Genomic DNA, 144,179 nt, shown 5'->3' with positions numbered 1-144,179 from the left:
TTTTCAGTGTCCAGAATGTGAGCAGTGTTTTGAATCAGAGCAGATTCTCAGTGTTCACAAATGTTTGCATGCAGCAGATACTAAAAATACAAACAGCTTCAAAAGAAACCACAACTACAAAACTAATGTTAAAGGTAAAGTTTTGGCTAAGCTTAGGCGTCCTGGGGATAAGCAGTTAGATGCCTTTCGGTCTGACAAAAAGAAATTTAAAACTAGGTTCTTGAAAAATCGTGATGTTCTTGGGGAGCAAAGCTCTGATCAGAATGCCTCACCTAAAACCTTTAAGAGTCCTCATGGCAAATTTGGGTCTTATAAGAAAGTTAGTAGTAGTAAAAAGAAAAGACATTTGCCATTTTCCTGGCAAAAGCAACTGCAGAGCCCTAGTACAGAAATCAGTTTGAAAGGTACTATTAATAGTGAAGGTATTATAAATGTAGATGATTCGGTGAATAATGACATAACAATTTATAATCCATCTGGTGAGGAGTTCTTTGATGATCCTGAAGCGCTTCAACATGCGCTTTCAGCTCCCTCTGATGATATGCATACAAGACATAAAATGTGTCCATGTGACAAATGTGAAAAGGTTTTTCCTTCAATATCCAAACTTCAAAGACACTATCTAATTCACACTGGTCAGAGACCTTTTGGCTGTAATATTTGTGGGAAGTCATTTAGACAGTCAGCTCACTTAAAAAGGCATAAGCTCACTCACATTGAAAAAATTCCTTTTAAAAGACCTATTTACCAGGTAGAATTTGAAAATTTAAACAAACTTTTCACTCATCAAGGAGATAATTCTCAGTTGGTGGGTTATTCCGAGGCTTCTGATGCACAAGAATATGAGGTGACTGACTCAAGTGAAGTAACAGAATTTAAAATTAGTACAGAATCAGGGGATTTCATAATTGTCACCCAAGGTAGAAACATGCAGCCCTGTCTGTCTAAGAAACTGTTGGAGACAGAGCAGAGGCGTTATAGCCGTTACCATGGCTATTCAGGAAGTTCTGAGAAGAATGAAGGCCTGCTTTACCAGTGTAGTGTTTGTTTTAAAAGTTTCAGGTCTCCATCCAAACTTGAAAGACACTATTTAATACATGCAGGACAGAAGCCATTTGAATGTTCAGTGTGTGGCAAAACCTTTAGACAGGCACCCCACTGGAAGAGACACCAGCTTACTCATTTCAAAGAGCGACCATAGGAAAATATGGTTTTCTTAAATTTGGTTATGTGACTGACAGAATCACCACAATTGGTGCTAGGCAGACCGCTGGCAGTTTCCCTGGAGATTTTGTTTTTAAAGTCTATTGCATTTGGAATGTGTGATTATCAGTGGGTCTACGTTAGCTGAAAGGCAGGGACTATGTCTTATTCATCTTTGTATGCATGCCTTTCAGCACCTAGCATAGTGCCTTGCATATACTAGGCCTCAAGTGTTTGTTGAATTGAATGGAACTGAAATTGAGTGAATTAATATGCAATTGCTTGTCATGCATGGTAAGGTCATAGGATGAGAAAATAGTAACTATATTGTGTATGAGTACCCACCCATTTAAAAAAATGATACTTGAGTGTCCAGTGTTTTATTTTAATGTTGCAAATTCATGTGGTGGCTATATTAAAAAGTATTATTGAAAAATCACAATATGACATTCATTTTAGTGGGGTTATTCTTTGCAGTGTGCCATCTCTTTACATGTACACAAAAATCCAAGAGGCAGAAGGTTGTCCCCACCTAGAAATAATAAAGTCTTTACTGTAGTTCCTTTGTATTCCATATGACCTGAAAGTATAACTGACATTTATATAGTGCTTTATGGTTACAAAGTGCTTCAGGTAGAGCATGCATTTGATTCTTGCAACACTATTGAGGTAGGTTGTGCAGGCATTACCTCCTATTTTTAGATAAGGAAATTGATGCTGAGAAATCAAGTGATTTTGCCAATGGTCACACAGGTATGTGTGTAGTGGTAGAGTGGGCCTGGGCTGAAATTCAGGTCCTTTGACCATTGTCCATTTACTACTCAATATTCATAGTAGAATCCTCTAGTTGCATTTTTTTAAAGTGAGAATTAATGGAAGTAAAAATGAATGCAACATTCTCGTTGCCCATTTAACCTCTTTGAATCCTAGGTTTCTTCACATAGAGGGAACATGAGATGTTCGTTGAGTTGAATTGACTAGTAATATCACATTTCTTCTCAGGAGATAGAGGCAGACTTTTTTCCATCACCTGCTTTAATCTAATGCCAGGGGTTCTTAACTTTTCTTGTGTCATGGACCTCATTGTCAATCTCATGAAACCTATAGATCCCTTTCTCAGAATATATTTAAATGCATAAAACAAAATACATAGGATTATAAAGGAAACCAATTATATCAAAATACAGTTTCCAAAATATTAAGAAAGCAAGTTCTCAGACCCCAAGTTAAGAATACCTGATCTAGGCAAAGGTTATACTTTTAAAAATTATGAAAATTGGCAAAGTGACTAGGCCATCTTCAATTGCCAGGTGTATTCTATAGCTTCTTTAACCTTTCTGACAGTGGTGACCAGATTTTCATTTTAGAAACAATAAAACTCATCAACCCACTTTCTCTATGGTAACTACTAGTTAGGTCTACCAACAGTATTTAGTTGTAGATCAATGACCTGTCACTGAGCCTTGTCTCCCTCATACCGGAGATCTTTTTCATAAAACTGTCAACTCTGATTTTCATGTAGTGGTGCCAGCAATTATCAACATCTGCATCTAGTGTTTGTTATTTTATCTTCCATCTAATACCTCCTGCAGAATTCTTATGTTAGATAATGCTTTGGTCCTAATAATTTCTTAGGCAATTATGCAGCATCATGATGTATTTGAAAGCAAATTTGATTTGGAGTCAAGGGAAGGAAGTCTTATGGATAACTGGCTCTGGTTATCATTTTGCCCACCTGGAAAAAGAGCCAGGGTTGGACTAGATGATCTAAGGTCTCTTACAAGTCTGAATCTATAATCCTATGTATTTAGAGATTATTCCTATTAATAAGATGCTCATCATAGGAATGTAGTAATCACTTTACAAAACAAAACTCATGATTTGGAAAATTATTTTATTAATATGGTGCTGTAAATGCAGCATGGTGAATGCAACTTCTTTTTGGACTTAAGGATTTAATCCTATTTGAAATAAGGATTTCTGGGAAATAAAAGTAAAGCGTATAGGTAGCATGGACTAGGTAATAGAGAGTCGAGCTTGGAGTAAGAAAGACCTGGGATCAAATTCTAGGTCTGCCACTTAGTAGCTTTGTGGCCCTGGGCAAATTATTTAACCTCTGTGTGCCTCAGGCAATTTCTTTGGACAAAAGAGTCATAGAGAAGTTGCTCTCTACTTTGGTGGACTCAGTTAAAATCCATGGTATTCTTAAAGGGAAAGAACCAGTATATGCATACAATGGAATAAAAGAACAGGTGAGTATTTATACGACACTTAAACACTTTAAGAGGTTCATTTCTTTTTTCTTTTTAAGAGGTTCATTTCTGAAAGGGAATTCAAATAAAGAATGAAGTTTTATACCCTATTTTGAAAGCATCCCTACTTTTTTGGTTTAATATTTACAAAGAAAACTACATATATACAAATAGAAATTTGGCTTTTATATAAATATTCCAATAAAAACACCCAAGTAACAGGGACCCATTATATGATTTTAAAAATTGAATGTTTCCTTTAAATATTGAATTCTGTTGATACAAGTAAACTGATTTTAGTTGTTAAAAACTGTTTTACACAGAATTCTAATGGTTACACACATACATTACTAACAGTGTAACTTTAATTTTGTCTGGATGGATTTAAAGGAAAATGATGAATTTTCTCTAGACCTTTTAAAGAAAAATCATGTTTTTTATTTGCATTGGTATAGATTATTGGTTCATTTTAGTTTGGAGGAAATTTGTCCCACTCCCAAAGTACATGGAGAAAACCAGAACAGACTTATGTATTTTTTTTTAAGGAGTAAAACTCTTTACTTACCTGTAAATGTTATTATTTAAATAAATTTTCTGCCTATTTTTTGAGTTGCAAAAATCTAAAAAATTGTCAAAGTAGAGCTTTGAAGTACCTGTAACAAATCATCTATTTGTGTTGTACACTTTATGTGGAGAGTTTAGAAATGTGAATATATGCTACATAAATCTTATTTTAATAAGATTAAGCATTAGATGTCAAAATAACTGATGGACTGCTGCATGCTAGAATCAACTGTTTTTTGTTTCTGAGAAGAATAAATGTCATAAAACTCTTTAAAGAGTACTGGAGCATTTTTAAAATTGTTATTTATGTATATACATACACACACATATACATATATATACGTTGAACTGTCAGTCACAGCTGTTATATGGAAGTTTAGTAGATCTACTAGAATTGCTTTCTGTAGAACTAGTCAAACCCAAGAAAAGTAAAAAAAAAATGATAAAGTTCTTATATTGATGATTTCTCTAAATTATAGAATATTTAGAAATATATTAGTTTCTGCAAATATTACTCCCTAGGTCAACAATAACTTCCTAATTCCCAAAACATTAGCCTCTTCTCCATCCTTTGCCTTGAATTCTCTATGCAGTATAATACTTCATAGCTCCTTCCCTCCCTCTCTCCCTATTCTCCCTTGTGTTGAGTGTGTGTGTGTGTGTATATATATATATATATATATGCACATATATATACATACATACATAAAGAGAGAGAGATTGATAATAGCCACTGCCTGTGTGAGCAGGCCTGTAGGCTAAAGACATGGGGCATAGAGGCCTATGATTTCCTTTCCTCCCTGAAGGACTTGGAAGTCTATAATCCTCCTGTTCCTCATTCTCCTTTTCTTGCTGTCCATGAAGGCATACTACTGGCATTGGAATTATCAAAAAGTGTTACTGTAAAAGTTATGTTCCAAACAGAAGCTCCTTGGTCTATGGGGCTTGACCAACAGGTGAGATTGTTAATATGAATGTATGGATCACTTGGATTTGATGGAGGTGCCTTATTATCCAAAAGTATTATGAAACCCTGGATTAATAGGAGCAAAATGCCCTTCAACTGAACTCCAAACTGAACCAAGATAGCTAGCAGATAAGTCCCTACCTGGTGACTTCTTTCCCCAGGATAGTAAGTTCCTATCTTGTGGGGACATCTGGGTGTCCTCATCCTTGCCAAACTCAACCTTTTACCCTGAGGAATTCCTACCTTTGAGAAGTAGTATGTGATGGCTATCCTCTATTAAGTTCTCCAGAGCTTCTTCATATGAGACAAGAACTCAACTAATAGAGTTCAAGGTTTTGAGTTGAAAACTGGAAAGGAATTTTTACCTTGCAAGTCAGAGTCCATAGTTTACGTGGGAGAAAAACTCCTGGAGGTGCCTGCCACGACCTGTGTTCCAAGGTAAGTTCCATTTCCAATTTCCAATCAAATCTGAGTTGCAGGCACCATTTTCTGTCAAATATAGTTTTTATTTCCTGTCTTCTATGAAAAAAATAAACATCAGAGATTAATCTTATACTGTCTCCTACAATTTGTTTCCATATCTGTCCTCCTATGAAAAAAACAACAAAACAGAGAACATAATGTCTCCTACAGGAAAAACCAGATTAGAGACAGACAGGATAAACATAGTACCAGTTTATTTGTCCCCAAAACAAGCAAGTATGATTCATGTGGAGACTTTGCAAAGAAGGAGCTTGAAGATTCCCTCTTTCTGAGGGTATATAAGGTGTTTTCCCCCCACTGGTTACAGGATGTTAGTTTCATTAGCATGATACAAATCAACCCAAAAGCAAATATAATAACAAGAATGGATGTAAGGCAAAGCAATTTTAACAATTTCAATTATAACAAGTACGGAGGAAATATAGAAGCACCATGATAAGATTACAGGATTCCAAAAAGGAGTTTGGCAAGGATGAGGATACCCAGATGTCCCTACAAGATAGGAACTTATTATCCTGGGGAAAGGAGTCACCAGGAGGTACTTATCTGCTAGCTGAGTTCAGTTTGGAGTTCAGTTGAAGGGCATTTTGCTCCTATTAATCCAGGGTTTCATAAAAATACTTTTGGATAATAAGGCACCTCCATCAAATCCAGGTGATCCATACATTCATTTTAACAGTCCTATGTTAACATTTTTATCAGTGACTTAAACGAAGGCTTATCAAATATACAGATGACACAAGGCTGGGAGAGATAGCTAATACACTGGATGACAGACAAGGTTCTAAAGTTATTGACAAACATTGAATCTCAAAATAAAACAGAATGATAATACGCCATTTTATACTTGTTTTTATAAAGTCAGCATCATAAAATGGAAAGAGGCATGGTTAGATAGTAGTTTGAAAAAAGATCTTAAAATTTTAGTAGATAGGTTCCATAGAAATGAAGAGCCAAGATGGGCTCCACCCTACCCCAGATGTCTTAAGACAAACTTGCTGCTTCTACTATATCATCTCTAAACTGTCTAGTTCGTGGTTTACTCACTGCCACTGGTGCCTTTTACCTCTCTGGCTCTTTTCCCCCACTCCTTATCTCCATTGTCCCCTGCTCAAGACTGCCTGTTGAATAATAACAATCTGCCAACTCTCTGTTCCCTTCATGGTGACAAAATGGAGCCCAATCCAGCACTGTCACACAACTTTCTCTGAAGAGAAGCTCTCCCAAACTTCTGAGAACTGGAAGAATCTACAGCTGGAATGCATATTCTCTGTCTCTGTCTTTCTCTCTCATTAAAGTTTTGTTTATTTTTTAATTAATAAAATTCTATTTCCTCTCCCTCCCAAACCCCACCCCATTGAGAAAAAGAGAAAAAGAAAAACAAATCCCTTGTAACAAATATGCATAATCAAGAAAAACAAATTCCCTCATTGGTCACTTAAATATATATATATGTATATATATAATTACATATGTGAATGTTTATATATGTAATTATATTTATACATACATATGTATATATAATTTTGTATCATAAATCCATCACCTCTCTGTCAGCATGCTTAAGTCCTCTGGAATAATAGATGGTCACTATAGCCATCATAGGTTTTACAGCTTTCGACTTTTTTTTGTCTCTGCAATGTACAATGTTGTTATTATTGTATAAATTGCCCAGGTGTTTTGCTCATTTAATTCATCAGTTTATAAATGTTTTAAAAATTGTTCATTTTTGTAAAATTAATGTTATATTATTCTTCTGATTTTGCTCACTTCACTCTGCAACAGTTCATAAACTCTATTTCTCTTTGAAATAATTTTCCCCCTCATTTCTTAGAGCCCAGTAATCATAGTCACATAACAAATGACTATATTTGTTCAGTCATTCACCAATTGAAAGTTATCCCCTTAGTTTCTATATTTTTTCTACTTCAAAAAGAGCAGCTATAAATATACTTATTTGTATATATATATATATGTATGTATGTATATATATATATATATAATAAAATTTTTAAAATAAAGGATCTTTTCTTTTTTTAAATTCAGAAAAAAAATTTTGAGCGGGACAATGAGGATTAAGTGACTTGCCCAGGGTCACACAGCTAGTGTCAAGTGTCTGAAGCTGTTTGAACTCAGATCCTCCTGAATCCAGGGCCAGTGCTTTATCCACTATGCCACCTAGCTGGCCCTATTTTCCTTTCTCTTGATCTCTTTTAAGGGTATAGGCCTAACGGTGATATAGTTAGGTCAAAGGACATGCACTATGTAGTAACTATGCATAATTCTAAACTTACTTTTTAGAATGCTAGTATCTATTCATAGGTCCACTAAAAAAGTATTAATGTGCCTGTTTTCCCATGGCCCCATCCTCATTCATTATTTTCTTTCCTTTTTTTTTTTTTTGGTCATCTTTGCCAATTTAATGGGTGTGTGGTAGTATTGATTTAATTTATTTTGTTCTCTGCTGTGCACTTTTAATTTTATTTGTATAAATATAGTAGGTAATTAATTCTAAATTGTATCAAATGAATTGTCTGTAGTAAAACATGTTCAATTGTTAACCATGTTCAAATGGAATAGCTATTATAGCTATAGAGACCATTGCTCCTAAATGCTCTCTAAATATGAGGACATATTCAAAGTAATTCTTGTGTAATTTGCTTGCAATTTCAGTGCATGCTTTATATATGGTTATTTCAAGGACCTAACCTTACTCGTGAAGATGACAAACCCAAGTATTTCTTCATGGTTCAGAACAGGGAGAGGACTATAATTTCAGACTGAATAACTTAGATCTTACATATTTGTATCTTATTATAGTATCTTTGATATGTTTCAGTATTAGTCTATTATATAAAGACTTAATATTGTATTCATGACCACTTGCCATGATTATAGAAATTTTCTATAAAAGGAAAAGAGGGACATATAGCTATAGTAAGGGGAAAATGCTTCCCTAGCTCTGTGTTAATTCCAAGCAAAAGTCATATAGGCAATATTGACAGAATGTTACAGCCAGGCTCAGAATTATCCAGGTGAGAAAACTTTCTGTTCAAGAGGAAATATAACCCTGGGGAAATTGAGTTGGGGAAGTCCAACTAAGCCCATGCCAAAAGTTGCTCTTCCAACTTTTCCCCAAGACAGAACTGTAGCAGGAGTAATTCATAGATGTCACTCTGAGAGAGCTGCTGGCATTATGGATTCTTGGCTCAAAGGCATTTCCTGTGTAACGATTGGAATAACGCCACCTGCTGGATACTTACTGTAGAAGAGTTCTGCCCATGAAGGGAAGGTCTTTGAGGGCAAGACCAGGAGTCAGGAAGTGACGCGGGCTAGTGGGAGGAGGAAGGAAGAGACTGGCGCTCGGTCTCTCACTCTTTTTTCCTCTGGACTCTGGTGGAGAAGGGAGCTAGAAATGTGCTCTCCCTTTAATAGATAGGAATCTAGGCCTTTCTCTCTCTCTTTACCAAATTCTTATTCTCCTTAATAAATGCCTAAAAGTCTAACTCTTGCTAAAGCTTATAATTTATTGGCGACCACTCATTAGATATTTTAGACAGTTTAGCTAGAATTTTAAGCCTTAGCACCTGATAATCATACCTGGAATCAGATTCAGAATAATATCAGTTACAGTCCCATAAGATTTAACCTTAAATAGCAAGTCTCTTTAATCATAGCTTAGAGCTGGATTCAGTTATTATTACTGTCAAAAGGTTTTTTTAGGTTGACCTCTTAAGTTCCTAAGACTGGAATCTGTTAAGACCAGGCTGATTGGGGGCGGCTAGGTGGGGCAGTGGATAAAGCACAGGCCCTGGATTCAGGAATACTTGAGTTCAAATTCGCCCTCAGACACTTGACACTTATCAGCTGTGTGACCCTGGGCAAGTCACTTAACCCTCATTGCCCCGCGCAAAAAAAAAAAAAAAAAGACTAGGTTGATTCAACATATGACTAAAATATACCATTCCATGTATAACTTCATAAATTTCATAATCACAAATATCAAATCATCCATAAATTACTACTATAATATAAACTTTGTAAAAGGCTGTCAATAATACATGAGAGAATTTCATTTTCTCAGCAACCATATTCTGAGGTTTCACAGCCCCTGCAGCATTCCAGGCAGAGTAAGAAGTCACAGGATGGGTAGAGGAACTAAAGGGCAAGACAAAAAACCTGAAGTCCTGATAAAGATCTCATTTTTCAAATGTATAGAGAACTCAGTCAAAGTTGCAAAAATACAAGTTATGCCCTAATTGATAAATGGTCAAAGGATATGAACAGGCAGTTTTCAGACAAAGTAAGCGATCTGTTGTCATGTGAAAAAATACTCTAAATTCTTATTGATTAGAGAAATGCAAATTAAAACAACTCTGAGGTACCACTCCATACCTATCAGATTGGCTAATATGACAGAAAAGTAAAGTAAAAATTTTGAAGGAAATGTGGGAAAATTGAGACTCTAATAAACTGTTGATGAAGTTGTGAACTGATTCAGCCATTCTGGAGAGCAATTTGGAACTATGCCCAAAGGGCTATAAAACCCTTTGACCTGGGGCAGCTAGGTGGCGCAGTGGATAGAGCACCGGCCCTGGATTCAGGAGGACCTGACTTCAAATCCAGCCTCAGACACAACAATTACTAGCTGTGTGACCCTGGGCAAGTCACTTAACCCCAATTGCCTCACCAACCCCTCCCCCCCAAAAACCACTTTGACCCAACAATACCACTGCTAGGAATGTATCCCAAAAAGATAAAAAACAAAAAGGAAATGGACTATATATACAAAAATATTTTAGCAGCTCTCTTAGTGGTAGCAAAGAATTAGAAATTCAGGGGCTACCTTTAAATTAGGGAATGGCTGAACAGGTTGTCATATATGATTGTGATGGACTACTGTTGTGCTTTAAGAAATGATGCATATATTAAAGAGTTGTCAAGATAATGGAATGTGATAGATGAGATTTAGCAGATACTCTGGAGCCCACCTGAGTGGATTACTGGCTGATTTGACTGGATTAGTAGTTGACTAGATTCTAAGCACATCTGGCTGGTACTTGAGAGTACTTAAGAAAGCATGGTTCTCAGAATCTAAAAAAACTTTGAACTTCTGGCCCAGTCAACCAACCAGCTTGAAGATCCTCCCATTTCTGGGAAGGGACAGGAAGGAGGAAGGAGAGCCTGCTCAGAGAGCACTGTCTCTTTGGGTTCCTGACTTCACCATGGTGGCGGTGGTGGAGGACGAGACAGAGGAGTTGAGGAAAGATAGGATTGCCAGGTTGTAGGAATTCTGTTCTCAATCTTTCTCTTCTTTTACTATCTTTCAATAAACCCTTAAAAACCTAAACTCATTTTATCAGTGATTTTAGTCAGTTTCCCCCCAAACTGGGGGAACAGATTAGGACCCACATTTAGAATTTTAAATTACACAAAGTCAAAACAAACAAACACCACTTGAGGTCACCCTTCCCCTGTGTTCTAATTTATTTATTTATTTAAATTATCTATTTATTTATTTGAGGGGCAATGGGGGTTAAGTGACTTGCCCAGGGTCACACAGCTAGTAAGTGTCACGTGTCTGAGGCAGGATTTGAACTCAGGTACTCCTGAATCCAGGGGCTGGTGCTTTATCCACTGCACCATCTAGCTGTGTACTGCCCACCCCCACCCCCCACCCCCCTTCTTAAAATGAAAGGCTTGTTAAAGCCAGTAGAGCTTTGATGCTGCAGGATACTTTTCAAGTTCACGTGATGGTTATACTCCAAACTCCCAGAAGATGAGATATTCTGCTACCAAGTCAAAATGTGGCTTTAGTACAGCTATATAAATTTAGGTAGAATTTACTTTCTTAACATAAGCTGATTTATAAACTTTCCTATTTTAGCTGGGTATAAAGATAATTCTTCCAACTTCAAATTTTGCAGCTCTCAGGTTTAAGCATTATTGAACTTTATACTATATCACCAGCAGAGCTGATAGAAATGTATAACTGTGACCAAGCACAGCAAGTCTCAAACATCTTATCAGATAAAACAATGAAGAAATCCTTGAAATCATTGTTACAATCCTAATGAAATATGTAACAAAATGACAGCTTTTTTTTTTTGGATGTTGGTGTTGTTCATTTGTTTCCATTATGTCTAACTTTGTGTTACCTCATTTGGGGTTTTCTTGGCAAAGATACCGGAGTTGTATGACATTTCCTTTTCCAGCTCATTTTCTAGATGAGGAACTGAGGTAAACAGGGCTAAGTGACTTTCTCAGGGGCACCCAGCTAGAAAGTATCTGAGGCCAGGTTTGAACTCAGGAAGACGAGTCTGATTCCTAGCCCAGTGCTCTATGACTGAGCCAAAAGAGTTGTTTTTAGACAACTCTTTTAACAGCTGAGTTTATAAACTAACAGTAACCAGATTATAAGTATAGTCATTAAAAAAAAAAACCCACCATGTTGGTGTAATTAAGTTTCACAATATAAGCATGCAATTAGTTTATATTAACAGTACTAGGAAATACACATAAGGATCAATTTAGATTCACAAATATAATTAGTTTAACTCAAATTATGCCAGGCTACATATTATAAGCCATCCCTGTTAAAATTTCTCACTTTTAAGATTCTGGGTGGAGTGACTCCTCAAAGCTCTCCCCCAAATTCCTCTAATCCCTTCAAATAATGCCATAAGACAATACCTGGAGTGGCAGAACCCACAAAAGGATGGGGTGTGTAAAATATTTTTGGTGACTAGGGCTAATTTTGGGGGGGACTAATCTGTGGATGACTAATCTGTGGACTTTTAACTGATTGGCTATCTGACTGCTATTAATTTAATATGGGCCGTTTATAAAGTTCCACCATACTGCTCCACTCCCAAATTGACAAGCAAAGGATTAAGAAGCCTCTCAACCAGGCTGTGGGAAAATTGGAACACTAATGCATTGTTGGTGGAGCTGTGAGCTGATCCAACCATTATGGAGAGCAATTTGGAATTATGCCCAAAGGGCGATAAAGCTGTGCATATCCTTTGACCCAGCAATTCCACTTTTAGGTCTTTTGTCCAAAGAAATCATGGAAGGGGGAAAGGGACCCACATGTACAAAAATATTTATAGCTGCTCTTTACGTGGTAGCAAGGAATTGGAAGTTGAGGGGGTGCCCATCAATTGGGGAATGGCTGAACAAGTTGTGGTATATGAATACAATGGAATACTATTGTGCTGTAAGAAATGATGAGCAGGAAGAGTTCAGAGAAACCTGGAGGGTCTTACGTGAGCTGATGATGAGTGAGATGAGCAGAACCAGAAGAACATTGTACACAGTATCATCAACATTGAGTGTTGACCTACTGTGATGGACTATATTCTTCTCACCAATGCAATGGTACAGAAGAGTTCCAGGGAACTCATGATAGAAGAGGATCTCCAAATCCAAGAAAAAAAAAAAAAAGAAAGAACTGTGGAGTATAGATGCTGATTGAACCATATTATTTCTTTTGTTTTGGGTGCTGTTGTTTTTTTTTTTTCTATTTTGAGGTTTTGCATCACTGCTCTGATTTTTTTCTCTTGTAACAGGATTAATGCAGAAATAGGATTAATGTTATTATGTGTATATATATGTGTGTATATATCTATATCTATATGTATATGTATAGAGATATATAGATATAACCTATATCAGATTACCTGCTGTCTAGGGGAGCGGGGAGGGAGGGGAGGGAGGGAGAAAAATCTGAAATTGTAAAGCTTGTATAAACAAAAGTTGAGAACTATCTTTACATGTAACGGAAAAAATAAAATACCTTATACATAAAAAAAAATTAAAAAAATTTTAAAAAGAAGCCTCTCAACTAAATAATCAAAGCAGAGTTTATTTATGAGATACTATTTAAAATTAAGAATACAGGGAAATAAAATGTACAACTTGACTGCGTTCCTGAGGTCTCTTCCCACCTTTTACTCCTGGAACTTTTTTAATACAATAAGGGCCGTTGCCACCTCTTGCCTTAGGGTATGCTCTACTTTTTTTTTTTTTTTTTTGCGGGGCAGTGAGGGTTAAGTGACTTGCCCAAGGTCACATGGCTAGTAAGTGTCAATTGTCTGAGGTCAGATTTGAACTCAGGTCCTCCTGAATCCAGGGTCGATGCTTTATCCACTGCACCACCTAGCTGCCCCAGTATGTTCCACTTTCACTGCTCAGCTACTTTCTTCTAACTTTCCTCTTAATCTTCTGGCCTCCTTCCAGCGTCTCTAGTCTCTGTTCCCTCCTTGTAGCCCCTTTCTGTCTGTTCCTCTCTAACCTCTTAACTTTCAGCCTCTCTCTTGCTCCTAGTCCTTTAGCCTTCCCCTGCATCCTTCTCCGCTCCCTTGATCTTGTCCTTCAGCCTCTCTCTGTTCTCCTAATCTTGTCAGTCCTCCTCTCTGTTCTTGTCTCCCAGCCTCTGTCCCTTTTTGCTCTTAGCTTTTTCTCTTTCTCCCGTCTCTTAGTGCTCCAGCCTTTCTGCTCTCTTAATCTCCGCTTTCTCCAACTTGGACATCTGCCTCTTGCTCTAGTCCTTCTGTCTGTCTGCTCGGTCAGTATACCCTCTGCCGCCTTTGCCTCCCCTCTAATCTTGTCAGCCTCCTTTAATCTTGTCCGCCGGTCTCCCCCTCTGTTCCCGTTACTTCCTTCTGCCAGCCTCCCAGGTCTATATATATTTTCCTTTTCTCCACTCAAATCTTGGGGCTTTTTGCACTTCCATAGACCCCAAGTTAATCCGCCAGTCAGGGCTGCAGCTGGGGGGACGGGGATGTTCAAGTGTCTCTGCGCACCATACCCAGGGCTCCAGGGGCCCATGCCCCCTGCTGTGCACCCAGGGACCTCTGCATGGGCTATGCTAGAGGTCGGCCTGAACGAGCCCGGGATCTCTCGGATAGCTCCACTCAGGCCAGAGGGAGCTGGGGGCTTTTTCCCCCCAGCTGTCTGACCTGGCGTCTTGTACAGCCCATGGGGCTTTTTGGCTCAGCTGAAGCAGAGGGGGAGGGGCACCAGCACCTCCCACACAGAAGAGACCCTGAGGGCCTAAGGCTTTCTAATCTCAGCCCAAAGGTAGGGTCCCCAAATCAAAATAAATTTCCACAGGTGAGATTATTTCCAACCAAAGACAGCTCAGAATGTTGGCAGGAGGGGTCTGCTGTGTTGGGGTGGGAGTGGAACCTAACCCCGACATCATGCTGACACAGATCCAGCCCCAGGCAGGCTGCACCAGAGAAAGAGACCTCTGGAGTCTCTAAATTGGCTCCAGTGCTGGATTCATCTGGAACTAAGCTCATGGTCTGGTGAGAGGGCTGAGCAGTTGTCTGGGGAGGGAGATTACAGGGTTCTCTACTGGCGCTGAGGCAGAGCTCGTTTGTTTTACCCCTGCTGGGAACCAGGAAGCAGCCTTGAGTGGTGGCAGCCCAAGTGGGAGAGGGGTGCAGGCTCACCAGAGCTATCAACCCAGCAAAACAAAAATTTTGTTTTCTAGTTCAAGAGCAAGCAGACCTGGGGTTATTTACAGACCAGAGCACAGGCCAGGTGAGTGAAGAACCTGCTGCTCCTTAAACTGTACCACCTTGGACACCCTGGGACAGTTCAGCCTGGAATCAGGGCCCCACATTAAGAAAGAGTCAAGAAATAGGCAGGCAAGATGAGCAGACAGAGAAAGATGCAGACCATAGAAAGTTTCTTTAGTGACAAGGAAGATTGAGGTGCACCCTCAGAAGAGGATAGCAACTTCAGGGCTCCTATATCCAAAGCTTCCAAGAAAAATATGAATCGGTCTCAGGCCATAGAGGTGCTCAAAAAGGACTTTGAAGATAAAGTAAGAGAAGTAGAGGAAAAAAATGAAAGAGAAATGAAAGTGAGGCAGGAAAGTCATGAAAAAAAAAAGTTAGTAGCTTAAAAAGCCAAATGGAAAAGCTCTCTGAAGAAAATATTTGCTTAAGAATTAGGATTGAACAAATGGAAGCTAATGACTTTATGAGAAACCAAGACACAATAAAGCAAACCCAAATGAATAAAAAATAGAGGACCATATGAAATATCTTCTTGGAAAAAACAGCTGACCTGGGAAATAGATACAGGAGAGATAATTTGAAAATTATTGGACTACCTGAAAACCATGATCAGAACAAGAGCTTAGATGTCATCTTTAAGAGATTGTCAGGGAGGGGCAGCTAGGTGGCACAGTGGTTAGAGCACTGACTCTGGAGTCAGGAGTACCTGAGTTCAAATCCAGCCTCAGACACTTGACATTTACTAGCTGTGTGACCCTGGGCAAGTCACTTAACCCCAATTGACTCACTAAATAATAATAATAATAATAAGAGATTGTCAGGGAAAATTGCCCATATATTCTAGAAATAGAATGTAAAATAGAAATTGAAAGAATTCACTAATCACCTCCTGAAAGAGATCCCAAAATGAAAATTCCCAGGAATATCATAGTCAAATTCCAGAGCTTCCAGGTCAAGGAGAAAATATTGCAAGCAGCCAGAAACAATTCAAGTACTGTGAAGCCACAGTCAGGATAGCACACGATCTAGCTAGCAGCTTCTACATTAAAGCATTTGAGGGCATTGAATATGATATTATGGAGGGCAAATAAATTAGGATTACATCCAAGAATCACCTACCCAGCAAAACTAAGTATATTCTTTCAGAAGGGAAAAAATGGGACTTCAATGAAAAAGAGGACTTTCAGGTATTTGTAATGAAAAAACCTGAACTGAATAGAAAATTTGACTTTCAAATACAAGACCCTAGAGAAGCATAAAAAGGTAAACAGAAAAAAGAAATCAAGAGGGATGTTCAAATGTTAAACTGTTTACATTCCTACATGGGAACATGATACGTATAATTCATAAGAACTTTCTCGGTATTAGGGCAGATGATAGGAATAAATTTAGACAGGTCACAGGTGGGAATTGATTATGAATATGATATCTGTAAAGCATTTATTTTGGGTTTGTTTTTTTTTTTGGTGTGTGTGTGTATGGGGAGGTTGGGGTTGGATGTCATACTTGGGGTTGCACAGTGGGTGAGTGTCTTGTGTCTGAGGCCAGATTTGGGCTCAGGTCCTCCTGGGTCTGGGGTGGGCGCTTTGTCCACTGTGTCACCTAGCTGCCCTATGATGACATTTTTAGGGTAAAATTGAGGGGGAATAGGAGAGGTAGAGTGGGGTGAAATCCCATATGAAAGAAGAAGGAAAGGGCTTATGGAGTGGGGGGAGAGATGGGAGAGGAGCAGGGCAGTGAATGAGCCTTACACTCATCAGAATTTTCTTAAAGACCTTAATCTCATCAGAGTTGGCTCAAGGAGGGAATAACATACACACTCAATTGGGAGGAGTAATCTATCTAACCCTGCAGGAAAGTAGGAGAGAAAGGGGATAAGGAGGGAAGGGTGAAAGAAGGGAGGCAGATTGGGGAAGGGGCAATCAGAAGCAAAACACTTTTGAGGAGGGATAGGATGAAAGGATAGAAAATAGAGTAAATATCATGGGGGAGGGAATAGGATGGAGGGAAACAGTTAACAATAGTAACTGAAAAAAATTTTGAAGCAGAGGCAAGAGTAATGTAAGATGATGATGATTGATTGATGGATTGATGATGATTGGATGAAGATGAGAATTGATTGATGAGGATTAATTGGTGAGGAGGACTGATTGATAAACATGGGGATTGATTGATGATGAGAACTGAGTGATTGATGATGATGATGATGAAATGTATGGTACTTATTTTCCTGAGCTATTGTGAAGAAAATTTTCTTTCAGGTATAAGGTACTATATAAATGTTATCTATTATTGTTATTGCTAAAATGAACCTCATGGGTTTATTGTAAGGAAATCTCTCTTTAAAGTACTATATAAATGTAGTTTAATATGAAAAATAATGATGAGCAGGATGCCATTGGAAAAACCTGGAAAGACCTACATGAACTGATGCAACATAAAATGTATTATATATAAAATAACAGCAATTCTGTAAGGTGATCTGCTGTGAATGACTTGGTTATTTTCAGCAATGTAATGATCCAAGACAACTCTGAAGGTCTTATGAAAAATGCAGTACATCTATAGAGAGAGAACTGATGGTGTCTGGATACAGATTGAAGTATATATTTTTTTTGTAAGTTCCTTTATCTTAAGTTTCATTTTTGTCTGTTTTCTTTTGCAGTCTGGCTAATGTGGAAATGTTTTTGCATGATTGCTCATGTATAGCTTAAAAAAAAGCAACTGCAAAAAAAAAAGATTCTAGGTGGAGGACTAATAATGTTATTGTTCAGTTGTGTCTGACTCTTCGTTATCCCTTTTGGTGTGTGGGGTTTTTTTTGTTTTGTTTGTTTGTTTTTGGCAAAAATACTGGATAGTTTGCCATTTCCTTCTCTAGCTTATTTTCCAGATGAGGAAACTGAAGCAGAGTTAAGTAACTTACCCAAGGTCAAATAGCTAGTATCTAAGACCAGATTTGAACTCAGGGAAGATGTCTTCCTGACTTCAGGCCTGGCATTCTATCTGTTGTGCCACCTGCATTTATAACAGTCACATATGAAACAATGTATCACTAAGAATCACAGTAGCCAACATTTTACAATTTTCTTACAAACAACCCAGAAAAGTGGGTGGGCAACTACCATATGCATATCTAACTTAATTCATAGCAGGTTAAAAAATTAAAGCTTAAAAAAAACCCTCTTAGGGTGATATAATATAATGAGTAGCAATATTGATTGAATCCCTTCTCTTTGTAATTTCCGGTTCTCAACTAAAATTAAATTACCATATTTTAAATTGCTAACAGAATTGGTAACATCTTAGAACCCTACTTTTCACAGATGAGGATTCCTTAAGAGATCTTTGCTTTATCAACTTCACAGAAAGCCATTATTATTATCTTTTTTATTTCTAAATAGTTTTCAAACACATTTACATCATTCTTTTATTGTTTGGGGTTTTTTGTGGGGCAATGGGGGTTAAGTGACTTGCCTGAGGTCACACAGCTAGTGAGTGTCAAGTGTCTGAGGCCAAATTTGAACTCAGGTCCTTCTAAATCCAGGGCTAGTGCTTTATCCACTGCGCTACCTAGCTGCCCCCACATCATTCTTTTAACAATTAAATCTTTGACCCAAGAGAGTCAAGAAAAAGCTCACTTTTCAAATAATATTTCTAAAATAATTTCTAATACCATCAAACTTATGTTAGGCATTCTTTATCAATGTTGCTGATTAGTAAACTGAGTTAACAAATCTTATTTTAAGATCAAATGGTGGGGCAGGGGGCAGCAAGTTGGTGCAGTGGATAAAGCACTAACCCTGGATTTAGGAGGACCTGACTTCAAATCAGGCCTCAGACACTTGACCCTTACTAGCTGTGTGACCTTGGGCAAGTCACTTAACTAACCCTCATTGTCCTGCAAAAACAAAGCAAAACAAAAGATCGAACAGCTATCAAATTTCCTGAGATTGGAATGTAACTCAACTTTCCCTGGCCCATGTATTTTCCCAGTATTTTGTGTTAATATCAAATAGTAGATTCTAATTCATCACCATTATCCTCCTAGGAGCCCACATCACCTTTAAAATGAAACTAGAATAAAGTTAGTCACACCTGGATCTGTTTATATAAATTAATCATATTGAAACTCAATTTTTTTCCTTTTTTTTTTAAAAACCAGCTACTCTATGGCCAAAGATTTAAAAGTGGCAGCTTCTGTTAAGTCCTAATCTGCCATTATTATCCTGTTGAATGCAGTTGACCTTGCCTGATCATAGGGCTGCAAATTGCATGATGGTAATCAAAATTAGTTTAAATGGGACTATAAAAACCAGTAAAAAAAAAGAAAGAATGAAAGGGGGGAGGGGGGGGCTCATTCTGACCAGATGTTATCACTCCTGAGCCTCCCTTAGCCTACTCTATGGACTTTTAGTTGTTATACAAAATAACTTTTTTTTTTTTTTACAAATGCCAACTTTGTTTATTCATACTTGAATTTCTTAAGAGTAATACAGTCAAGCAGCTAGGTGGCACAGTGGATAAAGCACTGGCCCTAGATTCAAGAGGACCTGAGTTCAAATCCAGTCTCAGACACTTGACACTAGCTGTGTGACCCTGGGCAAGTCACTTAACCCCCATTGTCCTGCAAAAAAAAAAAGAGTAATACAGTAAAATTTATTATCCAACTTTAATTTTTTTCTTTTAAAATTCTAAAATCATAGTGTTATAACTTTAGTTCTGGAAGTGACCTTAGAACTTATCTAGCCCAATCCAATCATTTGATAGCTGGGGAAATTGAGGCCCAGAAGGGTTAAGTGACTTGACAAAGATCCCAAATGTGAGTAGCAAAGGCAGACTTTGAATAATGATCTTCTAACTGAATCCCAGGCCCTTCCACCAAAGCACATTATTAATAAATGATTCCTTTTAAAAAATCTTTGTCTCAGGGGCAGCTAGGTGGCGCAGTGGATAGAGCACCGGGCCTGGATTCAGGAGGACCTGAGTTCAAATCCGGGCTCAGACACTTAACACTTACTAGCTGTGTGACCCTGGGCAAGTCACTTAACCCCAATTGCCTCACTAAAACAAACAAACACAAAAAAAAAAACAAAAAAAACTTTGTCTCTAGGGAAATGATTCTAAAATATTCAATTGAACTCAAAAGCTAGATAGATCCATTTGGAACACAAATGGTATATTAAAAGTACTTGAGTTTACATTCATATAATGTGAGGATTTGAGAAAACAAATTTATGTAACTTCAGAGATTTTAGTATCTGTATGTTGGCTTTGCCACTTTTCACTTATAGTACCATGAGATGGGAAGGAGCTCAGAAGTCATGTAGTCCCATCCCTTTCTTTTTTCAGGTGAGGAACCCGAGGACCAGGGAGATCAGGCGATTTGCTCAAGAACATAAAGGTAGTAATGGTCTGATGTTAATATTCAAATTCAGGTCTTCTGATCCAGAGCCAGTGTTTATTCCACTTTCCCCAGTGAGTATCATTTTCCTGGTGGGGATCATATATATCTATTATTTATATGTCTTTTTTCCTTTTTTGCACCTACACATTTCTTTGTATCAATTTGTACTTATGTTCATTCTTCTTCCTACCTCTTCTACTCACATTTTACTTTATTCAATGAAATTTACAAATATCTCCTCCTCTACCAGCTTACCATTGTAACAAAAACAATACGTTTGTCTGGGGGTCTTCACTGCACTCTCTTCAAAGTCCTGGGCCAGGCTGGAAAAATGAGGGAGGTGAGCCTTTGATCAAGATGACAAGAACCCGTGGATTCCAGCTGCTGGCTGGAACACAGGCTCGATGACATGTATTTGGTGACATTCTGATGTAGATTCTGACAGAGGGCAATTTATGGTCCAATTTATGTCTTGACTCTCATACGAAGGCCAAGCAAGCAATCAGTACAGCATGGATCCTGGGGTGGAACTGAGTTCCTGTGATGTTGTGTACAAAATAACTTTTGTAACAGCTTCTTGAGGCTGTGACTTCTCTGAAACTTCCTCCCTATTGTTATTTATACCCTTCCTCCCTGCCTCTCTTGGGTACACTTGTACCCTGATGCTTCATGGTGGCCTCAAATTGCGATTTCCTTGTCTCAGTTAAAAGACCCTAGTTTTTGCTCTTTTGACAGTCTTCTTTATTGAGGTTGACAAATCTGGTGTCAGAAGTGGGATTTACAGACTCCTGCTGGCCAGCTACCACTTTTCACCCTGATGCCTGGTACTGGCAGGTACCCCTTATATTCTAGTTCAGATTCAACTCAGCAATTTGGCTTGGGTAAGTGATTCTCTTGAATTTCCTGAACTCTTGTCTCTTTTTAGTTGGGTTCTTGGCTCTTTAAGCAAAGGTTTGTTAAGAGACCCATGAGCACTTTTGAATCTACTCCAGGGTCCCCAGATGAACTGAGGGGATTTTTTTTTTTTTGGAGGAGGCTGGCTTTTCAAGACTATCTTTCAGGGCCTCTTTAAATTTTTCTATTCTCTGTGTAAAACCTTAACTTGTCTTTAGGTTAGCTTTCTCTTTCTTTAATTTGGAAACGTTCTTCTGAAGGACCTTACTCTCAAAACCTACTGTTTTGAATACCCCATTGGGATAATCCCCTTGAGCACATAGGTTACATAATAAATAAGAAAGTGAGACCCAATACACATCTCTGGGAAGCTCAAAAAATTGGGGAAGCCTTATCAGAAACAATCTTCAAAGCTTTTCCTTAGCCTGTTGATTAAGGAAAAATTCAGTCCTGCAACCAAAATATAGGAAAGTCAGTTTTTAATTTTTATAATAGATGCTTGTCTACCTTTTGAGCTAATTTTGGCCTCTCTCCTGATTGTCCCAATGCCTTAATCACCTTTAACTCTCTCTATGTGGGCAGGATTGAATAAGCCCCTTGCAAACCTTATCAGGAGAAACAAATTAGATTGGAATATGACTCCTACCTCTTGGTCTGGTTTATTTAGCTAGTAAGTACCAACAAACCCTAGTGGAAGAGAAGGATAAAGATGCTGAGGGAAAATTAAAAAAAAAAAAAGAATCAGATCATGACCGTGCAGCTACAACAGTTGCAGTAGAAGAGCTCCTCACCCTTAGACCTTCTCCTCTCTGTACCAGGCCCCAAGTCCCCAGGGTGACAATGTGTGCTTCTGTGGTAAAAGGGCAGGCCATTAGAAAAAAGACTGCCAAAAGCCACAGCATTCTGTACAGAGCTGCCAGGTACCTCCTTCCTTCACCTGTTCTGAGAGGCCCCACTGAAAAACCCTCATTGGTCTGGTTTAAACTGATGGGGCTTCCAGGGGATAGAGGGGAATTTCCCCATGGTTTCTGTATCTCCAGCACAGTCACTCACATTGGGGTAGCCTCTTACCCTATCGAGATCCCACAATGCCTGTCCTAAACCCCACTGCTTTTCCTGAGCCCCTCCCTTGGAGCTGTGAGATTTAAAATTGGATACTAGAGCATTAACCTCCCCTTTTAACTGTTTCCCTTATTTATCTCCCAGTCTAGTAAATGGAAGAAGCTTCTGTATCTCTAGTTAGAGCTTTTATTGTTTGGAAATTACAAGGTGATGTTGATTAGAGGGATAGGAAAGTAGAGATATAAAACAAATAGTCTTAAGTCTAAGCTTAGTCTATATTCCGTATAAAACTCACCAAAAACCCAAGGCCACTTTTGAGGGGGAGAGCCGCGTCAAGCACATGCTGTTACGGCGAGCTGGGCCAAGTCCAACTTCCGGCAGCGCAGCCAGCGGACAAGGAGAGCTGAAAAGAAAGAATCTCACTTCCGTTCTCTCCTTGCCTTTTAAGCTCACACCCCGGAAGTGGAGTGCTTAGCAGCTGGACTGGCGTGCGTAGCCCATGCACAGCTGTCGGTCTCCTCCCCGAAAGGGTGGTCCTTCAAAAACTGGCATACTTTTTACCACAGAGCTCTAGAAAAGTTTCAATGGTGCTGAGCACTAACCATGAGCAGTCTGTCTATGTTTCCTACCCCCTTCCCTTTATCCTCAAGGATTTGTGCAGGACCCATCCCTTCCTTCTCTCACCAGATACTCCTCTTCACCTTCTAGGCCATGGTTTTCCAGAGACATTTAGGGCCACAATTTCATTCTCTCCCCAAAATGACATTTAGCTCTCTCCTCCCTACAGGTCTTTGTGGTGCTGAGCTAGGAGGGCGTAGTTAGTCTAACTCAGCCTTGTCTTACTTTCCTCTCTCCTTTTGCCATATCCCCTCACTGGGGTGCACCAGGCTTTAATCCAGGCCTCTGTAAATTCCTGTAACCTGTAATGTCTTACTCATTTATATTGAAAGGATTGTCTGTTTGCTTAGGTTGTTTCCTTTAATAGGTCTGCTTGTGTAAATGGGATAAAGGACATTTCCTCTAAAGGACAATTTATTTTTTGGGTTAACTTGTTGAAATTACATAATTTAACCATGGAATCCTCAAATGAGTTTTTTAAAGCAATCTTTCCCCCAAAGGTGCATGGATTGAGTAGGAATTGTAGCTGACATAGAAGTGAGAAAAGAGAGAGGCCCTGGGCAAGTCACTTAACCCCAATTGCTTCACCAAAAAAATAGCAATTTTCCCTAGTTAGACGAAACTGTTCAACTATGTGGGACCACACATAATTTTTGACAACACTTTATCATTCCTTGTGACAATAGCTCATGTGTAAAGTCCTCTCTGCCGTAAATAGAATTTATTTGAACATGTCATAAAGCCCTTGATGGTAGAAGTTAGGGACATCTTGCCATGAATAGATAATATGTGGTCTCCAATTTTTAAAATCTTAGGAAGAAGGATGGGGGTTTACAAATAGGTAGGCCCTGGGAATGATATGAATTTTCCCATGAGGTGTAGAGGCTGGACCATGGAAGCCATTTTCAGTCAAGCTTCAAACCAAGTCTGGTTTATGTCTATTTGGGGGACTTTTGTACACTGTGAAAAAAACATGCCAAGTGCTATTAGAATGTGGGAGGTTAGATGAATAGTGTCTTTTCCTTTTCTTTACATAAATACGTGACTTTTCCCTAACTCATCCTATCACCACCACTGTTTCCTGGAACAATTGCTTACTTGGGTTGGTTTTTCTTTTGTGTTTTGTGTCAGAGGGGAGGTGCTGGCAGAATTGATTCTGATCTTTCTTGGTTCATTGAAAGCACCCTTTCCCTGGATGACTTCCTCAAAAATAAGCCTCAATTGAACCAGATTGGCATACTTCTGTACTAGGAGGGAATGTAATGGAATTTATTAATTCGATCATTGACAATGCTATGCTAAGGTTTAGTAAAAATGCAGCAATTCAAACAGTCAAAGAAGAGAATCCAGCTTTCTAGACCAGAGTCCAGAATCCAGTTTTTCCAGACCAGAGTCCAGAATCCAGTTTTCCAGACCAGAATCCAGTTTCCTCCTGATGACACCTTACCACTTCAAGAAGACAAGAGAACTCAGAGACTTTATATGAACTGTTTTGCTTTATTAGTTTTTACTATCTCCTTTCTGTTATTATATGCCATCTGTAACATGTACTCTATGCAGAGGCTCTCCCTTTGCAAGAGTAATGTCAAAGCGTCGGTTCATGAGGACAAAAAAAATCGCCCCTCTGAACAAAACTTTCCTCTCTTCCTTTTCTATATTGTTGTTCACATATTATTAGTTAGCAATAGTTATTATATTCTTTTTACTGTTCCGTCAAGGAAACATTTTGTTTCTTGAGGAACAAAAGGGGGGAATGTGGTAAAAAGTTTTAACAGTCGGTTAGCGATAATGGAGAGATGCCAGTTTTTTTTAAGGACCACCCTTTTGGGGAGGAGACCAATGGCATGAGCTGCACACGCCAGTCCACCTGCTACGCATGCCAGATTGCCTGCTAGCACTCCACTTCCAGGGCGCGAGCTTAAAAGGCAAGGAGAGAATGGAAGTGGGAGCCCTTTTTCTGCTCTGCTGGTCTCCTAACTGAGCTGCACAGACAGACGCTGACTGGAGTTCGACTTGGCCCAGCTCGCGGTTAGCAGCAGCACGCACTTAACATGGTCTCTCTCTCTCTCCCCAAAGGTGGCCTTGGGTTTTGATGAGTTTTATACGGAATATAGACTAAGCTTAGATTTAAGACTATTTGTTTTGTATTTCTACTTTCCTATCCCTCTAATCAACATCACCTGGTAACTACCATACAATAAAAGCTCTAACTAGAAAACCAGAAGCTTCTTCCATTTACTAGTCTGGGAGATAAATTAAGGGAAAGGTTAAAGAGGGGAGATTTATGATCTAATATCCAATTTTAAATCTCACAGTTGCCATCCCCCTTTCCCTCACACTCTCTTTACCCCTATCTTTGCTCTTTTACCCCTTGAAGTTTCCACCCTCTCTCTGGCTGGCTAGAACTTCCAATATCGGAAGGGTCCTTAGCTCACTCCCAATCCAGATTCAGTTGAATCCTTCTAAATATCTCCTTCTTGTCCCACAGTATCTCCCATCCAGAAAGGCAGTTGAGGGAATCAGGACCCTCATCAATGACTACTTATCCTCTGGCCTCTTGGTCCCCTGAACTATCCCCTGTAACACTCCATCTTTCCTATCCATAAGCCTGGAAGCCACAGCTGGTGCCTTGTCCAAGACCTCTACAGGCTGTCAACACCTGTGTGATCTCTAGAACACCAATGCTCCCTAACCCCCACCCTCCTGAATCTTATCCCTATGACTACACCATTTTCACCACCATTTATTTGTGTAGTGCCTTTTCCAGTGTTCTCCTTGACTCTAATATCCAGTCTCTTTTTTTACCTTCACCTGGGAGGGCTAGCAATATACCTGGACAGTCCTACCACAACGTAACATTAAGAGCCCCATCTATTTCTCACAGGTCTTGAAATCAGACCTTGATGACCTTGAGTTTCCTTCAGGGTTCACCCTCCTCCAGTATGTAGGTGATTTACTCCTGTGTTCCCCAGATCTTGAGTCTTCCCAGACTCCATTTTCCTCCTTACCGCCTTGGCCCACAAAGACCCTAAGGCATCTAAAGAAAAGCTGTTAAAGTTCACTAACTCCCAGGTTAGGTTTTTAGGACATTTGTTTTCAGCTGAAGGTTTCTACCTTAGCACAGCCTAGTTGAGTGCAGTGTCAAATTTTCCTCATCCTTCAACCAAATGACAACTTTGCAGGCTCTGGGATTTGCTTGCTACTATAGGTTATGGTCCCTCTTTTTCCCTGTTAGCTTGCCCCCTTTATGACCTCTTTAAGTATTCTGCTCTTGAACTGCTCCTTTGGGACAAAGTCTCCAAGGCTGCATTTGTCAATCTCAAAGCAGCCCTCTCATGTCCCTCTCCCACTCCATTGATCACCCTAACTGCTCCCTCCCCTTTCATATTTTCCTAATGGAAAAAGCTGGGAATAGTCTTGGTGTTTTGTATCAGGAATATAGGGACAATTTTCAACCACTCAGGCAATATAATAAGGTCCTTGACCCAGTGGCCAGGGGCCTTCCACTAAGACTTTTGGTCTTAGTGGAAGAAGTGACTCTAGACACCCCTTTAACCTTGCATGTTATTCATGCAATTGAGACTCTTCTAAACTCTTCACAGCTAGCATTTCTCCACCAGTCAGTCACCTTGCAGGGCTAGAGATCTCTCTTCTCTCCAAAACAAATGTCACCATCTCCCAGTGTAAGAGTCTTAACCCAGTGACCTTTCTTCCTGACACAGAGGATCATAATTGTATTAAAACATTTTACTCTGGGGGCAGCTAGGTGGCGCAGTGGATAAAGCACCGGCCCTGGATTCAAGAGTACCTGAGTTCAAATCCAGCCTCAGACACTTGACACTTACTAGCTGTGTGACCCTGGGCAAGTCACTTAACCCTCATTGCCCAGCAGAAATACAAAAACAAAACCAAAACATTTTACTCTGTTTTAACCCATGGGAGGACCTCTAAGAAACTGAGCTAGAAAACCCCAATTATTCCTGGTACATTAACTCCTGTTCCTGATTCCTGCCTCCCAAATGATTCTGGCAACCTGATGGCTGGGTACACCATCACCACCACTGGAGAAGTTGTTGAGGCTGGACCCCCTCCTCTTGGCCTCTTCAGCCCAGCAGGGTGAACTTGGAACACTGACCTGAACCTGTGAATTAGCCAAAGGAAAATGGGTGAACATTTACATGGAAGGCAGGTATGCCTTTGTGGTGGCACATGACTTTGTGATGTTGTGGAGGTATTGAGGATTCTTGACTTCCTCTGGCACCCCTATTAAGAATGGGGTACAAGGGGCAGCTAGATGGTGCAGTGGTTAAAGCACCGGCCCTGGATTCAGGAGGACCTGAGTTCAAATCCAACCTCAGACACTTGACACTTACTAGCTATGTGACCCCGGGCAAGTCACTTAACCCCCATTGCCTGCAAAAAAAAAAAAAGAATGGGGTGCAAGTCCAGAGATTGTTTGACCCCTTCTTGTTTCCAGCAGCAGCTGTCATTATTAAGGTCCCAGAACAATCTCCAAGGACTCTCCCTATGTCTAGGGTAATGTTCTTGCTGACTTGTGTGCCAAGCAGGCTGCCCTGCAAACCCCAATCCTTATAGGCCTGCTTTCTTCCACATCTGTGGGGTCTGCCCCTGGATTGACACTATGGCAGAAATTACTGCAGCCCAAGAGACCATATCCCAGACCATCCAGAACAGACTTGAACAAGAAGGGTGCACAAGGAACAAAAACTCTGGGCTCTGACATGTTCCAAATAGTTAGCTAGTCCTCCCTAACCATGTGTCATCCTATGGTAGAATACTCGCACTCCTTGAGTCACTGGGGCCCTGATAAACTGCTTAGTTTGGCCTGCCAGTCTTGGTGGGGGAAGATGAGAGTAGTCATGCATGATTGCAATATGAAGTCTGCCCCAAGCATAATGTCAGTAAGTCCCTGAAGCCTCCCCCTGGGAAATTTCCTCTCCCTCAGGCCTGCTGCCAAGTCTGGCAGATTGATTTTATTCAGCTTCCACCCACATTTGGATATAAGTTTGTAGTGGTTATGGTCTGTATGTTTTCCCAGTGGTGAAGGCTTTTCCTTACAAGCAAGCCGCTGCAACTTCAGTAGCCAAGTGTTTGCTAGAAGGGATTATCCCTTCCTAGGGAATTCCCAAAGAAATCCATAGTAACAGAGGAACCCACCTCACCAGTTCAGTTGTTTCCCAGCTGCTGGCTGCTTGGCCGTACTTCAGCCCCTACACTATACTTACCACACATAATACTTGGGTCTGTCTCATGGAGTGTATCAGTAGGATTGTTAAGGTCCAGCTTGTCAAATATATAAATGATATGAATCTTCCTGGGCCCAGAGTTCTTCCTGTAGTCCTTCTGAACCTTAGAAACCCTTTTGGAAAGTTTTCCCTTTCACCCTTTGAGGATTGGGCTCCTGAGACCCCTTCTTTTGCCCCATGGTGACTTCCTTACCACCAAAGTTTCCCTTCTGTTCTACTGTAGGGAGTTCACTCAAAATCTTTGAGACCTTAACTATCTTGTTTATTGTCATTTTCTAGGCAACCAACCTTGGACCAGTCTGTCTTGAAGCTGGAACCTGGAGACTGGGTCTATTGGAAGAGACACCTACATCCCAGGTGGAAAGGACCCTACCAAGTTCTCTTAACCAATCCCTCCCCACTGTAAAGCTAAATGAAGTTATGAAGTTGCTATTGGGATACATCTGTCTCATGTAAAGAAGGCCCCAACCCGCAAGTGGACAGTTCAACCCACTGCTGGTGTTCTCAAGCTCCATCTGACCTGGAAAAAGAAGCAGATAATAGCAGTAGGAGACCACTCCCCCAAGACTCCAGATATGGGCGGAGGATCCTTTATTACTTGACTCTAATTTTCATTTACCTTGTCCATCTTGCTCACTGGTTTGGGCTTCTGACCCTAGCTACTCTTTTGTTCCCTTTCTGTCTTTGGCCACTTAAGCCATCCCTTTGCCACTGGCCTCCAACAGGTTGTGTCCTCTGCAGGGTTTAATTCATGCTGGCTCTGTGCCCATCCTTGGTACCTCAGCCAAAGTGAAGTCCCTTCAAGGTTTTATAATTTCACTCTTGTTTTTTATTATACTGTTACTCTTCCCCTGTTCCATTCAATATCACTCAAGTATCCTCTTTGAGTTTGCTTTTGGAGATTAAGTCCTATGGGACTGCACTTAATATTATTCTGAGTCTGATTCCAGGTTTGATCATCAAGAAATACTATTGAGCAGAGGATCCATAATGCCAGCAGCTCCATGTGAAATGTGTTTGGAATTCTGTCTCAGGGAACACTGGGATAGTGGCTTGTAGCATGGACTGAGGTAGGACTCTCCTAACATTTCCTTCCAAGCAGATAGTTTTCCCACCTGGCTGATTCTAAGCCTAACTGTGGCATTCTGTCAATAGAATTGGTTACCTATATGATTCTTGCCTGCAATTGACATCTGGTTAGGGGAGCATTTTTCCATGTCTCTCTTTTCCTTGTATGGAAAAACTTCAATAATCATGGCAGGTGGTCAGTAGTCTTTCAACTAAGTAGATGAGTACTTGGACTTGCCATCTGCACTGATGGTTCTGTATTCCTTCAACTTTCTCAAACTGGTGTGGGCTTGTATACAGTTTGGAATTGTTGCTTGTTCATTGAAACATGGGACTAAGGTGACTAACATTATCATGGTCCAGCAGTGCATTGAACTCCTCAATGCCTCCCTTGTTCAGCACAGAGTTGTCTGGACTAAGGGGGTGGGGGTGGGGAATGTTGAATTCAGCTGACCTTGACTGAACCCAGGGCTATGAATTGCCTCAGGGCAATGGAAACCAGTTTAAAAAGGACTATGAGGGGTAGCTAGTTGGCACAGTGGATAGAGTACTGGCCCTGGATTCAGGAAGACCTGAGTTCAAATCCAGCATCAGACACTTGACACTTACTAGCTGTGTGACCCTAGGCAAGTCACTTAGCCCCAATTGCCTCACTCCCCACCCCAAAAAAGGACTATGAAAAGCAGTTCAGAAAAGAAAAGAGGAAAAAAAAAAGGGGGCCTCCATTCTGACTAGCTGTTACCACTCCCAAGCCCCTCCCCTCCCAAGGACTTTTGGTTGTTATAAAAAACAATTTATGTAATAACTTCTTAAGGGTGTACCTTCCCTGAAACTCCCCTCCCTGATGTAATTTAAACCCTTTCCCCTGTGCCAGTATTGGGCGCTCTTTCACCCTGGTGCTGAGTGCTGGCCCTGAATTGCAATTCCCTTCCCTCAGTTAAAAGATCCTACTTTTTGTTGTTTTGGCATTCTTCTTCTTCTTCTTCTTCTTCTTCTTCTTCTTCTTCTTCTTCTTCTTCTTCTTCTTCTTCTTCTCCTTCTTCTTCTTCTTCTCCTCCTCCTCCTCCTCCTCCTCCTCCTCCTCCTCCTTCTTCTCCTTCTTCTTCTTCTTCTCCTTCTCCTCCTCCTCCTCCTCCTCCTCCTCCTCCTTCTTCTTCTCCTTCTTCTTCTTCTCCTCCTCCTCCTCCTCCTCCTCCTTCTTTTCAGTTTGACAATCCTAATAAGGAAGTACCCTTAAGACCACATTCTGATTTAATTTCATGACATATTTCAACCAAATCAGATCTGGATTTTATAACTATTAATGGCAACTTTTAAAAATCTCAAAAATTTCAGGCAGAGTTTCAAGATTGAGAACTCATTGTTATCACTTACCTTACTCTTTTTAAAAAAATATTTTTATTTAAAGTTTTGATTTCTAAATTCTATCCCTCCCTCCTCTCACCCCTCACTGAGTCAGTAAGCAATCAGATATACTTTATACATGTAATTATGTGGAACATTTCCATATTAGTCATTTTGTATAAGAAGACTTGAATAAAAGAAAAAAAATGAAAGAATATGAAAAATAGCATGCTTCAGTCTCTGTTCAATTGATATCAGTTCTTTCTCTGAAAGTAGATGGTATGCTTCATCACTAGCCTTTTGGGATTGTCTTAGATCATTGTATTGCTGAGAAGAGCTAAGTCATTCACAATTCTTCGTTGAACAATATTGCTGTTATTGTGTACAATGTTCTCCTGGTTCTGCTCACTTCACTATGCATTAGTTCATGTAAGTCTTTCCAGTCCTTTCTGAAATCATCCTGCTTGTCATTTCATATAGCACAATAATAGTCCATTTCCATCATATACCATAGCTTGTTTAGCCATTCCCCAGTTGATGGGCATTCCTTTGATTTCCAGTTTTTAGCCACCACAAAAAAGAGCTGCTATAAATAGTTTTGTACAAATAGGTCCTCTTTTCTTTTTTTGGATGTCTTTAGGATATAAACCTAGTAGTGGTATTGCTAGATCAAAGGGTATGCACAGTTTTATAGCTCTTTGGGCATAGTTCCAAATTGCCCTCAAGAATACTTGGATTCTGGGGCAGCTAGATTGGGCAGTGGATAGAGCACCGGCCCTGGAGTCAGAAGTACCTGAGTTCAAATCTGACCTCAGACACTTAACACTTACTAGCTGTGTGACCCTGGGCAAGTCACTTAACCCCAATTGCCTCACTAAAAAAAAGAGAATGCTTGGATTAGTTCACAACTCCATCAACAGTGGATTAGTTTCCCATTTTTCCCACATCCCCTCCAACATCCAACATTTTCCTTTTTTTTAATCATACTCGTCACTCTGATGGGTATGAGGTGGTACCCTAGAGTTATTTTAACTTGCATTTCTCTGATCAGTAGTAATTTAGAGCATTTTTTCTATGACTATATATAGCTTTGATTTCTTTGTTTGAAAACTGCCTGTTTAGCCTTTGACCATTTATCACTTGGCCATTATCAATTTGATAAATTTGACTCAGTTTTCTCTATATATTTGAGAAATGAGAACTCTGTCAGATACTTGTTACAAAAATTATTTCCCAGTTTTCTGCTTTCCTTATAATTTTGGTTACATTGGTTTTATTTGTGCAAAAGCTTTTACATTTTATAGAATCAAAATTATCTATTTTACATTTTGTAATGCTTTCTATATCTTCTTTGGTCCTAAATTCTTCCCTGTCCATAAATCTGCATTTAGCTCATTCTTAAAGACACATGGGTGGTACTCCCAGTTCCCTATACTTTTTCTCTACTTACCTTTAAGACTGCCAGATCAAGTTCCTGTTTTGAGAAAATAATGGGATTTTGAAGACACTCAAAGGCCCACCTGGAGATTAATCTAAACTGATTGAATTAAGTGAGAGTGATTGACTTTGCCAGCCTATTTAAAGTTAATTAGATTGTAACCACACCTGGCCAGCCCTTAAGAAGGTATTGTTTTCAGAAGCTGAGGACTTTGAACTCAGCTTGAGACCACCTTCAAATCCAGTGAACCAATGGATTTGGATAATGCTAACCAATCAGCTTGAAGCAGTGTGTAAGGACTGCCTTTGCTCTGGACCTATAAAAAGCTTCCACACTCAGTTTGCTGGGAAGTTTGTTGTTGAAGCAGGCTCATGGTAAGAGGACTTGAGGAAGAATCAGACCAGGCTGGAACTCTAGGCTAGATAGGCCTTTTCTTAACTTTCTGAACTCTACATTTTCCTTTTTACTAATACCTAGTATACTTTAATAAATGTTTAATGCCCAAAGACTGGTGCTAAAGCTTCTAATTTAAGGCGACCACACATTTAGATTTTAAACATCACACTGTCCTCATCTCCCACTTTGGAGCCTGGGACCATCCAACTGCCAAATCACACACATAACACCCCCTCACCCCTCAAAAAAAGCCAACAACAACCCCCCCCAAACAAACACCCAACAAACACCCAATGAACCACCCTGTCCTATACGCACATAATTTTGTGATGTTTAAAATCTAAATTGTGGTCGCCTTAAATTAGAAGCTTTAGCGCCAGTCCTTGGGCATTAAACATTTATTAAAGCATACAGATATTCCCATGGATTCAGAAAGTTAAGAAAAAAAGCCCATCTAGCATAGAGTTCCAGCCTGGTTGGGTTTTTCCTCAAGTCCTCCTCCAGGAGCCTGCTTTAATCAGGAACTCCCCAGCAAACTGATTGTGGAAGCTTTTTATAGGTCTGGAACAGAGGCAGTCCTTACACACTGCTTCAAGGTGATTGGTTGCTGTCCTCCAAATCCATTGGTTTTGAAGGCGTTCTCAAGTTGAGTTCACAGTCTAGCTTCTGAGAACAATGCCTTCTTAAGGGATAGTCAGGTGTGATTACAATCCAGTTAACTAATCAGCAGTCAATCACTCTCACTTGATTCAATCAGTCTAGATTAATCTCCAGGTGGGTCTTTGAGTATCTGCTAAGTCCCATTATTTCATCACAGTTTCCATATCCTTATTTCTTAAAAGAAAAAAGAAAAAAACCTTCCTCAAACCTTTTTCAACACGCTTAAATTTTTTCCTCCATTTTTCTCTATATATCTGGCCAAGGAGAAGGGAAATTTAAAAATGGACAGGAGTTCATAGGATTATAGATTTATATTACATATTTTATTATAGGTTTAGCTTTGAAAGGGACCTTAGAGGTAATTTAATCTATTCCCCACCATTTAAAGATGGAAAAATTGAGGCTGAGAAGAGGTCTAGTGATTTTTCCAAAGTAAGCTGTCAAAGCAGAAGTTTGAACCTGAGCCATCCTAGTCCAGTAGTTATGGGATCATGGATTTAGTGCTAGAAGGGACCTTTAGAGGTCATTTCATTCATCTTAATTTTACAGTTGATAAAATCTAGACCTAAAAAGGTTAGGTGACTTATCAATGGTTACATAGGTAGAAAGCGGCAGTCAGGATTTGAACTCAGATCAAGTCCACAAGCTAAGACTTAGGTCCTGTGACAAAGAGCTTAGCTGCCATAGGGAGTGACTTTGTATTTAGGACTTTTCCAATTAGTTTAAATGCTTTATTCAAATACTGTAAAAAGTCTGCAAATCCATCATATGGCATCTCTGCATCCCTATCTAGAACATGACTCAGCCTTCCTGATGACTCCAGTGCTCTCCTAGGGTCTTGGGGAAGGTAAGTCATCCATTGCAACAGATGGAGCAACTGAGATGGGGAGGACGGCTGGCGAACTTGCTCTCCTTTTTTTCACAGCCTATAAGTATCTTCCTGCCTTATCTGCCCTTCTCAAAATAGTCCTCCATCTGCCAGCAGCGAACGTAAAAATCAGCCTCTGTCCTCCGTGCTTTCTCTCTGCTTCCCATTAGGGGGCAGAAAGGAAGGCGGCCTCTCCTCCATTCCTTGCCTCTCTAGCCCAGAGTATTTCCTTGCTCACTTCCGGTCGTTCTGTTCCTCCACGGGAAACTTATACTCCAAGGCTCTCTTGTCTCTTCCGGAAGGTGACGACTTACGCTCTGGACTGGATCCCGGAAGTGCCAGACTACCGGCAGACAATCCTTTGGCGGTGTGTGAGGAGAGAGCGTGGGGATCTCCGGGGCCCTGCTCTTACCTCCGGCTGTATCCAGGGTTGGACCTACGGCCGACCAGCCATGGCAACCCCGGCGCCGCCCAAAAAGATCCTGGCCCCCACGGTGTCCCAGATCAACGCCGAGTTCGTGACCCAGGTGAGTGCGGCGGGGCCGGGAGCGATGAGGGTTTAGGAGCCTGGGGAGGATGCGGAGGGAGCGGGGAGCGGTGAGGGTCGAGGACCCCTAGGCCTGGAGAATGGCGGGAGTGGGGAGTGGGGAGTGGGGCAGATGGGCGGTACAAGTCCTGGGGGAGGGGGCAAACTTGGGGGTGGACTTATCCTTTGTATTCTTTTGGAACAAATTCAGGTTGTGTCACTGCCCAGCTTTCTTGTCATCTAGGAACTGGATGGAAGACACTTTATTACTATTAATTTATTATTATAAATATAGAGACAGGGAAAGTGAGGCAGAATGAAAGTTGAGCAGCTTGTAGTTGAACCGTAGAGGGGAAGTGTAGAGTTTACTTAAATGGGAAACTTCTTGAAGACAGGAACGGAATCTTTGTGTTTCTCGCTCCTTGCACTGTGACTGATAGAAGGGGGATGGAGAGAGTGGAAGAGGTAAAGAGGCTGTTATGGAAGTAATCCAACAAGAAGCAAGTGTTGGCCAGGATTAAGGAAAGGAAATATAATTATGGACGGAAGAGAATTTGGAGGTTGGATCTTTGGGACTTGGAAACCGATCATATATGTGATGTGAGGCAAAGATGAATGCATGTGGCTGAATAGATGTTGAATTAACAGACCTAAGTGCAGGCAATTGAAAGCATTTATTAAACCATTTAATTTATTGTGGTTTAATAATTCACCATTCAGCAAGTATTTATTAAGCACTTGCTGTATGCCAGGCACTCAGTTTTAGTCCTTGTTACTGTCCCTTCATGGACACTGGGACTTTGAAAAATACTTAAGATCCTTCTCTGTCAATAAAGAGATCTAAGAGAGAATTAACTTATTAAAAAGCATTTATTAAGTGTGTATTGTGTGACAAGTGTATGTATGGATTTGTGCAAACCCATCACCACTTTGTAAAAAATCTTTTAGATGGATAAAATAACTTAAGGTAGGAAAAGTTTGGAGCTAGAAAGGGCTTTTGTAAACTTAAAAACCCCATGTAAAATCAACTCTGTATATGTTTAAATATTGTCTTCCTGAAAGCATTATAAATTCTTTTTGTTTGTTTCTTTTTTTTTTGCAGGGCAATGGGGGTTAAGTGACTTGCCCAGGGTCACACAGTTAGTAATGTCTGAGGCCGGATTTGAACTCAGGTCCTCCTGACTCCAGGGCTGGTGCTCTATCCACTGCCCCACCTAGCTGCCCCCTAGATTATAAATTCTTTAAGAGTAGGGATAGGGGCAGCTAGATGGAGCTGTGGATAAAGCACCGGGCCTGGATTCAGGAGGACCTGAGTTCAAATCCAGCCTCAGACACTTACCACTTACTAGCTGTGTGACCCTGGGCAAGTCACTTAACCCCAATTGCCTCACCAAAAAAAAAAAAGAGTAGGGATAGTACTTTATACTTCTTCTGAACCCCCTTAGTTATTGGTAGTAGAGTCCAGTCTCTTTATTTTACAGATGAGGAAACAGAAGCCCACAAAGGAGTTGATAAAATGTATTTCCCTCCCTTCTTTCTAGATATGGGGGGGGGGGACGGATGAGGACTATGGGTGTGGAATATTGCCTATTCTTGTACACAAACTTGTTTGTTATGTTGCTACTAGCTTTACACAGGAAGTAGAGAACATTAACAAAGTGAGGCTGTGTGGTGGACCAAGAATTGGGAGATCTGGACCTTGGGTAGATTACTTAACTCTTCCTTACTTTCTTCTGTCTGACCTCAGTTCACAGGGTTTTTGTGAAGAGCAAATGAAATTAGTTTTCATTATAGTGTTTTGAAAAGTTTTAAATTATATACAAGGTATATTATTCAAATCAGTAATAGTCCATATTCATGGACTGTCATATCCTAAGGGCCCTCTAAGGGGTTTCAAAAGGTGTATAAGGTACTATTCCCACTCTTGAAGAATTTATAATCTCATCAGGGAGAAGGTAATAAGATATTTATACACAATTGGTTTTTACCACTTTTTTTGTTGTTGTTTTTTAAGTGAGGCTGTTGGGGTTAAGTGACTTGCCCTTGGTCACACAGCTAGTAAGTGCTAAGTGTCTGAGGCCGGATTTGAACTCAGGTACTTCTGACTCCAGGGCTGGTGCTCTATCCCCTGCTCCACCTAGCTGCCCCTACCACTTGGTTTTTAATGGAGTTTTAAAGTTTACAAAGCACTTTATATTATTTGATATTTGTAACAACTCAAGCTAGGCATTACAGGCATCATTATAAATGTTTTCAAATGAAGATATTGAAACTCAGATAGGTTAAATGATTTGCTTATGGCTCCATAGTAAGTATCCAAGTTGGGATTTTTACATGTGAAAGAGACAGTGCTGCTCAGTGTTGTATTCTGAGTCTTGAAGACATTTTATTGGTTTTGTGGCTCTGGGCAAATGACTTGGCAGCTGTGTGCTAAAAAAAAAAATCCCTAAGTTGATGGTGGAGCAAGTTCTTATACCAAGAGTTCTTCATCACAGGTTCTCATATTTGTATATACACATGGAATGAATAAGTGAATTAAAAATCATTGACTAAATACTTGATATTTGACAAGCATTGTACTAAGCACTGGGATACAAAGAGAAAAAGAAGACAGTCTTATTCTCAAGTAGTTCACTGTCTAATTGGGAGATAGTACATAGAGGAGGGTCAGTTGCAGTGTGCATGGGAAGGCCCAGATGTGTTCAGTATACATTGAGATGTCTTCCCTGCAGGGTGAGGAGGAGCCTGGACAGTTCCACAATTGGTAATTGTCATGATGAGACTGAATCCAAGGGTTGGAAGGAATTGGGGATTTTGGATTCCCTTTGATAGTGATTGGAATAGAGGATCAGCATCTGGCAAGGAGGAAAAATGGGAAGGGGCATTGGCAGTTAAATTGAAGATGAGATCTGGGTGTGTCTGGAGGATGGGGGAAAGGCAGACCTGCTTGGAGCTGGCTCTGGCTGTGGTGGTTCAGGCCATATTCAGACCATACCCTTCTGTAGCCTGGACTTCCTGCTAGAATATGATTTATTATAAGAGGGAGAACAAGCATTTACTAAGTACCTACTATGTGCAATGTACTAAGGCACTATGCTAAGAGCTTTGCAAATATGGTATGGTATGTACTGTTTGTAGGGACATTGATTTGGGCTGCAGAGGCAGGGGGAGGTTTCCTGGAAATGAATAGGACTTTAGCTAAAGGATGTACAGTTATCCCTACATTGTGGGGGTTAGGGGCAGGGTGCGCCCACCATCTAGAGAATCTATGTAAAATTTTTTGGCCCTCCCTTTGTACCAGAGAAATCTGAATGTTTCCTTTTTCTTTTATGAGGTGTTTTTAGGTACTGATAAAATTATACATAACAGCATATAAATTTTATGTATTTCTTAGTTTCTAAACTTTTTCTCTGTCATATGCTGGCCTTTGTGTGTTGTCTGTGCCTTCTGCAAAACTCCCCCCAAATTCCCATTTAATTTCTTATGCTGACCCATGACATATTTAAATCATGATGGGGAAAGTTGTGATGTGGAAGGGATATCTGTATAGGATTTCAACAGATAAGAATAGGTGAAACGGCATTCCAAGTATAGGTAATGGTATGATCCAGTGGCACAGTTATGAAAAAACTCAGTATGTATTCAGGAAATTGAATGATCTCGTTTGGCTGGAGGGCAGAATATATTAAGGTGAACAGTATGAATGATGCTGGAAAGGTAGGTTTGAGTTACATTGTATAGGACCTTTACCTTGGGACCATGAGAGGTTTTAGTTCAAGGTACTTAGGTAATAGGTATGCCCTGAACCAAGTGTGTGAACAGGCCTTTTTGCCTTTGAGAGTTGCTGAGAACAAGCTGCTTTGTCCTCCTTCACATGAAAATAATGGTACACTTCCTTTTTCTTGTTTCCATTTTTATTTATTGATACAACATAAGGACCACATTCTACACCTAGTTTTTCCTAGTAAGCGTGAAGCCTAGGTACTTTGATCTGCTAATCTGTGCCTTTTCAGTTCCTTAAGGCTTAGATCTCGTCTGTGTATTTAGACATTGATGTATATAGTACCACATTTGTGAACAGATAGTGCAGGTCTATTTTTGATGCGTTATTCATCTGTTATTTTATATGTCCTTTGGAGGAAATGACCTCTTATTCCTGTTTATCAATCTTTGCATTACATTTTCTGAGGTTTTGATGGTTGGGAAGTATGTTGATATCTTGATTCTTTTCCATTTGTTGTACAGTTTGCAAAAGGGCATGTTTCACTTTGTTATTTTGTTACAACGAGTAGAGACTACTCATTTAGCTCCAGTGGCTTCCTATTGCCTTTTGAATCTAATGTAAACTCTGCCCTTTAGCTTTTAAGACTTTTCACAACCTGGTTGGTGTCAAGCTTCCTTTTTACCCTTTTTTATACATTACCCCGCCTTCAAAACTTGGCACAAATTCCAGCTTCTATGTGAAATTTTTCCTTGCTAATTTGCCCTTCTATCCTTCCCCAAATTACCTTTTATTTATTTTATATATATATTTTTATTTACTAATGTATACATATGGCTCTCTTGATAGAATGTAAGCTTCTTGAGGGCAGAGATTAGTTCATTTTTGTCTTTGTATCCCCGATGCCTGGCACATAATAGACCTCAGTAAATGCTTGGTTGTTTGATTCCGCGCTTTTGGATCTTTGCTTTAAGGTATTTAAAGTTTTTGATAGATATTAATGGGTCTCTTAGGAGAGCCCTATCAGGAATGTTTGACCTGGGCAAAACTTGTATAAGGTAGAGCCTTTCAGAAAAATATGAGGCATTTTGCCAATGAATGAATGAACAAGCACTTATTATTGTTATTATTATTATTGTACTTAACTATGTGCTAGGGTCTGAGGATACATTTATAAAAGTGCCATTCTCTTCTCAAGTTTACATTCTAATGAGAAGATATATTGGGGGGGGGGAGAAGAGGGAATAAACTTTTATATTGTTCCTCTTCTGTGCCAGGCACTCTACTAAATGCTTCACAGATATTTCATTTGATCCTCACAGCCACCCTGTGAAGTCCCCATTTTGCAGTTGAGGGAACTGAGGCAAACAGAGGTTAAGTGACTTGCTTAGGGTCACACAGGGAGTCAGTGTCTGAGGTCAGATTTGAGCTCAGGTTTTTCTGAGCCCAGCATGGGCTGTGACACCATTGTGCATATAGGGAAGAAGTGAGTGCAATGAAAGATGGTTTTGGTTTAGGGAGTTAGAGGGAATTTTGAGTGGAGCAGTCAATTGTCATATCCTTTCCATCAGCAATGGTAGCATTAATTTATTCCTGGTTCAGAGTAGGAGTAAGGCAGATGATAGGGTGCCCATTTTGAGTTGGCCCTGATGGAGTATGAAGCGTGGTCCTGCCTGGATATAGTAGATTAGTGATTGTTTTACATATTCATTCACCAATCAGGATAGTTTAGCTTTAGGCTGGTCTGTCTAAGCTGAGTATATTAACTCTCCTATGGTGGCAGGGGTCGTAGTTTTTGGAGGTCAGGATCAGAAGGGTTTCTGTTTCTGATAGAGAGGAGAGGAAGGCATTGGTATGTAGAATAGATAGAAGAGAGGGGCAGGGAGAGAAAGGAAAGGTTCAGAGACTAATTGTTTACTACGGAATGGAAAAATAATGATGGATGCAAGATATTTTTTTTTAATTATTTTTTTCAATTAAAAAAACACATTTTCCCCCAACTACCTCTCTCCACCCTTCCATTGGAAGAGAAAAAAAAAAATCCTTATAACATATATGCGTAGTTAAAACATTCCCACGTTGGCCATGGCAACCATATGATGTGAGGAAGATGGGGAGGAGTCATATATGATTAGTTTGGAGCATGGTGACTTGTTGCATTGTTCTACCCTTAGCAAAAATAGTGATTTGAACAGGAGGAGAAGGTTTTGGAAAAAAGATAATGGATTTGGTTTTAGACCCAGTTAAAAAAATTCTATGACTGTAAAATATAATAAAAGTATTTGTTTTTGCTTTACATTTCCAGTTAGCATGTAAGTACTGGGCTCCACATGTCAAGAATAAATCCCCCTTTGATTTAAAGGTAAGCATTTTTGATTTTTGTCACAGTTTTTCTAGATAATGTAAAACTTTGAGCTCCTGTTTTTGTAAATAACAAGTGTTAGCTAACTTTAGATATATGTTTATGTTTAACTAACTTGAACTTTTAAACCACTGAGGAAAAACTAAAGGAATAGGAATTCCTTAATCTAGAGGACCTGAGGAAGACCAGTTTCTTTGAAGGGACGGAGAGTTAAAATAGAGAGGGGTATGTAACAATGCTAGAAATCTTCACTGCCACTGAATGAGATTAACCTAAATTCAGTTCAGTTTGAGAGATAGGCGAAAGGATGAATTCCTAAAGATGATTTGAAAAATATTGGAATTCTATTTTAAAATAGTACTTAAATAGGATAGGTGTTGGTTACCTTGATGTGATTTAGGTTGTACATACAACCATAGTGATTATTTTCCTTCTATTACAGAAATACCCAGATAGCATCATTAAATCTGGGGACTGGGTAAGATTGAACTCCCAGTTCAAATCAAATTACTTTGATTAACATCAGCACCATTTTACCAGTAGTTTTGGAAAGGCAGAAGACATATAATATTCCCCTAGTTGATATATGCTATTATTATTTTGGCTGAAATTTGGTGCATAGCATCAACAACAAATTCCCCAAGTTCTATCCCGATTGAGTGAGACTTGCAGAATTGACAAACTTCCCTCAGAAACCAAAATATCTAATAGTATACTGAGAATATAGGACTTTTGCTGATAACTTAAAGACTGCTGTATGCATTTTAATTATTCTAATGGATAACCGGATAGCATGTTTTCCAAATGAACTAATGTGAATATGTTGTTTTCTATCTCCTTAGTGAATTGCTTTTGTTAGGCATTACACTCTTGGGTCTGAATTCTGAAATATTGTTTATGAATTTTAGATTTGGAAAACTACATAAAAATTTTAGTATTAAATATTTTAACGAGTCTTGTCACCTTTTTTTTTCCAAAACATGCCACATATTTTGATTTGATTTTTTTACTCTACCATAAATGTTTTTTATCCTATTTGTCCAAATATAGGCTGAACTTTTCCCCTCAGTTTGAATTGTACAAAACTTTGGTACAACCTATAACTATTCTTAGCTACCTATATATTTTTACTACTTATGTTTTTATGTATATACCTATACATTTTCAAAGAGTTTGTGTATGAGATTTCATTTTAGAAGGACAAAACCTGTATTTAGACTAAGAGTAGTTTTTTTGCCCTGCAGTTTTATATTGACTTGTTCTTTCACTTACCATGTATTATGAAATGTTGGTTAAAATAATAATACATTGTTTATAAAACAGATTTTCTTGTGTAATCTCAAGAGTTGAAAACCACTAAGTAAATAGATTGAATTACTATCAGAAAAATGAGTAGAATCTGTCTAAATAGCCTTTACTCAACATCACATTTTTATATCTTTGGTCATAGGTCATTGAAGCCATATATGAAAAAGAGATCGTCAGGTCCAGGTAGGCAACGTTTTGTTTTCAAGTTTAAAACTAACTGATTTTATTTTTCATCTTCCTAACACGATATGTATTTTGGAAATAATTGGACTGGAAGAGTGACTTGAACAGCCTAAAGACTCCTAAGAGCCATACTTTATCTTTTTGTCACTCAGTTTCTGGTTTAGTTTGGAGGAAGTTTCATTTGTATTTGTTTCCGTTTTTTTTTTCCTGGAAGATGGGAGAAAGTTCACTTAGTGGGTGGAACTATTTTTCAGAGTTCATAGACTCATGAGTTGGGAAGGGAGGGTGTTTAAAGATCTTCTAGTCCGGGGGCGGCTAGGTGGCGCAGTAGATAAAGCACCGGCCCTGGATTCAGGAGTACCTGAGTTCAAATCTGGCCTCAGACACTTGACACTTACTAGCTGTGTGACCCTGGGCAAGTCACTTAACCCCCATTGCCTGCAAAAAAAAAAAAAGATCTTCTAGTCCTACATTTTGTTTTTTTCTTTTTTTGGTGGGGCAGTGAGGGTTAAGTGACTTGCCCAGGGTCACACAGCTAGTAAGTGTTAAATGTCTAAGGCCGGATTTGAACTCAGGTCCTCCTGAATCCAGGGCCGGTGCTTTATCCACTGGGCCACCTAGTTGCCCCTCTAGTCCTACATTTTAAAGTTTAGAAATAAATGTTTATTGATTGGTTGACTGAGACCCTTTGTGACTTTTGTCCAGATCCTTTACAGTATTCTATGAATTTGGAGTAGGGGTGGATGGCTTTCTTCTGGGTCTTTTCACATTATTTAGGTACTGTCACAGTACTTGAGCTATTTATCTTGTTACCTTTGGTCTTGCTGTGACCAGCCCACTTCCTTTTCCAATCATACATATCTTGGATTATTTCTTTTACATATTTCTCCTTTTGGGTTTAGAGGCAACAGGAAACACTATTTTTATGTGGTACTTCATCATTTCTTTTTGCATTATATTGAACCTAATCAAAAAGACCATTGTGAGATAATTGCAGTTTTTGTATCTACATCTGTAGCAGGTGATAAGGGGATAGAGAAATCCTATAAAGGACTCAATAAAGACCCTCCAGATTAAATAAATATGTACTTTAATAATCAGTGACTTCAATGTAAAAGTTGATAGGAGGTAAAATAATGAAAAATGAATTTGAAAGCATGGTACAGTATCAAACAATGAAAGAGATCAAAAGCTTGCATACACACACACACACACACACACACACACACACACACACACGCCTTAAGCATGATCCGTTCAGCTTTTGCAATATATGAACTTGGATAATTGCTATGGGGTACTAAGAAGTTAAGTGACTTGTGCAGGGTTTGAACCACAATTTTCCTGGTTCCAAAGGCCAGCTCTCTTTCCAGTACATCATACTGACTGTTAAAAATAATTTATTTATGCACGCGCACACACACACACACACACACACAAAATGAAGGAAGGAAGAGCATCTAGACCAGACCAACTATTCACAGGGAGGAGGGCTGTGCTGCATATAATGCAGTTTTGAGGGCATAGAAGTATCAATTCTCAAGATAGCTGAAAGGGTACCAACTCTTGGAAAAAATAATGGTATTATTGAAAAAAGGCAGTTAAGAGGGCATCAATAGCTGTCAACGCTAATGCTTACTTTTTTATTTCTATACAATTTTTATGCAAACAACCTGCCTGTATATTTTGGATATCCTTGATGGAAATAAGACAAGGGAACAAGAAGGCTTTCACTACTAATATTTTCACCCAGACCACATCTTTATAGTCTTACAATTGACTGAAAAGTGCAGATAATATGAGATTACATTGTGCTTATTGTTTGTTGATTATATAAAAAAGTGTTTGATTAAGTGGAACCAAATGTAACCTTATGGGTTCTCACTCAGCAAGGTGTCTATCTCTTATACATATGCTAAAATGATACAGAATTTCTTGATAGATGCAACACAGAAACGACTGTGGATCTTCCTGTAGTCTTAGAAATTGTGCAGTACAGAAACCAGTTTGAAGAGGGATTCTCTATAGTTGTATGTTATGGTTTTTCAGATACCCCTGTCTGTGGATGATTTTGTGCTGATTCTATTAAGCCTTTAGACATTACTGACCTTTCTAAGTGAGATTTATAGTCACAGAGAAGAGTTCTGCCTAACAGTTAGCACAGGGAAAGCAAGTAGATGAAGAATAATAGATAATGTTTAAAGTCCAGTGTATTTTAGTTTATTTTTTTGTGTTTTATTCTTAGAAAGTATATTTGGAAAAATATTGGGAAAGGAGTAGACTGTTTTAAATGCCAAGATGTAAATTGGGCATTTTTGGATAAGCAATGTAATTTCAGTTTTAATAAAAGATAAAATCATGCACCTACAACTGGTAGGTTGAAAAAAATTGTTTTAAGTAATTTAAGTAAATATTTAATATTAGGACCTGTTGCTTATGCTTACTAAATTCTTAGAATGTGGTATTGAGGCTTTTATTTAAATCGACTACTTGTTCCATTGATTTACTTGGGACTAATATGCCATTCCTTTGATACTTCACTTTTAAGTATCTTCAGGATGAATGAGTTAGTTATGCTTCTCACTTACCAAACATGTGTCATCTCTCAAAGTTACTTTGAACCCTAACTTTATTTATATATTGAATCTTCATCTGGAAAAGGACATGGTTGAACTGGATGACTTCTGAGGTTCCTTTCAGATCTAAAACTATGCTCCTGTCATTCTAGAATCAAGGTAGCCCATTCTACTTTGGGACATTTTTAATTTCTTGTAAGTTTCTTCTTGCTTTTAAGCCCCACATCTGCTTTTCAGTTGCTTCTATCTACTGGTTCTCCTTCTGCCTTTTGACATTGAGCAAAACAAGGCCAAGCTCTTCCACATAAGTTATATTTAAAGGTGCCTCTCTAAATTAAGGAGCATGGACCCTTTGGGCAGTCTGATGAAGCCTATAGACCCTTTTCAGAACAATTTTTTTAAATGCACAAGATACGTAGGATTATAAAGAAAACCAATTATATTGAAAGTTGAAAGTGAGTGTGTGTGTAGTGTCAGTTTTATGGACCTCAGGTTGAAACCCCTGCTCTCTGAGACTTTTCTGCCAACATCCCCTGTTCTTTCAACCAATCTTTCTGTAGCATTTATTGTATTTTAACTACTTGTTTTTGGCCATCTCTTGGAAAATACTTTGAATTAAGAGAAAACACAAATTTCTGTGATTTTTTTTTTGGCACATATACAATTTTGGCTCTAAGATTCCTTTTGTTGGTGTGCAAATAGCAAAATGACTAAAAGCCACTGGTGGTTTTTAAGCAGTGAAGACTTGGCTGTGTTATTTGTAACAGCTGAAGGGAATGACTGTCATTTGCCAGGCTCATGAAGATTTATAATGGCAATCTTAACAGCTATTTCCTCACCCTTTACACATTTTCAAGCACTTAAAGAAAAACTGAACTGATTGCATTCTGCCCCAAAGTCTGAAAGTTCAAAAGGTAAGAAGCATTCCACCACATTCTAGCTACAAAGTGTATTTAAAAATTTAAATGGCCATTTTTGAGTCTAGTGCCTAAAGCAGCCATTTTCCTGAACAATGATGATTTGGGGGTCATGGGTAGTGTGGGAATAGTCTGATGTAAGATTTATTAACTTGTTTCTAGTCTGTCATAATACAAAATTTATTGCCATAAAGTACTCTTAATATTTAACTAGAAGCATTAAATGTTTTAATACTTGAAGTCAAAGTTCCTGTAACATACTTAAAATGTGCTGTGGTTAATACTTTGTATTGGTATCTAACTGAAAGTAATAGGGGAGAGTATCATTACTTTTGACCATAATGGTTTCCTGGGACAGAATAGCTTTGAAATAGGACTGTTTACCAATCTATAACAGGTATTGGTTTTTTTTTAGCCTCTTCCATATCCTTACAAGTACATTGGTAGTAAACAGTCCTTTTCATTATTATTTTGGTTTAAATGATAACTAAAAATGACTGTTTGTCAGGCTGTAAAAGTGTTTGTAATTATCTTCTTTTTTAAAAAAAAGAAATTCCAAATCATGATTTTTTTTTTACTTATGTAGAATCTTTTTTTAAAAAGTTTCTTTGCTTTCTTACCAATTATTTTCCTTATACCCTTGAGAGGGAAAGTTATATAATTTTTTTATAATAAACATTTTTATTTATAGTTTGGGATTCCAATTTTTATCCCTCTTTGTCTTCCTCCCCTCCCCCATTCCTGAGGCAGCAAAGAATCAGATATGGGTTATACATGTATGATTATGTAAAACATGACCATATTTGTCATTTTGTCCAAGAAAACTTGATTATCAGAAAAAAAAATGAAAGAGAGAAATAGCATGCTTCAGTCTGTGTTCCATCAATATCAGTTCTTTCTTTGGAGGGGGATAGTATGTTTCATCAATAGTCCTTTGGGATTGTCTTAGATCGTTGTATTGTTGAGAATAGTCAAGTCATTCACAGTTCTTCATCAAACAATATTGCTGTCTCTTGGTTCTGCTCATTTCCCAATACATCATTTCAAACATGCCTTTCCAGGCCTTTCTGAAGTCATCCTGCTTGTTATTGCTTATAGCACAATCATATTCCATCACTATCATATACCACAGTTTGTTTAGCCATTTCCCAATTGATGGGCATTCCTTTGATTTCCAGTTCTTAGCCACCACAAAAAGAGCTGCTAGAAATATTTTTGTACAAATAGGTCTTTTTCTCTTTTTGGAGATGTCTTTGGGATATAAGCCTAGCAGTGAGTGGTATTGCTGGATCAAAGGGTATGCACAGCTTTATAGCCCTTTGGGCATAGTTCCAAATTGCTCTCCAAAATGGTTGGATCAGCTCACAACTCCACCAACCGTGGATTAGCATCCCAGCTTTCCCACATCCCCTCCAACATCCAATATTTTCCATTTTTGTTATATTTGGCACTCTGATAGTTGTGAGGTGATACCTCAGATTGTTTTAATTTGCATTTCTCTGATCAGTAATGCTCTAGAACAATTTTTCATATAAGTTATAGAACTTTTGATCTGGAAGGGATCTTACTATATGTGATGGCCAACGTATGTTTTATGACATTTTTGGTGACCTGTGAATCTTTATCAAAAGTCAAGTCAGCAAGTAGCTCTTCAGTGTTTTCTATGTGCCAGGCACAATGCTAAGCTCTGGGTATACAAAGAAGGGCAAAAACACAGTTTCCCTCAAGAACTTTACTTTTTAATGGGGGAAGACAACGTGTAAACAGCTGTGTGCATGCAAGATATAGGCAGTAGAGACAGGAAGTAATCTCAGAGGGAAAGCACTAGCAGTGGGTGGATGGGACTGGGAAAGGTCTCTTGCAGAAGATGGGATTTGAGCTAAGTCTTGAAGGAAGTGAGGAAGGAGAACAGTCTAGGAATGGGGGATAGTGAGTGAAGAGATGAATGGAGTTGGGAACTGATAGTGTTATGTTTAAGGAACAGGAAGAAGTCCAAGTGATTCTGGATTGTAGAGTATGCAGAGGGCAGTAAAGTATGAGAAAACTGGAAAGATAGGAAGGAACCAGGTTGTGAAAGACTGAATGCTAGGCAGACGATTTTATGTGATCCTGTAGGTAATAAGGAGGCACTGGAGTTTATTGATATAGGAGGTGACGTGGTCACTTTGACTGCTAAGTGGAGAATGGACTGGAGTGGGGAGAGACTTAAGGTGAGGGAATTAACCAGCTGGCTCTTGTAATAGTCCACATGTGAGGCTATGAGGGCCTGAGCCAGAGTGGTGACTTAGTGAATTGAGAGGAGAGAATCTTTCTAAGTTCATAGATTCAATATTATGTTTTGAGAATAGGTTATTTTAAGGGGCTGTTTGGGGGTTTTAAGCATTTTTTCCCCAGCTCACTGCCCTTGCATACCCAAATGGGAAATTTGATGAAAAGATTTTTTGGGTGCACTACAGACATTTATATCAATCAAAACTCTGATTTTATTATCTTTTTAAACACAAAATATCACTTAGTTCAGTTATTGACTTAGCAGAAACTTTACCTTTGTAAGAGGAATTATGGAGTACAAAGATATTGAATTTTATATATTTTTATGTGTAGTGTTTCATATATATTTACATATATAATAATATATAATACATAATCACACATGTAATTCTATAATAGATATGATAATATAATTCAGTGTTATTACATATGATTATTTGTATAATCACATAAAAATAATACATATATGAATAAAATCAATCCTTTTGTGCTCCATAATTAGTGTATATACACATATGTATATACTATTGTTAAGGGCTAAAATTCTAGCTAAACTGTCTAAAATATCTAATGAGTGGTCGCCAATAAATAATAAGCTTTAGCAAGAGTTAGACTTTTAAGCATTTATTAAGGAGAATAAGAATTTGGTAAAGAGAGAAGAAAAGGCCTTGATTCCTATCTATTAAAGGGAGAGCGCATTTCTAGCTCCCTTCTCCACCAGCGTCCTCAGAAAAGACAGAGCACCAGTCTCTTCCTTCTTCCTCCCACTAGCCAATGTCACTTCCTGACGCCAAAGAAAAGACTCCTGGTCTTGCCCTCAAAGACCTTCACTTCATGGGTGGAACTCTTCTACAGTAAGTCTCCAGCAGGTGACATCATTCTAATCGTTACACTATATATATGGATGTATGTAGAGAGAGAGAAGGAAAGAGACAAGGTTACCAGAGGGGGCAGCATTACCCTTTTTGGACGTCTTCTACCTTCCCCAAACTTGTACACTGCTCTTTCTCTTTCTCCTTCTCCCTCACCCTGCTCCACTACTGTGTACCAGTACCAGCAGGCAAAACTTATTCAGTAACCATGGGACCATCCTACATTTTGTTGGACCAGAGATCACCATGGAGCAGCACAGACTGGAGTTCACTGGGATTGCCATAAGATTTCTTTGGACATCCCCTCCCCTCAAAGCCTGCTGCCACAAAGACTACTATGAGCAGCCAGAAGGCAGAATCTCTGGACCACTACAGGATGCTTTTATTCCTTTTCTTCCCTACCTCAAACCCTTCCTGCCCTGATCCTGGCTTGATTTCTCCTTCTAAAGTGTATCATAGGGAATTCTGGATCAGCTCTTTTGTTATACCCAAAGGATGACTGGGCCTTTCCATCCATCCTGTGGCTGAACATTCCTCGCGTATATGTTATATCCCACTAGTAGAATGTGAGCACTTGTTTGGCTTTCAGTTTCTAGTCCTGGCCCTTTGCATAGTGTTTGCCACATGGTAAACACTTAATGAATATTTTTGCATTCCATTCCTCTAGGCTAATTGAAATAGCACATTGTACCTCCCACAGAGCCAATTTTTGTTCATAATCTAAGATGAAGGATATTTAAAGTTGCCTTGCATGCTTATAGACCTAATATGGAAGACACCTGAATATTGCGATGAAAGTTATCATTCCTATCATGTTTCCCAATTGTGTATTGATGGGAAGTGATGTTCCCCATCAGTATACTGACATTAGTGTTGCTATAATGGCATTTGCTTTTCTCTATCCTGTTGATCATCATAGGACTTGAGTGAGAGTCATTTTAGGAATCATTTCTACTCTCTCTCTTTCTCTCTCTCTCTCTCTCTCTATATATATATATATATTTTTTTTTTTTTTCGTGAGGCAATTGGGGTTAAGTGACTTACCCAGGGTCACACAGCTAGTAAGTATTAAGTGTCTGTGGCCGGATTTGAACTCAGATACTCCTGAATCCAGGGCCGGTGCTTTATCCACTGCACCACCTAGCCACCCCTCTACTCTATATTTTTTGCAAAGGGGTGCCATTTTGATCCTGAGAGTATGATTTTTCTTTGGAAAGTAAATCTCTTTCTCCTGATAAAAATAAGTAAAGAGATTCCTACTTATCTCCTCAGGGTTCTCACTACCTTCATAGAAAGTGGAAAACATTTAAAGGTAATCTGAAAAAATAGTCAAGAAATGGTGATAACCATATTTACTGTTTTGCATTTTATATTTTATGTTTTGCATTTTTATTTTGCCTTCACTTCATATATTCTGGAGAAACAGGTTTAGTTTAAAAAAATAATTGACTTAAAGGAATTAATAAAGCCAGTTATTTTAGCTCCATCCTCACTTTCTAAAGATGTCAAATTAAGTTCAATTTCATAGATACCCCTCTCTCTGATACTGTTGTAGGGAAGCTCTGGGTTCCCACAGACCATTATAAACATGTAGAATATTTTGTAAAAGTCATTTGCAAACTTTTCTAAGCTAATTTCACATCAAAATGGACATTATTTACCATACACATTATCTGAAAAATGATTAAAAGTTACAGGAACTCTGCCTTAACAGCATAAAAAATTTAGCCAGTCTGAGGGGAAAAGGGAATATGTCTGGAAAATTATAAGAGTGATCAAATAAGGATTTACTATGTATTCCTAAGTATGGTAGTCTGGATTAGAGAGAAACAGATTTAACAATTTGACATTTAGTATTAAGAAACTGTAAAGAGTGAAGTTTTTTTTTTTTTTAGTCAGGTTCAGTAAAGAATGATTCTATCCATTTTTATAAAAAAAGAAAACTATTTCACCTCTTCCCCCAAGCAGTTCATGGAATGTTACATTGAATTAGAGAAATATATCTTCTTTTTTTTTCTTCTCTTCTTATGACACTTTTACTAATATTACACACCTCGGTCACTGGATAAATGTTGATGGGCTAGGAAATGCAATGAAGTGAAATGTCCATGTGAAACAACTAGCCATCCTTTATTTCATTTGATGTCATACCTGCAGAATGCCCTGCATAGCTCTGGAAGCTAATCTCTTGCTTTCTCTTTAGGCTTTAACAAACTGAAAGCCTTCACTATTTCATGTTCAACAGAGCTCTATGGCATAGATTGTTCAGTGAGACTATTTCAGAAATCAGTGGAATAGGATTTTGACAGGGTAATGGTCTCTTGGGGTATTATAAATTCATAATGCTTACACATTTAATTTTCAAAATGTGAGACTGTGGTCCAGTAGCAATGTTCTGGGCTGCTTTATTACCATTGTACAAAGTGATTAAAAAAAAAATTAGTAGGTATTTGAACTAGCTTTTGGAAAGATACCTGAAGACCAACATCATTTTATCTATTCAAATAAAAGTTTTTTTTTTTAATAAAGAACGCTATAATAAAGAGAAAAATATGATCAACCCTTCTGAATTTTTTATTTCTTTCCCCTTAGCACAGTCGCATGTTTCTTTGGTGTTTTGTAGAGAGTACAAAGCTCAAGAAATAGCAACAAATGGGAAAATATCATCCAACTCTTAAAAAGTTGTCTCTGTAGTTTATGACCCTGTCATAAACTTGAAAAAAAGAAGTCAATTTGAATCCTTTGTTCTTGACACCTTTTAGATTTTGATTTTTATTTTGAACTTAATTATCAAGAAACACAGACATGTCAATATATATAAAGAATAAGAAAGAGGCTTATATAAGAAATCGTTACATGTTAAATTTACTGGGAAGTAACAAAGCACTTCTATTTGTTTATGTTCTCTTCTGTACTTTGTTTTCTGCATTACAGATTTTATTGATGATTTTTGTTATCCATCACTACCCACTTACCTACCTCAGCAGCCCCTTCCTGAATAGATGCTCTTCCTTGAAACAATGTTTTGTCTAGCAAAACACATGGATATTAATCATATTTGAGAATGAATATCCCATCTTGAGTCCATTTCCTCTTGACTCCTCTTGCATACATTATCCATACTTTCTATGAAATTGACCATCTCCCTGAGCCACCTAAGGTGACTGGTGATATGAGTATTAGTGAAGCTTTGTTATTGATATGAAATTTCCCCTCATATCTTTGATTTGCCACCAACAAACTGGTGATAATTGTATTCATGAATCATGTATATAGGATATAGTGTAAAAATGTTTAGAAGTTTAATGAACTATGTTTTGTAAATTTTAAGGGCAAAATACATATGGAAAATGATAATTCTGTATAAAAATAAAGATTTGAACAGTGTAGGTGCAGTATTGATATTAAAATATTGGTAGTAGAGCCATAAGAAAAAATAATTTCTCACGTTAAAAAAAAATATTGTTTTACCTTTTAGGTTTGCCATTCGGAAAATAATGCTTCTGGAATTTAGGTAAGTTAAAAAGTCTTAAAGTTTTTTCCATTGAGGGTACAACAGCTGATATACTTGTTCTTATACAGTAATTAATTTTTACAGGTGATGTACTTGTTCCTATGCAATAATTGATTTTTTTTCAAAGCCGTAGGTCCTGTGAAGGACTTAAAATTGAAACAGGAAAGAATTAGAAAATACAGAAAGATCATAGTTTTGTCCTTGGTTATTTGGAATATGTAGGTGTTACCTTTCACATGCTTAAGGTGATTCCCCTTCCCCAGTAAAACCTGCATTGTGAGCTCTTTTTCTGGTAGATATAATGGATTATGTTGATTTCTCGCCTTGGCCTCCTAGTAACTAATGGCCTGTGTTTACATGAACCTGTCGTTAGTATAGTTTATGGTCATGGAATAGAATTTTTTTCCTAAATAAAACTTAACTGGGCAGTTTAGAGACTGAACATAAAATCTTTGACCACATTAGTAGCATTTCCTTCATAAGTAGTATAAACAGAAAATCACAGCATTTTAGATCATAGAAATAGGTGTTCTACTTGGTAGCAGGAATTTGGGAATGTAGGATGAGTCTCCAGAGTCCAAGAAATGAGGCAAAGGTGTTTTGGCCAAGTAGGTATTAGATGTAAGTATGTCAGAATTCAGGAAGTCAAAGTAAATTGGCTACAATAAGCAACCAGAATACCCCCTTCTCCCCCATCCCAAATTAACTCTCTGGTGATGATCGTCTCTGAACTTAGCCAGGCTGCTGTTTGGAAGATTGGAATACAGTCTTTAGCTGGTCTCATACATGAAGTTATTATAAGCAGATAGGCCTTATCAGACTTTGCACTTCACTAGTATAGCCTTTGAGTACTTACTCCGAGGTCTCAGCATTGGACTTCAGTCTTATAGATCTTTATCATAATAACTCACATCTTTTTAAGCCTTAAAGATTTACAGAGCTCTCGTAATACCTTTATGAGACAAGTAGTTGTTCATAACAAACCATTAAGAAAGAATACATAATGTTTAGTATCTTAAGTTTTTGATTTGAGAGAATTGTGTTAAATATCTTAGAAAGAACAATTAAAAACAAAAAAAGCTTTAGTTTAAAGGTATAGCCTTTAAATTTCTACAGATATAACAGTGTAAAAGGTTTTTATTTGGAGATATTAGAGAGAAGACATGACTATAATGATAATGACTCCTCCAAAAAATCAATCTGTGATAATCACAGCAGCAAACATTTGTTATACACTATGTGCGAGGTACTGTGCTATGTCTCAGATATACCTACCTGCTAAAATTTCTCATAACATCAGTTAGTGTTCTCACAGCCTCTTTTGGTTAAGCATCCTTATTTTTATCCAGTGAAGGAAACTGGATAAAGAGATCTCTGGTGGCCTTTTGGTCATGACAGTTAATGTGTGCCACTCTCCATTGGTGCCTTCCAAGATGAGCCTTCCTCTGTCTCATCTGCCTAATCCATATCTTCTATGAATAAGTTTGCAGCAGCAACAGTGACCTAGATTAAAGGTAATTTTGTGAAGTGTTCTCAGATCATAAATATGGATTTTCAGAATGCTTTCAGGGAGACATGGATAATTATGCTTTTTTAAGTGAATGACACATTACTGTGGGTGGTAGCAACTAATGAAATATTCTGTGCTTTTTCACTCTCTAAAGCCAGTACCTGGAAAATTACCTGTGGATAAATTATTCCCCAGAGGTGTCCAGCAAGGCCTATTTAATGTCGATCTGCTGTATGGTGAATGAGAAGTTCAGAGAAAATGTCCCTGCGTGGGAGGTAACAGATTTGAATTACTTGACTTATTTGAATTTGACTTTGATCTAGGAGTTGTAGCTTCACACGGTGCCCACTTAAACTGTTGCAAAGTAGCAGAACTTTTAACTTTGACAATAAATAGTGCCTGTCAGCACTGTACCTGCCAGAATGGCAAAGGCAATTCTGACAGAGAGTGGCTATTTGAAAGGTTGCTTTTATGTCAGTTTAGTTTTTCTTTCAACAGTCCTCACAGCAAAAGCTACTTCCTAAATTTAAAAACTGTACATGTGCGGTTATTCTGTGTTTGACACAAAGAATGACACAGATTGCAAAGCTTTTTATCCCAAGGGAATGCCAAGAATAGTTTACAAATGCAAATAGATGTTTCTTAAAATGAGATGATAATTTCTTCTCTGTCAGTTTCTTTTTTATCCCACCTGGAGAAATATATTTGTAGCTTTAATGTGAACAGAGTGGTGTTTGAGATTGTGTTATGGTCAAACTTCTGTGCTGTAACTTTGGTTATCAATTTTTATCCCTGACCTGGGATAGTTTTCTTTTTCTAGTGAACTGAAACTTCTCACTGGTGCTTGCTTCTTAGAGCCCATGGCATTAGAGATCCCAAATGTATTTCCTGTAAAAGTCCCTAGATTTGGAAATGTATGAAATGAATATTTTCACATTTGTCCTATAGTATTGCCTTCCAATTCTGAAAGGATTTTTCAGAGAGAGAAATTATCTTTTAATTCCTTAGAGCTAGCCAAGAAGCACTTAATTCTTATGTGAAACTCCAGCAACCATTTGTTAAAAATTAAAGTTCTGTGAACTGATGTCTCAGAGGTTCATTAAGTGATTGCAGATCTGGGATAGATAAGAATCACTGACTATTTGGAAGAATGGATATTTTAACCTGTCTGTAAATATTTAATACCTTTATTTTGGTATTTGTTAAGTACTTGAACCCTTAAAGAAATGTGAAAAATTAGATTGAATTAAAAGTACTTAATGAAGAATTTCAACATAAATATTAATTTTTGTGGTTCTTTGAACAAACATTTATTAAGTACTTACTATGTGCCAGGCACTGTGCTACCACTAGGATTACAGATCCAGGTAAGCAAGACCGTGCTTGCTCTAAAGGAACATCCTAATGGGGAAAACAACACATACAGGTGGCCAGGGAGGAGTGTTTTGGACAAGGAAATCTAAGGGATGATGATTGGAGCCTTAGACAATTGATTGAATGCCCTTTCTAGGAATTGTAGTGTCCTTTTGGTTATTGTTCTTAAGAGTTAGGGTTGGAAAATGTTTGGGGTGGGGCAGGAAGAAGGTACATGTACAGCAGCATACACTGAAGATGGCCTTGAGGCAGTCTGGCCTGTTGTATTTGGGACCAGACAAGATAAGGTGAATGCTTACCTACCAGAAGTCCTGTGCTCCCAGTGTTTGGTTTTAAAAATTGGCATATGTTAGCTTTTAGCTTGGAAAGAAAACTCTAAGATAATTATGGGCAAGGGTGATAGATAATAAACTAAGAGTGAATTGTATCAACTTTTTCTTATGTATATTTCTCCAAGAAACATCCTGTATTTGCATGTACTCTCATACCTACTTGTATATCTAGAAGAGAAAACATAGTTTTGAATAAAAAACTCAAAATGAATTTATTCTTTTACTTTTTAGATTTTTAAGAAGAAGTCAGAACATTTCCCTTTCTTTTTTAAGTGCATCTTGGAATCGGTACTTGTTGAAAATGAAGATGAATTTTCTCTGCAGGAACAGACAATCCTATTACTCTTCCTTGATCATTGCTTCAATAGTTTGGTAATTTTAACTTTATTTAGGGGTTTCCCCCCCAAAATTTCTCTTCTTCATGATAAAGTTTACAGAAAATCAAAAGTATAGCCAACTGTCTTATGGTAACAGAGGGTCAGGAAAATTTGTAGTTAACACCAAAACCACATTTTACCTTGAATTTCAGCCTCCTTAAACAAAGCATTTTGTTAAAAACCTGGGGAAATAAGTAGATTTGAGTTTCATCTTTTCTTTTTCCTTAGAAATTTTATTATACTGTCTTTCTGAACTTTAGTCTATTGATGTTTTCCCTTAAAGCTAATGTATGAAAAATTTGCTTTTCTCATATTTTTATAAACTTGTTTTCTTGATACCTTTTATAGGAGGTGGATCTGATCCGGAGTCAAGTACAACAGCTCATCTCTCTGCCGATGTGGTTGGGTCTGCAACCTGTGAGTAGTAATGACAATTCAAAAACATAAATATGTGTGCTTCATACTGGTCTTTGTGTTGGCTAGATATGATATTTTTTGGTAATAATAGCAATAATGGCTAGCACTTATGTAGTACTCTAAGGTTTACAAATAACTATAGCTGTGTTATGTCACTTAATCCTTAGGGGTGGTTATTATCCCCATATTACAGAGATGCAAACTGAAGCAGAGAGAGGTTAAGTGATTTATCCAAGTACACAAAAAACTAGTAAGGATCTGAGGTGATATTTAAACTCACCTGACTTCAAGTCCTGGGTACTTAGTCATTGAGACAGTGAGATAAAAGTGTGTCATCATTGTCCCCCCCCCAAACTCTCAATTAGTATAATTTTCTTTTCCCTTTTTTTCCTATTTCTTCAAAGCATTAACTTAGTATTGATATTAACTTACAATTTTTAAGTAGTATAGTTTAATTTTGCTTTATACATTAAGGTAAAATTATACTATCCATTGAATTCTTGGAAGGTAGTTATATAAATATAAAATATTATTGTCATATTCCCACCCAAGTCATTAGATTAATTTTTAACTTAAATCTTTGTGTTTACCTCAATTGGACTATGCAGAACAGCTTTTTTTTTTTTTTTTTTTTTTTTTTTTTAGTGAGGCAATTGGGGTTAAGTGACTTGCCCAGGGTCACACAGCTAGTATTAAGTGTCTGAGGCCGGATTTGAACTCAGGTACTCCTGACTCCAGGGCCGGTGCTCTATCCACTGCGCCATCTAGCTGCCCCCAGAACAGCTTTTAAAATAAATGCATCATATTTATTTTTTATAGCCTTTTTTGGGGGGGGGGGGGTGTGTGACAATGAGAGTTAAGTGACTTGTCCAGGGTCACACAGCTAGTAAGTGTCAAGTGTCTGAAGCAGGATTTGAACTCAGGTCCTCCTGAATCGAGAGCCAGTGCTTTATCCACTTCACCACCTAGCTGCCCCATCATATTTATTTTAAAGGATTCTTTTTGTCATTCTGTTACTTGGATATTTGCTAAAGAGTAAAAGCATGAACAAGATTTTTGCTTTCTTTTTCTAGCAGCTTTGTGTATAAAACAGTGTGCTTTTGCATAATGTGTGGTATACGTTTTATTTCTATAATAATAGTTTTTTAAACATAATTTTCTAGATATACATTGTACTAAATCCAGATTTAGAAATAAGCACAAGATTTAATTGCTAATTTTCTTTAGAATTTTTATTAGAAAAAAAGGCAATTCTATAACAAAGAAATATATTCTGAGTGTCATAATAAAGAATTGGAGGGTGATATAAGGAACTTTGCTTTTGGAGTATGTTCAGGTTTTGCTAAAAGTGACTTGCTTCTAATAGGGAAATGTGAGAAATGAATTACATGTTGATTTGTGCTTCTACGCTGAATGCAACTTAATGTCACTGGTGACTGTACTTCACCTTCTTTCAGGCACGTTTGGAATTAGAATTGAAAAAGACTCCCAAACTTAGAAAATTCTGGAATTTGATAAAAAAGAATGATGAAAAAATGGATCCAAAGGCACGAGAACAGTATGTAGTGAAATTTTTATTCTTTGTTACGTGACTTTCCAAAATTCTGAATTTTTTGTGGGTATTAACTGTGCCTACTACTTGCTTGTTATTATGCTAGACACTTTACAAAATACAGGTATATGCTTAATGGGTGATTTTTAAAGTTTTTCATTCTATTTTGGAAATAGTGTTCAGATTGTCTCTGATATCTTTAGGTCATTGTTTGGAGTAAAAACGAGTAACCCTATTCTTTCTCTCCCTTCCCCTTTTACCACCGATAAGTTTGTACACCAGCAAGCAGCACTTCCTAATGGTTTTTCCCTAGACTTACCTTGTTCTAACAGTGATTTTTCCCAAATTTCCTTATCTTTTAATTGGATCTTTCGCTCTGGATTTATTTAACTTTGTGGAAAAGATGGAGGGCATGAAGCATGATCTCCCTATTCCATCCTTTCCAGTTCAGATTGTTTTTGTAGCCACACCACTCTTCACCTCAAAAGTGATAATCTTCGGTCATTTTTTTCCTTCCTTTTTCTTCCTTACTTATTTCTAAGCCTAATCTCTTTGGGTTCTTGATCATGTTCCTTTCTGCCACTTTAAAAATTTTATCAGTTATTCTTTCTCTCTTTTTTTACATCTTCAGTTTCTTTTCTTACTTACTCCTTTTCTTCCTGTAAAAATATTTTAGCTAACTAGCCTAATTTGGGGGGACTAATCTATTGGGGGACTAATCTGAGACTTTTGACTGTTTGGTTATCTGACTGCTCTTACTTTAATGTGGGCTATTTATAAAGTTCTACCACACTGCTCCACTCCCAAAATTGATAAGCAAAGGATTAAGAAGCCTCTTAGGGGCAGCTAGGTGGCTCAGTGGATAGAGCACTGGCCCTGGAGTCAGGAGTACCTGAGTTCAAATCTGGCCTCAGGGCCCTTGACACTTACTAGCTGTGTGACCCTGGGCAAGTCACTTAACCCCAATTGCCTCACTAAAAAAAAATAATAAATTAAAAAGAAGCCTCTTAACTATATAATCAAAGCAGAGTTTATTTATGAGATACTATTTAAAATTAAGAAAACAGGGAAATAAAATGTACAACCTGACTGCATTCCAGGTGTCTCTTTCCACCTGCCTGGAACTTTTTTAACTGCCTCTTGCCTTAGGGTATCTTCCACTTTCACTGCTCAGCTCCTTCTAACTCCATGCCCCTTTCACTTTGTAAATCCCCTTGCTTCTAACTTTCCTCTCCTTACTGAACTGCTGAACCCCCTGTTTCTCTCTCACCGACCTCTCCTTCCATTCTCCTAGTGCTCCAGTGTCCTCTGTTCTCTTAATCTTTGCTTTCTCCAACCTGTACCCTGTGCTGACAGCTTCTGTGCTCTCTGCTGCCTCCTGTTCTGTCTGTCTGTCTGCTCCATCAGTCTGCCATCTGCCGCCCCTCTAATCTTGTCAGCCTCCCTTAATCTTGTCCCTCGGCCTCCCTTTCTCTAACTCCCAGGTCTATATATATCTTTCTTTTCTCCACTCAAATCTCGGGGCTTTTTGTGCCCCCACAGACCAAGCTAATCTGCCAGCCATGGCTGCGGCCAGAGCCCGGCCTGGACAAGCCCGGGATCTCTCAGATAGATCCACTCAGGGCAGAGGGAGCTGGGGGCTCCCCCGCACCCCCTCCCCCAGCTGTCTGACCTGTATGAATACAGCCCATGGGGCTTTTTGGCTCAGCACCAGCACCTCCCACACCAAAGAGACCCAGAGGGCCTAAGGCATTCTAATCTCAGCCCAAAAGGCAGGGTCCCCAAATCAAAATAAATTTCCACATTCCTCCTATAATTATAGTCAGATCTTCCTTTTTAAAGAGAAAAGAACTTATATCATCTTATAGCTGTTTTTCTTCCTTCTTTGACCTTCCCCACCCTCACCCCCCCAAAAAAATCTGTTTGAATTGTCTCTATATCTTTGCAATCAACTTAATCCTTAACCCCTTACAGTTTGGATTTTGTTCTTTTCATTCTAATGCCACTAATAACATGCTAATTGCCATACTGTATGACATCATTTCTCTCTTCTATAGCATTCATCTCTGACTACTCCCTTCCTCTTGACATGTTCTCTCCACTTCTGTGAAGCTATTCTGTCTTGATTTTTTTCTTCTTCCTATCTTTCAGACTGTTTCCCCTCTGTTTTTCCTAATTGTGTTTCCTTCTTATTCCTTGTAAATATGGGCATACAGTGAGAATGGACTATAAAGAAAGGTGAGTGCCACAGAACCAATGCTTTCAAATTGTGGTGCTGCAGAAGACATTTGAGAGTCCCTTGGATAGCAAGGAGATCAAATCAATCAATACTTAGAGAAGTTAATTCAGACCAATCACTGGAAGGTCAGATACTGAAGCTGAAGCTAAAATACTTTAGCCATGTAATGAGAAGACAGGACTAATTAGAAAAGGCTCTGATGTTGGGAAATCTTAAACACAGTAGGAAAAGGGGATGGCAGAGGATGAGATAGATAGATAGATGGTCTGTCACAGAAACAACAAACATGAGCTTGGACAGATTTGGGGAGATGGCGGAGGATAAAAGGGCCTGGTGTGCTGTGTTCCTTGGTGTCATGAAGATTTGGTCACGACTGAACGACTAAACAACAAAATGTGAGGTTAAATTATCTTCTCTCATGGCTTTGAATACAAAAAGAGACTTTCAGATTTATATCCCTAAGACTTTCAGATTTACATTTCTAGCCATGAGTCTACCTAAATTTCAATCCTTTACCTACAGTTACTTTTTGGACATGTGTAACTGGATCTCTTTGTTTTCAAAACCAGTTTCATCATCTTTTTTCCCAACACAAGCATCTTTCTAGAATTCTTTGTTTCTGCCAATGCTGCCATTATTCTACTATTCATTCTTAGTTCCTCCCTCTCTTTCCTTGTTCTTTAAACGTCCTTCCAATCTATTCCTTCTTATTTTTATTTCTGCTCTTACCCAAGTCCAAGTTGTGTTATGAAATCCATGCTTCTAGTATTTTTCCTTCCCTTAATTCATCTTATACACTAAGGCCAGATTTATTTATTTTCCCAATTAACTATTTCCCTTCTAACTTTAGTTGAGTTGGTTTTGTTTTTGCAAATTTAAAAAAATTTTATGTATTCAAAATTGTCCATTTTAATCTGCTGTAATCCTTCCTATTCCTTGTTTGGTCATGAACTCTTCCCTGATCCACAAATCTCAATGGGAAGATGATTTTCTCCCTCTAATTTGTTTATCCTTTTATATCTGTCATGTATCCATTTGTATCTTTTCTTGGTATGTGGCATGAAGTGGTGTTCTAAATCGAATTTAGAAAAAAAGTCTTTTCCAATTAACTAAAAAAATTTTTTTTCCTCTTCCTTTTCCCTCAGAAAAAAAATATAATAATTTCTTTGTAACATATAAGCATAGTTGAGTGAAACAAGTTCTCACACTGGTCATGTCTAAAAAATGCAAGTCATATTTTGCATTTTAGTTCATCACTTTTCTGGCATGAGGTGGGTAGCATTCTTCATGATTCTCTGGAAGTTTTTTGGAAATGCTGGGCTTTCCTTTTTCACCTAGTCCGCAATTGCAACGACCAGTCATGGACCTTGATCAGTTCTGCTACTGGCCCCCACAAAAACTTTGACCTTCTCCATTTCTAACTAGAATCAGTTTGCCTTTTCGTAGGTAGCTTTGTGGCTTCTAAGCTTCAGGGCCTATATTGGTACTAGAGTTGCTGTGAATACCCAATTGACTTTAGCCCTATTGCCAATTAGGATTCTTAAGCTCAAGTGATCCACTATCCTTAACCTCCCTAGTAATAGGAATTGCCAAGTGTACCCCACCACAGTTGACCTGGTATCATGTTTGACTACAATTTCAGAATGGTTTGTTTTTTATAATATTGATGTTAAAGTATAAATTGTTTGGGTTCTGCTCACTTCAAATAAAGCTCTGGTTTCTTTGAAACTGTCTCTTCATTTCTTACAGCACATTAAATCCCATTATATTCATGTACAGAATTTGTCCAGCTATTTCCCAACTGCTGGGCATCCCCTTAGTTTTTAGCCTTTAATACCACAAAAAGATATAATACAAACATTTTTTGTACATATAGGATCTTTTCTTCTTTCTTTTATATCTTTGGGGGTTTGGACCTAGTAGTGATATCACTGGGGTCAGAAGGCAGGCACATTTTAGTAATCTTTTGGGCATTGTTCCAAACAGTTTAACATTTGTCACCCCCCCCCCCCCCATTTTTGGTCAGCTTTGCCAATATGATAGGTGTGAGACTATTGTACTGCTCTCAAGATGCTCATAGTCTAACGGGGAAGATAGCATGCAAGCAGATGTGTACAAATAAGCTACAGTAAAGATTAGGAAGTAAGAGAGACAAGGCACTAAAATGAAGAGGGATTGGAAAAACCTTCCTATCAAATGTTGGGTTTTTCCTAGTCCCTGAAGGAAGAAGCCAAGAGCCAGAGATATAAAGGAAAGAATTCAAGGCATTGGGGGCAGCCAAGGAAAGTGCCCAGAGTTGGGAGATGGAGTTTCTTATTTGAGTAGTAGCAAGGTGGTCAGTGTCTGGGTGGCAGAGTAGAAGGTTGGGGAGAAGGTGTAAGTTATAAGAAGACTGGCAAACTCCATGGGAGCAAGTTATGGAGGGCCAAACAGGATTTTCTCATTGAACCCAGAGGTGATAGGAAGCTATTGAAGTTTTTAATTGGGAGGGTAACATGGTCCCACCTTCAGTTTAGGAAGATCACTTTGACAGCTGAGTGGAGGATAGAATGTAGTGAGGAGAGATTTGTGGCAGGAAGACAAACCCAGCAAACTAATAATGAAGTATAGTAACAATAATGTTTCAGTTTTAGGAAATTCTGTTTTTGTCTGAGTGTCTTTTCAGATCCATATATATCAAATGTTTCTGATTTTTAGGGCCCATAAGGAACGAAGATTCCTTTCAGAGCTCATCCAGAGGTTTATATCTGTGCTGAAATCAGTTCCACTTTCTGGTAATTATTTTGTTTTATTCAGCTTGTTTTTAATATAATTGTCCATATAATTCTATCAAATTAAATGGGGCTTTGAACTTAGCTTTCAAATCTACTTTGATGATAATTTTAATTATAATTTCAAGTGTTAGAAACATGTAAATTGTGAATATCTTGAAGCAATATCATATCTAACTATAATATGAGTGGGAGCTTACCCAGCTATTTATTTGTAATAGGTACTCTATGGGCAAGAGTTGGAGCCATTTTTGAAAAATGACTTTGTTGCATACTATCCTTTGAGCTAGAGAAAGGAATTTGGGAGAGGACTTCCTCTCTTCCCAAACCTCACTTCCTGAAGAAATAATAGATTAATGGGTGCTGGGAAACATCATAAACTCTAGTCAGAGTGGCACCTTACTGTAGTTAAATATTGAAACACCTCTCTTAACCAACCCATTATTTGTGAGACCTTTAAGTTTATGCATTTTAATAAACCAAGAGAGCATCATTTTATTTAAAAGATGTGACTTTAGAGCTCAGCGCTATGGAGTTTTCTCATGTACATGAGTTAACTTGCTTATCCAGGTTCACATTGGAAGTGATAGTAGTAAAATTTGTACTCAGGTCTTCCAGCCTGTAGCCTTATACTTTATTCTCTACACCAGGTGACCAGTAATATCCTCCCCTTCCCCCCCCCCCCCATCTTCATTGGTTTAGGAAACTTCCATTGAAGCAATTCCTCTTACCCATACCAATCAACACCTATTCACCTAGAGTCTAGGTGTTGCTTGGAGCACTGAGAGATTGAACATAGGCCTTCCTAACTCTTGTCAACTACATCTTTATTGGTCACTAAATCAAACTACATGGGAAGAATTGGTAGTTGGAGATTCTTGGCAAGGGGATATAGATAGATTGTTTTTTGGGTTATTTTTAGTATGATCTGTAGTTGTTTATCATCCTGACTTGAGATCAACAGAAAGGAAACATCCCATATATTTTTTGTACCTAATTTAAAGAATGATAGTATTAATACTGACATTTTTAACTCTAAAGAATAATTTTTTTTGTGTTACTGTATTAGAAATAACTGAATGTTTAGTCAGTCAGCACTTATTTAATACCTAATGTGTACTGTGCTAGATGATGGGAATAAAAATACAGTCTCTCTATTCTTTAAAACTCTTGGCCAAGGAGCCTGACCAAGAAAGAAATTAGAAGCTTAATGCTTTATTAAGGCTTTGTGTCCTGGAGCACATGTTGTTTGTCCTTTGTTCTGGAAGAAGATCATGACACTGAGGTGATGTTGTAACTTGAACCAAATTGGATTTAAGTGAGAGAGGGCAGTGCAAGGTCACCATCCTCACTCTCTTCCTCCACAGCCAAATGGGTCCAATGGCAGGACAACTGGAGATGGCCCCAGATGTTTAAGGGAATTGGGGTTAAGTGACTTGCTCAGGGTCACACAGCTAGTGTTTGAGGTGAGATTTAAACTCAGGTCCTCCCTATTTCAGGGCCAGTGCTCTATCCACTGTACCACCTAGTTGCACTTAACAATATGGAGTATGCCTAAGGTTAGCTGCTCTGTTTCTGAGGATTTAAGTATGTGAACTACCTGGAGACTAAAAGTTTATATTATAGTTAACTTAAGTTGATGACCTGTAGAAATTTTCAGCAGTCCATACATACACACAGCCATTAGCAGAAACTGTTCTTTCTTACCCTTTAGCTATAACTCATTCTTCCATTTCTTCTTGATGTAATTCATTTGCTCTGGTGAGAAAAAACCAAAATAGAAATAACAATTAAAGCAAAAGGAATAATAATTAGGTTTTATTGCATGCCTTTAATGTCTGCTACTTGCAATCCTTTAGGTCTAATGAATAAATGTTAATTGGCAAGGTTACAAATGCATTTTATGTATAGCATTTTCTCATATGAAATGTTCAGATCAAAGTTTGTGTAACAGTAGAATGATAAATTAACCTGCATTTTTAGATGGTGACTCCTCAGAAAAACATTTCCTATTGGAGGATTTAAAATTATTTCTCCTTTAGTGGACAAAACTTTTGACAGGATGACTTTTGCTGGGAAAATAGTTTGTCTAAATTATTTTCTGGCATTTTGTACTTTTGCCTTTAAAGGTGTTAAAAAAATAACAGTTATTTAGGGGGCAGCCAGGTGGCACAGTAGATAAAGCACTGGATTCAGGAGGACCTGAGTTCAAATCCAGCCTCAGACACTTGACACTAACTGTGTGACCCTGGGCAAGTCACTTAACCCTCATTGCCCCGCAAAACCCCAAAACAAACCAATTATTTAAAAACAAAAAGATTGCTTAAATGAATTCTTTGGGGAAGAAGAATATGAAGTATAAAACTAAATAAGAGTTTCAAAAATAATTTCTTTAATGAAGGAAATGTTAATAAAAATGGCATGGAATTGTTTATATTTTTTCATTTCCTCCTCAAGTTTCCAGGCCCTCTCTAAATCTGATTTCTAAGTATAGTTGATTTCTTTGGAATATGGTGCTAATAGATGAGGGGGAAAAAGATGATTCAAGAAATTAAAAGGCAGTTTATGTTATAGATTACATATATCAGTGAGGATACATGGAAGTGTAAGAAATAGATCTCTTTTATTTGAGGTTTATGGTGAGATCTATAACTTGACTCTTAATCACAACAACTTTCTAAACTCCTCCCCCCCATCTGAAAGATTATCCAGACATTTAGGTTTCAAAGTAACTGTAAATTTCATAGCAGAATATGAATGATGGCAGAATAAAATAAAAATAATGTTTGTTTCTTCTAGAAACCCTCACTATGGACAAAGTGCATTACTGTGAACGATTTATTGAACTGGTGGTCGATCTAGAGGTAAGAAGTCTCTAAGAATGAGGAAGAAGCCTAATTGGACTTGTGATTCTATTTAATTACTTCAGCTTCACTCTGAGCTGTCTGTCATTAATGTCTCCCGAATAGGAAAAAAAAACAACCCAGATTATCAAAACTGGAGTAAAAAGTACCCAGTCCTTGAGCTCAGATGATATCTATACCGTTATCTCTGTCTGTTTCTATGTATGATGGCTATAGATAATAACACATGCACACATGGCTACTTTTTATGGAAAAGTACATGATGAATATATTCATCAAAATGGTTGATGTTAAGGAATTTATTTTTGCCAGAGTTGTCTAAAAAAAAGTTAGAGGAACTAGTATTTTAAAAATTATTTATGGGGCAGCTAGGTGGCAGTGGATAGAGCACCGGCCCTGGAGTCAGGAGTACCTGAGTTCAAATCCGGCCTCAGACACTTGACACTTAGTAGCTGTGTGACCCTGGGCAAGTCACTTAACCCTAATTGCCTCACTAAAAAAAAAAAATTATTTATGTGGTGATTAATAATGGCATATGAAGTCAATTTTTGTATCATGATAGTGATAAGATACATGGTGTGTTTTGAACAACACTTGTTAAGTAACATTAGAATTCTACTTTGTTGTGGTGGTTATTTAGTAGTTTTTTCAGTCCAGTCTTGTCTGATTCTTTGTGACCCCTTTTGGAGTTTTCTTGGCAGAGATAAAGAACGGTTTGCCATTTCCTTCTCCAGTTCATTTTACAGATGAGGAAACTGAGGCAAACTTGCCATGGGTCACACAGCTAGTAAGTGTCTGAGGCTGGATTTGAACTTAAGAGGATGGGTCTTCCTGAATTCCAGGCCTGGTTTTCTATCCATTGCACCACCTAGCTGCCCCCAGAATTCTACTTTAGCTGTGGAGAATGTACAAACTTTGTTTCTGTGGTATTTATTCTAGGCCTTGCTCCCTACACGGCGCTGGTTTAATACAGTATTAGATGACTCCCACCTTGTGGTTCACTGTTACCTGTCCAATCTTGTTCATAGAGAAGGTGATGGCCATCTTTTTTCCCAGGTGAGTTGTGATGTCCTTGAACATAATTTATTATTATTATTATTGAGATTTTCTCTATTTTTTAAGGGTTTGAATTTTGGTTCATTTTGATATATTGGACAGAGTCCTCCACAGAAGGTTTATGCAGTGCCTCATTGGGATGTGGAAGGGAATTGTGGGTTCTAGGAGGCTATACCAGTGAAGTACAAGCCCTGGGAAGTGGTAGATGTTGGAAAGGCTTTGAGTGCCATCCTGGTAACTCTGACTATTTTCTAAAAACCAGACCATCCCAACTGGTCGCAACTTCATGATATGGTGAATGTTTGGTGATGAATGTGGCAACCCATGAAACAGAAAAGGACAAAATGAGCTTTGATCCTATGTACTCCTCTTCCGTTTTTGCAATAAAAGTAGCAGGAAAATGGACAGTAGATGGTAAAAGTCAAGATTTCTAGAATGCCTATAAACCTGAATTAAACTCTAATTTAAACATTAGATCCGATTGACCATTGAATTGACAAACCAGTGTAAAAATGGAATCATTTCAGTATTTACATTCTCACTGTAAGTGAAATCAAAATATTAGGAATTTGCAGCTAAATGGAAGGATGACTTAAAATTCTTCCTTGGAGAGGCAAATACAGAAGTCAATTTTATCATGTGCCCCAAAGCCACAAGGTTCATAAAACATAAAAAATCTTCCACAAAATCATAAAACATCAGCAATAAGCAAAAAAAAAAAACTACTATGAAAACAATTACAGTTTATGCACCAGCATTTTTTATGGACAGTGAGAAGTAGAGAAATTCTATGAAGAACTCATATAATCCAAATGTAACCAGTTTATACTTTAATGCTAAGCTTCAGTGCAAAGGTGGGTATAGATCAGGACAGTCAAAGATATATTAGATAATATGAATTAGTGTCAAGAAAGAAAAGAGGCTAAAAGCTATGGCTTACACAGTCCTCATCCCAGTCTATCATAAAATACTTAAGAAGAGAAGAAGATTGCACTGCATAGGAGTAGTACAGAATACCATCATAAAAATGAAATTGACTCAACTGAAAGGGATTGGTTACTAATATATCAATAATTTCTGAATGAGATTTTTAACGTTTTAGCCCAGACATCAGAATCAACACTAAATTAGGATTAGAGATAAAAATGAGAAGATATGGTGGGAAAATAAAATAGATTTGACTTGACCTAATTAATTTAGAAATGCCAAAAAGTGGGAAATGGATAAAGGAACAGTCACCATTAAGTGTCAATACAGCTGTCATTACACCATTTGCAGCCGAAATTTAACCAGTAGAAATAAGTTTCCTGCAGGAGAACAATAGAACCTCCTACAAAGGCTATCTCAGGCAGTAGGGTACACACACTTCATTTAGCCAGAAGGTCATAGCAGTCACTGGCAAAACAAGTTTAGGGTATAAACTAATTTGCAAAGCATTTTGGAGAAGGATGGTTTGCACTATGACAAGATTATTTTCTCATAAAACGGTGAGAAGTAATAGAGGGAAAAATGAAATTCCAGGAAGCTTGTATGAAACCTTAATAATAATTAATAATTTTTTAAAAGCTCATGTTTAAATAGTGACTTAAAGTTTGCTGAGCACTTTACATACATATTCTCATTTGATTCTCACATTGCTGTTATCCCCATTTTACAGGTGAAGAAACTCAGGTTGAGGGAGGTTGAGTACTTTTCTAGAGTAACATAGATGGTGAACATTTGAGACAAAATTTGAACCCAGATCTTATTGACTGCAAATCCAGTACCTTGCTGTCTAATGACTCAGATATTTGTAAGCATAAACCTGGGAGAAAGACAAATTGGAAAAGATCTATACGTTTTTTTAATTGGTTATTTTCTTCATTGAGGGTGGTATTGTGTATCACGATAGCTAAAAGAAGAGTCTGAAAACTTGGGGAAAAATATTACTACCAAAAAAGGTAGGAAACAAAAAAAACAACTTAAAAAAACCCCAAGACATTAGTAATTGCTTGTCTATATGTCTCCTTTCTTATCTGTAAGGAATTTTTATGAGAATGTTCTGCACATGTTTCAAGGGCATCTTCAATGAAAATATGAGAACGGACAAAATAGACTTTCTCAAAATACACTCTCTAGCAGATCATATCTTTCACATCACATTTGACTCAATGGTGAAGAGAGTACAAGATCTCATTGTGCTTATTTGTTACAATTATAAAAAGTCCTTTAAAGATTTGATAGCAGGAATGCTTCTGAGCTTTGCAGAAGGCTGTCCCCTGTACATAAAATTTTCTATCACTTACCTTTGCTTTGTGGAATCCCTAGCTCCTTTAAAGGCTTGTCTTAAGTGTCATCTCCTACAGGAAGCCTTTGCTGAATCATTTCTCCAATGGGAGAAATGCTTTACTTAACCAATTTGAATACTAGGATTGTTTTGTTTTTGTCTTTGTACCTCTGCTATCTAGCACTGTGTTTGACACATAGAGGGTGTTTGTAAATGCTTGTTGAATCAAATCAGAATTATGGGTCATCCTAAGAACAATGTAGACATACACATTGGAAAAGCAAATTATAGTATTTCATACAGGAGTCATATATCCAGAAAAAGGAGGTAGACTAGTCATGTACTGAGAGCAAGGAGTAAAGATGAGTGGCTGGCACGCTGCCTTGTTACCCTTGTAATGTAAAAAGACTTACAGGAAGGATGCTAACATACTAGGTAGCCCCCCAGCAAAGGATTTTGGGAGGACATGGATAACAGTTGCCCCAAATGATAAAACATCCTGCACCATTGGAGGTATACAAATCACTAAGATCATAGGTCCATTGAATTATTGAAATATTTATCTTATTGGTATACTTCTCAGTTTTATTTAAAATGAAAAATCTCCCATACCGTACAGAATAGATACCCTCTTTACATGCTGACTCAACCACAAAAATAATAGCTAACATTTATGTAGTGCTTATGTTGGGAACTTTGCTAAGTGCTTTAAAATGGTTATCTCGTTTGATCCTCTCAAAAGGAGTTGGTGCTATTATTATCCTTATTTTACAGGTGAGGAAACTGAGGCAAACGAAGTTAAGTGACCTGCCTAGGGTGACACTAGTAGAGATTTCTGTGAGCCATATTTGAACTTAGGTCTTCCTGACTCCAAACCTAGCACCATCCACTTTGGTTCCCCTCTAGAGTGAATATCTGCAAATTGCATAGGATTTTCCTATTAATTTACATTCTAATTTGGGATCTTTGTTCCCATTCCTCATTTAATTATAGTGCAACAGGAGAATACAGAAGACAATAATAATTTCAAATGACCTTTGCCATACCCTTCTGTTCCCACTGTTTTGGTGATGAAATTACCTGGGAGCATTGGTATACATTCTCAGGACAGAAGGAGAAGTATTGAGATTCACCCCCTGATATTCTGGTGTTTTTTATACAAGATAGAAGGTTGTATCAACACCAAATTTTTCCTTCTTATAGTATTGATATAGAAACAAGTGGGCAATGATGTGAGTGTTCTGGAAACATAAATCTAATTCATTTCCAATTTTTCTGATTTTGAGGGGATATGTTTTCTAATTTAAGTTGCCATGTGATGGGGCAGCTAGATAATGAAGTGGGTGGACAAAGTACTGGCTCTGGATTCAGGAGGACCTGAGTTCAAATCCAGCCTCAGATATTTGACACTTACTAGCTGTGTGACCCTGAGCAAGTTGTTTAACCTTCATTGACCCGCCAAAAAAAAAAATTGCCAAAAAAATGCCAAAAAAAAAAATTGCCATGTGATAACCTGCTACAGACTCATGAGCTGCCATACTGTACAACTGAATAAAAGCTCTGTCTTGGACCTAGTATGTGTCATCATTATGTAGTACAACTCTTTTGTTGTTTCTATCAGTGAAAGTGCAGAGGAATGTTCCATGAGCCACAGAAACTAGTCAGGCTTCAGTCAGTGGCTTGAGGTGAGGAATGAACCACATAGAATCTAAGATAATGCCCATCCCTGCCAGGCCACTGCTAATATAGCACTTTAAGCATCGCCAAGTAGGAGAGAAATTTCCATTTGGACATCTCATAACCATCAATCAGCAAAGTCCTTTCGTAGTTCTGGTCAGAGTAAGTGGACCCAGTGGTACTCTTTAGTGTTATATTTTTAGAAACTTTCTTTCATTGAAATTTAGAACTGTTTGGTTTCAGGAATTTAAAGTCTCAATTTTATTATTCCAGTTTTAGAATTTCTTACATGGAGAATTGAATATGCAGATTAAATGGACCATTAGCAATGCTTTCATTCAATTGTTTGTAAAGCTGGTCACAAGCTACTTTTCAGTCTGGAACATGTTTTAGTTTTATTTTTGAGTGTTGATTTCAGTGGATTTCTTCAAAGTGTAGGTATTCCCCAAGGCTATATATATGGACTTTGTGATGGGGAATGCTGTTCACAGAAGGCATAATGTTAGTTTTTGCTTTTGCCATATGTTCTGATCACACAGTTCATTAATTTAAATGTCTCATTTCAGCTTTTGGATGTGCTTAAATTCTACACTGGTTTTGAAATTAATGACCAAACTGGGAATGCTTTGACAGAAAACGAGATGACAACAATTCACTATGATAGAATTACTTCCTTACAGGTAATTTTAGTGCATTAGCTCCACATGTATATGCCCTAGATAGTTAAGCTTGGGTCATAGCTCTAAAATTTGGGTAGGTTTCTTGCTTGCAATATTAAGGGGGAAACAATTACCTTGCCAGCAATTTAAGGGCCGCCTGAACCTTTGATATTTCTAATTTTGATGTGTAAAGAAAAAGGCAGTGATTTTTCTTACAGGTGAAGCTTCATCATTCCCTCCTCTCTAAATCTTAGGAAACACTTTTTTTTAAAGATAAAATTTATATATATTTGTAATGATAAAATGTGTATATAATGTATGCTCTTACCTTTCATAAATAACTAAATTGAACTGTTTGGTTATTTAAAGATACTGTCACTCTCTGTAGTTTAATTTTCTTGCTATGCATTTCGTTTTACTTAAGTATGGAAATGGTGAACTTTTGAGAGTAAATGTTATCAATATATTAAAATTGTTGGGATTTCTGTTGGTGTTTTTCTAGAGAGCTGCTTTTGCACATTTCCCTGAATTGTATGATTTTGCCCTTTCAAATGTGGCAGCAGTGGATACTCGTGAATCTTTATTAAAGTTTTTTGGACCTCTTAGGTAAGTTAAAGAAAGAGAATGGTTTTTTATGTAATATAGTTGTTATGCTTTTGTGCCTAAATTTTAATTGTATTTTACTGCTTTTAATTTCTTATTTTCTTTCTTTCTATCTATCTATCTATCTATCTATCTATCTATCTATCTATCTATCTATCTATCTATCTATTCATTTATTTAATTATTTTTTTGCAGGGCAATGGGGGTTAAGTGACTTGCCCAGGGTCACACAGCTAGTAAGTGTCAAGTGTCTGAGGCCGGAATTGAACTCAGGTACTCCTGAATCTAGGGCTGGTGCTTTACCACTGCGCCACCTAGCTGCCCCCTTTAATTTCTTATTTTCATTGATTTTGCTAACATTTATTAAGCTCCTAGGATGTGCGGAACCATTGTTAAGATTATACTAATATCACTTTAGGTTCCTGCTTTTTTATTTGGAATCAGTCTTTCACTTCTACAGTTAGTGACATCTCTTGTTCCAAGATTGTATTTTCATTTCATTTAGGTTAAGATTATACATTATTCCTGTTTTGTGGGAATTTTTTTATTATCCTTTTTTTCTGTCTCCTAACTGTAAGGTAGAGTTTTCCAGGCTTTATGCTCTCCACAAGATAGGGGTCACAGACAGTAAACTGGAACTTATGTCATTTGTGTTTTTGTGAAACCTGTGCTGTATACACTCTAGACATAGGACAAATATTCATTGAGGTTGATAAAGATATAACATACTGAATTTTCAATGCTTGCAAACAGATGATCACTATAATATCCTCAGGCAGTTATTAGCTACCTGTAAAAATATTCCTGCTTTTAGTCATGAATTCTGGAGAAAATTTGGTTTTGGTCATTGGCCATTTAAAATGAAAGAAGGAATTTTGTGGTTTTGATGTTCAGATGTGAATTAGACATAGAGTGTATTTAAGATAGTAAGAGATTTGCTTTTTGAATACATGATTATTTAGAAATAAACATTAGTAAGACTGTTTTTTTATTTTTCTATTTTTCAAGTCCAATATTTAATGATATCAAAAGCACCAATATTCATTTAAGTTGCCTTTTAAACATATTTGTTTGATGCTTTCCAGTTTGTAGATATGTTTATTTTTGCTCCTTACATCCCCCCTCAGGAGAGTGGGCATAGGATAATAGATTTAGAGCTGCAAGTTACTGCAGAAACCATCTAATCTAACCCCAACTATTTTTTTTGGGGGGGCAGGGCAATGAGGGATAAGTGACTTGCCCAGGGTCGCATAGCTAGTAAGTGTCAAGTGTCTGAGGTCACATTTGAACTCAGGTCCTCCTGAATCCAGGGCTGGTGCTCTATCCACTGCGTCACCTAGCTGCCCCACCCTTAACATTTTACCAATGAAGAAACTGAGGTTAAGGCAGGCTAAGGGCCTTGCACAACATGACAGAAGTAGTGAATGGTAGAGGAAGGATTTGAACCCAAACATCCTGGCAATATTAGAGCCAGTGTTCCTTCCACTACCTCATTGCCTGCCTTAAGATAGGGATTTTTCCTAATTTTAGAGATATAAAATAGGTATTGGTGAGTGTTGCTTAGTTCCTAACTAAAGCTCTTCTCTCAGAATGTCTTTTGTACTTTTTCTTCAGGATTAAGACTACTGTAATCTTATCACCAATGCAGACTGAAGCCCTTTCATCATCTGTACTTTTTATTCTATGGGATTTATTCGTGCATGTCCACAACTATGCCATGGAGGATTTACTCTTGAAACATTTTGGCTTTTCCTCTACTCTCCCTTGTTCTCAATACATGAGCAGCCCATCTCCTCTTGCACATCTGTGATTTGATGGTGTCTTTTATGCTACATCTTAGACACAAGACACTGTTTATATTTGTTAGCTCTAGGATCCATTTTTGATATGACCTCTATACCATGTCGTGTAAGAGATCCAGATTTATAGAGTAACATTGAAATGCTCAGATATTTACACATTTATTGATTTCAGAGTAGCTCTTGCAAAAAGCTATGGGGATCAGGGGCAGCTAGGTGGCGCAGTGGATAGAGCATCGGCCCTGGATTCAGGAGGACCTGAGTTAAAATCCGGCCTCAGACACTTGACTAGCTGTGTGACCCTGGGCAAGTCACTTAACCCGAATTGCCTCACCAAAAAAAAAAAAGAAAAAAAAACTATGGGGATCAGCTCATAGTTCTATAGCCTTATTTCTACTCCTTTCCTGTTGACAGCACTTCCTACTGGTAGAGCTTGATAGCACTGCACCTTATTCCTACCCAAATATCACTTTGTCATTGGTCCTCCATGTCTTACCTCTGTTATTGTTTGCTCTCTATTGGACATAGTAATTGTCATGCATTTGTATAGTTCCTGTCCTCTTCACTGGGCAGATACCCTTTATCATCAGCTTCATATTTAGATATTGCTATCTTTGTTCATGATTTTATCTTAATCCCTTAAAAGAGTTTTCTTGTTACCATGATCCAAGTTTCCATGTATAATGGTCTTTGAGGCAAAGCACCCAACAATATGCCACAACTTGTTTATACTTACTGTTCACCATGCGTTATTCCTTTGGGCTACCTATAATTTTCATTCTTCAGAAAGCATGCTGTTCCATTATTTTCACCCCTGTAACATCACCAGGAGAATATTAGGCTCTTGCAGCAAGGGAGAATGTGGGATTATTGAAAGCTCTTTGTATTTTTCTAAGTGCAGTCCAAACCTTCCTTTACTGGTATTCAGTTCTACCAACAGACCATTGTCAGTGTTCAGTGACTGTCTAACATGTATGAATTAATGAATTAAGTGAAGGGGCTGCCCATATATCAGCATGTCATAATCTGGGCAATATGCATTCTTCGCATTTTAAGCACAATACATAATGATTACCATATTTTATGCTTGTATGTTGCAGTTCAAACACACTCCACCAGGTGGCATCATATCTCTGCTTATTGCCTGCCCTCCCTGAAAAGGAAGACACAACTTTTGACAAGGAATTTCTTCTGGAATTGCTGGTAAGTTTTATATACATACACACACACACACATATAAATATATATAATTTGTAAATTATATTTTAAAATAATGGCTCAAGTCTTTTTTCTTTTATTTTTGATTCTCTTGCAGATGTTGAGCTAATGAAATTATTAGCAATAATTAGATAAGCTAAATATAAAGCTAGTAATTTATAACCTTTCTGAAATTTCAGCATTATTAATTTGGTACAGTGCTTATCTTAAAGGAATGCTCAATAAACAGGTTTTTCATTCATTCATTTATTCATTATCTACCCAATCACCTCTTTAAACTGCTACATGGCATGTACAGATAGAGTTTATGAACATTTAAAAATGAAGTGATTATTACCAGCCTACCTCAGTTTTACTAAGCATAAGTTATGTCTAATTAAACTTCCTTTTTTTATTTTTATTTTTTGGTAGGGTTAATAGACTTGTAGATTAGGTTAATGCTGTAGAAATAGTGTGGATTTCATCAATGCATTTGACAAAGTCTTCATTGATAATCTTGTGGACAGGATGGAGGTTAATGATAGACAGATTAATGACACAGCTGAATGAGTTTATAGCTATACTTAAAGTATCTTGAGTAATGAATTATTGTTAACCTTGAAGGAAGTTTTTAGTGATAACATTACAGGACTCCAGCCCTGTCTTCTTTTGGGGATGGGGGGGCGGGGCAATGAGGGTTAAGTGACTTGCCCAGGGTCACACAGCTAGTAAGTGTCAAGTGTCTGAGGCTGGATTTGAACTCAGGTTCTCCTGAATCCAGGGTCAATGCTTTATCCACTGTGCCACCTAGCTGCCCCCTAGCCCTGTCCTTTTACACAATATCCTGTTTTTTTCTCCTCTCCTGCCTTCTTGGTATCTTCATCTAGATATTTCCACTAATACTTTAACCTCAATATATAAAAAACTGAGCCTTTCCCTAAATTCATTCTTCCTAATTTTCCTATTTCTGTTAGTGATGCTACCATTCTTTATGAGAACTCAAGATGAAACCTCATTCATCTTTATAAGCCTAGAATGAGTCAGCATTGTAAAATAATTGTCTAAAAATTTAATCAAATTTTAAACTAAATTCTTCACTATTTCAAAAGGTTTGTGACTGGGGCAGCTAGGTGGCACAGTGGATAGAGCACCGGCCCTGGAGTCAAGAGTACCTGAGTTCAAATCCGGCCTCAGACACTTAACACTTACTAGCTGTGTGACCCTGGGCAAGTCACTTAACCCCAATTGCCTCACTAAAAAAAAAAAAAAGGTTTGTGACTTCATTGGTATGGGTGCCAAATTTTTTGGCAATGAATCTTTCCTTATCTATAATCCTATATTCTAAGCTTTTTCATCTTTGTAGGACATGGGAGAACTTACTCTTTGTTAGCACATTAATAACTCAGGTTCACCTCCATCACCCAAGGAGATACTGGGGCAGAGAACTTCAATGGAAGTGGACTATCATAAAAGTATTTTGTACAGAATCAGGGTAGTTCTGGGGTACCATATTCAAAGGGTCCAGGTTCCACCTTCAAAGGAAGGTGATTAGGATAGTGAGGTTTCTCAAAACCTTGTTTTAAGAAATATTTGAAGGAACTCAAGTTTAGTCTTTAGAAGAGAATTATGGGAGAGGGGAGGAGAAAGAAAAAGTAAGATAGTGACTTGATAGCTGTCTTTAACTATTTGAAGGGGTTTTTTTTGTTTTGTTTTGTTTTTTGGTCATATGGAAGAGAGATTAGACTTTATGTTGAGTTCCAGAGAGAGAGAACTAGGACCAGTGGATTTACACTATAAGGACACATAAAATATCAGGTCAGGAAAAGCATAAACATCTCAACATGTAGAGCTGACCAAAAATGAAATTGGGTACTTTGTGAGGTAGTAAATTTCCTATAATTTGGAGTATTCAGGCAGATGCTAGATGACTCCCTGTCAGGAATATATATTGTTGTTGATCCTACATGGAGTAAGACATTGAACCACATGACCACTTAAGGGTCTTTTCAACCTAAGATTTTATGGTCACCCACTTGCTGTGAGAAATTGTGACCCCCATGGTCTGAAGGGCTGTCTTCTTTGGACAGTTTGGAAGTAGGCTTAGTTTTTCCTGACAATCTCTCCCTGGAGAAGCTGGGGTTGGAAGGGGCTTTGGGAAGCCTCCCCATGGAGGTAGGGGGTTACCCTTCTTGGGTGGGTCTCAGGAACAGCTCTTACTTTGTTTATCATTTTGCTTCTTGTACTGAGCTTGGAGTTCACTGCAACACCCATTCAATAAACTTGCCAGCCACCCCCCCACCCTCCCCCCCAAAATAATGGAGAAATTGGTTCCAAGCTAGCAATTTTAATGTAACTTTTTAACAATTTTTATTTCAGGAGAAAACTAATATATTGAGTTCCTCAAGAAGACAGAGCTAATTTTTATGTTAGTTCCAAAAAACTGTCTAATGATTCAGTGACAAATGTTTAAGCCTTTGTGGCAGGTGTTTAAGCTACTCTTGGTAGAATTCCTTGAAGGGTTTTTAAATCCTTAGTATAGTTTTTTTGTAAAGTAAAAGTATATTAAACACATGTAAAATGTTTTGCTATTGATATATTGTCTCAGATGGGGGTAATATGATCTTGGGGAACAAAACTGCTTCATTCTCTTCCTATTGCCAAGTCATTCTTTTCACATTAACTGCTTTCTAAAAATTACTTTGGCTATTTACTGATATTTTAAAGTCTGCCATATTAAGTTAAGTTGTTAACAACTGTTGCTGTCAGTAGTAGATTCCATTCCATAAGAGAAAATAGAATTGTTCTGACTAGAATATTTTTAATAAAGCCATTTAATGATAAATAAGTATGGATTTCAAATAAAGGTTTCTTGACTCAACTTATTTTAATCTTTGGGATTGATTTTTAAATACTCATTTTTTTTCCCTGTCTTACTCATTAAGAAGAAAAAGACCCTGATAATCTTAAAATTCATCTCAAATATTGAAAAGTTACTAATGTATTTCTCACTTTTGATTAAAAGAATTATATATATTTGAAAAGAGAAAAAATGAAATATTGTATATTACATAGTTCTATAATGGTTTACAGACATGAAAGCCTTTTTTCTTTGATTTCTAATGGATTGATTCTTATTAACAAATATACTTTTTTTAAAAATAGGTATCCCGTCATGAACGTCGTATTTCTCAAATTCAGCAGCTTAACCAGATGCCTTTGTATCCAACTGAGAAAATTATTTGGGATGAAAATATTGTCCCAACTGAATATTATTCTGGGGAAGGTATGTGCAAAGAAAAAGTAGAGGGATTTGGTTTAAAAATGGAACCCAGAAATAGAGTTTTATTTTAATAATCAAGAAAATTATTTTGCTTCTCATAATTCTCTCTGACAACTAGAAAGTACTTGATACAGTGAGACTAAGATATTTATTAAATTTAACTTGCCTTTTAACAATGCTACTCAAACATATATTGAAATGAGTTCAATTCTTCATAACAATTAGCTTAGCATGGGCTCTGGAATCAGAGGATCTGGCTTTTAAGTCCCACCTCTGATGCTTCCCAACTGTGTGGCCTTGGGCATGTCACTTAACCAACTTGGGCTTCAGTTTCCTAAACCACAAAGTGAGATGATTAGATAGGATGGCCTCTGAAGTCAGTTCTAGGTGTAGCCTATGATCCTGAGAAGACTTAATATGTTTGATTTATTTTTCATTGTCCAAGATAGCTTTTGGAACTCTGGTTTTTAAGGCATGCAAGAGAATGTGCTGTTTTATAGGTATGCTTTGTTTTTAATCCAAGTTGGTATTAGCCAGTTTGATCAGCCATCTTATTCGCCAGACTTAGCTTGTGTTGTTTAGAGTTTTTAAAAAAATTAAATTCACCAAGGATGAAGATTTGCCCCTTCTGAGGGCATGGTACAGTTGAAAGAACACTGGTCTTAAGAGTCAAAACACTTAGGTTAAAATATCTGGTCTCCTACTTATTTGTTTAACCTTAGTTTCCTTATATGTAAAGTGGAAATAATAATAGCACCTACCTCTCAGGGTTGTGGGGATTAAATGAGATAATAATTGTAAAATGTTTAGCACAATGTCTGGCACATAGTAAGAGCTATATAAATTTCACTTATCATCATCATCATTATTATTTTTGTGTAAGTCTTTTTTTTCCCCCTGGGCCTTCATTCCTTTTTCTGTAAAGTTAACAGTAAGGAGGACTGAATAATTTCTGAGGCCCTTTTCTTTTTTCATAGAGCCTTTGAATCCTATGTGACATAGGCTCTGAAGTCAATTCTGTAACGATTGGAATAACGCCACCTGCTGGATACTTACTGTAGAAGAGTTCTGCCCATGAAGCGAAGGTCTTTGAGGGCAAGACCAGGAGTCTTTTCTTTGGCGGGAGGAAATGACGCGGACTAGTGGGAGGAGGAAGGAAGAGACTGGCGCTGACTCTGGGGCTTTTTCCTGAGGACGCTGGCGGAGAAGGGAGCTAGAAATGTGCTCTCCCTTTAATAGATAGGAATCTAGGCCTTTCTCTCTCTCTTTACCAAATTCTTATTCTCCTTAATAAATGCTTAAAAGTCTAACTCTTGCTAAAGCTTGTAATTGATTGGCGACCACTCATTAGATATTTTAGACAGTTTAGCTAGAATTTTAACCCTTAACAATTCCAAAGGAGGCATTTTATCAGTATTTTAAACAGTGCCAGCTAGACAAGTATAAAGCTCTGAAGATGATTTCTTTGAAGAAGGAACACTTCATTTGGATTTGCAAGTTCTGAAATGTTTATTTTCCTTAAAATTACTAGTTTTTGTCCTTACCCTCTGATATAGTTGAAAGCACATTTCTAAAAGTACTCTTCATCTTGTCAATTTTAAACAGTCCTTTTCTTTTATCATCCTCAAGTCAGTAAAATGAAAATTTCAAATCTTTTATTACACTTGGCACCCATTGTTAGCTTCAGCTTCTTTTCAGCCATGGAATTACAGTATTTTTTTTTTTAATTTTTTTGGGGGGGCTGGGCAGTTGGGGTTAAGTGACTTGCCCAGGGTCACACAGCTAGTAAGTATCAAGTGTCTGAGGTCAAATTTGAACTCAGGTCCTACTGAATCCAGGGCCGGTGCTCTATCAACTGCACCGCCTAGCTGCCCCCACAGTATACTTACAGATCTATGCAGCTTTCAGAAAAGGCATGAAATTGCTATTGTAACATTAATTCGGGATCATCTAAAAGTTGAAATATGTCTTATTTCTAGAGAATTTGTGTTCCTGGATCATATTGTTGCTTCTTTTCCAAATTAGCTAGCTAGCTAGATGGGAACTAGAATTCATTTAGCATTTAATGTTCTAAAGACTTTTTTGCCTTAATTCAAGAGATGGTTGATAGTGGGGAACTTAAAAGCTACAAAAGTGTTCAGAAGAAAGGAATTGTGTCAGTTTAGAGCTGTATGACGAGTCTACTACAGCAAGTCAACTCATCTAATTTTCTACTGGCCATAGGTCTCCATTGGTGTTCAGGAACTGTTTCTAAGTGATTATAACCATATTCAAAGGTCAGTCTCACTTGAAAAACAGAATTTTTTGTAATGTACTCATTTTCCTGAGAGGCAGTGAAGCAGACTGGATAAAAGGCCAGCCTCAGAATCAGAATGACCTAGGTTTAGAGCCATCTCTGAAACATGCTGCCCATTTATCCCTTAGCTTTTCTGGGCCAGACACAACTCCTGAGGTGAGGAACAGGGATGGCTTTGCATTGGAAAAAGGGAGTTTTGTTATCGAAGTGTTCTCTCTACCAATAAAATCAGCAAAGTTAATTTTCATGGTAAACCAGTTACTATTTTCTGGTGGCTGTAACTCACAGAATCAGTAAATTGTAGACTCTTTTTTTGTTCTGCATGTAATTCCTAAGGGCTGTCAGATTCACTTTTTCTTTCATACAAATGAACAAAGTCTTGCGCTATGTTATCAGTGATATTTTTATAAGAAGTAAAACAGAAGATACATCAATGCCTTTTGTCTTCTCTTTTAGGTTGTCTGGCTCTTCCTAAGCTAAATTTGCAGTTTTTGACTCTTCATGACTACCTGCTAAGAAACTTCAATCTGTTCCGGTTAGAGTCAACTTATGAAATAAGACAGGACATCGAGGATGGAGTCAGCAGAATGAAGCCTTGGTTAGTACATTGACGTTTCTTTTAAACTAAGAGGACCCCTTCCAGTGCTATTTTTTCTTATACACTGACTTCATAACCAGATTTGGAAGTGATATAGGAGCATAGGAATTAGTTCTCAGGTATCAGATGGAGGTGGGAGGAATGAATCAATATTGTAAAAATTCATTATATAAAGTATCAGGTTACAGAAAATATAAGACATATCTGAAAGTCCTAGGACGAAGAGAAAGAATTAAGGTTTTACTGCTTTAGATTCACATCTTCCATTTACTTGGGGGCAGTGTTAAAATTGGAGGGCAAAGGGGTAGTGAAGGCTGTGGAAAGATCTGAAAGGAGGAGACTAGTCAAGAGATGGAACTAGAGCAGGTGACTCCAGTGATGAAGGGACATGTATGTGTTCCGACATTGCCGATAGCTCTTGGGGCTAGGCCTTTAGCAGCTGAGCAAAGTTAGAAGCCTTTTCTTCTATGGCTAACATAAAATTCTCTGGTTTATATGATTTATCAAGATTTTATCTTTACTTAAATGCTGCTGATTTCATATAAAGAAAGATTTGTTCCAAAGGAATTTGTAAATTAAGGTGCCACTTTTTTCCACCCTGAAAGCGAAATTTATAATTTGTAAAGTGTGACATCATTTTTTTTGTACGATTATGGAAAACATTACCATATTAGTCATTTTGTATATGAAAACTTGAATAAAAGAAAAAAATGAAATAAAGTGAAAAATAGCAGCTTTAGTCTGTGTTCCATCAATATCAGTTCTTTCTTTGGAGGTAGATCATATGTTTCATCAATAGTCCTTTGGGATTGTCTTGGATCATTGTATTGAGAATAATTAAGTCTGTGTTCCATCAATATCAGTTCTTTCTTTGGAGGTGGATCATATGTTTCATCAATAGTCCTTTGGGATTGTCTTGGATCATTGTATTGAGAATAATTAAGTCATTCACAGTTCTTCATCAAACAATATTGGAGTCTCGGTGCACAATGTTCTCTTGGTTCTGCTCTCTTCACTATACATCAATTTATATGTCTTTCTAGGCCTTTCTGAAATCATCCTGCTTGTCATTTCTTATAGCACAATATTTTATAAAGTTATTTACTTGTCACCCAATATATCCCCTGAATAAGTAGTTTCTGTTCTCTTTCCTAAATATGACTGACATTCCTATCGATAAACATGAGAGTGCACAAGTTCACATAGAAATAGCTTCATTAGATTATACCTTGTATATACTAGAACACTCTTTAGCTTAAATTTGTTTGCTTGTAAACTGATTCAAGTAACTTCCATTATTTTCTGATGATAATAATATAAATGCTATTTATGATCATATTCTGTTTTTTCTCTTATTGCCCTTCATACATAGCCTTATATTTTCCATTAATTATTGTGTGAAAAGTTATTCTGGGTGAGACCATAAAGCATAGCATTTAAAGGAAAGTATTTTTGACTTAATAATCAGTTGAGTCAGTAGGCAGAAATGCGGCTGGCAGTGGAAATTTGTATACCCATTTGATCTGTTGCTCCCTGCCCACAGTTTTGCTGCTGCAATTGTTGCCCATTATTAATGTGATGGTGGGGGGAGGGGGATATTGAGCCTCCTGTAGAGCAACTTCCCCAAGTTTATGTCACGGTAGTGAGCTGGTGGGTCCTGATTTTGAGTCAAGTCATAGGCATATTTCAGACATTGAATTTAAATTACAATTTGTCAGTGATTCACTCAATTTTTGCTTAAATCCACCAGTCTTGTGTTCTATTAATCAAGGAGAGTTTTAGATATTATTTTAAAATAATTACTATATTGGCAAAGAAAATAATACTTTTGAAGAGGATTCATTCACATTTGTAAGAGAATTTTAACTCATTGATTCTGGTTGTCCAGTACAATTCTATAAAAATGATGAAATTTAATGGTGCCAGTCTCCTTTCATATTCATGAATATTGAAGATGGAAACTTAGGAAAATATATTTATATCTGGCACTTGTAAAGACCATGTTTTGAGACTGCTCAGCCAGCAAGGGAGGATAATCTGGATCATAAGAAATCTCTATTTTTAACATCACATTTTAAAAGTGGGAATATGGGAGTGGTTCCACTGGTATTTAAGCACTCTATGAACTAGTCCTTAAGAAATTTTCTTAGACACCAGTGTTGTTATTGGATCCCAGAGATAATTTTTCATTCCTGAGCACTGCCCCCCCCCCTTTGGTGTTATGGCTTTGTACTTTTAAAGGATCACTATTACTGTTGATGACACTAAGGGCACAGGTTTTCTATGTTCTTGAGCATGTCATTGTTGGTCACCCTTTTCTTACTGAAGAAGGGGCTTCTGCAGATTTTACATTATAGCTTCCATTGTCAATAAAGAATAGAAGCAACGGAAAAAAGTTGTTACCTTGCTATTCAGTTCTTTGATTCTGAGTATTATTAGTACCCATTTAAAATGTTTAAGAACTTAATGACATTTCTTAAATAGAAGTTTATTTGGCATTAAATAAAGGAGAAATTCACACACATTGTCTTATTGGTTTATTTCCTTTAACAATATTATGACTCACTTCTATGAACACCCTTTCTTACATAGAAGGGTTTTTCTCCTCATATTGCTTTTTTCTCCTTTTTCTTAAACATTTCCTTTTGAAGCTTATTATGATAATGAAAGCAATAGCACAGTGGAAGATACTTAGACTGAGATGAGAAATTTTATGAAATGTTTTATACTCAGGATTAAGACTGTGATGGTCATAATTTGTTTTACTACTCTAGGAGTTCAGAAAAAGTTAAGTTCTGTATGACTGTTGCCAGTGTAATTAATCATTTCAACCTCTTGCTTTTCAGGCAGTCCGAGTATGGAGGTGTGGTGTTTGGTGGTTGGGCTCGAATGGCTCAGCCCATTGTGGCTTTCACTGTAGTTGAAGTTGCCAAACCCAACATTGGTGAAAATTGGCCAACCCGGGTGCGTGCAGATGTTACCATCAATTTGAATGTCAGAGACCAAATCAAAGATGAATGGCAAGGTATCTTTATTTTTAAACACTGAAGTTGACTTTCACCTTTCAAGTGGTAATGCAACTTTTTTTCACTAAGGAGGATATTGTATGTCTCACAATAAGGGCAAAACACTTTTATCAAATGTAATGTTATTCTTTCCTAGATAGAGAACACTTGTTTTCAGGGTTTTAATTGTTTCTACTTACTGCTATCCTAAAACACCCAAGATCAGACCTCATAATTTATTTTGGATCTATAAATGATATCTGGGTTTATTTGAACCTATAAATTGTTTTTGGTCTTTGTTTATAGATCAATATAAACAGCCCCTTTAGGAAATAGCCCAAGAGTTAGTGTATGGTGCTATGTTGTGGTTTGAGGAAGGTAAACTAGAGGAAAGATAGAGAGAAGTGATTAGACAGAAGGACTAAGAGAGCAGTGTCACAGAAGTCAATGGAAGGGATCATTATGAAGAAAGAGATAGGAAGAAGAGAACTAAGAAAAAGCCATTGACTTCAACAGCTAAGTGGGTATTAGTGACCTCAAAGAGCAGTTTCATTGAACCAGTGGGTATGGAAGCTAGATTGTATTAGTTAAATCATTAGTGAGTAAAAGGCAAGTGGAAACAAATGGAGGGTACTTATTCCAGAAATCTCGTAGGGAAGGGGAGAGGAGATAAAGGATAATAGCTTAAAGTGGTTGAGAAAAGCAAAGTATTTTTGTCTTTTAAGGTCAGAGGAGATCTACAATTGTATTTGGGTGGAGGATGAGGAGCCAGATGAGGAGAGGTAGAAGATGAAAATGAGGTTGTTAAGTATCATCCTAAAAGAGAGAAGGGCATCTAGGGCACAAATAAAAGGGTGAGCCCTGGTCAGGAGCAATGCCAATTCATTCCCTGAGGCTAGAGAAAAGGAAGAGATTGAACTCATGGAGAAATTTTGTATTGTAGAGCAATTGGAGATGAGGACATCTCCATCCAATCATATAGCTGTTCTCAGTGGGCTTGTAAAATTGTTGTCTAATGATGCATGAAAGAGGGGAGATAAAATTGGAATCAAGGGATTAAGAAAAAAGCTTTAGATTATTCCTCTCTGTAAAATGTGATCAGCAAATATTCAGAGATGTATAAAAGATGGCATTGCAGTTATGAGGGCCTAGATGAGGATAAAGAGCATGGTAGTTGGCCCAGTCAGTTTGATTTCATTAAGTAAGAATGAAGGTGATCAGTGGGGCTGACTGACCCATGGTGGGGGCCATCTAAAGAAAAGAGGCAAAGGATTCAAGAGGGGAGGGTGTTTTGTTGAAATTTTTTATTATGTCAAAATTAAAGGAAAGGAGAGGAAGGTGTAAAATGATGGATTAGAAAGTTTGGGGGCAGCTAGGTGGTGCAGTGGTTGATCACTGGCCCTGGATTCAGGAGGACCTGAGTTCAAATCCGGCCTCAGACACTTGACACTTACTAGCTGTGTGACCTTGGGAAAGTCACTTAACCCTCATTGCCCCACCCCCCAAAAAAAGAAAAAGAAAAAGAAAGAACGTTTGGCAAAATACTTTTGAAAAGTTGCTGACCCCTTGATGACAATAGTATGATGAGGGATTAACCAAAAATGTTCTAAGATTTTTGAAGGAACTTGAGGAAACAATTAGTAGTGGATCATAGATTTATAGCTATAAAAGACATTCATGGTTGTCTCAATTCCAACCCCTTCATTTTCCAGAGAAGAATCCTAAGGTTTAGGAAAGTAGCGAGTGGCCAAGCTTGGGATTTGCACTGAAGTTCTTATTCCAAAAGTCATCACTTTTTTTACCTGGTCACTTTGCCTCTTGTTGTGGAACTGTTGGTGAAAATGTGTCATTACAATTAATCGTTATGTCAGAGGTCTGACATATTGTCACCATAGTGACTCCTATCTAGGCAAAGGATCCAAAAGTAGATCCTAAAACTATATTATTGAGATATCTTCTTATTTGGAGCAAACTTCTGGAATTTATAATGAAACACAGGATCATTGAATAGTTAATTGAACATTATCACTTTGTGAGTATAGGGAAAGGAATAAAAGTATTAGTATTGACTAATCTACTTGAGTTCTCTGATGGAGTAAATAAACATGTAGACAGTTCTACACTAAATTCTACACTAAATTCTACACCAAAGAGTATTTAGCAGTTGAGTCATCATATATTAGAGGGAAATTTTTGGTCATGGACAAGGAATTACTTAGAAATTGGAAACAAATGTTTAAGGTTTTCAGAGCTCCTTATTTACATTATCTCATTTGATCCTCACAACAACCCTATAAAATGGGCTAAAAAAACTAAGACTCAGCAGGGTTAAGTAATTTGCCCATGGTCATTTATGTCAGAGGTTAGTGTGGTAACAAGTCTTGACTCGAGACCCATGTTGGAGTGGTGCTAGGCCTTTCCTTCAGGACTCAGATCCAGACTTGGCATCTGAATTAGGGGGAACATGATAGCTTTCAACGAATATTTATTTGAAAAGACTATTATGTAGAAAAAAAAAAGATTAGATTTGGTTTTTTGGACAGAAATCGGAATAATAGTACATTTGGTGGAGAGGCAAACTTCAACTAGATAAAAGAAAAAAACTTCCTAACAATTAAAACTATTCAATACTCTCTCTTCCCCTCAGTAGCCTTCCTTAGAAAATAGTTGCTTCCCCTTCACTAGTGATCGTCAGCCAAAAGCTAGATAAACACATTGGATGTTGAAGAGAGCTATGGCTTGTTCAGATCTGGATGGGACTAGGGAGCCTCTAGGGTTCCTTATAACTCTGAGATTCTGTGAGTAAATAACAGTAATTTACTTGGTATCTGTAGAAAGTCTAAAGCATCTAATTCTTAGTACCATTTCTTCCTCTTTCTACTACTCTGCTGCCATCATGATGTAGATCTGCTTTGTGTGTTGTTTCATGAGTTTCCATGGCCAAATTATTCACCACTAAGAGGCAAACAGAGCTGGTCCTCATACAATAGATGCAATTAGTCATAATGTTATCTTTTAAAAGGATAAATGGAAAAATATGGAGTCCAAACTAAAAAGCATTGTTTAAAGAATTATTTACACCTATGGCCATACTTGTGGATCAGACGGTATAATGAGTCTGCTGTTGACATCAAGGTATAATTAATGGGGCAGCATCTAATGGTACACAATCCATGTAAATCATCAAAGAGATATGTGATCAAATAAGAAATTCGACTGATCATATAATTAGAGCAAGGGGTAACAGACAGCCTGAAAACTCTACTGGTACATGAGTAAATGAATGAAGGCATTTGTTAAGTGCTTACCATGTGCTGGGCACTGTGCTAAGTGCTGGGGATGAAAATATAAGTAAGCAAGACAGTCTCTCTAAAGGGAACTTAACATTGTTAAGAGGGGAAAACAACAGGTAGGGGAGTGAGTGGTAATAGGGAAGTCAGAGTGGATGGTGATTGCAATCATAGGACACTTGATTGGCATGTCATTAGGAATGGCAGTGCTGTTTTGAATATCATTCTCAGCTAGAATGGGGTTGGGTTATATGGGGGGTAGCATGTCACAGAGAAGACCAAGAAGTGACTTGATGGTCCTGAGACCAGGCAGGTTAAGGTAAGAGCCCAGGATCATAGGGCTTGGGACCTTCAGTTCCAGATGGAAATAGAGCCTGGAGCCCAGACACCATAACATGGAGCCATCTGGCAAGTGGCTATATAATGCTCAGAGGCCTACAGGGAGATTCCCAGCCAGTGCGATGAATCTGCTGTGGGGAATTTATGGCAAGACATGCACAAATGTTATGCAGAATGACATTAGGATGAGTTAGGCTCTATACTTTTGGAGTTGGAATGTCCACATTGATGAGATCACTCCAAAGAAGTACTTCAGATTTGGGGGGGGGGGGGACGGGACACGGCAGGGTCATGGAGGTTAAGTGACTTGCCCAGGGTCACACAGCTAATAAGTGTCTGAGGCTGGATTTGAACTCGGGTCCTTCTGAATCCAGGTCCTGTGTTCTATCCACTGTGACACCTAGCTGCCCCCCAGATTATTTTTTTAAAGGAGGGGAGAGTGTAATGGTTTTTTTGTATTAGACTGTATAATCAAGTGGGCCTAGGATATAGTACTTGAGTCTATACGCTTCACAAGACATCATCACATAGTTTTATACTTTGTTTTGTTGGTAGGAAATCATGAAAATTGGTGTGTGCATGCATGTGTGTATTTTTGTATTCTTCCCTCCCCTGACTCACAAGTATATAACTTGTAATGATGTGTGTGTATATGTGCGTGTGCACAGGCATGCATGCATACACAATAAAAATAAAGGGGGGCAGCTAGGTAGTGCAGTGGATAAAGCACCAACCCTGGAGTCAGGAGGACCTGAGTTCAAATCTGCTCTCAGACACTTGACACTTACTAGCTGTGTGACCCTAGGCAAGTCACTTAAGCCCAATTGCCTCCCCCCCCCCCCAAAAGAGATAGTTTTGAAGATTTTTATAACAAGGTTTAAAAAAATTCTTTTGAAGAGGACAAGAGGTAGATGTTAGCACTTCTACTTTTTAGATGGAGAAAACAATGGATGGGCTGAAATTCCGTCAGGAAAAACAAGTACCATTAAATAGGTTGAAGTTCAAAGAGTAGCTGATTTTGGTTTATCAGAAGGAAAAATTTTGTAAATACTTAGAGCTGTTCCAAAAAAGAGTAGCCTTGCAGGTTTGTACTCTTGGTCTCAGAGGTTGTATCTGTTAGATTATTTCATTTTTTTGTGTCTGAATCTGTAGTTCTAAGCACAGTGCCTGGCTCCTAGTAGGCTCTTAGTAAATGTTGGTTGGTTGATTGATGGATGCTTTATGAGGGACTACTGTGTTAGATGGAATCCATCATCTTCCTTCTAATCTTAAGACTTTGTCTATGATACTAATGATGTGGACAGTCACACTGCAAGTTAAGAGCAGAGCAGGATCCAAAATTCAGGCCCCTCTTCTTGCTTCATTATAAAGGAAGAGACTTTAAATTCTTTTTGAGAAGCAAACAACAGTGAAATCAGTTTTCTGGAATGGCTTTTGTATTTTTAGCTTTATCCACATTTTAATTCACATTTGACATGCTTCCAAAACAATACTTCGATTTAGGGTAGCCTTGTTTTCACATACCAGACCGCTGTTGTGAGATGCTGTTAACCACAGTTCCAGTTTGCTGTTTTGGTCGAGCTAGTTGAAACTTTGCTATCAAGTTTTTGAGCAAGCAAGGTGATGAAATGTACATTCTCATTAGTGCAAAGCTGGCTCGTGAGAACAGATCAAGAGAGGAGTGCTGGCAGATGGTCTGACATTACATACTGTGAAGTCTAATTTTAGTTTCCCTGTCTTAATAGTGTCCCTTTAATAAAACTAGAAAACTAGTTGGGTGCATTTTGTAGTGTAATCATTGAGAAGCTTTAGACTAGCATAAGTCCCTTATTATTTTGTTCTGTGTTTTTATAAAATTTTAATATTCACATACTGAAACCCCATATCCTCTTCCGTATGCTTGCTATAAATAATGTTTTCAAGAATTTGTGTCTTGGTGAATTATACTTTAGTTGGTCTTTGAGACAAGTTACATCGATAAAAATATTTCTTCTTTGAAGTGGTGCTGATGGATTATCTTTAACTGACAGAATTTCTAAATATTATTTAGCCAGTTTGCACACCAGCCATATTTTTGGCCACATAATGAAATTCTAAATGTGGAGCATGAACTGATAGTTGGAATGTGACAAAGATCCAGTTTTTGCAGCTGTGACATACATAATCCATCGTGTTAATGTGGAAATTAGGTTATGGTACAACATTTTCTCATTTGTAGTAAGAAAAATTTCCGTGTTTATTGCAGATAAGAGGTCAGAAGGGTCACATGAAAGTCATCAGCTATAGTCATGTTTACTATGGAAGATACTTTTTTGTACAGTGGTTAATGTTTTTACTGTCAGACTAAAAAATTAAGATTAGTCCACTATTAGACAAAAGGCAATTAATTTGAAAATGTTTTCTTTTAACTAGGTTTGCGAAAGCATGATGTTTGTTTTTTAATTACGGTACGACCCACAAAGCCTTATGGCACCAAGTTTGACCGGAGGCGACCTTTTGTTGAGCAAACTGGCCTGGTGTATGTCAGAGGTTGTGAAATCCAGGGCATGCTGGATGATAGAGGACGTGTCATTGAAGACGGTATGGTGACATATTCTTACTTTTAGGCAAAGATTTTTGCATGGAAAAAGTTTCATTGCCTTTTTAACTATATAACAGGTACAGCTTTTATCTGAAAGGCTCTTAAAAACTTTTCAGATTGCTTCTACTCCATCATATATTTGTCTAATTTATCCATCCACTTGTTGACTCCATCTTATAGTATACTCATTGAGATGCTTTCCAGAGGTGTCAAATTTGTGACTTGCAAAACTCTAGTCTGTTACCTGAACCAGATTAAAATGTAATTGGTAAATGTTTAACAAAATGTAAAAAAAAAGTTTTTATGTATATGTAATAGAACATAAGTAATGTTGGTTTGTGGTTTTCTTTGTGACCCGCAGGGATTCATTTCTGTTTGAGTTGGACACCACTGTTTTAGACTGTAGCATGAGTTCCCTATTATTTTATAGTTAATTCCAAGAGAACTTATAAATTCTTTAGAGACCTGTCCCAGTCAGAATTCCTGTTGCAGCTACTATCTTGCAATCATGGCTTCCCTTGAGCTGTTGACTGTGGCAAGCAATGGTGGTGACCTTTGCCACTGCAATTCAGATAACAAGGCATGAGGAATAGAGTTTAAAAGACATTATCCCATCTAAGACACTTGTTAGTTGTGGGCAGATCATTTAACCTCTTTCAGCCTCAGTTTCCTTGTAAAATGGTGATAATCAAACCTATAGTACAGACAGTTCTTCCTTTACTTAAATTCACATTATGGCAAATTCAACTCCCTGTGGGTGGCAGGACCCTCTGCTGACTTGGGCTTTGGCTCCTGCTTCTGGCAGTTGGCAGTGGCAGCACTGGTGTAGCCCTGCCGGGGGTCATATCCAGGCACTGAAGTTGCTCTGGCTGGGGATGGGGGGGTACCAGGCCCTGAAAATGCTTGGACTACATGGGGTGGGGGAGGCACTGAAGCAGTTCCAGTGGTGTGGTGGGGAGCAGAAGAAGGTTTGGGTCATGTTGAAGCCATGAAGAGGGCGGTCAGCAGAATGGTCCACTTAAATTAAGCTAGAGCTGGCTGTACTTAACCTTTAGTGTTGTTGAGGATTATCTGAGATTTTATTTTGTGTGTGTGTGTGTACCTATATACATATACATATATACATACATACTTATATATATAAAATATAAAGTATTTTGCTGTATAAATGTCAGTATTATTTTGTCAGGACCTGTGGTTTTATCAGTGAAGGGTTTTTTTAGAGTAGAAACTCCCATTACTTCTGCAGATCAGCAGTTTGTACCTCATACTCTTAAGAGTGCCTGGGCCATATGGCAATATGTCAGAGGTTTGACTCAAACCCAGGTCTTCCTGACTCCGTTGACTAGTCACTCTTTCCATCATGCCATGTTGCTTCTAAGCTATAATAGCCACCATTTTATATTATATATATATATATATATATATATATATATATATATATATGATGGTATAACATCATCATACAGCATACACTGTGCTGCATTTAATGCTGGGTGACAAAAGCGAATATAAAATGTAGAGAAGCCTGCTTTGAACATACTTTTGCATCCCAGTTGTGATTTTCTGTTGGTTAGGCTGCTGAGAACTCAGTGAAAGACTTGGCTGCTATCCGAGAAGGGCAGTGGGAAATAGGAATTGAGTATGTGGCTAGAATGGGAATCACTACAATGAAGAGAATAGAAGAATTTGAAAAATAGGAGAGGGAGGAAGACAAGTTAATAGGAATAGTATTTGTGTCTATAGCCTTTTTAATGGCCCTAAGTTTCAGTGTATTTAGAATTTTGTTTCATGTCCATGAGGTTTGCCCGTGGAAGTATGTTACAGTGAGAGATATGATTAGTATACAGACTTTAATGAAAAACTGTGCATTGGGCCCTGAAATCTATTGATTTAGCAAATATTTAGGTACCTATTATATATATAATACTGTGTTAAGTACACATTAGAAGATATAAACAAGTATAGGAGTTATTCTTGGCCCTTCAGAATCTTAGTCTTGTTGGGACAGATATTTCATGTACAAAAATGTCTATGATAGGTGGTGTCCTGTTAGTGAAACCTATGGTAAATGCTATGCAAGTTCAGAGGAAGCAGAGATGTAACAGCTAGGAGAGACTTTATGGAGAAGGTGGGATTTGGGCTAAACTTTGAAAGATAAAGTAGACTTTTGATGAATAAAGTTTAGAAGGAAGGTTGGGAAGAAAGGTCACAATTGTAACTTTGATAGCAGTCCTGAACACATTAATTTTATTTTAGGTACTTAATACTTTTTTTTAGTACCCCCTTGAACATATCTTGTTTAATTTGGTTTATTTCTCAATGTATATAGGACCTGAACCCAAACCTAGACTAAGAGGAGATTCAAGGACCTATAGAGTATTTCTTGATCCAAACCAGTATCAGCAAGATATGACCAATACTATCCAAAATGGAGGGGAAGATGTATATGAGACTTTTAATATCATCATGAGAAGAAAACCAAAGGAGAACAACTTTAAGGTATACAGTATGATAACTTAATTAGGGATTCTAGGATTTAACCTGGGAAACAAGGTTTACAATAGCTTTTATACAAATATAAAGGGTATAACATGGATTTAAGGGATATAATATAGTTTTCTGACAAGTGAAAAGATTCAGTGAAAGAATCCTGATCATTTAATACAAAGCATTGCCATAAAAATTTAGCATATTAACTTAAAATGGAGAAATCCAAATGAAAATCTTTGTCTTTTGAAGACTTCTGTGGGTGAGTTTGGTGATCTTCAAATGTAAACTGAATTTTACTTAAAAGTCAAGTGTGCCTTACTGAAGGTATAGCTTTTTTCTTTTTCAAAGCCATTTACTCAACCAATATGTAGCACTGGTGTAGAAGAGTCCTTTTTATTAATATTTGTCATTCAGGCAGTATTTTCCTGATGAAACTATATGACTGTCAGTCATGAATTACTACAGTCTGTATGACACTTTGTTAAAAAAATTTCTTAACTATTTGATTCAGCATTGAATCTCTGAGAAACCAACTATATTGATATTATCTTTTTATTTCTTCCTCCAAAATAGTATTTCTGTATTTTATGATCTAATAGAGATTAGTTCCCTAGTTGGAACTCACAAGGCCATGGCCCTTAGCTTGATTCCTATTTGAGCCAGATAGTGTTAAGGGATTTAGAGGGTGGAAGAAACCAGAAGTCAGTCTTCCTCCGTTTACAAGCTCAGAGACATTTAGTGACTTGCCCAAGGTCAAATAGGTCACAGAATATGAAGAGGAAGGGGTCTCAGAGGCCATCAAGTCCTACTTAAGAGGAAGAATCCCACATGTAACATCCCTGACAAATGGTCACCCAACTGCTAATGAGCCGGAGGACCCACCAACTTTCCAGGCAGCCCATTTCACTTTGAGAGGTAGCGTTAATTCTTTTTTTTTTTTTTTTTTAGTGAGGCAATTGGGGTTAAGTGACTTGCCCAGGGTCACATAGCTAGTAAGTGTTAAGTGTCTGAGGCCGGATTTAAACTCAGGTACTCCTGACTCCAGGGCTGGTGCTCTATCCACTGTGCCACCTAGCTGCCCTGTAGCGTTAATTCTTAGAAAGTGTTTCCTTATCTCAAATCTAATTCTCCATGCCTTCAAATGTTGCCTGTTCTTTTAAGTTACTCTGTTTCTTTCCTGTGATTTCATAATCCTTAAATTGCTTTCTAGTCTTCATCTGATATTATTGGCAAAGGCAAAGAAGAATCCTGACCTGTGCCAGGAGATTTGAGTATAGAAGAAAGACACATAGAGAAGAAAGGGCAGTAGGAACACTGAACCTAGGTCCTTATAGGATCATGGCTCACTGGCAATGACTCACCACTACTTTGAGAACAACTGAAAGGACATACAGATTAGGATCAATATCAGTATATGGTGTGGTCCATTGAATGAATAGTTGGTTCATTAAGAATGAAAAAGACTGATTTTATATATATTTTTTTTTACCTTCTGATTCTGCTGATCGAGCTAGCAGTTCTCCTATTTTTAACAGGAATGTTGAAAATATTCCAAATCGTGATTCTTTTAGCTCTTCAGAGAATAGTGGTTATTAATATAAAAACAAGTTTGAACATGTTTATTGAAATAAAATTTAGAGAAAAATATTATCTTCCCTTGGAAAGGGAAGATGAATTTTCAGAAAAGTAGATTATTGTTCTGTCCATTGGATTTTTGTAAAGTAGACTTTTTCTCACAGAGATATATTTTCATTTCCTTGAGATCTTAGGATCATTGGGAGATGGTGCTGACACTGCATTCATCGAAGGGTGGTAGGGTTATTGTTTGTCTTAAACACGTATTTATGGCAGGCATTTCCAACCAGCTTCCCTGCTGGGAGTGCCCATGAACTGACCAGTTATGTTGAACTGGATAGCAGAGGCTCTGTTCTTTTCTATAGAATCTTTATTTGATGTCAGAACTTTACTTCTCATCCTTGTGGTTTCTCCTTGGAACTTCAACTCCTGGTTCTGTTGATGATTCAAAGGGGAATGAATACTTGTGTGTGAACTTTTTGCCATTTTCTTGTTGAGATTGAGCATAGTGGAGTAGATACTTACGTTCATCAGACTCTAATCAGCCCAAATTATGTATATGTATATGTATAAACATAATTCTGTAATGAAGATTAAAAAATTTAAACACATTTTTTTTTTTAAGTGAGGCAATTGGGGTTAAGTGACTTGCCCTGGGTCACACAGCTAGTAAGTGTTAAGTGTCTGAGGCCGGATTTGAACTCAGGTACTCCTTACTCCAGGGCCGGTGCTCTATCCACTGCGCCATCTAGCTGCCCCAACACATTATTTTTTGATATATATCATTCATGTTAAATCCTAGGTAATAATCTAAATTAATGAGCTGTAGTACTTTTGTGCTTAATTACTAAAGTATGGTTAGAACCCTTAGTTGGAAGTAGACTGTCTCCTCTATTAAAATACACTTTTACTGTAAAATAATTGTGTTTCGTGAGAATTAATTTAAACTGTAGTGTATCTGAATTTTAAAACCACCAACCGTTTTGTGTGTGAGTGTGAGTGTGTGTGTGTGTGTGTGTGTGTGTGTGTGTGTGTGTGTGTGTGTGTGTGTGTGTGTGTTTGGTTTTTGGCCGATGTGTAAGCAGGATTCATTAGTATGACTTGGATTTTTGACTGCTAATTTGGAAGAAGGGGATGATGGGTGGTTCAAAGAACATGGATCAATGAAATTCATAAATTTCCAAAATCATTATTTTAAGCAAGGGCTTCATACTCCTTCCCTACATAACCTTTTTTTTAAACCTAGAATGTTAAAGTTATATGAAAATAATTGTGGTTACCTTTTGTTACCATTGTAATTATTGATATGAAAAACTATTTTCCAGTGTTTGTGATTGCTTTAAATTCAAAGGCTTCATATATTTCCATTGTAGCTAAATAACCACAGAATTGACATTCTTGAAAGACTAGTGTTGATCAGGCTGCTACCTTATTTTTCATCTGTTGGAAAGACTCTAAATGAAAGTGTTTTTTGTAAGTAGTAGCCTAAGCCACTGAAACATTAAACACTTATTTAGTATAATTGTTATATATGACAGGTAGCAATTTTCCATGTGAAGTCAGTGATATTCTCTCTATCTGGGCAGTTTAATGTATGTTTCCTCTAATATTATTTAGTATGAGTATATCATGAATGTATTTTGGTTTTTTTCCTTGTTTATCTCTTTAAAATCTTTAGTTATTTGGCACCCAGAACCTGTTTTTCACTTTTTTTTTGTTCATAATAATGTTAAAGCAACAGCTTAGAGCTATTCCTGTTCTATACTGTAATTAGTTCTGAGGTTCCTGAGAATTAAGGTCAATTCCTGTGATTGAAATTATATCTCTTCAGAAGAGCAGAGTGCTCTGTCCTCCTTCCTTCTCAAGCTGTGTCATCAGCCATTAACTAAGGGATTCACATTGTCCCTTTTTCTCTTTCTGAAGTAAACAGCAAAAAGTTGAACCCATGCTTGGAAAACTGTACTCTGTCTTCTCTCCACAATTTGGTTCCAGTTAAATTTGTATACAATAGAGGACATTGATAATGTAAGATGGCGTCCACTTGTTACAATACTGAGTTAAAATTTGGTTTTCACAGTGCCTTACTTCTGGTATCTAGAATATAATTGAGCTAGGAAATTGAAAATAAGGGAAAAGACCAGGGAGGGGGAAGAGTACCATCCAAATGGTGACTAAAGAAAACATTTTAGACAGTGTGGTAGCAATCTATTTGGAGTCCATCCCCTGAGCTTGAATCTTTGCTCTTGTAGGTACTACCTATGTGGATTTGGGAAAGTCACTACTTTGTGTTTCACTTTCATTCTCTTTAACATGAGAGGGTTGTAATAGATGAATAGACACATGAAAGCTTACCAAAAGGTCAAATTAAATTGGTGATTTACTGGTTTAACTTTATACCCAGCACCTGAGCTCTAAAATAACCCCTATTTGGGCATATATTCTAAGTACAGAGGAATGGAAGGTTATGCTAATGAAGATTTCTTTTTTACTACTTATTCTGATATATTAATTGGTAAACTGCCTCCTGATGGGGCTTAAAGGTCCGTTGAATTGTTTCTATCTCTGTAAAATGAGGGGTTTGGGATCAGTTGATTTCATAAAAGTATAATATTTAGAACTGGAAGGATCCTCAGGAAGTACTTAGTTAAATCTTATTTTTTAAAGATGAGAAAGTAGGCCACAGAAGTTAAATGATTTGCTCACGGTCACACATGTGGAATAAGTAAGAACTGGAGTTTAAGTGTGGGTCTTCTATGTCGTGCTATTTCCACTGTACTTGGATGCTTAAGGTCCCCAGCTCTAATATCTTGTAATTCTGTAATCTAGAATCATCAAATAATTGAGAAAATATCTAGTCTAACCTAATTTTACCTATTAGGAAATTGCAGCCCAAATCTTTTGGATTGGTATATGTAATCCCAAACTAAGGTAGCCAGCAGTTATGTTCCCCATTGAGCTTGACAAGTCAAATACATTATTGTTAGATTGTGTACTAGTAGATTCCATTTGACTAGTTTAGTCTTCCTTATTATTTCTTTTTTTGTTTGTTTTTGGGGTTTTTTTTGAGAGGCAGTGAGGGTTAAGTGACTTGCCCAAGGTCACACAGCTAGTAAGTGTTAAGTGTCTAAGGCCGGATTTGAACTTGGGTCCTCCTGAATCCAGGGCCAGTGCTTTATCCACTGTGCCACCTAGCTGCCCCCTTCCTTATTATTTCTACCATTTTATTTCAAATGACCTTCATTGTAAAATTATAGTGGACTCTGGTTGTCCTGATGAAAGCAACCCTTTATTCTTTGGAGTGATTAATGAAGCTTGTTTGATACAAGACATTCAGTCAAAATATAGAATAAGAAAAACATAACATTCTATGTACTCATTCTGAATTAAAGAGTGTTTTAAGGTGCCAGCATTTGAAAGGAGGAAGAACATTATTATTATTATTATTATTATTATTATTATTAAAATATTTTTTCCTTTGTATAGCATCATAGTATAAATGTGGTTGATTTCAGACTCAACAGGTCCTCCTGTAAGTTTCAGAGAAATTTGTTATTAGCAATTGCTAATTGCTTTTATCCTTCTGTGAGTTTCCCTATTAGCTATTATTACACTTCTCTTTGTTGACCATTTCAGGTTTATTAGGTTATATGCTATTTCCCTGAAATTCTGGTTATTTTTGTAAATTTTTTTTCTAGGGTGGGAGGTGAAAGTTTAAAGAGTTTCAAAGTGGAAACTATTTCTTTATAGACTCTTTCTATAATGTTTACTTGTTGCTATGCAGACCCTGAGTCAGATTACTCTCCTTTCCATTAGGAACCAAGTGCTAAACTCATTTGTGTCATTATGTCTAAATGACCTCCTAATGGATAAACTGTTCTAGTTAAGTTTGATCTTTTGTTTAATTCAGTCTTTGGTATCAGTAGAAAATATAGTTGCTGATTCAGTCTAGCCAAGCACCTGTCAGCAGAAAATAACTTCTTGCCCTGAAACACTCTGGAATGCTGGATTAGTTTAGAGAGCCAGTTCTGCATGCCAGTTGAAGGAAGCTCAGATGTTTGAGATGTCACATTAACACAATCATTTTGTTCTGTTACTGACAGGCTGTATTAGAGACCATTCGCAACTTGATGAATACAGACTGTGTGGTACCTGACTGGCTACATGACATCATCCTAGGATATGGAGACCCAAGTAGTGCCCATTACTCAAAAATGCCTAATCAGATTTCCTGTCTTGACTTCAATGATACTTTTCTTTCCATTGATCACTTAAAAGCCAGTTTTCCTGGTTATAATGTCAAAGTTACTGTGGATAACCCAGCCCTACAAGTACCCCCTTTCAGGTAAGGTCAGAGACCGATGTACTGAATTTTAGAAATCAATTTTTTGCCATTCTCTAGTTGAGGAAGGAGTTTGAAAGTATTTGGATAATGTGACAGGATTTTATATGAGTTTTTTATTCCTGCTTTGCAATGTGTTGAGTAGTGATGCTTATACTTTTTTTAGTTGTCTAGTACATGGCTAACCTAACTACAGTGCAAGTGTTATTTGAAAACTACAAGAAAAGTCATCTAATATAGTACCATACACTCTGCCAGTGTTTGTTGCCTGAGTGCTACTTTGTTAATAGCTTTTTACTGAAATGTATTCCAAGTATGCCATTATTCTAATAAAGTAGCATATCATATGCAATAAGATTGAAAGGGAAAATTCTTTTACTCTGGTTTTCTTTCATAAATTATAAAATACTTACTTTCTATGATTTAATATTAAATAAATGAATTTTACTATGATTTTAGAATGAATTTTACTATGATTTTTATCAGCATGGATACCCCCACTGATAAAGACCATGGTTACATCACCCCTTTTATCCTTGATTCTAGTTTTTTTTCCCCACAAATTGTTTACAGAGAATTTATCCAGCTTGCCTGAGACTTTTCTCTTACTCATTTAGTATCTCAGGCCATCTGCATGTAGTATCTCATCCTTTCTATAGTCACGTAGCAAGAATGCCACATCCTGATTCTGCTTCTTACTTCCTGTGTCATCATGGGCCAGTTATTTAGTCCCTTGGGACCTCAGTTTTGTTATCAACAAAATGAGGGGGTCATACAATATGAACTCTAAGACCCCTTTTAATTATAAATCCTGTTGACCCAATTAACCAAATTTATTAGTTTAAAAAGTTGGAAAGTCTTAAACTCAAGGGGGTGGTGTACAAGAAAGTGCCCAATTCATTATGATTGACTTCTTGTCTTCCTTTGTCTTGAACTCTGGAAAGATGTTAATCATTTAAAATAGAGCCAGTGCTGTAGGCATGATGGCTCAGGGCCATAGAGGAGTGCTACTTTCTCCTTTGGGAATTAGGGCCTATAACATTCAACTAGGATTTAAAACAGATCTAGATAACCTGAACTTTCAAGAAATAATTAAACTTTGTGTATTGTAGGATAACTTTCCCAGTAAGAAATGGGAAAGGGAAGAAACGGAAAGAAGCAGATGGAGAAGATGAAAATATTGAAGAAACTGAAACTTTAATTGTTGAGCCTCATGTTATTCCTAATAGAGGTCCTTATCCTTATAATAAACCCAAACGGTAATGTCTCTTTATGCAAATATATCTATGTAACTATGTAACATAGATTTTACACACACACACACACACACACACACACACACACACACACACACAATACATGCTATGTATACATATGTTCAATATATACTCTAGATTGGGTACAAATCACCTTAACATTAATGCTTAGTAATTGGATGATCTTTATGCTTTCTAGTTAAGCTACATTTTAAATTCTTTAGGTTAACAGACTCTTCTGAAAGCCCTAGTTAAAACAGATTTGTAACAAGATATCTGGCATTCTGGGCCCCTATTTCAGATGTGGGAGCCAGAAGAATACCTCAGACTTTTTTGGTATTCTACAGTTAATAGCTTTTTACTGAAATGTACCTATGCTTGTATGTTATTAGCATTGTTTCTGGTGCAGTACTTTTTAAACCTAATTTGTGTCCTGCTATATTTCCTGGTTGCGAGCTGGAGCTCAATACCTTCCTTCTGTTGGGGTTAGGAGGTGGTTAGGGAGACTCAGTGCTATGGCAAATGCACTATAATCAGTACTGGAGGAGATTTATTCTTTCATTTTCCCCAAGAATCTCCCAAGGTAATATAACAGTATTGGTAATCATCCCCGGAAGATGCATTCAGCTTTACTTGACCTTTAGGATGGGGCATTCAGGGACTTTTGAAATGATTAGGGAAGAAGATCCTTTTCCTTTTGGTCTAAATTTCCATTTTGAATAATTAATATAGCTCACATTCATCAAATGCTTTGCGTATATTATTTTATTTCATCTTTCTTTGCCTATGAGGTCATTTATATTTTCTACCAGTTTTAATCTGCTATTTTGTTTACAGCAACACTATTCAGTTTACACCTACTCAAATAGAGGCTATACGTGCTGGAATGCAGCCTGGATTGACTATGGTAAGAGAGTTACTATTTAAGAATTTCTTGTATTGATCAAAAAAATAAGTACTCCATTAAAAAATTATGGATATTTTTTGTTTTTATATCAACTTAGTTTCCCAGTATTTTCTTCCTCTTGCCCTTACCCAAAGAACCAGCTGTTATAATGAAGAGTTTTAAAAGGATTGAAAAAGGTAGTTGAATAAAAGTAACCAACATCACAACCAAGTCTGACAGTTGATAGAATGCCTCACATCTATAGTTTTCCACTTGTGCAAAAATGAGAGGGGGGCGCACTCTTAGTCCTCTTCTTTGGGACCATTCTCATTCATTATAATTACACAGACAGTTTTATTGTTGTTGTTCAGTCATGTCTGACTCTGTGACCTTTGGGCCATACTGTCCGTGGGGTTTTCTTGGAAAAGATACTGGAGTGGTTTACCACTTCCTTCTCCAGTGGTTTAAGGCAAACACATTAAATGACTTGTTTGTTCAGTGTTACACAGCAAGTATCTGAGGCAGGATTTGAATTCAGGTCTTCTGACTCCTGGCCCAGTGCTCTATCCACAGAGCCATCTGCTTCCTGTTTCTTCCAGAACAGCAGTTTGTGTTTTTTGTATCATAGAATTCTTATCCATTATCATGTTGATGAGTATCCAGTTTGTTTCCAATTCTTTGTTACTAGAAAAAATAAATAGTACTTCATTGTGTTTGAAGAACTTTCAGCTCTTATTCTGATCAAGAATAGGATCATACGATTTAGAGCTGGAAGGGTCAATCAACCTAGTCTTCACATTTTAAAATTAAGAGAACTGAGGCTCAGAGGAGCAATGTAGCTGGGGTCTATTAAGTAGCAGTGTTGAGATTCAGATCCAGATCTTCTTACTCTAGATCCACTGTTGTTTTCTTAGCTACCACATTAGTTCATAGTGAGTACTTAAAGGAATTAGAGCATCCTGTGCATTTGGTAGACCTTCGTGACATTCTTAATTACTCATTTCCAGATGAAAAATTCAGTTTTAAAAAATATTTTTTGAGTATCAATCATGTACAGTGTTTCCCTGATCACTGTGGAGGTGACCCTGGATTCCTGAAAGCCATTCTAATAGTGCAAGCTCTGACTTATTGTACCATTCTGAAGAAGCTTTGGCTACTTTCTTAAATTCATCACTGGTTGGCAGACCATTTGTTGACATTCTTTGGCCTTAACTTAAACAAAGATCAGTACAAAAGAATGTAAGTACCCTGTGGTACTCCTACTTAAAATTTATTGATGCTTTTTGTTATACTGAGTTGCTTCCAAATAGACACTCTCTGCTCTCTTCCTGGTAGAGAATTCTTTTTTTATAACGAAGAAAGTAGTTAAACAAGTCCAGCCAACACTTCAAATGTCTCTGACAACTTTCTATATGTGTGGGCCCCCCATCTCACTAGTGAGAGACTGAAAGTATACGTCTTCATCTTTTACTTGGACCATGGTGTGTCATTGACTTTAATCTTCATTCAGATTTTAGAGTTGTTTTCTTTATATTATAGTCATTATGTTTGTTGTTCTCCTCGTTATGATATCTTCCATCTATAGTGGATGATACAAGTCTATTTCCCTGAATTCCTTATATGATACAATAATATTTAGATTGCCCTTGTTTATTCTGTAATTTCCCAATCAATATGCATTCAGTTTTTTTGTTGATGTGGTCTCTTTCTGTTTCTGAAGTGATGGAGGATGACTAATGGAAAATGGAGAGGATGCTGAGAATCACAAAGTTTCTAGACTGTCTATAAATAATATTAACTGTCAGTAGTCAAAATGTGTGATCTCTAGTGTATACCAAGTGTATACAGTACTGAAAGAACTGAATCATACCAATTTTGATATTTTACTCTAAGTGAAACCTGAATTCAAAAGGGAAATGACAACTAAATGAAATGATAGCATAAGGTTTTCCTTAGAATTACAAGTAAAAGAAGTGACAGAAATATTTTTATCATACCTTGTGGACTATATAGAAACCTTATGACTATATATAATGAATGTAGCAGATACTGGACAGAGTGAGCAGTAGCTAAGTTTTTTGTTTTGTTTTGTTTTGTTTTTGGGGGGGGTGGGGTGGCAATTGGGGTTAAGTGACTTGCCCAGGGTCACACAGCTAGTAAGTGTTAAGTATCTAAGGCCGGATCTGAACTCAGGTCCTCCTGAATCTAGGGCCGGTGCACCATCCACTGCGCCACCTAGCTGCCCCAGTAGCTGAGTTTTAAAAAATGGAATTGGATGTATTTTAACAGGAACTGATTGCTTACTCATGCCACCTTTAGAAAAGACCCTGATCCTTCCCAGTTTGTGGAACAGAATCTCCACTCTCCTTAACTAATTAGTGTATATTTTGTCTTTATTTATCAGTGTATATTTTTTTCTCCCCTTCTCTCCCCCCCCCCAAAAAAGTTTAGCTATTTGAAAGCAGAGACTCTTTAACACTGTGCTCTACACATAGTAAGTGCTTAATAAATGCTTGTCAAATTGAGTTGAGTGTAGGAGCTTTTTCTGCATCAGTAGTCTATGCATGATCACTTCACAATTTGTAAAAACAAAGAACAAAATCAACACTGAACAAGAAGGAATAAAAATGAGATGGAAATATAGCATTTATTTGAGACATTTCCCACTTCTTTTAACAAACTGTTGGTTTCAAAAAATGAGAAATAGATAATTGCACATATGGAGACATACTTCTTAAGCCAGTTTAATCAACTTAATTCAGTTGCCACAAGGAGACCAGAAGAAGCTAAAAACTGCCTTAGCTAGCTAACACTTGATCTCCTTTATAGATGGAAAGTTGGCAGCCAAGTTTAGAAACACTGGTTTAGACTACCCGTTGATTTATAAAACCTTTGGAAGCAGGGTGGTAGACGAATATGATGAGTATTTCCTCATAAAACAGGAGGAAGGGATGGAGAGAAACCAAATTTGTAGAAGCTTGACACGAAACTTGGTCAAGCCAGATCAGCTTTTGAGCACTTAAGGATGAGACTGGAAAAGAATGAGAGAAAATGGAGATCTATCAAGATTTCTGTAATGTGCTAACTTTTTTCATTAATAGAGTCTAGTAGCCATTTTTGTTTTGTAATATCATAGTCTCTGGATGAACTACAAATGATATGACAAAAATGAAGACAGAGCAACTGGATTGGACCAGAGGTACAAAGAGGAAATTGGTGTTGTATAGTGGCACAGTTTTGAGATACTGGTTCCTGAATTATCCTAAAGAAGTGAAGATACCATACACTTAGAAGAAAATCCAAGACCTAACAACAACAAAAAAGATACCATAATTGCCAATTTTCTCTAAAGTGGGTTTTTTTTTTCCCCTGTTTTTAATGAGATGGCGATGTGGTTCCATTTGGAATTGGGACCTGGATTTATATCACACCTCTCCACATAATGACTTCGTGGACTTGGGCTGGTCATTTAATTTCTCTGTACCTCTCTCTTTCCTCATCTGTAAAATGAGAAGGTTCTACTAAAAGGTCTTCTGAGGTTCCTTCTTACCTTTAAATCTGTGATCTATGAAGGTATGAAAAGGGAACAGGAAGGCTTTCAGAAACAGTATATCATAGACTACAGCATCGCAATCACAGAATTGACTAACATTGAGAATACAAGATTTCACTGTGATGATTATTTGTTTTTTTTTTGTTTGTTTTGTTTTGGTTTTTTTTGCGGGGCAATGGGGGTTAAGTGACTTGCCCAGGGTCACACAGCTAGTAAGTGTCAAGTGTCTGAGGCCGGATTTGAATTCAGGTACTCCTGAATCCAGGGCCAATGCTTTATCCACTGCTCCACCTAGCCGCCCCCTGATTATTTGTTGATTAAAAAAAAAACAGACCAACAAAGACAAATCAAAAAAACCGTTATTGATTTTGATAGACCAAAATGTTCCTTTAAAAGCTTTCTTCTAACAAGGTGCCTTCCATGTGTATGTTAAATCATGCAAGATTTCTTGGAAGAAGTAAAAATGGACATCTTTATCGTATATCCCCTTTAATTATTATCAAGTTGAGTTTGAAACAGAAAGGTGTATGTTTGCCACTTACATGAGGGATATTCACCACAAAGTCCAAATGATACAATTATCTATAAATGGTAAGGTTCCCAAGAAACTCCAGTTTACAGGTACTATTTTGCCGATCAAAACCTTCTAAATGACATCTGTAATCACTCACAGGACTTCAGCCAAACTATCCCAACAGGAAAAATCAAGGAGATGAAGAATGTTTCTTGTCTAGGCTGTGATGTGCAGCTCATAAAACTAATCCATTAGGGCAAATGGACCATGAACTTGGCCCAGCAATCAATAGGAGGAAGATAGTAGACTAGATTGCCTTTGGGAAGTTGTGCAATGCCTTTAATAACTCTTCTCCTTGAAATGAGGCTCATTTTCTCACCAATCTTTTTCAAATTGATGGGTCATGGAATACAGCAACAGTTCCTGAAAAAAATTAAACTTGCAGGTAGTTGTTACTAGAAATAGGCCACAACATGTTGGCAGCCAGAAACCATGCAGGAACAAAGAGCGTAAAAACTAACACCAAAAAGATGTACGACTAGAATAGGCTGATCATGTATAAAAGGTGAGCAATAATCTTATTATTCTTTTTTAAAAATAATTTAAAAAATTTAACCATGAATACTTTTCTACACAATAAAAATTATTTCCTTTCTTAATATTAAAACATGAACATATATGGAAAGTCATAGACATTGATATGGAGAAAGTAGCCTTCGAGATAAAAATTTCCTCTGAATAGTGTTGCTTCTGACTTTGTAAAGGTATCTTCTATTCAGTATCATAACTCTGCTCTGTAAACATTAGCTTTCTGTGTGGAAATGAAATAGAACGCTGTTCAACCTTCTAGTCTTCTTTGACACTTTCCACGCTGGCAGATTAGGACATGGGCTTGCAAAGGCTGTGGCAGCTGTTTTGGTCCACTCTTTGTAGAGATCCTCTTGGAATAAAAGCCTAAAAACCTCAGGATATTCTAAAATTAACAAGTCCGATTTTGTAACAACAAGGTGACTTATTTTGGAAATCCCAGAAAACTTATTTCATAATCCAAATAGTAGGCAGAGATGAACACCTTGGTAAAGGAACACATTCTGATTCCAATTAATGTGGGTCTGTCTACTGAAAGAGGCTGAAATGCAAGTCATATAACCTCATTATTCTTAAATTTTTTTTTATAATATCTGATATGTTAGCCACCCTTTTCTTCTGTTTACTTTCTTCTCTGTGGGTTTTCATGTTATTCTCTAGTTTCTCTTCCTACATTTTTTATCCCTTCTTCTCAGTCTCCTTTGCTGGGTCATCATCCCTGACACACTCAATCCCTAACTATGGGTATACCCTAAGGCTCTCTCTTAGGCCCTCTTTTCTTTCTAAACTTACTTACTTGAAGACTTTATCAGCTTTCATGAGTTTTTAATTATGATTTCTATTCAAATGATTGCCAGGTATACATATTCAGCTTGAGTCTCTCTCCCAAACTCCATTCTTGTTTCACTGGCTGCCCATTATACATTTTAAACTGTATGTCAAAATGACCTTTCTTACACAGAACTTATTATCATTCCCCACAAACCCATCTTTTTATAAACTTCCCTACTTCTGTCAAGACCACCCCCATCCTTCTAGTAACTCAGGTTCACAACCATGGCATCATCCTTGACACCTTACTCTCATTCCACATAGCCAGTCATGTGCTAAATGTGGTCATTTCTACTTCCACATTGCATGTATCCATCTACATCTCCCTATTCAAATAGCCACTATTCTAAGTCCTCATTACCTACTTGTCTGAACTATTCTAATAGTCTCCTAATTGGTTTCTCACAGCCATCTGTCCTTCACAGAGATGCCAACATGATTTTTCTAAAGTGCAGGTCTGATCATGTCATCCTATAAATGCAAATGACTCCTTATTACCCATAGGATCTTATATAAACTCTGGTATTTATCTGGCTCCATCCTATGTTTTTACCTTTATTACATGACTCATCCCTAGTTTCCTTCAGCCCTTAGTTCAATAACCATTTTTTACACAAGGCCTTTCCTGGTCCTATCTCATTTACCTCCCCTCTCTGGGAGTTTCTCTCCCCCCCCCCCAAGGTTGCCTTATATATATGTATGTATTTTATATAAACCTATGTGTGTTGTTTTCTCCTTTTGTATAAACTTATATGTGTGTTAGTTTCTCTTTCAGGGCCCTTAGATTCTGAAGCATAGTTTCTTAATAAATGTTTGTGGATTAATAACCAGTGAATACTCTTTATGTTCCATTGGTATTCATTCCATGTTTTAAGAAATCTAGAGTTAATCTACTAGTACATTGGTCAAATACCACCTACCTCCCATTGGAGGATTTACTAAAGGACAACTGGGAGCTTCTCAGTATGAAAAAAATATAGATAGGCTCCATTCTATACCATTGGACAAAGTACCCTCATTGATGAGATCATTGAATTTTCCTATACATGAAGGAAGATGGTCTCTGCTTTCAGCGAGATAAGTCATAAATTTTTAAGAGTATAGACTGAGAGTTGAAAAGGAATTTTCAGGTCATTTAGGCCTAGAAAGGTTGAATGATTTATCTAAGATAATATCAGAACCAGGTTTTGAGCCTCAGTCTTCTGATTCTTTCCACTGTACCACGATGTCTCACTTTGGAGAAAGGAAAAAAATCTGGACACAAATAATGAGAATATAAATTTAGAGAATGACAATTGCAAATTGAGTGGCAAAAAGATAGGTAAGGAAAAGTAGGGAATCATTTTTAGCTAAAATAGGGAGGGGGGAAGTTAGTGAAAATTTCTTAGAAGATTTAGCTTGGCCTTGAAATATAAAGAGGAGTGAATTCAGCAGATGGGATCATCATAGAGGGGTATATCCATTTCAAGTATGAGGGTTGGCCTACATGAAGGCATGAAAGGAGGAAGAAGTAGAATAGGCTTAGGAAAGAAAGAATCAGGCTTGCTTGGACTGTAGATAGAGCTCATGAAGTTGAGTACTGTGAAAAAAAGGTTAGGAAAGTAGGTTGGAATGTAATTGTGGAGGGTTTTGGATGACAGACCAACGGCATAACCTATTTTTGTAGAGGTTTGATTCTACTCTGCTTGAAGGTTAAGAAAATGAGTGTTTAATCATTTTTAAAAACCCACAATACTATAATGCTGTTTTTCTGTACCTTAAATATCACCCCCTTGCCATTGTTCTCTACTTTGTAATTATGCATATGAAGGAAAAGAATTGTGTGAGGAGTTATTTATTTCAATATTTCAAGAATCTGTGATTGTCAGTATGAATATTTATTCCATCTATGTAGTTATCATATATTCCCTCCCACCTACCCCTGCCTCTCTATAGCTTAGTAAATAGCATTAGCCTGACTGTTCTTCAAATAGCATACATGCTGCCTGCCACTGTGTCTGATACTCAAAGCCTTTTCACCGTAAATGAGACCTTCTAGATCTTGTACTATACTGCCATAGCATTTGAGAACCAAGGTCACTTCTGAACCACAATGAAATTACCCAAGTAGGACTTAATAGGAGCAATTAGGTATGCTTTAGGACAGTGTGTGCTAGAAAGATGAAGAAATAAATACAAGGCAAAACTTAGCAGTCTGTAAACTTTTTGATAAATTCTGCAAAGATTGCACCTAGAGAGACAGTAAGCATACTTTTAACATATAAGGTGATTTTTACTGGAGTTGAAAAATAACCAATGAAAAATTACTTATATTTAATTAGGTCTTTTGGGGGACAAATCTATTGAATTGAACTGCCAGATTTTTAATTATAAAGTCGGTGCAAGAACACCAGCCCCTTTGGAGAGGAGTCTCCTTTCAGACCAATATTTCTTATTTGTCAACTGCAAAAATAGCTGTAAAATTATCTGTTTTAATATGTAATCAACACAGAAAAACTGAAAAAGCCCTCTAGGTGTGGTAGCTTTTTTGTTTTAATCATGTAGGATTTATAGTCAGTATGTTGTATTCTTAATATTTAAACTTGATGAATCAGTAAGAGTAACTTTCCAATAAAAGCAGTATGATACAGTACCATCTGTGTATTTCAATATAACTGTTCACACACTACCTACTTATACTTCGCCTTGTTTGATCTTAATAAGCTTTTGTTTAGAATATGATTCTAATTATGAGGTTTAGATTCTTTTTTTGGGAGGTGAGAGGGTTGTTGCTGTTTTTCATGATCCTTTTTTATCAGTTACTTTTCAGCACCAAGTATGTATTCACAGACTCGTGTAAATGTTTATTTTCTCCCAAGCCGAATTTTAAAAAAAAGTATTCTACTATTTGAGTAGTGCTTTTTTATGGCAGCCTTAAAATTTAGAATTATTTGAGCCTATCTTTTTAATTACAACTTTGACAGAACATTACCTTTTGCTATTGAGGAATAGCTAGGAAGCATAAGAAGTAGGATCATAACATCCTGTTTTTACTTTGTTCTTTGGCAACCTTCTAACTTTGTTATCACTTGTGAATTTGCTTTACATACTCATTTTATTTTGTAGGTTGTGGGACCACCTGGTACAGGTAAAACTGATGTTGCTGTCCAGATCATATCCAATCTATACCACAACTTCCCAGAGCAGAGGACTCTAATTGTTACCCATTCAAATCAGGTAAATGACCCTGTAGGGTTTTGAAAGATAGTGCCTTTTGGTCTTTTTTTTTTCTTATTTGCTGTTATATTAGCCAAGTCATGTTTCTCTCCCAAGAGCTCAAAATGACTGATAAATTTATTATTCTTACTGCCTTTAATTTATCTGGTATCTTTATCTTTATGGTTACAGAGGGAATTTCACATAACATATCATCTGATCTTCACAATAGTTAGGGCAATATAGGGAATAACATTCCCATTTTGAACATACAGAAACTGAGGTTCAGAGAAGTTAAATGACCTGTCTGTGATGACAGTATAGAAGCAGTAGAGCCTGGAATTTGAATCCAGGTCTTTTGTCTAACTCCATATTCTCTTGCATTGTACACTACATGGAATTAAAAAAAAAATCACATCAACATCAAGAAAACTAGTTACTGTCAAATACCCTGATGCTAAGGAGATCAAGAGAAATCTACAACAGACACAAATAAATTTCTATCCTAAGGAAAAAATGTTAGGAGAGACTAAACATAACAAGTATTAAATATTTTGATTGTTGCCATTCCTTTTACTTCTTTCATACCAAAACTAAAGCTTCATAGTGAGGTTGGAGGGGCAGACAGACTTTGGTGCCATTTTTCTTTACTTAGAACGGGGAGCCTTCTAGAGTTTATAGAAATGCTAATTGACTAAAAGAGTGTAGTTACTTTTTTTCAGGAATTGGTACCAATTGGCATTTTCCCCCCCATTTTATTATTATTAGAGGCAGAAGTTTAATGGGTAGATGATTTCAGGAAGCAGAGATTATTCAATTTAGTTTCACTACAGTGAAGTGCCTAATTCAAAGTTTGTATTTGCTTTAGTTTTGATTTCTTCCCAGATAATGGTATCACTATTTTCTAGCCTGATGAACTATAAATTTGTATTATTCCTGAAAGAGCATTATCTGTCTCTCTTGATCTTTAGGCCCTGAACCAGTTGTTTGAGAAAATCATGGCTTTAGACATAGATGAGCGCCATCTCCTTCGTCTTGGTCATGGAGAAGAAGAACTGGAAACAGAGAAAGATTTTAGCAGGTAAGTAAATGGATTGGGTTTAGGAATGGCTTTTTACAATAGAAATGTCAGCATGAGTTATTTTACCTTTTATTCTTTATTAAAGAAACTCCAGGGGAAAAGAAGGATTAATTGACTTTCTTATAAAAAACATTTTAACAAAATGTACTAGGAAAAATATATTAACTGGGAGCCAGGAACTCTTTTTTATTTGGACTTTGTTAGTCTGGGCAAGATGCCATCTGCCATTGTTTTCTTTAGACTTAAACAATTACTGGAAGAGTTGACATGTGATGTTTGGTTCATTGTTTGAATGTTGCATTTTGTCACTTATTTTATTATTATTTGTTTATTTTCATTGGTCATTTAAATTTCTCCAACCCCGTAATTAATTTCTTGTTTACCTGTTTCATCCAGCTACTTGATTCCTTCATGCATTCTAGGTATAGGTATGCACGTTTTGCTAAAGATTTGATTATTTAAAAAAATACAGATTGAAGTTCAAGATCATGCAAGTTTTGTGGTTTTAAATCTCTCTTGATTTATATTTAATATATCACATTGCAAACTAAATTTTAATGAGATAAATCCCTTTTGTTTTGGGGCAGGATTTAAAAATTCTTTTATTAACAGTCATTTCCAGAGCGTTATTTCAGACACTGACCCGATAGTTGTATGTACTTAATATCATATTAATAAACTTAAACTTTGGGATATTATAACTGGTCTTTGTCCACATTGGTCACAGGGCTGTAGGAGTGTTCGATTATTATGTAGCATCATTTTGAATTTTTGGATTATAGGACACTGTGAGTACTTGTCAAGCTTGAAGGGGATTTGGCTAAAGCAAGAAACTAAGGGATGTGGGACTTGAATTATAATTCTGGCTCAGCAGTGGTGCTGTGTGACTTCTTTCCATATTTGTTTACTCACAATAAAGCTAATTTTCCGAAATGGGCATTTCTCCAAAACCTAATAATACAGAGTTAACTGAACATAAAGGTGCTATTTAAATGCCTAATACTATAATTATAATGTTGCATTAAAATGAGTAGTTAAAAAGAACATTTTAATAAAAATAGAAGTAGTGTGTTTTCAAATGATGATTTTAGGGTCGACTATCTATAAAAATGAATTTGATTAAGTGCCTTGGTATTTAATACACTTAATTCTTTAGGAGGATACTCTTACATAGAAAATAAATGTTCATCCCATTTGAAGGTACTTTTCATTAAATGAATTAATAGTATCTATTAGTAATTATATTGAAAATACCCTCTAGCTATTCTGTAATATTTTGTACTTTTATTCCCCTGAAAAATTAATAAAGTACCTTAGAAATATTACCAATTTTTGATAAGATATTGTAAAATACATAACATTCCTTTCTTCTTTCCACCCAAATGTTATTGTGGAAGATTTGAGACATAGAAATAAGAGAAATATTAATATACCCTGTTTGTTACAAAGATAATTATCTGTATAAATACTTAAATAACTATACTTTTCCAAAATATATAACTGAATGCCACATTCTGTTGTGGTTTTGTAAATATAATTTCTGCATTTTAGCAGTTATTTTTCCTCTTTAACTCGGAGAAAGGGGGAGATTATGTAGATAGTCACTGGAATCTACACACATTCCTCATTCCTTCTGCTACCTCTGTAGTCTGAATCTTCATTATTTCATAACTGAATTAGTGAGAGAAAGGGGAATACATGAATAAATATAATATATTAAGATAATAAACAGATCATATCTAATAGCATTTAAATAATAAAAGAACCATTTGAACATCAAAGAAAAGTTTAATGGATTTTTTTGTTGTTATTCATAGACTCAATATTAGCTAACCAAATCATGCAATATTAATTTTTAGTATTGGGGGGGTAGTGAGGGTTAAGTGACTTGCCCAGGGTCACACAGCTAGTGTCAAGTGTTTAAGGCCAGATTTTAACTCAGGTCCTCTTGAATCTAGGGCCGGTGTTTTATCCACTGTACCACCTAGCTGCCCCAGTATTAATTTATATGAATAAGAACTCATTTCTTAAAGAACTAACACCCTTTGTTGTAATGCTTTAACTTTCTTTAAAAATCTAGTGTAAAAATTTTGTAATACTTTTTGTTTTTAGCAACAATTTACTGTTAAGATACCTAGTGGAAGAGAAATAGTACTGTCAAAGATTATCTTATCATTCATTTGTTTTCACAATTCTTGCATTTCCTAATTGTACTATGACAAGTTTGAAATTTTTCTTGGCAATTTCCAGGAAAGTTTCCATTTTGTACAATTTTGCAGTGTACATTAATTGTATTTTTCAGGTATGGAAGAGTGAATTATGTTCTGACTCGGAGGTTAGAACTTTTACGAGAAGTTGGAAGATTGCAAGAGAGTTTGGGAGTTCCAGGGGATGTCTCCTACACTTGTGAAACAGCAGGCCACTTCTTCTTGTATCAAGTAAGAGAGGAAGGGAGGAGAACAAGCATTTACATAGTGCCTGATCCATGCCAGGCATTCTACTAAGTGTTTGTTTACAAATATGGTCTTGTTTTGTTCTCATAACAAACCTGTGTTTACTATCATCCCTATTGTATGGTTGAGGAAACTGAGACTGATAGAGGTTGTGACTTGCCTAGACTGAGGCTGGCTTTGAACTCAAATCTTCTTGACTTCAGGCCTAGCACTCTAGCTATAGCACCACCTACTTCCCTCAAGAAAGAGGGTCTTAGAAATAGTTAGTACCAGATGTCATGTATATCATATTGATTTAGATGAACCACTTTGTTTACTCTGAAAGCAATTTCTGTTTGGTAACTGAGAATACAAACTACAACCAAAGCTATAATTATGACTGCTAAATGCTTGTGTTATTATTTTTAATTCTCTTTGCCAGATGAGTCATCTATTGAAAGGCCAGTGCCCTGGCTTTTTTTTTTTTAAGTGACTTTGGCACAATTTCCAGTCTAGATATTCCTTTTCAGCTCTGAAAATATCTGTAATTTTTTTGTTCATGCTATTGATGACAGTGTTCAGGACAGTAGCTATTTCAATGTTTGTTAAACAACCAATGAAGGGAAACCAATTATTCTTTTAAATGGCTGAAAATGTACTGTTTCTTAAAACAGACTACAGAGTGGGACCAAATGTTAAAAGAATTATAAGAATATATGCCCTCATTGGAGCAGTGAGATTTCCATTTTAGTTGGGTTAGGAGGTTCATCTTATAAAAGTAAAATAACAACAGTTTCCCCTGCTTGAATTCAGACAATTTTCTAGTTACTGAAACAATTAGAAGTATTGTAGATAGTTACAGGCTCAAGAGCAACAACAATTTATAGTAGGAAGACACTAAATAATTTGGCATAATTTCATTTACATTCTTTGCAATTCAGTTCAATAAATAATTAAGTTAAACACTTATTATATCCTTTATGTGCATAGTACTATAATAGGTACGGGGAACACAGAGAGCTGTAATACAGATATTGTTTTCATGTGTAATTGGGAGAAGGACAAATAGACAAATTACTGTGTTACAAGGGAAAGAGTTAGTGTGAAGGAGAAATCCAGGTAGAGTACTGTAAAAAGTTTGGGGAGGAAAAGAGATCATTTGTATCTAAGGGAATCAGGGCCAACTATAAGGATGGCAGTTGAGTTGCCAGGAAGGGAGGGATTTCAACAGAAGCCCTAAACCCAACCCTAAAGATGAAGAGGAGAATCTTTTCAAGGCTTCAAGAAGCAATGAGAAATGGCAAGGCAAAATGGGGAAGAGAGGAGCCAGTTTGGATAGAACATTAGAATATACAGAGGGGGGAGTAGTATGAAATGAGACTGGACATGTAAGTTTGGAGCTATCTTGTATAAGGCTTTGGGTGCTAGAATCAGCAGTCAGTAATTTATTTGGTAGGCATTGGGGAGCCACTGAAGGTGGATTGATCATAGTGGTATATGTTAGGAAGATTAGAAGTCTCAATGATAAGAGCCTGAACTATGGTAGTTGCAGTGGGAATGGAAAAGAGGGACTAGATGTAAGATTTTTTTGTATATATAAACAGGAGTCAGCAACTGATTTAGACTTTGAAGGAAGAGGAAAGAGTCAAAGATGACTCCACAGTTATAAACTTAAATGATTGGGAGACCAATTGGGGTACCATTAACAAAAAGAGCAATGCTAAGGCTTTCTGGGAAGGCTTTATGGAATGGTAGAAGATGGTGAATTTGAAGGGCCAGTAGGACATTTAGATGAATATCTAGCAGGCAGTTAGCAATACAAGATTGAGGCTCAGGGGTGGTGGTGTGGTGGTGGTGGACAGTAGGACAGATTTGGTAGTCATCTGCACAGAGGTGATTATTGAAGCCATTGGGATGGAAGGGCATTGAGAAAGAACAGGACCTTTATTTAAGTGGCAGGAGGAGGATGAGGAGCTAAGACAGAGAGATGATCTGAGAAGAGAAAAGCAAAGAAGCAGGCAGTGTGAGGTAAGCAGGATATGGCTAGGTGCCAAGGATACAAAGAGAACTTTGATATGGGCACTTTTCATAGAGGAGGAAGGAGCATTACATACAGTGTGAAATCCCACAGATGGGGCAAGGAAGACAAACACACACTGCATTTGGTATAAGGAGGTAGTAATTTTGGAATGATCTGTTCGAGTCAGGGGGACAAAATCCAGATTAGAAGATGTTAGGAGTAAGTGACTGGTGAGGAAACAAATGGAGACCATTCTTTTCTAGTTGTTGCTTTATTTAATATTGACTAGATTATCACACAAAATCTTTTTTCTCCTCAAATAATAAGTGCATTTCATATAAAAGAGCTAGAAAGAAAATTGTTAAATTTAAGACTATTGGAATTATTTCTCCCTTTTTATTTTAGAGCCTTATTTTATTTTCATCTTTTATTTTATGGCTAGGTGCCTCAAAAGCTAGAATTGTTCTAGGCCTTTGTAGACTTTTATGATCATTGGAATCCTACTCTACAATTCTTCCTCTCCTCCCGCCTTACTTTGTTGACCCTCCATTCTGCTTTGTCTCTTCTCTTTTCATTGAAAATGAATAATAATCTACTATTTGAGTGATCTAACCTTGAATCCTGTTTCCCATAGGTTATGTCTCGATGGGAAGAGTACATTAGTAAAGTAAAAAACAAAAGTAATAAGGTGCCTGATGTTGCAGAAATCTCCAACTTCTTCCCCTTTCACAAATATTTTGCGAATGCCCCTCAACCCATTTTCAAAAGCAAATCCTATGAAGAAGATATGGAAATTGCTGAAGGGTGTTTCAGACATATTAAGAAAATCTTCACTCAACTTGAGGTGAGGCTTCTGTGAAAATATTTTTGAATTGACTAGCCTAATTTGGGGGGCTAATCTGACTGGAGGACTAATCTGGGGACTGTTGACTTTGGCTATCTGACTTCGTTAATTTAATGTGGGCCGTTTATAAAGTTCCACCACACTGCTCCCAAACTGATAAACTAAAGATTAAGAAGCCTCTTAACCAAATAATCAAAGCAGAGTTTATTTATGAGATACTATTTCAAATTAAGAATGCAGGGAAATAAAATGTACAACCTGACTGCTTTCCTGCCGTCTCTTTCCACTGTGTCTCTTTCCCACCTGCTGCTTCGAACTTCTTGAATACAATAAGGGCCTTTGCTGCCTCGGGCCTCAGGGCACGATACACTTTCCCTGGTCAGCTATTTTCTTCTAACTCCTCTTAATCTTCACTTTCTCCCACCTGTACCCTGTGCTGACGCTTGCTGCCTCCTGGTCAGTCTGTCTTCTGCTCCGTCCTTGTCCACGCTCCCCCTCTAGTCACCCCTCTAGTCCCTCTGTCTAGTCCGTCCTCGAGTCTTCTTTTTATCTAGTCCGTCCTTGCTCTAGTCAGCCTTCCCTCCTAGTGTCACTCCCAGGTCTATATATACCTTTTCTTCTCTCCACTCAAATCTCGGGGCTGCCTTCTCCGCTAACCAGGGCTGCGGCTGGTGGGGGGGGGGGGGCGGTGCTCCAAGTTTCACGTGCCTCAGCACAGGCTATCCCGAATCTTTCCAATAGCTCCACTCAGGTCCGAGAGAGCTGGGGGCTTTTTTTTTACCCCCCAGCTGTCTGACCTCTTGTATAGCCCACGGGGCTTTTTCCGCTTAGCTGAAGCTGAGGAGGAGGGGGAGAGACCCTGAGGGCCTAAGGCTTTCCAATCTCAGCCTAAAGGTAGGGTCCCCAAATCAAAATAAATTTCCACACTTCCCAAGTTCAGTGGCTTGCTTATTTATTTATTTATTTTTTCATTCATTTATTCATTTATTTATTGAGCAATGAGGGTTAAGAGGGTTAAGTGACTTGCCCAAGGTCATACAGCTAGTAAGTGTCAAATGTATTTGAGGCTGGATTTGAACTCAGGTCTTCCTGAATCCAGGGTCGGTGCTTTATCCACTGCCCCTCAGTGGCTTATTTTTTTTTTAACAGGTTTTTGCTGTTTATTATGAAATAGCTTTAGAAAAGTCAAGAGTTGGAAGATTGGATTGTTTCCTGTTGTTGAAATGATTGGGAATATATACTTGTTTTCAAGGCAAGACTAATCAAGAAAGGAAATAAAAATGAAAATTGAATGAGGTGTACTTTATTTACAATTTGCATCTGAGATTTTTCAGAGCAGAATCCATTTTTCCTGTCTTACTTTGCATTTGCCCTTCCTCATAAATGTTTCCTACATAGAAATACTTAGCGCTTCCTGCAACTTAAAAATCCAATTCCAGATTGCACTGGGAACTGTTTGGTGCCTGATTCTGGTAATATGTAGGCTATGAGTCAGTGGTCATAGTTTCAGGAGATGGTATTGTGAGGCAGGATATTATTTTTAGGTCTTTCTCAGATGTTGATCAAAACATAGAAAGAACATAGTATTGGAGTATTGTGATTATTTTTCTCAAAGATCTTTTTCTTTTACAGGAATTCAGAGCATTTGAACTACTCCGCAGTGGACTAGACAGATCTAAATACCTTTTGGTGAAGGAGGCTAAAATCATAGCCATGACCTGTACCCATGCTGCCTTGAAAAGACATGACTTGGTGGAATTGGGTTTCAAGGTAGACACTCATTTTGGATAATTAATATTTTCCAGGAATTAACTTTTTCAATTTTTATTTGTGTTCTTACATTTCTCTTTTGTTTTTTGCTATGATGGCAATGATGATAATGATGGCCTCATACTTTGGGAATTTAATTTTCTAATCTCCTGTGGCAATTCATATTTAGAACTATTTTTGTCTATCCCTTTGAAAGCATTTGCTAACTGTTAAGATTATATTATTAGTGAATGCTGATTCTAGTCTTATTAATGAAGAAATGTCATACTGTGACATATAAAAAGTTTTAGAGACATAATTTTGGGTAATTAATCATTTTATTAATTATGGCTATTTAGTAATTAACAAAAGAAAGGTCATTTGGCCATCTCTCCTAAACCAAAGACCTATCACTCAGTGCTTATATGCCCTTGAAGGAGTGGATATTTCTGAGAATGGAATTAAACTCTAAGTGGTTAACAAGTATTGAGAGAATGGATATTATAATGAGAGGTAGGCTTATTCTAATGAGGGTCTGGGGGATGTGACTGTGATTCCTCAGTCTTAAACAAAGAATTATCTCTTACTACACCACTCTGGTCTAGGGCAAGCTATACAAAAGGGGAAAGTCCACTTCTACTCAGATCTGTTTGACTAAAACACAATGGGCCAGAATTCACCAATTAACCTAGACTAGAATTTCTTTACCTTTTAATCAGATCTGAGTTTTCCTGGTTGGGTGCGTCTTGCCCAATATTTCATCTCATTATCAGCCATGTACTTCAAAGGTTGTCAAAGCCCACAAAGGTTTGATTTCTGAATCAGGAAATAGGAGGTGGGAAAACCTTAATCCTAATTCAATAATTGGTTATTAATAAAAGAGAAATAATCATTTCTCTCATTCTCCCATTTGATTTTATTGAGACAGTCTCCTCAGTGAATCACTAACTGATATGATGAACACTTCATCAAGGGTTTTTAACTATGGGGCTTATAATGGGAAAAAATGTGAGGGAGAAAAAGGAAGAGAGGTTGATAAACATAGTGACAAGATAAAAACAGGAAGTCCCCTCTGGTAAGCAAACTTTACAGGTAAAAGGCACATAGGAAAAAAGTAAACAGTAAAAAAAATAAAATTGTCCATTTCATAGAAGTCTCATCACATACAGCTATGTGGTTCTCTGGAAACATCTGATGTAGCTGTTTCCAGCTGACTGGCTTCTTTGGTTCAGGTCACTTGTATAGAGATCCCCTTCTCTGCTAAAAAATATCTTACAAAATTGATCTTAACACAGTTTTCAATTTACTTTGCCAGTAACCAGGTCAAATAATAAAAGTTAGTTCAAACCCTATGTCTCTTTTATTAGAAAATCAAATTTGGAACCTTTTAGACCAGAGAATTTACATTTTTAGATTAGTTACTTGTCACATCGTGTATATAAAAAAAAACATATACAAACCAAAAAATTTGGAAAACTGAATACAATTTTTATGCTTTGCATTGTTTAATACTAAGCCATTTGATAGATTTCAGTACTTGTGTTGATGCATTTCTTTGTCACCTGATATAACCAGATGACTATTGAAAACTTCTATGCCAGAATTAAGAGCTGTGAAAATAACACTGGAATATGGGTTCCATATATCAGATATCAGTCTGCTTGTACTGTTGACACATTCATGTTGAGTTCCTATCTGTTCATTTAATAAATAATTCAGTATGAGGTGGAAGGTTCCTGCAGCCGTAGACCATAACTTGACAAATTTGACAAATTAAAATGACTTAATCATTTGATAAAGACATACAATTTGAGAGGCTAGTTGGCTTGTTAGTCTATGCATGACTCAACTGTAGTGCTTCTCTAATGATTTAGTAGAAAGTTGGAATTTTTGGACTGTATTTGAAGCCCTACCATCTACTCTATGGTTTTATACAAATCTCATAAGTTCTCTGTATTTGAGCATCTCCATCTATAAAATAGGCTTTGTGTATTATTTTATAATTAATATTTCTAGATTTTCTGCAAAACATTTTTAGTTAATGGAGATAATTTTAAAATGATTTGAACTCTGGAAGATAAATTCAAGATTAAACCATAATTATTGTCATCTCAGAGGAAAAATTCTATAGCCATTAGTTTGGAAAGCTAAGATAAATTAAGTGTAACATGGGATGAATGTATTAATCTTGGCAAAAGTACTTCAATATTTCTCGGGTGCTTCCTCCACCAATGAAGATTGTAATCCCTCTATACCTCAGCAGAGATAGTGAGCTGCTGTGGCCAAGAAGATAATACCATATTCTCATCTTGGTAATTAATCCCTCTATACTGGAGATGTATCTAAAAGTATCCATATTATCAATTTGTTGTAAGTTTTTTTGTTTTTCTGTTTTTGTTGATATTACTAATTTGTACAGTTGTTCTTAAGACTTTGAAAATTTTAACTCTGGCTACCTCTGTTAGATTCTCTATTCAGTGTCTATGTTATGCGATCAAAGAAAGTGAGAGTTTTACTTCACCTAACCTCAGCAGTGTAAAACATTTAGTCTGAAGGAGTAAAGAGCTCTCTTAAAGTTAGGAATTCTCAAAATCTTTCAGTTATTCTTGGTGCAACCTCCAAATTTTCTTCATCCATATTTCTACTTTGAATTTCAGCACTTGTGCATAGAGAACATAATTCTTAAACATGTTTTGGCTCTTCCACTTATGATAATTGAATTTTATTTTATTAAAGACTTTAATATGAGGAAGTAGACTTTCCTCTTTTAAGTCACCCACCACCATACTATGCAAAGTTAATATATCATGATTTAATCTAACCAGAAATCAAAAGATTAAACACTGATTAGTTGTTTTTAGTTGGTCTACTAATTTTCTAAACAATTATTCAGGGACTGTATTAATAAGCCATATTGTATCTTGTACTTAAGTTTTAACAGTCAGAGGGAATACCCTTAGAAAAAGGAATGTACCTTATTTCCAAACAGTGAGTGACATTAAAATCTCAGAGTTGGGACTTCAGATGCCATCGTTAAACACATAAATGAACAGGATTCCCCTTTTTACTCTTATTCTTGAATCCTCAGGGCCTAGCAGCATGCTTGACACATAATAGATATATTGATTATTTGAGTGACTCAAGATCTCAACACTTAAGTGGTCATCTAACATTTGCTTAAAGAGTATTTAGACATTAAGGTGAATAGAGAAGTAAATGGTAATTTCTTCATCTTATTTCTTTTACCCTAAGGAACTACCAATAAAAGATTTGATTCATCTGTAGTCACATTGATTTTTAAATAGTCTAGGGTTTTTAAGAGTTGAATGTAGGAGCATTAGGGGTTGGTACTTGATATTAGATGCTATGTTTAATAAGGATATGTGAGATCCCACAATTGAATCCCTGAAGAAATACATTCATGTTTCCCAAAATCAAAATGTTGAAAAGGAGCATTGGCCAAGCAATGTTTGAATATTCTGTTTTTCTAAAATGATTCCTCTTCTGAATTTTTTTTATGACTTTCCTATTGACAAGCTTTTTTACTTCCTCTTCTCAGTATGACAACATCTTGATGGAAGAGTCTGCTCAGATCCTGGAGATAGAAACCTTTATACCCCTTCTTTTACAGGTAATTCAAGTTTGAAATAAGAAACACAGTATTTTGAGATTTTGGTGGGGGAGTTATCAGTAATAAAGCAACTGCACAGTAGTTTATGGTGCTAATTGCCACAATTACATATCCTCAGTTTTGTTTGTCCTTTCCAATATTCTGTAATAAGTTTGTAAACTTTCTTTTATCCATTCACTGATTACTCTGTAGTTCTGCTGCTTAGGGGGTATTTAGTTCCATTTAAAAATTCATATTTTATCTGTGTACAGTATTTTGAAAAGACATGGCAACTGTAATAAAGAAAATCACATTGTTATGTGCTTTGGAGAGTAGATGAGCTATTTTTAATTCCTTTTATCAGTTATTTCTAAAATAGTTTTTGAAGTTGCAGATTATATTGCCTTTTTTATTTCATGAGTCCTAAGCCAAAAGCTGAACTGTATTTCCTACTGTGCATTAATTTTTAACAGCCCTTTAGAATTGAAGTTTTGAAAAGAAAATTTGGAATTCCAAGTCTATTAATAGAAGTAGTTCTCAAGACCCCAATGTATTCTTTTCTAGTAGTTAACTTTTGATCAGTCATTTGGAACCCGGGACACATTTTAGCATGTTGGTTAGGTCCCCAGAGTAACCCAAAAAACCCATAACCAAGAACTCTTTTGATCCAGACCTGTGACTTCATTGGTGTAGGAAACTACTTCATATTAGTAAATTGCTTGGGCTTTTCTTAGGCTAAATGACTTGTCCCAGGTAACACAGCTAGATTTTAAACCTAGGTCTTTTTCCAAGGCCAGTTCTCTGTCCACTGTGTTATGTTGCCCCTCAACCTAGTTATACATTTTATATATATATATAGTTAGTTATAGTTATAGTTATATATATAACCTAGTTATACGGCCCATAGTTATAGTATCAAACTTACACATAGAAGGCCTTTCCATTTCCCTGAGCATTAAATTTATTATATACAAAATGTAGAAATAGGCAGAGTTTCCCTTTGCCCTTTGCCCTTGTTCTTCCTTTTTTGCTTCCCATTCAGACATGCCCTACTCCTTGAAGTATTATTCCATGTATCACAGTTACATCCTTATTCAAACTGCCATTCCTTAATTCTCCCAAATATTAGGACACCGTCTATTTTTATCTAATTCACTTAACTTTTATATCTAACATTTAACAGGGTGTACACTAACTTAAATGCATTAGTGGAATTTCAACCAGCATAACAATAAAGTGGAAAATTCCAGGCAGAAAGTACATCTAGTGTTAAACTACATAGCTGCTTGTGGTCCAAGACCCAAACAACTAAATTCAAAGGCATAGAGGTAGGAGATGGATGGAATGTCATGTATTGAGAGGAGCAAATAGACCTGTTAGGCTAGAGTAGAGTCATGTGAGATCAGTCTGGAAAGATTGGTTGAAGCTAGATTTTTGCAAACATTAAAATTCTCAAATTTTAAAAATTTTATGCCATGTATCTTGATGTCATTGCGATGTTATCTCTAAATAACCCTTGTAAACATTTATTGTTGATGACTGATTCTCTCCTTTTTCAAAATTTATATTCAGTGTTAGAAAATACAACCATTTTATTAATTGGGTAACCCTTTGTAACAGGATCCAAAGTAATATACTTAGACGGATGTGTTAAAGGTTGTCTTATTTCCATATCATTGCATTTTTTGCTAATGTAAAGGCAAAAGAAATGGAGTTAGAAGTTTCAGGTTTATGCTAAAACTGCCTTGCTGCATTTGTAAATGAAATATCTTTTCATTTCATTGATGCCATTATCATTTCTTTTTCATATTTCTAGAACCCACAGGATGGTTTCAGCAGACTTAAACGATGGATTATGATTGGTGACCATCATCAGTTGCCTCCAGTCATTAAGAATATGGCCTTTCAAAAGTATTCTAACATGGAGCAATCACTCTTTACTCGTTTTGTTAGAGTGGGAGTTCCTACTGTGGACCTTGATGCCCAGGGACGAGCCCGGGCAAGGTAAATGAAAAAGGAAGGACAAACAGTTTGTTTATTGCACATTCCATTCTGAGTTTGCCTTTTTGTTTTAGTAAGATGGGAGACATTTTAAACTAAGGAATTGATTGGCTTAAAGTCAACAGTAAATACATGACCAGAAGACAGACACACTGTGGAGCCAGGTTCAGATGATTCTAATCTTCCCTGACAAGTTTCTAATATTATTATAGATTAGGAGGTTTACTACATGATAGCTTTTGCCCAATTATTACCCATTTCCCCATATTTTTAACTTTAACTTTTTTTTGTCGGGGGGGGGGGCGGAGGGTGGAGGGCGGAGGGCGGACAGCGGACAGCGGTTCAAAGTTGACTGTCAGGAAAATCACCCAGGGTTATCACCTATGTTTTGGGTACATGGGTTGGCCAAAATGGATTCTGTGTCCTTATCTACTGACATTTCTTTCAGTGGTATAGAGCCTTTTATCTCTTTCCTTTCTCTAAGGTTAATTTTCTCTTTTGTAACAGTGCTAAGTCTCTTGTACATGATACCACACAGAATTAAACATTTTTTTTTTTTTTTTTAGTGAGGCAGTTGGGGTTAAGTGACTTGCCCAGGGTCACACAGCTAGTAAGTGTTAAGTGTCTGAGGCCCGATTTGAACTCAGGTACTCCTGACTCCAGGGCCGGTGCTCTATCCACTGCGCCACCTAGCTGCCCCAGAATTAAACATTTAAGAATTCCTTTTTCACTTTTTTAAAATAGAGAACTTTGTTTCAATGTTACCTTGTCAAACCCTGACCATTTTAAAATGGCATTTTATTTTAAACTTATGCTTTACTCATAGTAGGCCCTTTAGTAATGTTTGAATTCATTCAGCAAACATATCTTGAGTGTCTCTTATGTGCTATGCTGCAGCAAATTACGTACTTAGTTGAAACCATCTTTTTTAGATAGTGTAATGGAAACTTTACATTTTTCACTTGTTTAAATTTAGTAGTTCACTAATTTCTTTTAAAAATAAATGTGGGGGCAGCTAGGTGATGCAGTGGATAGAGCACTGGCCCTGGATTCAGGAGGACCTGAGTTCAAATCCGGCCTCAGACCCTTGACACTTACTAGCTGTGTGACCCTGGGCAAGTCACTTAACCCCAGTTGCCTCATCAGGGGGAAAAAATGTGAAGTATCCCCCTCATGTACACAAAAAAAATCCACTACAAACAAACATTATATAAAGGTGACATAATTTTAAATTCTTATCAGGATTTAATGCAAAGGTTAGCAAACAGTTATGACTTGCTCACTGTGTATGGTGCATGGACTGTTTGGTATTTAGCATACAGAAGTGTGCATTCCTCAGTCAGCAGAGACAGCCCTACCATAAGGGAAGAAAACCTGGATACCACCCAGAAGTTGGCACATTAATATTTTTCTGCTGGTGACTCATTGAACGTAGTGATGGTGTGACCACTATAATCCCATGAGGCTGACTGTGCCCTTACTTGAAGGGGGCTAACCAGGACTGGGAAAGAATTATTCTTAAGATGAATATGGCAAAATGGGCAAGATGAATGTCAAAAAGCAATATAGTCTTTGAAAAATTTCTCTGAGGTAGATCTGAAAGGAGTTTAAGTCACTAATCTTTGTTTTGTGGGTTTTTTGTTTGTTTTTTGAAAGCTTGTGCAATCTGTACAACTGGCGTTACAAGAATCTGGGAAACTTGCCTCATGTGCAGCTCATGCCAGAGTTCAGAACTGCAAATGCTGGGCTGCTCTATGACTTCCAGCTCATTAATGTGGAAGACTTCCATGGCGTGGGCGAGTCTGAGCCTAACCCATACTTTTACCAGGTAAGAAAGATGATTCACTGTCATGAGATCATACTTGTATTGCTTACTTACTAGGCTTTATCAATATCTAAATTAGGTGTGACTGAAATTACTAATGACTCTGTGTGTGTGTGCAGACACACACATAGATTCACTCTAGTATGCTATACACATACACAGGTATACATGTATGTATTATCAGATATATACGTATATGTATAAGATATACACATATGTGTGGTGATATGTATATGTGGTAGAGAAGGTGGGGTGTAATATGACAGTTTCTTGAGTTCTGGACTTGGAGTAAGGAGGATGTCAGTTCAAATCCCACCTATGGCAATTACTAGCTGTGGACTATGGGCAAGTCACTTAAATTCTTTTGAGTCTGTAAAATGGGGATAATACTTCACCAGAGTACCTATTTTGTGGGATTGTTGAGAACCACAAGAAAAATAATGTATGTAAAAGCTTTTGCAAGCTTTAAAGCACAATGTAAACTTTGGTTATTTTCTCTCTCTCTCTCTTTTTCACATAAGTACATATTTCTGATACAGAAGGTAGGAAGTATCAAAGAGTAGTAAGTTGTAAGAGAAAAACACTATGGTTTGAAAATTCCTTTCTGTGTCACTATACTAAATTTACACATACACACACCCCTTTATAAATCCAAAGCTCATGAATAGGCTTTCTCATTTTATTTCAGTTGTTTGGCTCTTAAAATAATGTAGAAAATTAAATTTTCATTTTAAGATCTTGAAAAAACCCATATACTGTAAATATTAAGTAATATCTTTTTAAAGCAAATATACCAGAATTTACACATCCAAATGAGTATTGTTATTCAGAGTAGTCTCCTCTATATAGTTGTTTAATAATGCTGTAATTATGTAAATACTTTTGGAATTTCACTTTTGGAAAAATCTTTAGGGCCAGTTTATGTCCCACAAGAGAAAATTTTTTCTCATTATTTAACAGCCACACCTCATTTTTGACCCAAAGCAATATTAGTCCAGCTTGATCACATACCTGATTCATCAGACAGACTTGGTTGCAAGTGACTTTGGGCTAGTTTTAAAAATCAGATTAGCCCTCAGAAGTTGAACATTTACCCACAAGCCAAAGATTTGCTAAGATACTTAAAAAGTACTACAGGCTTTGAAGACAGATCCAGAAGAGAACTTCTAGAAATGTAAGTTAATAGTAGCAGCAGTGCTGGAATAAGTACACATTTATTTTAAGGTGACTACCTTGAATGGAATAGCATTATAATAATGGGATAAATAAAAATTCAGATACATACATTCACTGATGTTTGTTTTTTCATTGCTTTGTAGCCAAATATTCGATGTAAATTTATAATTAAGGAAATACTGAGTTATAACACCTGTCTTTCAAGGAAAAAAGTTTCCATTTGTTCCAAAATATGAAAGTTTTAACAAATAGGATTTAAATATGGGCATTGATTACTCTGGTTATTTTCCATGTCATTTCCTAGTTTGCTCTTTTCCCATTTGGAGCATCTTAATGTTGTTGTTGTTGTTTTTAGCTTAGATTCATGCTTATATGTACCAGTTTATATGAAACATTGGAGAAAAGACTTATAGGGTACCTTCTTCATAGGGACCCTGTATGTGCATGCATGCATGCGTACAACACACACACACATGCACACAGGTGTGCATGTGATTTTCATGTCTAAATTATAAGGTGTGAGAAATTAGAATGTCAGAGAACCGTATACAGTAATTCTTCAAGAACTAAGACCAGAGTCATTGTTCTTAAGTTTCTATCATTTTTCCTTATTGCTTCCATGATGTCACATCCAGTTTATCTTTATTCATGACTTGCTATCTCCATATTTTTATGTATACTATTTTCTGACTTTTTTCCTGTCATCAAGCTTTACATTTTAATCTGTATTGAATTGGATGATAGTAAGTTGCTACTCATTCTGCTGCAGGTAAATCAGAGCACAGAAGCTTCTGGTTATAGTCTTTCCCCAGTCAAAATTATGGGCAGAGTTCTTAACTAGCCATTGGCCTTTCTAGCAGCAAGCCAAACTTTTCCAGCAACTGGCAAAGATAGTAGCTAATATTTCACCATGTTAGCCAAGAGTCAGTAGTTTTAAAGCAAGCAAGAAAAATGAAGGAAAAAGAGAAGCATGAAAAAACTGATGTAATTTTCCCTTGAAAAAATTACTTAGTAGCACCAAATCTATATGTCTCAGGCTTACAGTGGGATTTCTTGCCTTCACAACTTGAGATAAAAATACTTTACCATACTCATGGTTACAGTGTGATATAGTATTATGGTATTAGCCTTTCTGTTAATTTGTGTGTTACTAGGATCATTAGGTAGTTATTATCATATCTTCATTCTAATATTACTCACACAAAGCCTTTTGAAACTGCAAAGTGCTATAGCTAATATTATTAAATGACTATTGTGTGCAAGAAAGAGTATTAACCTTTAATGAATCCATGGTCACAATGATATGAGTACTCTCTTTAATCATGTAAATCACACTCTGTATGCTGAGTCTTTTAATATCTTATGGATGATGGCATTAGTACCTGTGCTGTCCATCACCCATCCCTTCTGCTATGTGACTGGCCCACCTTTTCTGGTCAAAAATGGCCTTGATTATATCCTTTATACCCCTTGTTCCTTGCAGATCATTGTTGACAATATAGTTTGGCTTACTTTTATTCACCATAATGCCCATATGTTCTAATTTAGCAGGTGTCAGACTAGAATATATAAGGCCACATTGGAGCTAGAGATATTTATCCTGTAGAAGAAAATACTTAGAGAGGCTTTGACTATCTCCAAAAGTCTATTATTAGAAGGGTGATTGACTTTGTTTGGCATTCCCAAAGTCTGAACTCTAAGAGTACTTGGGATAGGGGGTTGGGGAGGTAAAAGGAGAAATTACAGAGGGGCAGAATTTGATGTATAGTGTGGAAAAACTTCTTACCAATCTGAGCTGTCTGAAAGTAGAAGAACCACTGTTTGTATCCCTGACACTTAACAGTGCATTGCAGAAAGTAAGTACATATTAAATGCTATTCATTCATCCATCCATTAGACCTCTTGTTGGAGCTTCTTCAAATAGAGGCTGAATGACCATTTGCTGAGGATGCTGTAGTAAGCATCTCTAACCATTTAAGTTTTGGACTAAATCATCTCTTTGAAAATACAAAATACTATAATGAGTGCTAGATTTGATATAAGGGGACTAAGACTTGAATGCAAGCTTTATTCCTTACTTTCTGTATGAATTTGGGCATGTCACATAACACCTCTAGGCCTCAGTTCTTTGTCTTCATCAATGAGAGGCTAGACTAAATATCAGAATTTCCTTCAAGCTCAAAATGTATGATCTAATCATCCTTTGAATAAAGTTCTCAGTTTTACAAAAGGCTTCACTGACCAGTTGATTAATTCTCATTTCTTAAGATCTACTGAGCATGTTATATAAAAATAGCCTGTTCTTCCAAAAAGTTTAGAAATAAAGGAGTTAATTCATGACTGGATTTGTTTACTTTGCAGAACCTCGGGGAGGCAGAATATGTAGTGGCACTTTTTATGTACATGTGCCTACTTGGTTACCCTGCAGATAAGATCAGTATTCTAACAACGTATAATGGACAGAAACATCTCATTCGGGATATAATTAATCAGCGTTGTGGGAGCAACCCGTTGATTGGAAGACCAAATAAGGTAATTTTCCATTAAGAAAATAAGAGCTTTAGCCATCATGTTGGAGAATTGTCACTTAACTAAGAACGAATTCATATTGTTCCAGTTGGTTTCCTTTGCATTATTTTTCTTTTCTGGGTCCTATTAGTGAGTAAAAAGGATTTACACATATTTCTTATTTGTGAATACCTCTTCCCAACTTTCTACCCCCAAAATAGGAACAATTGATAAATAATATTTTTACAGTTCTCTTTTGTACATTACTAAATTGAAAATTTATTTGGGAGGATATCAGAAACACCCGTTTCTTTTGTTTTTTTTAACTGTTGATGAACCAAATTTATGTACTCATGTGTTTTGCAAAAAAATTATCAAATTTTGTACTCTTTGGGCAAGTGTTTTTGACTTCTAAGAATAAGACCAGTTTCCTAATAAGGTGTTTGTTGGCATGGTTACCTCTGAACCATTTTATTTATTTTACATCTCATGGGATGAGATGAGTTAGCATTAGGTAATTATGATGATCCCTGACTTTTAGATAGAGGCTATGTAGGTTAAAGGAAAAAGGAAACCAGAAATACTATATGATTTAAGAGTTAATCTGAAATGATAGGGATTTAAACATTCTATTTAGCAAATAGACCATGTATCTGTTTACAATTTCTTTTTTCTTTTTAAAAAAATTTAATGTTTTATTTTTTCCCCAATTACAGGTAAAAAAAATTTTTAACATTCAGTTTCACATTCTTTCCTTCCCTCCCTCCCACATTGAAAAGGCTAGCAATTTTTGATATAGGTTATACATGTGCAGTCATGCAAAATATATTTCCATTTTTAAGTCATGTTATGAAAGAAAACAGACCAAAAGAAAAAGAAAAAAAGTAAAGAAAAAGTATGCTTTGATCTGCATTATTCAGACTCCAGACTTTCTGGAGGTTTATAGCATTTTTCATAATCAGTCCTTTAGAATTGTTTTGAATCATTGTATTGCTGAGAATAGCTAAGTCATTCACAGTTGATCATCATATAGTATTGCTATTACGACATACAGTGTTCTCCTTGTTCTTCCCATTTTACTTTGCATCAATTCATGTAAGTCTCTCTGGGTTTTTCTGAAACTGTCCTGGTCATTATTTCTTATAGAACAATAGTATTCCATCACAATCATATACAACAACTTATTCAGCCATTCCCTAATTGATAGATATCCTCTCAATTTCCACTTCTTTGCCATAAATATTTTTTGCTATAAATATTTTTTATATATGTTTTTTCCTTTTTGTTTTTTTATTTCTTTGGAATGTGATTTCTCTTGTTTTCCTTTTTATGCTTGAATATTGTATTTGAAATTCATATTTTCTATTCAACTTTGGTCTTTTCATCAGGAATGCTTAAAAGTCCTCTATTTCATTGAATGTCTGTTTTTTTCCCTGAAGGATTATATGTAGCTTTGTGGGGTAGGTGATTCTTGGTTGTAATCCTAGCTCTTTTGCCCTTCAGAATATCATATTCCAATCCTTTTAATGTAGAAGCTGTTAAATCTTGTTATCCAGACTGTGCCTCCACAATATTTGAAGCAGCTTTTTGACTTCTTGCAATATTTTCTCCTTGCCCTGGCAGCTCTGTAACTTGGCTATAATATTCCTGGGAATTTTTATTTTGGGATCTCTTATAGGAAGTGATCAGTACATTTTTTCAATTTCTATTTTCCCCTCTGGTTTTAGAAACATCAGGGCAGCTTTCCTTGGTAATTTCTTGAAAGATGATGTCTAGGCTCTCTTTTTGATCATGGCTTTCAGGTAGTCCAGTAATTCTTAAATTATCTCTCCTGGATCTTTTTTCCAGGTTAGTTGTTTTAATTTTTTCATTCTTTTAATTTTGTTTGATTGTTGCAAGTCATTAGTTTTCATTTGCCAATTTAAATTTTTAAGGAATTATTTTCTTCAGTGAGCTTTTGTATCTATTTCCATTTGGCCAATTCTTTTTAAGGAGTTCTCTTCAGTGAGCTTTTGTATCTTTTTTTCCATTTGGCCAATTCTGCTTTTCAAGATATTCTTCTCCATTGAATTTTTGTGCCTCTTTTAACATTTGGCCAGTTTTGTTTTTTAAGGTGTTGGTTTTTTTTTTGTTGTTGTTCCTTTTTTTACTATGCTGTTGACTCTTTTTTTGTGATTTTCTTGCATCACTCTTATTTCTCTTCCCAGTTTTTCTTTCACCTCTCTTTCTTGATTTTTAAAATCCTCTTTGAATTCTTCCATGACCTAAGACCAAGTCATATTTTTCTCTGAAGTGTTGGATGTAGTAGTTTTGACTTTGTTTTGAGTTTGTGTTTTGATCTTTCCCCATCACCATAGTAACTTTCTGTAGCCAGGATCTTTTTCTGTTCTTTTGTTTATTTTTCTAATCTGTTTCTTAACTTTTAACTCTTTGCTAAAGTGGGGCTCTGCTTTCAGAATGGAGAGAGCACTGCTCCAAGCTTCAAGTTTTTTGGGAAATTGTTTTCAGAGCTAATCCTGGGGATCTGTAAGTTTTTGGTTCTTCCAAGGTGGTATGAATTAGGGAGAGGTGTGTGTTTACCACTCTTCTGGGCTGTGCTCTAGTCTGTGAGCTACCACAAAACACTCTTTTCTGCCTTGGAACTATGAGTTAGGGTCTCAGCTCCCCTGCAGCCTTAAGTTCTAGTGTGCTAGTGCTCCTCTTTGCCCCAGAACTGAGACTCAAGACTGTGACCCTGATCTAAGAATGGTCAATGAAACAGAGTCCTGCACCTGATGCACCAGTAAAGAGACCCCTATATTCTCCTTCTGATCAGCTGACCCCTTTTCCTTCTGTGGGCTAAGAGGTTTGGAAACTGCCACTGCTACCACTGATTCAGTCACCACCAAGACCTACTGCTGGTTTGCTGGGGCATAGTCTGGGCTACACTGTACTACCCGTTTATCCCAGTGCAACAGGCCTTTCCTGCCAACCTTCTAAGTTGTCTTGAACTGTAAAATTGTTTCACCCTGTCCTTTTGTGGGTTCTGCCATTCTAGGCTTTGTTCTGAGGCATTATTTACAGTTGTTTGGGGGGCTTTTCTCCACCATCATGACTCTGTCCCCAACTGTTTTCATTTTTAAAATGGTTTGTAGTTATTAGTTTGTTCATATCATATCCCTAGAAAAAAGTTGTATCCTCAATTTATAGTAAGGAAAATCTTAAACAGGTTAAGGCCTACTGTTTCATCATAAATTAGTATCAACATATGGGATAATTTCTGGCTTTTTACTACTCAGTCTGACATGGCCTGTTAAATAAAACAAAGTTCAAAGAACTATTTTGGCTAAATCTTTTATGTCTCTGTTAATTTTTCTAATGTAATTGTAGAAGGAAACTATAAATTGTAAGGGTTTGGGTCACTCAGAAATTTTAGTGTGATAATGAGACTGTTTAATAGTTTGCTGCTTTTGGTGTCTTCAAGGCATAAGCAGGCTTAACTTTCTTATTTTAAAAAATGAACAAGGGCGTAGGGTTTGTAACACTACTTCTTAGTTAGTTATCCTAGTTGAAAATGATTTTGCTTTCAGATAACCTGACGATGGCTTACTTTTCAAAGTAGGAAATGAGTGAAGGAAAGCCAAATGTCTAAAGATTAATAAATAGGTTTCATGAATAGAATTGAGGGAAATGATAAAAATTTTAAAAAGAGAGTGTTAGTTTTAAGCTTATAGAGAAATAAGAGAAACAGTGGAGATACTGTACTAAATATAAACATTTAGATTAGGATTAGCCATCTGGATTTGACTTGGACATTGTTGGAAAACCAGTAAGCAGGCTCTTAATTTGTTATATTGTTGAAGTGAAACATCCATAATACTGTATATCTGGAACATTATTGTTTAGCATTAATGTAGTTATTTCTTATGCCATGCTTCCTTGGGCTACAAATAGCATAATATCAATGTATTTCATTAGAATCAAAATAACCAGGCAAAACCCTCAGAAAGCAATAGAATAAGGATTAGGGCTTTGTTTAAGCAATGTATCATTCTTCATGTCACATTGTTCCTTAGTTTCATTGATTCTGCCCATCCCAGCTCTTGGTTAAAGTGTATGGGATATTTTTATTGATCATATCTGCTAATTATCTGAAGAAATTACATTATTTCCAATATGGTTTTGAAAAATACATGTTGCTTTCCCATTTCTAGGTGACAACAGTTGACAGATTTCAAGGTCAGCAAAACGATTATATTCTTCTTTCTCTAGTACGAACTAGAGCAGTGGGCCACCTGAGGTATGTAAGACAATAATCTAATTAAGGCATTGAGTATATATTTCTACTGCATTGATGTCTTTTTTAAAGTTTTCTAGGTAGATAATTTGTTATATATTAAAAGATAAAAAGAATATTAGAATTGTGCATTTAAATGTGATGCTAAGCCTTGGTCATAGTTATTGAAATGCATTAAAATAAGATTCCTTATATGGCTATTGGTTTGCACCTGCCCAGTCTCTTGGTACTTAACAATTCATCATTACAAAATATATATATATATATTATATATATATATATATATATCAATATATCAATCAGAATATCCTGAAATGTCCATCTTAAATCAATTGAAAGTTTGATAATAGTTCCAAAATATAAAGGAGGTGAGTGATAAAAAATAATCTGTTTATAAAAGTTTTTAATTGTGTGTGTGTGTGATCCGTGGTTGGCCATGGTTCCTGACTTTTTCCCCAGAATGTTTCAGCTTCAGTGTTAAAGGATAAAGGAGCCATTTGCCTTCCTCGGATTAAGAATTCTCAAAACAAACCATAATCTATTTTTGTCATTTTATTGTGATGTATTTATGTGTTAGAGATTTGTGGGAATAGCATCTTCTTATTATGAGACAGCAGTTAGTTTTATAAACCTCCATCTCAAATGACTTACCAGTAAGACTGTAAGAATTCTTTTTATTATTTTGTCTGATGGATAATAAATGCCCATACTTAAAAATAAAATCAAGCTCCCCATAGAGTTACCACTGTAGTCAAGATCTGTTTGGGGCTTAACCTAGTAATCAGGTCCCATTAGTCTGATAACATTTTATGTAAGGGTAAGTAAAAATGCTATGTTTCAAGAAATTGCTTCAAGTCCTTACTATTTTTAAACACAGGTTGTTCCTGGTTTTATTTTTCATGGGGATATATTACATAGTCTTTTCGTGTGTGTATGTGTATGTGTGTGTGTGTGTCTGTCTGTGTGTCTGTAGGTATTTCCTGCTTCAAGTAAGGGGAACTTGTGGATTGAGATCTGAATGGATTTCTCTTTATTTTTATTTGGGAGTTCTGGGAGGCTTTTAACAGAATAAACATTGACTGCTTTGTATTGTTGATTAATCTCTATTCAAATACTTCCTTAACTTCTAGCTACCTTACCTTCTACTTCTTACCACTTCTCAGGAAAGGAACTAATTGGAACATGGTTGCTATAAAAGGCTTTTAAAAATGTGATTTCAGTTTTTTCTTACATATCAGTATACCCTAAATCATAGTCTTAAATGATGGATGATGGATCAAAGAATCTGCTGAAATGTTCTTTTGAATGGTCAGCTTCCTCTTTTCTTTTTTGCTGTCAGTATGTAAAGGAAAATATGCTAGGATTTCATTGATCTAGTTGTCACTGCTAGACCGGTCACCAAATTTCATAAACTTTCAATAAAATTTTTTGATTTGAGAAATTGAAAATGAAAGTTGAAGCCAAGGAAAAACAATAAGCTAGTGACTGGGAAGAAATTAATTGAGCCAAATAGCACATTATATGTATGACTATATGTTTTTGACATACAAGGAGGAAAAATATTCTTATGTAATTGTTGTAAAGTTAAAAAAAATGCCTCAAATAAAATGAAGAGACCTACCTCCTGTTTACCCCACTCTTTGACACTTACCATGATACTTACTATCTTCTTTATCCTAGGACACACATGGTAAGCTAAAGGGATGGCACCCCATCCCTGTGATAGTTTCTTTTCCAAAAACCTGTTCTAAGCCTTGGATGGTACTCTCTGTAAGCTAGAGAAGTAGGGAATTCTGGCTGCTTTCCTAACATCCATTGTTCAGACCTTTAAATTCATTTGGAGGGACCAAGCAGCTTTAAATAGAAATGGTTGGCCCAGAGTAAAGTAGTGAGACTTTTTTGTGATGACTCACACATTGGAATTATACCAGAATGGTGGTTTGTTGCTTGCCTCTCCTGTAGAGCTAAAATGACTTTAATGATTTATTTGAAGACTAGAAAAGCAGTTAATAGTGGCCACTTTCCTAGCTGTAGAATAATATTAGGTGGTTCCATATATTCTGGCTAACCTTGATCTTTAAACAATATTTATATATATCCACAATAGGTAGCTACATTTAATGCAGGCCCAAATGTGTATTGTCTCAGGTCCCCCATTCTAAAATTGGGCCTGTGAATAGGGTTGCTATGGTGATTTTTAAGTTTTTGTTTGAATTGTGATTGCCAAACTAGAGCTTCTCTTATTTACATAGTAAAGGTACTTTGGGAGGAGGTAGAAAGAATGAAAGAAGTCCTGGTTAGTCATAAATTGTTGGAAGTTCTATTCTTCCCCTTCCAAGTCTAAGCAATGCTTCAAATACAAAAGTGTATTAGGCAAAGCCTAGACTACGGTAGGTTAAGATAGGATTTTCTGTTTGTTGTTCAATTGAGTATGTGGCCAGATGCTTCTGGATATGTGGATGAAAACTGGGAACATTGTTTCAGACCCTTTTCTGTCTAATATAGGACACAAACAGAGGCTAACATACTGTAATGTAAAGCTTTAACCTGCTTATATTATTTCCCTCGTTAAAATAATTTCAGGCTACAGAATTTAATGTGCCAGACATGTTTTTTTATAAATCTTCTCATCTTTTCAAGATACTAAAACATATAAGTAGTCACCAGAAAAGCAGTGGAAAATTGGACTCTGACCAAATATTTTAATAATCCTAAGAAGTGCAATTGGAAATATCTCTGACTTTCAATTCATCATTTGAAAATGGGGACCCACCAAATTGTCCTTTGTTGTTGAGACCAAAATGGTCTCTTCCAATCAAAACATAATGCTTTTGTAATAGAGAATAACTGTGGCTTATGATCTGTTTTAATATTGTGGGTGAGTTTATTTGGACTCTTTTATTTTTCATTCTATAAATTATGGATAATTCATGGACCTTCCTAAATTTATGTTTAGAATTTGAAATGTCATCCCTGGTTGTTAAGGAAACAAGAGCTAGTCTCTGTCTACACACAGATGGGTCACAGCATGGCCAGACCTTTAAGCTGACCATTGTGAATTGGCAGCATATTTGAATCACTCATGGGGACCATACGGATGGGTCATTGCAAACTAAATTGTATGGTTTTGCCGTGATGCAGTCCAGTTGCTTTGACTTTTATATCAGTGAAGTGATTTATTTCTTGGATTAAGCAGCCTGATTTATTCCCTATAGATAGAATTCAGTAGCAAAATTTGATTTTATTAAAATATTATTGACTGTGCAGCACTGCGGACATATTTCCTTCACTAGAGTTCAAGGACAGGTTTTGCCATGCCTAATGAGAAAGATTGTAGGTGAAATGTTAAAAAGTCTCATGCAAGAATATAGCAATAAAATTGAAATGTATTTATTCTTTTCTCTGTTTTCCAAAGGGATGTTCGTCGTTTAGTGGTGGCCATGTCAAGAGCCAGACTTGGGCTTTATATCTTTGCAAGAGTGTCCCTCTTCCAAAACTGCTTCGAACTAACTCCAGCTTTTAACCAGCTCACAGCCCGCCCACTTCATTTACAAATAATTCCTACAGAGCATTTCCCTACCACCAGAAAGGTATATGCATTATTTTATTACTAACTTAGGTTATTAAATATTCTAAGAGACATACATAGATTTTTCTTCCCCACTTTTCCTCTTATTAACACTATTTGTGAGGAGAATACTTAAGTACATCCTTTGAGATGATACTAAAAAAACACAGGTCACCTCCTTTCCCTAAAGAGCTCATCTTCAGTTGGCAAATGGCCACTCTTGGACAGCACATACCATTTTAAGACATGAGTGCCATGTAAATGGAGGTGTATAGTATGTGAATATAGAGAAGGTAGGAGTGATGAGAGTACAACTGACAAATAAATAAGAGAAGACTTCCTAGAAAGTAATATTTTTGAGCCAGGGCGTGAATTATTTGAGGGCATTTCTGATGGGGAATGAGCGTATGTAAAAAGATACTGATTATAGAGTTGCACAACAGGGAAAAGCTGAACAAATGGTACAGTCCACTTAGTCCTCAGGTTTGAATTATATTTTTGTAATCACATTGGTATGGTCTTTTTTGTTTTTTAATTGCCTAATTTGAAGGTTGCCTGAAGTAGAGCACCTAGTAAATAACTTGCATGCTCTTTGCACATGAGATATTGTGCCCAGAGCAGAAAATGATCTTCAATCAAAAGAATGCCTGCTAATGTGCTGAATAACCATATACCCCTGGCAATTCTGAGAAATGTCGTTGAATTTGATAAATATTCCCACTTTGACATACTCTGAATTATTTACAAGTTGTTTTTGTTATATTCATAGCAATTGTTTTCCCTGAATATTTGATGGTCTGCATAAACCCATAGACTTAGAACTCAGAGGGAACTTGGGGGTCACATAGTCCACGCAGAGCTTGCCAAAGCTCAAAATGCTAATACTAGAATCAGTCTTAGAAAATTATGTGTTTTCTTTCACTGAATTGATTTTACCTTTATGTTTTTCACTATATTGTATACAGTGCATGGGAGGAGGTTCCTATGATCATCCTTCCAAAATGACAGAACTGATTAGATATTATTAGTGAATCTTTATAGAAAAGTGGAGAGTATGGTGGAGTTTTGTCTAATGTGATTCAGGTCAGAGGCGTCATGGGCTGTATGTGGCTCACAACATTCTAGTGTGGTCTGAACCAGATTAAAATGTAATTGGGAAATATTTTTAAAGTATAATAAAACATTCATTTATTCATTCATTTGTTTAAGAAGATAAATAAAAGTATAATAAATCATGGATAATATTACATTTTAAAAATGTAATGCATGGATTAGTGGCCCCCATTCCTATTTGAGTTTGATTTCACTGGTTTAGAAAGAGCTTTATGAATTTCTCTGATCCTTTTTTATTTCTTCTTTCTCTTTTGCCTGAATTCATTTGGAATGGTCTTATTTGAACAAATGATTATACCCATTTTAAATACCCATTTTAAACACAGTGGTGATTTTTTTTTTATGGACAAAACAAAATAAATTGTTTCAGTGTTCCAAGTATGTGAAAAACCACTGAGCAGATTTTCTTTGAATCTTTTTCTAATTTTAAGTTTTAGTTACTACCCACAAGACTCTTAGTAGATACTCTGAGCTCCTTCCTTGGACATATTTTCTCATCACCTCTGAAGGCTAATGCTATTCTCACATATAGTGAGTGGGTAAAGGGGCATTGTTGTGTCTGTTTTATTGCTCACTGTTATTAATGTTTCATTTTCTTCCCTTTCCAGAATGGAGAGAAACCATCTCACCCTGTGCAGATAATAAAAAATATGCCTCAGATGGCAAACTTTGTGTACAACATGTACATGCTTATGATCCAGAGTACACATCATTATAATCAGGTGAGGTAACTGGAGCCTGCTTTTCTTTAGAGGGGAGGGTCTTGTGTGATGCAGAGTAAATTTCTGTAGTCTGTAGGGTACTTGGTCCTTTCAGGGAAAGAACTAAATTCACACAGGCTAGTGTTGTTTTTTAATTCTATAGAGTTTTGGTTGTCTATTCATTTAGGATTCCCTGCCAAGAAAGGTTCAATGAAATAATGGATTGCAGATTTTTTTGCAGTAATTTTACAATAATAGATACCTCCAAGTGTCTAAAAGAAAGAATACTTTATAATATTTCTTTAAAAGAATACATTCTGGGGCAGCTAGGTGGTGCAGTGGATAGAGCACCGGCCCTGGAGTCAGGAGTACCTGAGTTCAAATCCGGCCTCAGACACCATGTATGTAAAATTAATATGTATGAATTCATAGTGCCAATTTTTTAATTATCACTTAGTTGTTACTATCAACCCCCCCTCCCCATAGTTATTATTTAAATTGAGAAGGAAAATGTGTAAGTGCATATTCATATTCCTGTTGCTCTCATCCATACAACCAAATTCTATTGAAACCACAGAAATAACCATTTTAGTGAATGTTAAGCTGGAATTCTTAACTTTTTCTGTGTCGTGGACTTCTTTGGCAGTTTGGTGAACCCTTTAAGGAGATGCTAATTTCCAGTGAGATGTTAGCAAAATAAAGTTCTAATATTTTTCCCATCTAAATCCACAAACTTATTGAAATCTATCCTTGGACCCCTTGGAGAGGTCCTTGTACTGCTAGGTTAAGAACCTAAAATGATGATGGTGGTGGTATTCAGTCATAACAAACATGTTATCGCCTCTGTGAGGAAATGCGTTGGGTTATTAGAGATAACAAAGCACTTGGGCCTTATAACATCCATGTGAAAAAGCTGTTATTATTTCTTTTATCCCTTTTCCCCTTTTTCCTATTCCCACTCTAATCAGCTTGACCATTGTGGTTTACAAAATGCTTTCCTCACTTCTGAGATCAAGTGGTCTTCCTGTTTTACACATGAAGAAACTGGTGAAGTGCCTTGCCCGTGGCTGAATAGCTAAGTGTCAGAGCCAGGATCCAGACCTCCAAATCCGACTCTTAAGTCCAGTGCTCTCTCCATAATTAATGCTGCTTCCTTTCTTATCGCTTCAATTCACAAATATTAATGAGAACAAAATGACTGCATTATGTGTTAGATTATGGCAGTCATTTCCTTTATGAAGATTCAGTATTGTCTTCACATGCTATTTTGTTTGCTTGGGGGCAGCAATTGTAGAGTAGAAAGAGGTTGGAAAAGTCCAGTGACCTGGCTTTGAATTTTGGTTTTGCTTATTACTGTCTCTGTGACATGGGACAGATCACTTCTCAAAGCCTCAATTTCCTCATCTGTAAAATGAGAGAGTTACACTAGATGACTTTTAAGGACTCTAATTCTAAAGCTTGTGTCCTATGAATCTGATATTTGTAATCAGAGAAACCTAGGTACGTGGCACCAGAAGAGGGAATAAGCACTCTTTGTAATCAAAGAAGAAAATGTCATATATAAACAATGATTTTTTGTTTGTTTTGGAAATTTCTAGACATGCTGAAATATTTTATTCTTTTTCATCAGGCTTTGTTACCTCCACCAGCTATGGTAGAAGAAAGTGATACAGTTCAAAATCAGGAAACAGAAATGGAAACTGAAGTAGAACCTATCCATCCACCAGCAGAAGCCACCCCCACAACAGCTGAGGCTATTCTCACAATGGCAGAGGCTACTCCCACCACAGCAGACAGCACCCAAACAACATTAGAGGCTACCCCTACAACATCTGAGGGCATAAAGACAGATTCCACACTTATTCCAGCAGGGGTTCCATCCCTTTTGACAGAAGTCACACCTACAACATCAGAGACTAGTCAGTAAACCTGACATTTGCATTTGAAGGCAACACTTAATTCATTGCTATCTGAATGTAGTGTTACTTTTCTACTTCCATGTTTGCCTCATCTGCTTTGAGAGGACTGACTTAACACTGAATTCCTATTACTGCTACACTTTCTGGTGTATATAGTTTGTTTGTTTTTCTACTGTTCCAGTTGTTTAGGATCCATTAAAAAATATTTTGCAGCCTTGTTTCACTTATTAAGTCTCACAGAGGGTAACTCAGACTAATCATCTAAGACAGAAACAAAGTTCATCTGAAAATAAATAACAAAAAACACGAAGTAGATGTTTAAACCAGGGAAGAAAATTTTCTCCTTTCTTAACACTCAAATGAATCTATGATCTCATTGATTTGGAACTTCCAGTGATGCGAATTTTAACCCATCAGTGATTGACTCTTGTCTTTGACCTATAAATTTACAACAAAGATCCCTTCCACTTGATATGCTTGGAGGTCTTACCTCCTTTTCCTTGTATCTGGAGGTTACCAGTAGAGCACTTTGGCAAACCACTGGTCACCTCATGCTCTTGTCACTTAACTAAGCTGTCTTTCCTTCCTATTATATAATTTCATAATGATATTAGTTACTTCTGTTCTTCCAAGTACCTTATTGATTATATATTGCAGCTTGTTCATACCATGCAGCTCTCCATTGCCTTTTGTATAATATTCAATTGAATTTTTCATAGATAGTTGTGTTCCGTGTCTTGCTGCCATATAACAGCACCTGTAGGATGCTAGTATTAACAAGATGGGCTGGGGAAGCTAGGTGGCACAGTGGATAGGACACAGGCCCTGGATTCAGGAGGACCTTAGTTCAAATCCGGCCTCAGACCCTTGACACTTACTAGCTGTGTGACCCTAGGCAAGTCACTTAACCCCAATTGCCTTACCAAAAAAAAAAAAAAAAAAAAAAAAAAGATGGGCCTTTGCTTTGGGGGCCAGTAAAAGAGTTTTGGTTTTCCCAGGTCTTTCCAACTTGGTCTCTTTCTGTTTAATGGTGGGCCTAACGAATTGTCTATCTCAACTGCCTGTCTCAGATATACATATTAATGGACTGGCTCTATTTCTTGTTCATCCAAACGTATGTTAAAATCTGGAGAATAGATAATCTTCATCTCCTTGGTCTTGCCTTTGTGGATAGGATAGATACATGAAATTCTTTTTACTATATAAATATTTTCTGTCATGCTCAGTAGGGTTCTAGGGCCTAGTCTACTATAAGTACAGTATCAGCCACTAATAGGAGCAATTGAAGGACCTCACTATCCAGAGAAGGAATTCCTCTTTGACCCAGAGTGTCTACTGAACCTCCTCCTTCATATCAGTAAATACCTATGGCAGACATACATTTCCTTGTTTCTTGCCTTACTTGATGTTTACTAACCAGAGGCTCATTAAACAGAATTATTTCTATTGTTATATATTTCAAGGAATCTTCCATGATTTTGATACACGATTATTAAAATCTGTGAGGAAATGTTTTTTTATCCTGAATCAGATGCGCCCCCCCCCCCGCCCTTTTTTTACCCCCACAGGGCAATGAGGGTGAAGTGACTTGCCCAGGGCCACATAGCTAGTGTCAAGTGTCTGAGGCCAGATTTGAACTCAGGTCCTGCTGAAGCCAGGGCCAGTACTTTATCCACTGTGCCACTTAGCTGCCCCACAGATGCCCTTTTCAAGGTTTTTGAATCAACAGATAATAAATATAATAGGATCTTATATTCTTTATATCTTTTAGTTAATTATGAAATTATAAATATGTGGTCCATTGTTCAATATTTCTTGTAAAAGCTTCCATGTTCCCTACTAATACCATCATCAAGGATGCCCACAATTTATGTATAGAAGCCTCTAAAAGATTTTATATAGATGAGAGAAGAGGCATATAGGTTGTGAGGATTAAAAATATGAGAGACATGGTTTCTGGGTAATTATAATCATTTTATTAAAAGGCCCATAGTTTATTAATAAAAGGAGATCTACTGGCTATCTCTCTCATGCTAAAGACCCTTAAAGGTGGTGGGGCCTCAGTTCATATGCCCTTCCAATTGTAGAAGGTCCATCACATAGCAATCAAATCTAATTGGTTAACAAATCTAATTGGTTGACATGATTGGAGGTGGGTTATATTAAAGTGAAGTCTGGGGATATGTGATTCAGGTCACCCAACTCAATATCTGAGAAGGAATGTGGACCCTTCACCCAAAATAGTTTTCTACCTAGGTGTGGCTTAATCTCATCAGTCCTTCAGCTACCTACACAAAAGGATCTGTCTCTGGGGCAGCTAGGTGACACAGTGGATAAATCACTGACCCTGGATTCAGGAGGACCTGAGTTCAAATCCAGCCTCAGACACTTAACTCTTACTAGCCGTGTGACCCTGGGTAAAGTCACTTAACCCTCATTGCCCTGCAAAAATAAATAAATGAATGAATGAATAAAAAACCAAAAGAATCCGTCTACCCCCCAAGATTCTTCGTAAGCTTGGGTTGGGTTTGACCCAGATGAACTAACTAGACCTTGGAGTGGGGGAGGAGAAAGGCCTAAAGGGGAAGATCATTGGGTCCCCCATGATATCAATTATTAGTAATTATTTCTCACAAGGTCAGTAGCTATATATTTCTTGGTCACCTTTTCCTCAGGATTAAAGAAGTCTAAAATTTCTCCCCTTGTTTTTCATATCTTTGCTTGCCTCAGATACCTAGTATATTGGTCTCAATATTTTATAATTGTATCACCTTCAGCACAGATCTTCCCTATATAAACTTTAATCTGGCTGCTTTTCCTGTTTTTGTTACCTTCAGTATTATTTCTTCCTTCTGTATGAGCATGTCCAGGACCATGACATTAAGGCCTAAGTGTGGTGGTTCCATTCTTATTCATGAAGAAAATAGTTCGTTATGATGTTTGCAAATTTTTTCCATTTTTATTTCTGTATGTAGTCTTTCCATTTTTATCCTTAAATACGCTTGTGATAACTTTGATATCTTGCAAAGCTTTCTTTAAACTGGTTTTGCCCTCTGTTTATTGCCCTGCGAGTTGATCATGTTCATCATTAAGACTAAAAGTCAAAATGTCTGCCCCGCTGTTGCCTTTGGCAGCCATCTTTCTTTTTGGCAAGTAAGTCAAATACTAGCTAAGGCACTTTTCAGGTTCTTTTGGTCTCATTTTGTTCTGGCAATTAATTTACGTCAGTCAAGCTTCTACACAATGTTAGAACCAATTTGATAGCATTTCCTTTGTCCTTTTAATAATTTTGATTTTTCACTTGTTTAAATAGTTCAGTTGTTTCCATTGTACACTATTTCTTTTTCCTGTCCTTGTTTTTTTGTTTTGTTTTTGTGTTCTTATTTGTTTGTTTATTGCTAGTTCTTGTCAGTTCTCACAAGTCTGATTTGTGGTCTGACAATACACAGATAAGCTGACTCAGGAAAGACATCAATAACAAATCTTTTTTTCTGCCTTTTGAAATGTAACCTTTTTTGTTCTTTATGGTATTACTTGATGCTTGCTGTGTCTGACAATGGTTTTCTCAAAAGTGTTTTAACATAGAGATAGGTGAAGCTTCTGTGTCATTAAATCTTTGGCCTCTCATTCCTTATATTTGTACCAGATTTCTTCCTGTCCTTTCCTTCTCCCACCTCAGGGAAGACGCCAAGTATCAGTATATTGATATATTCAAAGGGTCTCACCAAGTTATTCAGAATTTTTCTACCATTTTATCCTTTGCAATGAATGGT

At 37.0% G+C, this 144,179-nt stretch overlaps 2 protein-coding genes across 2 annotated transcripts in view; both read left to right on the top strand.

Annotated features, from left to right (window-relative positions):
• The window catches only part of ZNF770 (zinc finger protein 770), a 10,937-nt gene extending 9,292 nt beyond the window's left edge, over positions 1-1,645 (top strand). The window contains exon 2 of the mRNA XM_043985137.1: positions 1-1,645. This exon is cut by the window's left edge and continues 930 nt beyond it. Coding sequence (XP_043841072.1) covers positions 1-1,201 — 1,201 coding nt within the window. The 3' untranslated portion in view covers positions 1,202-1,645.
• Positions 1,646-34,332: 32,687 nt separating this feature from the next.
• AQR (aquarius intron-binding spliceosomal factor) lies at positions 34,333-140,618 on the top strand. Its single transcript, XM_043986744.1, has 35 exons — positions 34,333-34,548; positions 40,574-40,630; positions 42,081-42,121; positions 52,236-52,271; positions 53,936-54,056; positions 55,719-55,859; positions 56,213-56,281; positions 57,739-57,839; positions 62,770-62,846; positions 65,643-65,707; positions 66,647-66,763; positions 71,273-71,386; positions 71,868-71,971; positions 74,868-74,970; positions 78,127-78,247; positions 80,997-81,138; positions 83,985-84,163; positions 90,185-90,352; positions 92,686-92,855; positions 98,522-98,763; positions 99,873-100,019; positions 100,854-100,923; positions 109,494-109,604; positions 110,555-110,664; positions 112,967-113,102; positions 115,751-115,960; positions 117,593-117,730; positions 121,269-121,340; positions 123,136-123,323; positions 124,977-125,148; positions 128,683-128,853; positions 133,023-133,108; positions 136,521-136,695; positions 138,395-138,508; positions 140,118-140,618. Exons 1-35 carry the CDS (start codon positions 34,474-34,476, stop codon positions 140,412-140,414), a joined length of 4,440 nt encoding a protein of 1,479 aa, XP_043842679.1. The 5' UTR covers positions 34,333-34,473; the 3' UTR covers positions 140,415-140,618.
• Positions 140,619-144,179: the final 3,561 nt, after the last annotated feature.

Source organism: Dromiciops gliroides, chromosome 2 (assembly GCF_019393635.1).
Source record: "Dromiciops gliroides isolate mDroGli1 chromosome 2, mDroGli1.pri, whole genome shotgun sequence".
NCBI classification, from domain to species: Eukaryota; Metazoa; Chordata; class Mammalia; order Microbiotheria; family Microbiotheriidae; genus Dromiciops; species Dromiciops gliroides.
The sequence above is the reverse complement of the archived record's forward strand: the minus strand, read 5'-3'. Positions and strand labels throughout refer to the sequence as shown.

What these genes read in the sequence shown, in the direction of transcription:
- AQR (XM_043986744.1), top strand. Translation starts at nt 34,474, where the DNA reads ATGGCAACCCCGGCGCCGCCCAAAAAGATCCTGGCCCCCACGGTGTCC. An exon ending in GAAATCAGTTCCACTTTCTG is followed by an intron (nt 62,847 to 65,642) that starts GTAATTATTTTG and finishes TGTTTCTTCTAG; the next exon opens with AAACCCTCACTATGGACAAA. An exon ending in AAATCTTCACTCAACTTGAG is followed by an intron (nt 115,961 to 117,592) that starts GTGAGGCTTCTG and finishes TTTCTTTTACAG; the next exon opens with GAATTCAGAGCATTTGAACT.